The 144,179-nt window shown below is 43.8% G+C and overlaps 3 protein-coding genes across 14 annotated transcripts; 2 read left to right on the forward strand and 1 right to left on the reverse strand.

Moving 5' to 3' along the window:
• The first annotated feature begins 1,617 nt into the window (after positions 1-1,617).
• Positions 1,618-24,186, forward strand: LOC105024560 (kinesin-1 heavy chain). 2 transcript variants are annotated; one of them, XM_010894562.4, is made up of 24 exons: positions 1,618-1,974; positions 10,441-10,528; positions 10,800-10,978; positions 11,179-11,227; positions 11,682-11,737; positions 11,883-11,970; positions 13,668-13,792; positions 14,027-14,131; positions 14,757-14,902; positions 15,132-15,280; positions 16,546-16,733; positions 17,123-17,191; positions 17,307-17,513; positions 17,617-17,760; positions 17,888-18,076; positions 18,611-18,728; positions 18,888-18,943; positions 19,187-19,296; positions 19,401-19,502; positions 19,653-19,713; positions 20,081-20,257; positions 20,398-20,614; positions 20,875-21,013; positions 22,431-24,186. In XM_010894562.4, exons 1-24 carry the CDS (start codon positions 1,849-1,851, stop codon positions 22,435-22,437), a joined length of 2,895 nt encoding a protein of 964 aa, XP_010892864.1. In that variant the 5' UTR covers positions 1,618-1,848; the 3' UTR covers positions 22,438-24,186. The 2 variants fall into 2 exon arrangements, with proteins under 2 accessions (XP_010892864.1, XP_010892865.1); XM_010894563.4 differs by having other exon boundaries at positions 22,434-24,186.
• Positions 24,187-28,107: 3,921 nt separating this feature from the next.
• On the forward strand, positions 28,108-77,078 carry arhgap12a (Rho GTPase activating protein 12a). Of its 9 annotated transcripts, none has more exons than XM_029118647.2 (20): positions 28,108-28,372; positions 33,363-34,111; positions 61,588-61,731; positions 61,970-62,098; positions 62,789-62,998; positions 64,086-64,166; positions 64,366-64,497; positions 64,631-64,699; positions 65,386-65,466; positions 67,582-67,643; positions 67,940-68,021; positions 69,036-69,137; positions 69,334-69,432; positions 71,824-71,917; positions 72,949-73,068; positions 73,258-73,356; positions 73,955-74,032; positions 74,142-74,276; positions 74,804-74,909; positions 75,236-77,078. In XM_029118647.2, exons 2-20 carry the CDS (start codon positions 33,437-33,439, stop codon positions 75,405-75,407), a joined length of 2,670 nt encoding a protein of 889 aa, XP_028974480.1. In that variant the 5' UTR covers positions 28,108-28,372; positions 33,363-33,436; the 3' UTR covers positions 75,408-77,078. The 9 variants fall into 9 exon arrangements, with proteins under 9 accessions (XP_028974480.1, XP_028974482.1, XP_028974483.1 ...); XM_029118649.2 differs by having other exon boundaries at positions 62,792-62,998; XM_029118650.2 differs by lacking the exon at positions 64,631-64,699.
• Positions 77,079-88,497: 11,419 nt separating this feature from the next.
• On the reverse strand, positions 88,498-143,740 carry zeb1a (zinc finger E-box binding homeobox 1a). Of its 3 annotated transcripts, none has more exons than XM_029117062.2 (9): positions 143,632-143,740; positions 108,134-108,298; positions 96,421-96,573; positions 96,053-96,264; positions 95,786-95,903; positions 95,059-95,528; positions 93,439-94,824; positions 92,712-92,892; positions 88,498-89,973 (listed from the first exon to the last, which is right to left on the reverse strand). In XM_029117062.2, exons 1-9 carry the CDS (start codon positions 143,687-143,689, stop codon positions 88,940-88,942), a joined length of 3,777 nt encoding a protein of 1,258 aa, XP_028972895.2. In that variant the 5' UTR covers positions 143,690-143,740; the 3' UTR covers positions 88,498-88,939. The 3 variants fall into 3 exon arrangements, with proteins under 3 accessions (XP_028972895.2, XP_028972896.2, XP_034145903.1); XM_029117063.2 differs by lacking the exon at positions 143,632-143,740 and adding an exon at positions 141,907-142,156; XM_034290012.1 differs by lacking the exons at positions 108,134-108,298; positions 143,632-143,740 and adding an exon at positions 96,964-96,969.
• Positions 143,741-144,179: the final 439 nt, after the last annotated feature.

Here is a 144,179-nt window from a genome sequence, read left to right on the forward strand (position 1 = left end):
TCAAGTTGTAATGGCAGGGATGGGGATTTTTTTATTCATGAGCGTGAAGGGATGGTTCCCGGACCACTTGCAGTTTAGTTTAGCCTCAGAGTCAACATCCACTGTCACTGGCCTGGGCTCCACCTTCAGAATAGGACCATCTGACAGGCAGATCCATTAATTAGACAGACAGACGGTGGCAGTAGTTAGGAGAGGCACACACATACACCAATACATACACACACACACGGGATCTCAGTTATGTGCTTTTCAATCCTCTTGTCTTTTTGGGACCTGTTGTGGTAGTGGGTCAAAGGGGAGAAAAATGAAATATCTATATTTATTTGGACAATGCATAAGTGTACACAATGCATATGGAATGTGTATTTATTTATTTATATATTTAAGTATTTAATGATTGGTTGATTTATTTCATATTATAGCACTCCCATACTCATGTAATAAGGCCTTTATAATATAAATCATCTCCATAAACTGCTAAGCACTGTCTCTAGGGGTAATACTCAAAATCATAAAAAAGATGCCTTCATCCCAAATAGCACAATTTTTCCTTTGTATTGTTTCAACTCTGGTTAAAAGTAGTAAACCACAGTCTATAGATAATTGAGGGCCATATCAGATAAACCACTATACTGTTTATTAGACTGTTTGGAGATGAAGCATCCTTTGTAATGGTTTCTCACAGAAACCACAAGTAACTGTTCTGGACAACACAGCCTGAACTCAGATATCAGACATACCTCTGGATAAATATACATAAGATATCTGCTAAATAACTTCGATTTTATCAAAATGTGTCCCACGGGAGACATATTTATCTACAATCATGTGCAGTATCATTTGTATATACAATCTCAGCAGTTAAAATCTGAAAGGCTGAACTGATCCTTGATCAGCAGTCATACAATGGATACAGGCCCCAGTGTTTCTCTATTGCCCAATAATTTTATCATTACTCTAATACACATTATTCCCTATGTAGGGACACACTTTATGCCCGAGGACTCCTCTGTTCCTTAGTGACTATAACAACTTGACTGGCAGATCCAGTCGATGTGCACCACACCCATTCACTCACTCTATAAAAACAGCTGAGGGCCAGTCTATCTGGTATTTGAATGGGCTGAGAGATGTTTGTTATTTTAAGTCCCATCCTTTTCTTTTCCAGGGAGCAGCAGTGTTGACATTTTTCTTTAACACTTGTGTTTCATTCAAACATTTCTTGACCATGGCATCAGTAGTGTGTGATGTATAGGGATGATGACGAGGCCATATCCTATAACGGTTTAGGTCTTTCTATACAGATAAATGTCATATTGAAATGTATCTATACAAATACCCTCTGCTTTACTGAAAACGTAATTACCACCATCAGTCAACATTTGATCACGTCATACAGGTGATTAATCATGTATGAGTAATATCTAAGTAATAATGTCAATAATGTGTCTATTAACTGATTATTGCCTTAGCATATAAACTGGTATAGTGATCCATTGTAACAATTTGGAGAAACATGATTTGCCACTTGCCAGAAACCAAAGGAGTTTACTGAGGGAGTGTTGATTATTTAGGGTGACGTCATGTGGTATATGGATCTCACGCAGACGGAGGGGGTGAGCTAGATACGGATCCACCGGCATCATGGCTTCCATATTAGAGAGGAAGTGATTTTAGCACACCCTAGAAGAAAAGAGCCATTCATTGTTAAAAATCGGAGCCTAGTCTACTACCTAGTCTCAGTTTGGGACTGAGGGTCTGGGCCGCCCTCTTCTCTCTATCCTCGGCCGCCTCTAGAACGAGGATCTACTGTGTTTTTATTGTGTTTTCATCCGTAAATTGTGGAAGATGGCCGACCCGGCAGAGTGTACCATCAAAGTGATGTGCCGTTTCAGGCCCTTGAACAGTTCAGAGGTGACTAGGGGGGACAAATACATCCCCAAATTTCAAGGGGAAGACCATGTGGTCCTCGGGGTAAGTTATTTTGACGTATTTCTTTGTGTGCAAGCGAGTGCCCTCTGCGATTGTCTCTGCTGCGCCATTGCATTGGTGTCACTCTAGCTAACTGTTATAACGTTAGCTGGCTAACTGACCTGTCCACCCACATCATCAGCTGTATCACTAATGCTAGCTCACCCGGGCTACACTATCAACACCGATCGGAACAGAGCAAAATGTTAGTACATAATTTTAGCCAGTGCACATTTTATTGCTAACCATCTCCCTAACTCCATTTCGTTTTTTGGCCAGCCAACTCCTTCGTGATTAGCTAGGTAATCTTGTCGTGTCAGCTAGCTACATAGTTGTAGCCTGACAGTTGTCATTCAACAACAACAATGACAGCTAGGCAATAGCTAACGTTAACTAGGTAGAGTAGGTAACTCTTACCTCTAACTTTTTACCACCAACGTCATTTGCAAACCACATAATGTTTACTAAACGTTGCGTCAGAATACATTCACGATATTGTTTAGGTAACGGTAACAACCTGCACCTGCTGACAGTCCACTTAGTTAGCTAGCATTAGTAGTAACTAGCTAGGTAGCTAAATCGTTAGCTAGCTGTCGAATTATGTCAATGCTTGAAATGACTAACAAGATTAACACATGCAACTACCATATTTGACTTGCATTAACAAGCTAACGTTTATCCAGTTGAGCTGGCAGTGGTAGTTGCAGCAAAGCTATCGTACTAGGGAGTTTTTCCTAGCCACTGTGCATCAACTTCATTTGTTGCTTGCTTTTTGGGGCTTCAGGCTGGGTATCTGTAAAAGCATTTGGTGACGGTGAAAAAAGGGCTTTATAAAATACATTTGATTGATTAAATGTTTCATTATGTTTTTATTTTAGTCATGACTTCACTAACGGAAACATGACTACTGGAAAACAGAACAAAATCAGTACAGCAGCACTTTGATCGGCAAAAGCAGCTTTCAGAATTTAAATGAAATACATTTAATTAATGTCAAGGTTAGATGCAAATGGATGTTGTCTTGACATGGCTACTTTAATTTGTTTTTCTTTGGCTTAATTATAGTTGTCTTGTAATGTACAGCCTTGACTGTGTCTAAAAGGGCCCTGTTTCATATGTTGCACATTACATTTGACCAGAGCTCTATTGGGTTAATAAAGGGAGTGGGGAGTAATTTCGGATACAGCCTTGACACCCGATAAAGATAATGAAATGGGTGCCACTTTATTACAAAAGAAGGAAATGCCTTACACACAAATCTGTGCCTGGAGTTTTTTCACTCTCACAGCACAACTTGTCTTTCTTGTGTATATGAAATATTGTTTTCTGTAGACATAATCCCTTATTTCTTTGATCAAGGGGAAAATTGGTTTAAAGGTAACTTGTCTGTACATGCCATTTCATGCCATCTTTCCATATCTGCACTGTAGGCCTTTAAAGGACCACATGAAAAAGTATCTTACTTTTGTGAGTGTAAAGCTTTACATTTAAAGAGTAGTTACTCCTAATGTGTTTGTTGTAAAATAACTGGGCTGGTACTCAGGTTGACAGTAAGGCAATATATTGTACATAAAAATAGGTTAAAGATTACTGTAGCCTATAATTCCTCTTCAAGAACTCTTCCTGTTTCTCCAGGACTTTGTAACCCTGGACACACCTCATCAAATCCAACACCATGAAGTCTATAAAATTGTCTACCAACAGCAAAAAAAAATGTGCTGTGTGGTTTTTGCTTTATTACAGTGAAAACATGACCAATGAGAGTATAGGCAATTTAACCTGGGGGTAGATCTTAGATGGCTGTAACCTATAAAGTTCAAGATTATAAGTTAGCATCTTTGGCTTGTGACTTCACGTTTCCATTTTATCAGCTACTTGTACGATCAGAGCTTAGACCCATCTATCTTAGTCTAACAAGACTTCACATCTAAACCTGGGCCTAGTAAAGGTGTAATAAGGACACATGCATCTGATTATAGTACCACTTACTGTAAGACTCCCCATCATTGGCAGTACACGCTGCCAATTTCTGTGCTTACACGCTCTAACACATGCACACGCACGCACACACACAGACTCATACCTCACAGGCCCCCTGGCTAATCCCCATAGTTCTCCTGGCAACCAGCTGTTCCCCCTTTAGAGTGGCAACCTGGGTTCATGTGTGAATCCTGTGGAGAGTGGGTTTGGTGGTAATCATTGCTATCGTGTCCGTTAATTTCACAGATTCACTTATCTGGGTTGACCAGCTCTGACTCTGACTTAGGTCCTCGTTTCTTATCTATCTAATCTAATTGCTAGCTTTTAGCAAAGATGTTTTTAAATGAAATGGATTCAAGGCAAAATTGTTTGGACAAAAACAACACACCTTACATAATAATGCTCTGTAGGCCTATTCATTGAAATACCAGTTAATGTAAATGAATTTGACCGTCATGCTTATCAGTCGGTTTGTAAATTTACATAGTGTAATGGAATTTAATTGGCCCACAACATACAAAGCCATGTTTGAGCTTGATATAACCTGCCAGACAAGGTGTGAGCCTTCAAACAGCTGAAACATGCATTTTTAACCCAGTCTTTATGCTACAATTCCAAATACGTCAACAACAGTTTTGATGGCCATGGCTGATTTGCATTTTTATTTCTCAGATAGTAATTGAAGTGTGCCTTTCATTAAATTGCATGGTTAATGTAAGGCAGACTATTAGTGAGTCATTCATCACTTTGCAATTTATGCTGGAGCCATCCTTAAAAGTAGCCATTGTAGCAATCCTAGTTTTAGCAGTCCTTTTTTCTGTCTGAGTTTCTGAAATGTTTATGTCTTTCACAAATGGGACCGGTCGCATCAGATGTGTAGTTTTTCTAGAAAAGTGTGAAATTGCAAACACTTGACAATAAAATGTTATCAAACATTGCATGTTGTTTTACATCGAATTACCATAATCTGATTTGTGCCACTTTGAGCACTGTGTGTGTATACATAAGTTGCACACTCCGTTAATGGGTATAGTACATTTTTCTCTCATCCTGTACCATATTTAACGGAAACACATGTCTGCATTAGAGAAACATTTGACTGAGATCCTGCTATATGCTGCACTGCTTTTGACCGGAGTCTCTTCTGTCCGGATACACATGGGAGAGAACCCAAACCAGTCAGATATGCCTGTGTCACCAGCATGTGTTGTAGAGCCTGCATTCTTCTCTGCCGGTCTGGCTTTGGCAGCGGAGCTGGGATGTATTAAATTAAAGTTTTCCATTGAGTCCCAGGTGAGGCACACTGAAAGAGAGTTTCTACGGCTCTGGATCTTCAATAGCAAATGCGTGGGTGAATTATTCATGCTTCCATTATTCACGCTTCCATTACTGCCCGTTCACTCGTACTGGAGAAAGAGAGAGAAATATCACGTCAGCCTCCCAGGGTATGATGCTGTCACATTCACTTTCACAGTCATGCAGCTACACACACACACACACACACACACACACACACACACACACACACACACACACACACACACACACACACCTACACCTACACACACACACACACACACACACACACACACACACACACACACCTACACACCTACACACCTACACACACACACACACACACACACACACACACCTACACACACACACACACCCACACACACACACACACCTACACACACACACACACACACACACACACACACACACCTACACACCTACACACACACACACACACACACACACACACACACACACACACACACACACACACACAGGCCCACGTGTGAGAAAACCATGAGGGACTGTGCTACTTTTAGCTACAGCAGTAGAAACAGAATATAAAGATGCAGCCAAATAAATACAGGTCCTTACCCTTGTCCTTTCATTTTATTTCAAATGATTTTACTTTGAACAACATAGTATGGACTCAAACTTTCAGACAATATATTATGGAGTTTCAATGTTGCAGAAACAGTTATATTTTCTTCAACCTTTAGTTCTTCCTTTTTTTTAAATTCTTAAATAAATACAAATGACATGGCCCAAATGATATACACTCAGGACCTAGTACCTGATTAGGTAGCCTTTGGCCAATGTAACTGCAGAAGAATGCATTTTATAGCCATCAGTTTGCTTGCTGCGATGACCATTGCTTCAACTAGGATTTGAATCAAAACTGTTAAGTATTCAGCTGATTATTACCACGCTGGCACTTCGCAGATTAATTCAAGCTTATTGAAGCACTTGTTGTATCTGAACCCCCAAGATCCCCCTGTGGCTGTTTATTTTGCCATCTGTGTGATCTTGAATGTAACACTGGTCTATTCAATAGAACTGTTCACATTCAAGACCAAATCAGATTTCCCCAAGGCAGTACAAGTTACCATTGGTACTCAGCCTATTCATGAAAGACATCACTTATACATTTTAAAACAAAGATTTCACTGAGTAATAATTACTATTTCCACTTGCTGTGATGTTCTTTTTTACTATTATCCATATTGTAGAATAATAAAGAAATCAAAACTATGTAATAACACATATGGAATTATAGTGACCAAAAAAAGTGCAGAACAAATTGAAATAGGCCTAGCGAATATTTTAGATTCTTCAAAGTAGCCACCCTTTGCCTCGATGACAGCATTGCACATTCTTGGCATTCTCTCAACCAGCTTCATGAGGTAGTCATCTGGAATGCTTTCCAACGGTTATGAAGGAATATGCCGAGTACTTGCTTGTGGCTTTTCCTTCACCCCTGCGGTCCAACCTATCCCAACCCATCTCAATTGGGTTGAGGTCAGTTATTGTGGAGGCCAAGTAATCTGACGCAGCACCATCACTTTCCTTCAGTGTCAAATAGCCTATACACAGCCTGGAGCTGTGTGTTGGGGCATTGTCCTGTTAAAATATGTATCATAGTCCAAATAAGCGCAAACCCTATGGTATTGCATTTCACTGCAGAATGCTGTGGTTGCCATGCTGGTTGTGTGTGTCATGAATTCTAAATAAATCACAGACCAGGTCACCAGCAAGGACCCCACCCCATCACACCTCCTCCATGCTTCACCATAGGATCATCTGTTCACTCACTCTGTGTCGGCTGGAACCCAAAATCTCAAATATGGACTCCTCAGACTAAAGGACAGTTTTCCATCGGCCCGTGTCCATTTCTTGTTTTTCTTGGGCCACGCAAGTCTTTTCCTTGTTGGTTTCCTTCAGTAGTTTATTTGCAGCAATTCATTCATGCCGTCACCTCTGAACAGATGTCTGTTAAACTCTGTGAAGCATTTATTTGGGATGCAATCTGAGTTGCAGTTAATTTCTGATTCCTAGCCTCGTCACTTATTCTCTTCCATCGTAGCGCTTGTTGGTTTTAGCGAATCTTTCAAGTTCTTCTCTTAAGGTAGGATTCATTGTATGAAGTGACTGTGGTGCTTGCTTGAGCTGTTTTTGCTATAATATGGACAACTACACTAAAGACATTATGATTGTCTTCTTTATACCAACTCTATGTTGTCAAAGCACAACTGATGCTGGAAATTCTACTAATAAACTTTTTACAAAGCTCAATTCTTAGTTGTAATGCATTTCATGGAGCTGGTTGAGAGAATGCAAGGAGTGTGCAAAGCAATATGAAATATATTTTATCTTTTTAGCACTTTTAGTTTACTACATGATTTCATGTGTTATTTCATAGTTTTGATGTCTTTGCTGTTTTTCTACAATGTGGAAAATTGTTAAAATAAAGAAAAGCCCTTAAATGGTATTGTTAAGTCACCTGGGCAGTGCATCGCATACTCATGAGACCTTTGAACTTGGTAAGGGTCATCCTAATGATGTCAGTACTGCAGCCTTGCATCAGTGAGGACCGTCCCCTTTTAATGATATCAGTACTGCAGTCTAGCGTCGGTGAGGGCAGGCCCATCTTAATGAGGTCAGTATTGCAGTAAGTAATGTGACAGTGAGGACCGGCCCATCTTAATGATGTCAGTACTGCAGTCTAGTGTCAGTGAGGACAATCCTAATGATGTCAGTACTGCAGCAGGGGTTCTGAGCAGTGGGTTAGGCAGTGGGTCCTGTACAGATACGTCTGGGTTCTGACCACTTTAAGCCAAGCCATAACCAACACAAGCTTTACTGTGCTGCGTTGATGTAAGTGCAGCAAATGGGTGTACTGACTGACACAACGCCACAACTTCAAGGTGTAGGCAGTCTTCAAGAAGGTGTTTTTGTTTACTTGGTCAACCAAGAGGTGTTGGTGCGAGGTGTGTCGTGTGTCGTGTCCATGGTGACAGTGAAAAGAGGCTTCAGTTACACCGTACCTTTCCCTGGAGGAGGGGCGGGGCCTCCACATCCATTCAGGTGTTGTTATTCGGCCTGGTAATTACTGCAGATGTACCGTTGAGACTCTCTGGTCTGCCAAGGATCGTGTCAAGCCATTGCTGTAGTCTGCGGTGGCCGTGTTTATGAATTGTTCATGTCCATCTGGTGGGTACAGTATGGGACGGTGTGTATCGAGAGAATGAGGGTGAAGACTGAACCGTTTTAAGCATGTTAGAGCTGGTGTTCTGGTCTAGGATGAGGTCCACTTCTGTGCATGTAATCTTCATGTTTTCTTAAAGGCAAAACTGATTCTAAAACTGCACACCTACACTTGATATGGTCCTTGGTCTCTAAACTGCTTATTGGAGCAGAGGGGCAATAGAGCCCATGCTTTTTATCAGGTTAATATCCTTGACTGTGTAGTTGACATCATTACATAGTTCAGTATTGAAATCGTATTAAAATGTGATGTTGTTTAATCTCTTCCTCAGCTGAGAACTCTTGTCTGTGCCATCTGTGGTCCTGGTCATGTTGAGTCGAAGCTAACAGTTAGCTGCTTATTAGCCCAGGGAGCTGAAGGGTCACCAGGGGTTCATTAGGTCTATTATTCACAGTATGGTTTTAACAGTATTGTGTTGTTGGATTTGTTGGTGTTTAGTATTAGCTGTTTGATACCTCTTGATTATTTGTTGGAAGGGTATTCATGTGTACACACATTCTTTACATTTATAGTAAACATGTACAATAGTGAGTGCATTATAGGGTTGCTCGATATTGGAAATAACTGACATTGCGATTTGCTGTGATATATATTCCGATATGAAAGAGCTTCAGAAAGAGCTTTGGCTATCAACCTGACAGTCTGTATCCTTCATTCTTCCCCAGCCCCATCCTCTACAATTAAAATGTATGAAACTTGTGAAAATATTTATATTTCAGAACAGGTTACTATGTAATAATTTGTAACAGTAATAGAATAGCAATAGCAACTGTAGTAAAATAGAATGCGCAATTGGGAATAACTTACCAACTGCAAGATGCAATCTTTAGCCAATGCACTGTAATCTGGTCCACTTGTTCAGGGCGGCAGCCTTCACCATGTTCGTGTCATTGTCTGTTGTAATACAGACTAGACGACTCTCATCTAGGCCCCAATCAGCTAAAGCTTCTCTCATCCCTGTTGTGATGTTCTCACTTGTATGATCCTCTGGGAAAAATGCAGTTTGCAAACAGTGACTTTTCAGGTGGAAGTCCTCATTAATAAAGTGTACGGTCAGACTTATGTAGGGCTCCGTTGTCCGGCTGGACCACAAGTCTATTGTTGCTGCATAATATTCCACTTGTGACAGTTTTGTTTCAACTTGTCTTGCATTTCTGATAATGCAACTCTGGGATGGCAACTTGGGAAAAATAGTTGTGTGATGGCTTGTCAAGTAATCGGATGTTTTTAAAACCCTCTTTGGTAACTGTGTAAATTAGCACCATGTCTTTGGCGATGTGAAATGTTATTGAATCTGTGATTTTTCTCTGCCGCTTGGAACCTTTCTTGTATGGTGTTTTTGCTTTGGACGGCATTGAGATGCTTTGCACTCGTCATATGAAGATTTGTGGTACCGCCTTAAATGATCTATCAAATTGGTCGTGTTGTGGCAACAATTGCATGGCACTCTCTACAAAGTACCTGTTTTTGGTCAACATCATCTTGTCTGTAGCTGAAATACTTCCATATAATTGACAATTCATTTCTTTTTGCAACCAAATTCTCAATTTCTGCCTTTTTTGGCCGGTTCCTCGCTCATCAAGCGCAAGCAGAGCCTGCATGTCAACCACGTACAGCAACGAACGAACGTACAGCAACGAACGAACGTTCTGCGATGTGACTATTGTGGATGCGTACATTGCAATGTCGATGCTGAAACTATATATTGTGCAGCCCTAGTGCATAATTTTATAAACTTGGTGCAGGCGGTCAAAACCTGGGCAGCCCTGCAGCTGTCTCCAGAATGTTCTGGAGCCTCCCATAACATTCCCTTGGGGACATTGTAGTGAAGCTGATGTGGTAGACCAGAGTGTGTCCGCGCCACAGTATTCTATATAATCTACAGTATTTCTCTCTTCTTTATGTTTTTAATGTCTGTCTTACAGAGCAAACCGTTCCAGTTTGACAGGGTGTTCCAGCCTAATACGACACAGGAGCAAGTTTATAACGCCTGCGCCCAGAAGATTGTCAAAGGTGTGCTCAGCTGTCTTGCTCATGCACTCTCCCTACTTTGCATGTTTGCTAATGTAGATGCTCAAACACAAGGAGAAGGCAATGTCTAAGGCCGGGGTTTAAGGCCGGGTGTCTCTGTAAAGCCCTTCGTGACAACTGCTGTTGTAAAAAGGGCTTTATAAATACATTTGATTGATTGATTGACTACTTCCTTACAATCAGGATGTCTAATTGGATGTACAAAAGACACATTAGCATTTTGTAAGTCTAGTTGGTGTTCTTCTTCTCTCAGATGTTCTGGAAGGGTACAACGGGACGATATTTGCATACGGGCAGACGTCATCGGGCAAAACACACACTATGGAGGGTAACCTCCACGATCCAGATGGGATGGGTATCATCCCCAGGATAGTGCAGGACATTTTTAACTACATCTACTCCATGGATGAGAACCTGGAGTTTCATATCAAGGTAGGTACTGGCTTGTACCCTAGAAACTCATCCTATGGGTTATGGCCAATATGGCGTCCTTTATAATTGCTATTTGGGATGGCAATATTTATTTCCAGTTAGAACCACATTCAACATTCAATTGCAGTTGTATTTTCGAAGACACTCGGTAGAATCACTTCGCCTGGCGCCTTGCTAACAGAAGTCCTTTTCTCTTTCAGGTTTCATATTTTGAAATTTACTTGGACAAGATTCGAGACCTCTTGGATGGTGAGTCCTAGGCTGAAAGGCTCACTGAGCCCAAGGGATACTTCTGTATCCCTACTACTGACCAAGTAAAGCACCACATACTGTTGGTATTAGGATGTATCTTCTTTGAGCTTGTCGCAGTAGGGTTGATAATTGGCTCGTTTACATCACGTTCTGTTTAACTGCTATGCAGAGTGGATCTTATTAATGTGTGGAAACATGTGGAAACTTGTAGAAACAGGAGAATTGCTGATAATGTAATGAGTCTTTTTGTTCTGAATAGAATGTCTGTATTTCGATGAATGCCTCAGTAACTGCCATTAAGTGAATTTGCCTCACCCAGATTTTGTATTATGTTGCTTCACACATATAATGGTGAATTATTATATATTTGTAAGCAGATGACAGGCTTCCTGCTGTGCAGTTTAGGCAGAAGATGAGTCTTGATCATGCTGTATTATTCTTCTCCCTTCAGTGTCAAAGACCAACCTGTCGGTTCATGAAGACAAAAACAGAGTTCCCTATGTCAAGGTTAACTGTCCTCACTTTATAACTGTCACCGTCTGCTCTGGATAGCAGCTTCTTCTAAATGGCAGATATTTGTTTAATGTTGTTAAAGAATATTAGTCATTTAAAAGATGGCGCAGTGTCACATCATATATTTTCTTGTCCCCAGGGATGCACAGAGAGATTTGTCTGCAGCCCAGAAGAAGTCATGGACACTATTGACGAAGGCAAATCTAACAGACACGTAGCTGTTACAAGTAAGACACCGCAACAAGACACTGCATCAGTTATTCACCCTATTTCTTTAATACTGCACTACTTTTGACCAAGGCCTGTAGTGGTCTGGTATTTGCCCTGGGCAAGAGTAGTGCAATATGAAGGGAACATAGAGCCATTTAGGACGCATCCCGAAATGCCAAGCCTGATCCACACTTGATCCATTTCAATGCCATATTTTCCCAGTATGTACTGCTACCTGATATGCCCCTGTTGACTGAAAAGGTAATTGAGTGTGGTTTTCCTTTGTTCTGATTAAGAAATGGTTTCATGTGCTCAGAGGTTTCTCACGCTAGACCATTTCCAGATCTATTTCTGCTCTCACCAACACCTTGCCACTCATTGTCGCCACAAAAGTTAAACATGACCATCCCATAGTGAGCTGGCTGGAGAGCAGTAACAGATCAGGCTCACAGGCTATTCTCACACATATATCATATCTCTGGTTACTGTAACTGATGCATCTAGAAACTCTAACCAAGCTGCTGTATACAATGACACAGTACTCCACCTTTTACCTCAGCTAACAGCTCTGTATTCCACGGTACATTCGGATGTATTTAGACCCATTTACTTTCCCCACATTTTGTTGACTTATAGCTTTATTCAAAAATGTATTGAATACATTTTACTCCTTATCAATCTACACACAATAACCCTATAATCACCAAGGAAATGCATGTTTTTAGATTTTTTTTTGCAAATTTAGATGTTAAGAAATATATAGTCTTCAGAATGCTGTTCTGAATCCTGGGTTTGAAATTACGAGCTTGGCGCACCTTTTGGTGAGTTTCTTCCATTCTTCTATGCCGATCCTGTCCAGCTTGCTGAGGTTGGATTGGGAACGTCTCTGCACAACAATTTTCAGATCTGCAGAGATGTTTCATCTGGTTCTGGCTGGGCCACTCAAGGACATTAACAGATTTGTCTAGAAGCCACTTTGTCTTGGCTGTGTGCTTTGGGTTGTTATCCTGTTAGAAGGTGAACCTTTGCACCAGTCTGAGGCCCTGAGCTCTAGAGCAAATTTTTATCAAGGCTCTATCTTTACTTTTCTCTTCATCTTTCCCTCATCCTTGACTAGTCTCCCAGTCCCTGCTGTTGAAAAACATCCCACATCCTTATGCTGCCACCACCAAACTTCACCTTAAGGATGGTATTGGACAGAGGATGAGCGGTGCCTGGTTTACTCCAGGCATGACGCTTGGCATTCCGGCCAAAGAGTTCAATCTTGATTCCACCAGCCCAGAGAATCTGGTTTCTCGTTGTCCGAGAGTCTGTTAGGTGCCTTTTGCCTAACAAACAAGCCGTTGAAGCAGTACTGTAAAGAAGTGTGAGCAAACATTCCTCCCAGTTGATCTAAGAGACTGATGGTTACACAAATGCCTACATGAAGTTATTTCAGCTAAAGGGGTCAACACCATCTACTGAAGCTAGGGGGGTACTTATTCTACCTGCACAATGAAAATGTGTTTCTGTACATTTCTTATAAATAAATGATTTAAAAGTGTAATCTTTCAGTGTCCAATGTTAAATTCGGTCGCCTGTATCTGTCAATAATGTTGGAATTGAAGATCACACATCCACGTCTAAATTGGTAAAAAGGTGCACAGAAGAGGCACACAGAAGGTGTCATTGTGTGCCTCTGTCTAACCTGTGCTGACCTGTTGTCTTGCTGCAGACATGAATGAGCACAGCTCCAGAAGTCACAGCATCTTCCAGATTAACGTGAAACAGGAGAACACTGCTACAGAGCAAAAACTCAGTGGGAAGCTCTACCTCGTCGATCTGGCTGGAAGTGAAAAAGTAATTAAAGCACATGCACACTTCAGTTGAACTTGTAGAAATGTAGTATTGATTAATATTTTTTCCATGTTTTAGCAAGTGCAGATGGCCAAAATAAGTTTTTCCCTAGTTGCCTAACCTTTCAGTTAAACCTTTTTAGGTAATTTCGTTTAGACCTCATGCTTGACCAATGCCTGTACACTACTACGGCTTCTGTTCTTATTAGATGGTGTCCGTTTGTCTCTTTCCTCCCAGGTCAGCAAGACTGGTGCGGAGGGTGCCGTACTGGATGAGGCCAAGAACATCAACAAGTCTCTTTCATCCCTGGGAAACGTCATCTCTGCTTTGGCCGAAGGATCAGTTAGTACTCTGTTATGACAAATATTTAAAGAGATTTCTAGTTGTGTAATGGTAAACATATTACTACTAAACCCCTATGGGTATTTCTAGGGGTGTAATGGTAAACATATTACTACTAAACCCCTATTGAGATTTCTAGTTGTGTAATGGTAAACATATTACTACTAAACCCCTATAGGTATTTCTAGGGGTGTAATGGTGAACATATTACTACTAAACCCCTATTGATATTTCTAGGGGTGTAATGGTAAACGTATTACTACTAAACCCCTATAGGTATTTCTAGGGGTGTAATGGTAAACGTATTACTACTAAACCCCTATTGATATTTCTAGGGGTGTAATGGTAAACGTATTACTACTAAACCCCATAGGTATTTCTAGGGGTGTAATGGTAAACGTATTACTACTAAACCCCTATAGGTATTTCTAGGGGTGTAATGGTAAACAGATTACTACTAAACCCCTATAGATATTTCTAGGGTTGTAATGATAAACATATTTCTACATGTACTGCCGTACAGCCTTCTTAGTTTTTCTTGTTTCGAATTTAACAACCTGAGGGCATGTATTGTTTTTTCTCTCTTCATTAATATTCTTTCTTTGTTTGGTCTGCTTGGTTTCAGGGCTATATACCTTACAGAGATAGTAAAATGACCAGAATCCTTCAGGACTCTCTGGGTGGGAATTGTAGGACCACCATCGTAATCTGCGCCTCCCCCTCTGCCTACAATGAGTCCGAGACCAAGTCCACCTTAATGTTTGGGCAGAGGTGGGCTCATTAATTAACTTTTAAATAGATTGTTTATTCAAAAATATATTTTCACTAGCCACCCACCCCCAAAAAAATACAACCCAATTGTGCCTGTCAGCAGTCACAACAAAACTGATTTCAGCACACAGTTACAAGCGCGATGATGAAATTGGCATATTAAGAATTAGCTTTGTGATCAACTTAGGCCTGCGGAGTTCTAACACTGGGTGATGTTTTGGCCCTTCAGAGCCAAGACCATCAAGAACACTGTGTGTGTGAATGTGGAGCTGACAGCAGAACAGTGGAAGAAGAAATACGAAAGGGAGAAAGAGAAGGGCAAGGCGCTGAGGAACACTATTACCTGGCTGGAGAACGAACTAAACCGCTGGAGGAACGGTGAGGTGGAGAGGACTGTAATGTCCGCAGGGTCTTCACATCCCATTGGGCGCTGGTCAGAAGTAATGCATGATGTTGGAAGGAAAAAAATGTAACAGTCACTGTTTTATGCCTTAATGACCAACACTAGAAGAACAAGGGCCCTGTTCATTGAGGACCCTTAAGGCCATTATGGGTTAGCGTTGCCTTTAGCTGCTAATGCTGGCGATGCTTATTATTTTATCATTTAGTAGGATGTACTTTCTACTAACCAGTGTAAGCAAGCAAGTTTATTTATATAGCACAATTCATGCATCAAAGCAATTCAATGTGCTTTACAAAGAAGAAGAAAAAAAGAAATATGTATGTGTGTATATATATATATATATATATATATATATATATATATATATATATATACACACACACAAATACACACACACACACAGTGGGGAGAACAAGTATGTGATGCACTGCCGATTTTGTAGGTTTTCCTACTTACATAGCATGTATAGGTCTATAAATCATACAATGTGATCCAGAAAATCAATTTATTAAATAATTAATTTGCATTTTATTGCATGACATAAGTCATTAAGTTTGGTTAAGTTTAAGTGCTCAGTCATAGGCACATGAAAAGAGAAGTGTTTGAGAAATGTATTCGGGTCCTATACCATTCAGAGATTTAAAAACTAAAAGCACCACTTTGAAATCTATTCTGTAACTGACTGGAAGCCAATGCAAAGATTTAAGAACTGGAGTGATGTGCTCTGTTCTCTTGGTCCTGGTTAACATTCTAGCAGCAGCATTCTGAATGAGCTGCAGCTGTTATACAGTCTTTTTGTGGAGTCCAGTTAAGAGGCCATTACAGTAGTCAACCCTACTAGAGGTAAAAGCATGGATGAGCTTCTCTTGGTCTTTTTGGGATACCAAGTCTTTGATTCTGGCTATATTTTTTAGATGATAGAATGCTGTTTTGGTGACCGCTTTGATATGACTGTTAAATCTGTTCAGTATACTTACTACTCCTGAGTTGGTTCGTTGCTCCCCTGAGTTATCTTAAAATGTAGCCACTTAACTAGGAGCCAAGTCTGCTAAATGACAGAAATGCAAATGTAACAGTAAAGGCCTAGTAAAGTCTGTCCGATCTCTGGGATGATGGTTTTCCTTGGTACAGATCTAAGATCCGCTTCTATACTTTATCTAATAATCAATCAGCATCTAGACAACAAGCCACTTCACCCTACTATTGGCTCAGCTCACTTTGACCTTACTGCCCCCTGTAGGTGAGAGTGTGCCGGTGGACGAGCAGTTTGACAAGGAGAAGGCCCAGGCCGAGGTGCTGGCTCTGGACAACGTGCCCAACGACAAGCCTGCCTCCACCCCCAACATGCCTCAGCTCCGTCTGACCGACGCTGAGAAGGACAAGTGTGAAGTGGAACTGGCCAAGCTATACAAGCAGCTGGATGATAAGGTAAGAGAGACCTCCCACTGACAGACTGACTTACACACTGTGTGTGCTCCTCCTCTTTGTAAAGGTGAGACCGCCCACAGAGCCTCTAGTTCAGTAGATGAACCAGCCAGGGAGTTGATTGTCTTGGACACTGCATCTTGGGACAGGATTGGACAGATATGACCCTTCTTTCTTCGAACTAGAGACAAGGGTTCAACTCACAACTCTAACCTTTCAATATGTCTCCCATCTATCTGTATCCCCTCTGTTATTACATACTGTCTTAATAAATTGTCAAAATACCCCCCTCCCCCCACCAAAACAATAATACATGAAATATAATTTTAGTTTCAACATAAAGTTTAGTCCTTGTTTGAATCACGTGTGTGTGTGTGTGTGTTTGTATCCAGGATGATGAGATCAACCAGCAAAGCCAGCTGGCTGAAAAGCTCAAGCAGCAGATGTTGGACCAGGAGGAGGTGAGTGTTGTCTGAACCCAAACGGCATTATGTTTCCTGTATAGTGCACTACTTTTAACTAGAGGCCTATGGTGTCGGTTCTTGTAAGTGATTCAAAATGCGTCCGTATGTGTAGCTGCTGGCCTCATCGCGACGTGACCACGACAACCTGCAGTCAGAGTTAAACCGCCTGCAGGCTGAGAATGAGGCTTCCAAGGATGAGGTGAAGGAGGTTCTACAGGCGCTGGAGGAGCTGGCTGTTAACTATGACCAGAAGAGTCAGGAGGTGGAGGACAAGACCAAGGAGTTTGAGATCCTCAGCGAAGAGCTCAACCAGAAAACGGTGAGGCAATGTCCTTCACTGTTGCTGCAAACTATGTGAGCTGCCTGTGTTCATATTGTGATACTTTCTTGGACCTATTGGAACTATTTTTCTCTACCTCCAGAGTGTCTTGACATCCATCGATTCTGAGCTCCAGAAGCTGAAAGAGATGACAAACCACCAAAAGAAGAGGGTCACTGAGATGATGTCATCTCTACTCAAAGACCTGGCTGAGATTGGCATCGCCGTGGGCAGCAATGACATCAAGGTAAAAGGAAATTACAAACTGACAGGTATAGGAAATGTCAGTCCGTCTTCAACCTGACAAACAACAGCCATTCCTTGTTTACATCAGCAGTAAGTCTGAATCCCTTCTCTCCTTCCCGTCCCACCAGCAACACGAGGGCAGTGGTCTAATAGATGAGGAGTTCACGGTGGCTCGTCTGTACCTCAGCAAGATGAAGTCTGAGGTGAAGACCATGGTGAAACGCTGTAAGCAGCTGGAGAGCAGCCAGTCAGAGAGCAACAAAAAGATGGACGAGAACGACAAGGAGCTGGCCGCCTGTCAGCTGAGGATCCAACAGGTATCATCATGTGACATACTAGATGGACCATAAAAAGGCTTTTCTCATCATAGTTGTTGGTCCACACTCCCCCACACCCATCATTTGCCAACGGTGTAGTTCTAGGTCAGTTCAGGTTTACATTCGGTCAATGTAGAAAGTTCTTCTCCTGGCTGAATTTAAATGGACCTTGACCCTGACCACCATACCATACCCAGTTTCAGCTTCCCCTGAGGTTTGGCCTCAAAATATATTCCCATTAACACAGTGAGGCAGTGGTTGTCAGACCTGTCCTGGGTACACCGAACTGTCTCGCAATTCTGTTGTAGCCCTGATCTAGGTTATCTGAATCAAGCAGCCAAGGGCTTAATAATCAGTTGAAAAGTTGATTCAGGTGTGGTAGTTCTGGCAAACGTCTTACAAATGGATCGGCTGAGGGTCCCCAGGAGAGGTTTGAGAATCAGTGATATAAGGGAGCCCTGCTAACCTGTTAGAAGATATATGATTCATATTGAACACCTTCATGATAAGTCTCCTCTCACTCCCCCCTTGTAGCATGAGGCTAAGATCAAGTCCCTGACGGAGTACCTTCAGAACGTGGAGCAGAAGAAGAGGCAGTTGGAGGAGAACGTTGATTCTCTGAATGAGGAACTGGTCAAGATCAGCGCCCAGGGTATTACATACACACATACAGGCTACAGGAAACATGCACATTCCCACAGCTATAGCACACAAAGCTGGTCTCTGTACTGATGACAATTTCTTACACATTCCTTTATCACATGGGCTGATAGCGCCCCCTGGTGACAAAATGAACTTTTTTTTTTTACAGAGAAAGTCACTGCAATGGAGAAGGAGAACGAGATCCAATCTGCCAATGAAGTTAAGGTATGTCACCACGTTAATACTACAGAACTGCCAACTGTGATGATACTTTTCTCTTCATAATAACTGTGTGGGTCCTTGTATTTGTCCTGTTTCAGTACAAGGGGTATTATACACATGGGAATTGGGAAGAACAACAGATTTCTGACCCTGTTGCTCTAGCATAGTGTTGGGAGCTGGTGGGCGTGTCAACATAGAACTTGACAGGTGATCGGATGTTGACCCTCTGATTGACGTGTCCCTCAGGAGGCTGTGGAGAAGCAGATCGCCGGCCACCGCGAGGCCCATCAGAAACAGATCAGCAGCCTGAGAGATGAGCTGGACAAGAAGGAGCACCTCATCACTGAACTGCAGGAGTAAGACATCACGCACACATTATCCACTGTGGTGACTCCAATGTTTTCTGTCTCCAGTGCCGGAATGTTCTACATGGTTGTTGTTGTGGGTGTGTTTGAAACAGTCTGAATCAGAAGATCATGCTGGAACAGGAGCGCCTGAGGGTGGAACACGAGAAACTCAAGTCCACCGACCAGGAGAAGAGCCGCAAGCTTCACGAGCTCACGTACGTTATGCTGGCAGACAGTGGCCATGTTTGGAATGTTTCCAGTCATGTTGGTCCCTGGTGTACGCATAGTGTCCTCACCACAGAAGCTATAGCATCCGGTTAGCTGTGACCAGCAGATAAAGCTGTGTCTGATGTTGTGTGGTGCAGGGTGATGCAGGACAGGAGAGAGCAGGCCAGACAAGACCTGAAGGGGTTGGAGGAGACCGTGGTGAGTAGATTCACACTCTGGAGGGGTGATACACTGGGTATCAACTGACTGCCCCTAAAGGACGTGTACATTTTAACCCTAAGTAGTCGGTGGGGATTTCGGCCGGATTTCACTGCTTGGACATTTTGGGTCCTAGATTCATTTCTGTAACAGATACAACCTATTATGATGTATCCTGGTAATAACAACCCCATTGGCTTCAATAGAAACACATAAAAACAGACTTTTGGTGGACTAAACCTAGTCCAGCTTTCTTCATTAATCATTATGCCTTAAAGATTTGAATTGTAACTGCGATGTTGAGGGTCACTTCACTGAGGTGTTTCCATTCTCTTTTAACCTCTGCCTCTTCCCATGCTCACGACAGGCCAAGGAGCTACAGACGTTGCACAACCTCAGGAAGCTCTTTGTTCAGGATCTGGCTACAAGAGTGAAGAAGAGTGCTGAGATGGACTCTGATGATACTGGAGGCAGTGCGGCGCAGAAACAGAAGATCTCCTTCCTGGAGAACAACTTGGAACAGCTTACCAAGGTTCACAAACAGGTATGTACTTCAAACAACTTTGAACCCAACAAATACACTCAAAACACATTGAAACCACACAGACTCCTGTGCGTTTGGAGATGGCTAGTTTAACAAACCTTCCTCCCTCTTCATCTCTCGTGTTCCTCCCTCTTCATCAGTTGGTGCGTGATAACGCGGACCTGCGCTGTGAGCTTCCTAAACTGGAGAAGCGCCTGCGTGCCACGGCCGAGCGGGTCAAGGCCCTGGAGTCGGCCCTGAAGGAGGCCAAAGAGAACGCGGCACGAGACCGCAAACGCTACCAGCAGGAGGTGGACCGCATCAAAGAGGCCGTTAGGGCCAAGAACATGGCCAGGAGGGGCCACTCCGCTCAGATCGGTGAGGAGAGGAAACACACACACACACACACTACCTTCTCAGCTCTTTGCATTCTTGATTGATATGGATATACTACTTTTGGGCGTGAAGTGTATTAATACTTCGTTATGGTTTGATCTTACAAATCACATTCCTACAGAATGTATTTCAGTTCTTACAAAGCACACAAAACTTCCTCCATGAAGGTCAAAGACAGACTAATCAGTACATGAATACCATACGGACTACATCTAAACTGTTTGGTCCCTCCCCCTACACAGCCAAACCCATTCGTCCTGGCCAGCCCCCAGTGGCGTCCCCCACCCACCCCAACGTGAATCGCAGTGGGGGGGGGTTCTACCAGAACAGCCAGACCGTAGCCATCAGAGGAGGAGGCGGTGGCGTGAAGCCAGACAAGAAGTGAGTGACACACTACCATCTCATCATTGATTGTACCCACCTGGTGTCCCAGGGCTGAAAATAAGTCTCTGATTAGAGGGTTGGAATTTACAAAAAGAATGGATGTGGCTTGGAGGTGCAGAGTTGAGTTTGAGGGCCAAATTGGTGGTTCTCACAGGCAGAACATATGGTAGAAAATAATGAGTTCAGTTAGTACTAAATGATGTTACGGAGAATTGAAAGGGTCAGTCTGAGATTGCTATATCCGGTTTGGCCCAGGCCAGTGTCGTGGTCTGGGTCTCGTCCACCGGAACACACTGTAAACCCCTGCTGCTTCCGGTCCCCTGGTACTCCAGCACACTGCCTCTGGTTCCGGAAAACGATACTTTGGAAATCAGGAGTAGTCAGTCTGTGCACCCGGCACTCTGCCTAGGAGATTAAGAGCATAACGTATTCCTGGGCCCCCAGGGGGATCTCTTTGTTATAGCCAGAGGGAGTAGGGATGCTGGCCCCGACACACAGTACAATGGGGGCTATTGGAGGGGCAGCTAACCTGTCAAGGCTGGGGGTTTTTCAAGTCCTTTTAAATGGGTGCATTTGCACTAAGGGTGTGCCGAGTACTCGGGACAAAACAAGTACTGTCACGGATATAAGGAATACGAATATGATCCCAGTATACCACACATAAAAATGTCTCCAGCAGTCTCTTCCACCAGTTTATGTCTCAGGGCTAAACTATATCCACTTCTTTCTGTCAATATATTCTGTATAAATCCAAATTGTTTGATAGGTGGGCATCTAGCTGAAAATATCATCCATTGACTTTGCTGTGGTGATGTTGTCGTGGAAGTGGTTGTTTTTGGTTTTAGTATAGGTCTAGCCTATTAGCATTCCTTAAATCTGACAAAGTAGTCATTTGTCTGACTCAGTGTAAACATTTATGTGGAAATAGACGAGTAATTTAAGCTACCACATGCGTAGTGTTAGTAATAAATAACACATTAGTGACCTGCAATGTAGGTTATTTTCATACCATCCAACATGGGGTTGAAGCCCCTGTCCTTTCTCAACTCCTCAGACGTGCACACACAGGCAGTTCCACATTCGTAACAGATACGATTACTGATATGATCAGGACGAGATTGGCACACACCCAACTGGTACTATTCTGCAGACCTGGGTGAACAGATTAGAAATTGAAGCGGTTTTAAAGAAAACTGCTACTTTGGTTTAATGGCTTGGATTTCCATGGGGGCTAACGGTGATCCTTGGTGACTTGAGTGAGGTTTGTTTTTCTGTCAACTCCTGTTAATGTTTTCTAAATCCAGTGATCCCACCCAGCATGCTAGGTTCTCTCTATAGAATGTTTTTCAAGACATGTGTCTCTCTCGCTCCTCCCCTCCCGATCTCTCCCAAACCTCTTTTTGTCCCTCCTCAGCAGCTGAAGAAAAGATGATACATGACCACAGAAGATGCAGATGGATATCACCATGACAACCTGTCATTCCATCACAGCCATTGGCTCCCTGCAGGGTATATATTAGAGAGAGGGAGGAGTTTTAATATAAATATATAAATATTCCTGGCCTGTACAGATGCACCTGCCCTCAAGTTTTGTTTCTCTGGAACAAACAACAACCACATTATATTTAATATAGAAAATAAACCACACAAGACCCCAGCAACCACAGAGGGCAGCGTTGGCACGATGAACGACATGTGACCTGAGTGTGTAGCTTTGTTTGAACAGTTTGTTGTCATTCATGTCTTAAGGTGTTGGTTGCAATGTGCCAAGTTGAATGTATGGTTACCAGGATTTCTAAAGAGATGATCAAAAAGAAAAGCAGTGGGTCCTTGATCCCGCACATGCTCTTACATCTTTTGTACAGTACTTTTCCTGATCATTCTACTGAGTGTATCACACGTCTGTCTCTGGTAGATTTTGAAAGCTTCTCCAATAGATAGCTGCATTGAGCACTAAGGTCCTGTTGTACAGATGTAACGTGACATGCCTGGGTTCTACTGCAGAGTGGTGTGGCTACTGTCTACATTTGTCATAACAGACAACCTGTGATGGCCATTGTTTTTACTGTAATGAAAATACAAAAGAACCCCGACACATCCTGGCGAGGTGACTAGACGAAACGCATATAAAGAAGGAAAAAGGGTGTCATTTACAGCATCCCCAATGACACCCTGCCTCCAATATAGTGCACTTCTTTTGACCGGGTCCCATAGGTAAATGTGCCATTTGGGACACAGACAACACCTTGTCACGGCCTGTTCACTGCCTGGATGTTATTTCTCTATGAGCACATTGGAGCATGTGTGGACTGCAGGCGTGCTTAGGGCAGGCGGCACCCACATGCCAGTCCTGTCCTAGATTTTCTAGCTCGGTCACTCACCACCTGTCCTCTAAACAAATCAAGGATGTTGGCCTGTGACTATTGACATTTTTATTTTTACACTCTAACTATTAATAATATCTTCCTGTCAATGGCTCCTCCCGGTGTCCTCCCTGTTGTGTCGAGTGGAGTAAGCAATACATTATGCTATTAGATTACGGCTATTACCTAGACGAACATCCCTTCGTTGGAATACTTCCCTCAGAGTCTTATATTGAGAATCAACGTAAGGCAGGTTCTGACTTCCCAAATCACCCTCCAGCTCTAAATGAGGCCAACATTGACATAGTTACTCCCCATTGGTTGAGCCAGGTTAAGTTCACATGTAATCTTATTGTGGATTGATGTAGTGTCTCACTGTTCCATATCTAGACAAGCAGATTTGTATTGGTCAGAAGGTTGGGGGGACGGTTTTGGATTGGCCTGCCCTTGCCACTGATCAAGCAGTCAGATGAGCAGGGGGTGTTGGATGAGGGTTGGTTGGGTTCAGTCTGCTGGTGTATTAGTCTGGCTCTGAAATGGCACCCTGTTAAGTACAGTGCTAGTTTTGACCCAAGACCCAAATAGGCCCTGGTTGAAAGTAGTGTGCTTACGTGAATAACATGCCATTTCAGATGCAGCTCATCCATAAGCTGTGCATTTTGGGATGTGGTTTATTGTTAATCAAAGTTGTAATCAGGACCCAATGACTTTATATATTTTAAACGTGCTTTTTATTTTAATTTTAATTTTTTACATTTTCCCGGATCATCTTCAGTAATATTTCCCCTTCGTGTGAGAGTAAAATGTCTCTCCTACCTTTGTTTTTATGTCATTTGCTGAAACGTTGCTGTGATTGTAGCCCAGCATGAAACAAAACCACTCACAACTTGTGATTGCAATATTTTATGAAGAATATAGGTGAGGCCAAGGTTGAGTGCAGCCACAATAAGGTGGTAGTGTTTTATGATATTTACATTTGTTGTTATGGAAATGGTTTTATAATAAATAAAAGATAATTCTCCAGAAACTCCTTTGATTAGTGTAAAGTTTAAACCTTACACTGGGTTAATAAAACACTCCAACTCATTGCAACTTTTTTGGGGATGTGTGAACCATTTTAAAAAGTCTGATTAATGTAACTTAATGTATGTAACTTTGTTTACATGATTGGCTTAGCCTATTTGCTGTTGTTAAAATAATCTAGTTTTGGAGAGGTAGATGGCCTATATCTGTCACAGGACATTTTGTCTATAAAGGCTTTCTTTTTGAAAAATGGTCTTTAAGGTGCATAGTACCCTATCCTTACCTGCCCAGGGTTCCACTGCACTCTAAATTTAATGGATATGAAATGGGAAAAAGTACAGAAAAAGAACAACTATTTGTCCATGGTGTTTACCAACCAAATACTTTTTTTGCATTGATTCTAAAGAAATATGTAGCCACTTTTTATTACTGTGTAATAGTTACTTCAAGTTCAAATTGACTGATGAGGACTCTATCAATGGACAAAGGTACTGGATCATTCCTAGAGTGTGTCCCAAATGGAAACATTTTCCCTAAGTACTGCACTACTTTTAACTACAGCTCATAGGGCTCTGATCAAACGTTATGCAGTATATAAGGAATAGTCTGCTTTTTGGGACGGAACTATAGAGAACTGGGGGCACAATCACAGCGCTCTGATTTGAGGAGAAGGGGAATTTTAAAGGTAAATGATATCACCATTTTGGATTGACTGCATGATGTAAATGTATGTGTGATTAAATAATTATGAGAAAAAAGAACTGTCCTTGTCTAATTCTGTTAACATTTAAAAAAAAAAATCATGATTTCATCTGGAACTGCAGTGTAAGCTCAAGGATATTTCTGAGTGGGCTGAGATTTTTTAACTGTTCCCAAGCTATTATAGAATTGATAAAAAATATACATACAAATGTGCAGTTTAACATTATTTGGGTGGGCCTTTAAGGTTTTGGAGCGAAGTACACATACCTAAAGCTAGCCTTGTTGAAGGGGTCACTGGTTTCTGATATTATCTCATGTTAAATAATGTACCTGACCAAAATAGTAGCAGATTTGGCATTATTTCACATTGTTAATTTTCTTGGTGATCTATTATGGGGAGCATAATGCACAGATATCAGTGATTCGTACAAAGCAATCCCTCACCCAAAATTCATGCAGTTAAATCCCTATTCTCCCCTGCATGCAAGAATCAAATCCATTTGCAGTCAGGTCCTTATGCCATCATGGTTGATCGACCAAAGGAAGTATAGGCCAGGAGAGACCTAGGTGGCATACCAACCATAGTGCAGGTTACCCTTTGAGTAGATTTTGGCCGGCCTACACGTCTACATTGTCATAATACGCGATCGGAATTATAGATTAATAGATATGGGACTATTTATTTTTTGGTCAATATGAGATCCGGGGGTATAGCCCCCGACGCCCAGGCCTAACGACGTCACTGATATCATTGATCTTGATTTGGTAATATTATGGCAACCAATCATCTGAGGTACGAGTCTTACGACTCATCCCACTATCTTAAAGGTTGTTGGGGCCAAGCGTCTTCTTTGTTTCCTTCTAACTAACTGTATACAAATCAATTCTTCCAACTCATCGTCCATCTCCTCCTCTTCATTTAATTTTCATTTAATCTAGAACAACAGGTCCCGCGCTCGACGCGTAAGAGTCAAAACGCATTGAGGTTCAGGACTGAAAAAACTTCGCTGGCTACAACTTAATAGGAAGCCTAAAATAAAACGGTTCTGGTGGATGTTGGGATTTGTTCAGGATAGACAAACACTTCGATGGCTTCACGATTCTCTAGTCTTTTCACTTGACAAAAAAAGTCAGTTACCGTTATTGATGGCCATTCGAGCCTTCATTACCGTTCTTTTAGCAGCAGGATATTATCCTAAATCAGATTTATTTTTTCAAAATAAAAGCCATCATTGAACTATATAAGTTAATATAGTTAACAATCTTGTCTGTACATTTTATGTTAAATGTCTGTTCTAATGTTATTCTTTTTCACCGACTAGATTAACTATATTGCCTTATAGATAAATAAAATCTCAGTGCTGTCAGCATAATATCCTGCTGCTAAAATAACGTGAATGATGCCTCGAATGGCCATCACTAGTTATCGCAGACATCCCAACCTGCAAAAGGTCATTTCAGGGAGGTATCCCGAAGCGCCCCCCCCCCCAATAAAAAGGAGGACAATGATATGACTTTTACAATCATTTAACCCACCATGGGCAATGCTGAAGTCGCTTTTGCAAACTGTACAGCGTGCAAGACTGTCATTATGTTTTACTCTTATAAGACAGGGGTACACTTTCGTGTAGTCTTGCGTAAAATGTGCCTTATATTTGCGTTTTTTGGGGCACTCTCCCTCTGCCATGGCGCTCTTGTTTCTATACTGAACTGAGTATTCAGTTCGGGACTCGAGGGAAGAGATAAAAGCCCGCCCACAATGACAATTGATTGGTTGATTCACCGAAACAGGCCAATCAGGATGTTCTCTGTATTACATGCGCTTCATGAGGCACACACGCAGACTACCACACACACACGCAAGATCTCTCGCTCTCGCTCCCTCTCCCTCTCTGCCGTGTGCGCGCTACACGGTTTGAAGAACAGTCTCTGTCTTGCATGCGCGCCCTTGATCACTCGTTCTAAATTCCGGGATATTTTAACTCATTTGCGGGCATCAGGGAGCCGCTATCAATATGCGGGAGACTCCCGGAACTTCCGGGAGACTTTGGATGTCTGTTATAGTCACCTATGTCATTCAAAAATGGCTAATTAGCTGTTAAGACGGCCAATGGCAAAATAGGATTTGTTCAGGATAGACAAAACCTTGCTGGCTACACGATTCTCTCGTCTTTTCACTTGACGAAAAAGTCCGTTATCGTCACCAATATTGATACAGTAGTTATTGTATCAATGTCATTCACGAGTGGCTAATAAGCTGTTAAAACAGCCAGTGGCCAAAGCCATAAAGTTCATAGATGCTATTTGTGGTGGAGGTAAACTAAATAAGAAACGTTACTCAATTTAACACAATATAATGGCGTCTAGCAACATATTACTTGCTAATATGCTTTTAAAACGGCCAGTGGAAAAGGTCATACAGTTTATAGATACTATTTGTGTTGGAGGTAAAATTAATAAGAGACGTTACTCAGTTTAATGCTATTTAATTGTGTCAAACAAAATATTCAAACTTTGCGTGCTAGCTGTTAATGAGTGAAAATAATATAATGTGAAGAGGCTATACTAATGCTCTGCATTAGAGCATTTTGGTGGCGTAGTTGTAAAGGACCATTCCTTTCACGTGTGCCTCCCTGGTTCGATTCTCGAGGGGACAGCTAGGATTTTCACATTTTATTGGGGGCCGGATAAACTAGGCTGGTTTCTTCTTTTCCTGGACTGGTGGAGTCAAATGTATTACCTGCTTACCTCTTAGAATGTAAGAGTCTATATCCACAACGGATGATTCCACATCCACAAAAGAAACTTTGTGCTAACAATGCTTTTTGGTGTTCATTTAAGTTTACGTTTACGCCTGAGAATTGATTCTTAACACCGAGTCAGCGAACCATAGTTCAGTCACATCCGTATGGAAACCAAGCGTATGGAGACATTTTCCTACTTGCCACAAGATGGCACCAGTACTCCATCACGACTCTCCCCTGAAACAAGGTTGCTGGCTGTCTTGAGAGGTAGCAAAGTTGGCAGGCAGGCAAAAGCGGGAGCGAGCACTAACGTCAGGGAAAAGTGGAAACGAGGCGGAGAAAGTGTGCCGTGCTGTTTTGCTACCTTGCTAGTAGCGGTGTGACTGTTCCGGACTGTTCACGGTGTGTCGACGGGGAAGTAGAGAAAAATAAAAGACAAGACGAGAGTTTTCTGGAAATATAACTCCCCTCTTCACAAGCGCTTTACCCACACAAAACAAGGAATATATCCGCCAGAATAAAAGGTAACTATGTCACTATATACTAATTGTTTCTTTACCTATGAGATTGACATATATATAATTTGGTTTAATGTTCCAGCTTGCTAGCAGTAAGTCTGTACCTTCCCACAATTTACCGCCTATCCTGGAATGACAAATCTACGAGTTCTGACTCGCAGTTTGACAGCACGAGACATTCTGATGTTTGGGTTGTTGACAAGTAAACTAACTACCCACTGGAACTAACTACCCACTGGAACTAACTACCCACTGGAACTAACTACCCACTGGAACTAACTACCCACTGGAACTAGGTGAACGCTGTTGGAAACGGTGAACGCGTACCTAGCTAGGTCGTAGCAGCCATAAACCAGGTAGTAAGGATTCTTATTTCAGCTCAATGTCACACCTTACTTACACACTGCTCCCACACCACAGAGGCACTTTACAGTTAGGGTGAGAGGAGGCAGAAATATTCCAGGAAGCTGGTCTAAGTCGATTTTCGACATGTTTCTACATGCTAGCAACAGCTAGTACAACCAAATAACTACACTGATCCATCAGAGGAGCCACTTGCAACACTGACTTTGTTGTTATTTATAAAGTATCTATTAGACAATGTTCTCTTGCATCTAGACTCTGGTATTATCAATGGTTTGGGGTTTAATTATTTCTCTGGTGCTTTTGTCTTCCTTGTTTACCTTATTTTGAAGAGTGATTCAACGTTGTTTACAAGTTAGAATAATAGTAATCAAGTCGCCGGGAGGAAGAAATGGAGGATTCAAAATGTTTTCTGCACTTAAAAACCAAAATAATTTTCAATTTTAGTTGTTTAGATTACGTCGATATGATGGATATTGTACAAAACAAAATTAATTGGATAACTGCATAGCTTACCCATGAACATTAAACCACGTTCTGGCTCTTGGACATGATTAAGCCTGCCATTGTTTGATTTATTTTCAGACATGCAGTGCTTTATTGTGCTGGAAAGTGCGTCAAATAGTTTTTTTTTTGCTGAAATAGTAAGTATGTCGGAGTCAAACACACACCATCATACATGTGAACCGGACTCAGCCATAAAATAAAGCCATTTCATACTCCGCAATCAGTGCGGTGGTGTAGGGCTATGGCATTGATTATTGCCTTAAGCACCGGTTAAAATGAAATAACTTCCAGTAAAAGTTGTTGTTCCATCCTTGCAATCGATTATTTGTTTATATCTCTGTGTGAGGGAGCGAGAGTGGCTTGATAACATGGGACAGAATGGCTGTTCTAGTCCATGTAACTAATTCGTCATTCGATGAAGACAGGGATGTGGTCAGAAGTCATGAAACATGCTGTAACCTGTGTTGTGCCATGAAAAAGTATTGGTCCCCTTTTAAATATTGTCTTTTTGCATTGCAATGTTTCATAGCTTCAAACAACAAAAATGAATATCAAATAAAGGGTTGGTGAGTAAAGTCACAGGATTTATGTACTTAATTCCTTTTTTATGCAAGTAGTTATGCCACACCCAGTGACCGATCAGAAAGGGAGATAATTATCTTAAAATTCTCCTTAGTATGAGAAAAATCTCAAAGGAATCTGAAGCCCGACTGGGACATGATCCTGCAAGGCAATGACCCAGAACATACAAGCAATTTCTTAAATTTATATTAAAGCTTTGGAATGGTCTAGTCAATGACCGGACCTCCATTGAAATGACATTTTGTGGAGGGGATGTGAAAGTGGAAGTTCATGATCAAAACCATAATTCACTTTTCTTTTTAAGCAGTTCTGCATTGAAAAGTGGTACACACAATTCTTCTAGAACAATGTGAGAGGCTAATCAACAATTACAGGATGTTCACAGCATTGGGTGCTGCGTTAACTTATGCACGTTTTGCAATATAGCCTATATATAGTTTGTTACGCAGCCACCAATATTCCCCTGTGAAAAAGTGGTCGCCCCCATACACTCGGTAAATAGTTGTCAAATGACTGTGACCTTTCAGGCATTTCTAGACTTTGTTTGACAGGAAAGTAGGGGATGATAGAATATCAGTGAGCTGGGTTCAAATCCGTGCATAAGAGGCAGCATCTTAGATCTCCGGACCCCTGTACGTTGCTGGTGCTGGAGAAGTTCATTAAATAAATGAAGTATACAAATAATTGTGGTTGATTTGGTTGAAGATCAACCAATAATAGAAATTTCTTGCAAAAATAAAGAGATTCCTAATGGGTACAGATCCAAAGCACTGTAGGCTATGGTTTCCATTTGGGACGCTGAGTCATTCCTAACATGACCTGACTACCGTCTTGTAACTAATTCCTCAGACTAGGCACACACGTTGAAACAGCCCCACCCTCCCAGTGCCGCACCCTCCCAGTGCCCCACCCTCCCAGTGCCGCACCCTGCCAGTGCCGCACCATATAACTAACACGATAAAGGCAGACAAATGTTGATTAGGAACAGATGAAGATGTCAGAAGGTGTCCTACAGCCTGCAGTGAGAGACACTTTCTCTAGGATGTGATGTGTGATCTGTGGCAATTTATTAAGAGGATTAAATCCCACTCCCTCTGAGCTGCTGGGTGAGAATCAATCCACATTCAGTTTTCTGTTAAACACAGTCACCTGAATTATGTTCTTTACTGGAAAAAAGGCTTATGCAAAACATTCTTCCACTAAAGGCATGCAGAACTTTTGGCCTCACACAGCAGACCATAGATATCCTGAAAATAGACCAGCAAAGCAATACACCTTGTCATTTGTGCCGGCCTACACAGATCCTCATCATCTGCTATAGAGATTTTCCACAGCAAGCAGACCTGGTGGCCGAGGCTCAGCTTTAGGACCCCTTTGTAAATGATAAGTAACTAAGCCATGTCTGAGCCAGACTGGCTCACAGTCAGGATCTCTTGTTGCTGTAGTGCTTCCCCCCCCCAATAAAAGGCATAACAGTCTTTGGTATCACATCACTGGGAATCAAATATCCAACCTTTCAATGAGAGGCCTGTAGTCTAATGTCACAGCCTCTCAACTGGTACCCATTTTTGGGGTGTTTTAGACCAGTTTCTAGAGCCACACTGTGGGCTGTTTCTGGGCATTTGTGTCTTGAATGGAGCCAGGTTATAAATACACATGGCGGTTTAGGTGACTGTGGTCTTGTGTGGACCCTTTTCTTAAGTCCTCAGTAATTAGGCCTATTCAAAATCATTTGAATTTGGATGGTTTGGTGTATGTCTCAAATTGGAAGGTGGGGGGGGGGGGGGTGCAGTTTTCCCGTAGTTCGCCCAGGTCTTGCTGCAATGTAATAAACAAATGTATTGTACACATAGACAATGCAGTCTTCCAGGCACACGCTTATCAATGCAGCATTGGAATGTTCCCACCCGTTTTCAGCTATTGCTTTTATAACTTATCCTAACTTATGGCCAAATCTAACAATATTTGTGTCAAATTAATGTTCAGCATGTTGCTTCCCCTCATTTGATTGTCAGATGACATAAGCTAATGGAGCAAATGCAAAGGCCAGAGTGTGTGCGTGTGCGTGTGGGTGTGTGTGTGTATGCGCGTGCAAAATACAACTGGGAAAATGGTAAACTGATTTTCTGAAATTATATCAAACTGATTTCATTGGCTCCCTTTAGAGCAGTTTATTGCCTTATTTGACCAGGTATGCTGACAGAAAACAGAGTGCAGTTACTTTCTCTTGTACAGTAAGGATATAAGAAGAGGTTGCGAAGGAGAGAAGAATGTTCCCTATTGAAGAAAAAATAATTGTATGTTGCAACATATACAGCTCTGGAAAAAATTAAGAGACCACTGCACCTTTTTCTTTCCTTTCCAAAAAATATGAAAAGGAAAGTTTTGCGTGAGGAACAGATGTGTTCAATTTGCAGTGGTCTCTTTATTTTAATCCCCCTGTTCCTCACTCAAAACCTTCCTTTTCAACTTTTCTGGAAAGGAAAGAAAAAAAAAAAGGTGCAGTGGTCCCTTCATTTTCTCCGGAGCTGTATATCATTTTGTAATCCCTGAAAAGGCTGAAGGACATTTCAATAGACATTTATACAGTTATCAGCTCTCTGTTATGGTCCCTTATTGTTGTGGTTGTCAGCACAATTAAAACTCTATGTCAACAGGTGAATTGTGCTTCTTAATGTATGTGTGCACCTTTGTTTTTCGTTATTTGTAAAAAATGCCATCATACACCCCTGTTGTGACCAGCTGAAATACTTTGCTGGACCTGTTGTGTGACTCTAGAATGGGATTTAACAAGGTACATTTAAGTTCATTGCAATGTCTTTTATTTTGTTTTTCTCTGGATACCCTATTATTTCAAGTACTTAATAATACTGCTTAATTATTTAAACATCTATCAAATTGAATTGGCCTGTCTGTCTTAATTATGCACTGGAGCAGTTCAGCTACAAACGGTCACTTTCCATGATGGCCAGTGCATTGCAACATTGAGCTCAGGAATGTGTGACATGATGACATCAGGAGCGAAGTATGTATAAATTGAGTAGACTGCAATCAGAACAAGAAGCTGCAGTGTACTTCAGATGTGAAGCGCGTGCGTTCGTGCGTTCGTGCGTTCGTGCGTGGGATTTGGTGAAAGAGGAACATGTGAGTTGTATCAGTCACTCGCTCACTCCCTCTAATCTTATCTACTTCAGCCATGAGCAGCACAACTCTCAATGTGCAACACCAGAGAGTCTTGTGGATGGGATTTGTGTGTGTGTGTGTGTGTGTGTAATCTTATCTACCTCTTAGTCAGCTTCCTAGGCCTAGGAGCACAATTCTCACTGAGCTTGCATAGATTTGAGAAATGGGATAAGCAGGCAGTCATCAGCAGTCCCCCTCTTCTATCCAATATGTGTTGTTTGCCTAGAAACCTATTATCTAGAATTCAACGTTTCTTGTTTATTTCCTCCTGATCCCCGAGAGTCTATCGCTGGAGTTTGCAGCCGCTGCGTGAGCATGAATGTCCTGGTTCTGATGTCTCCACGTGTCTCCTCCTTCCCAGCGTCACCCGGGGCCATGCTGAGCCAGACGGCGTCCCTGTGGCGGTGAGCTCCGGGGCCAGCGTTTCCCAGCGTGATGGCGTCAGAGCGCGACGTCCGGGGTCGGGAGCTGCCCATAGCCCCGGGCCAGGTCTACATCGAGGTGGAGTATGACTACCAGTACAAGTCCAAGGAGCGCCAGATCTGCATCCAGCAGGGGGAGCGCTACATGCTGGTGAAGAAGACCAACGGGGACTGGTGGCAGGTGAAGAAGGACGAGGCCACCAAGGCGTTTTACGTCCCGGCGCAGTATGTCAGGGAGGTCCGCAAGGCGCTCATGCCCCCTCCCAAGCCCCTGCCTCTGGGTCACCATGCGGGGGTCACCGGCGGAAACTCGGTCCAGGTCAAGCCCAGTGCCTCCAGCGAGAGCCTGACCGTGACCAGTTTCGTCCGACCCACTCCCTCGTCACCCACCCCCTCTGCCTTGCCGGTTGGCACTTTTACCCCTCCGAGCCAACGCCGGGACAAGGATCCCCATCCAAACCCTGGTAGAGACGCTGGTAGCCTCAAGGATTTGGACAAGGCTGCGGTAGAGATTATCCATCCGCATGGTTGTGACACCCTGCCCCGGGCCCGCGCCTCCTCCCCTGAGCTCCGCAGGGACCCCCTGGATATTGACATGGCCGCGGTACACTGTGACTCAGAAGGGTCCGAGAGACGCTACGACTCCTCCGGAGATGAGCTGAGCAGCAGCTCTACAGAGCACCTGCAGGTATGATTGGAAATCTCTTCGTTTATCTACGGTTTTGGGTGGAAGCTTTTCCACGTGTTTTCTTTTTTTTTTGTTTTTTGTCCCACTGGAAAGCTTCCAGTATTTTTAACTGCCCTGCTTTTTGGTAGCTTATTTTACTGTCATCGTTAACATCCCAAAACCGAATCGACATGTTTCAAATGAGACAATGCTCCTTGTTATCGTTGAGGTCTGTATGAGTGTGGACTTTAGTTTTCCAGTGTAAGGGACCGTGTTGGTCATATGGGGTAGGTGCTGAAGTCTCTGAATCTTCCTTACTGTACAAGAAGATTACTTTCAAAAGTTTTATTGGAAATTGACAGTCGCATGTATTGATGTTGTTGTGTTCTTTTTAAGATGCCAATTACTTTTTGGATCTAAGACTGAAAACACTCAAACTGGCCTTGTACACTTCTGTTTTTTGAGGGGGGGGGGGTTGTTATAGTAAGTTATATAGGTTGCCTGTAGTTGATCTAGGTGTCATTGCCTTTGGCTAACTTAGTTTAGGGCACAATATGGTTTCTAATCGTAAGCTTGCTACTTGTGGGAATGTCCTGTACACTGCCCTAAACTATGCAAAATACGATTAGAAATAAACGCTAAATAATCTTCTGCTTTTAAACAACCTCCGCCTGGATCCATTTGGTGAAGGCCAGTCCTGATGGTCTCTGTAGTGCGAGTTGGGATTTGGCTGGCTGATTATGAGCTAGCTAGCTGTTATTCACTAGATGGGACTTTGTTGCCATGCCACCTCGCTCTATTAAGTGTCTGCGTCCAAAGTGGCCCCCTTTTCCTGATCTAGGGCACAACTTCTGATTGGAGCATTCTGGTCTGAAGTACTGCCCTTTAACGTGAACAATGTCCTAGTTGGGATACTCGCTAGGCCCTTACTGGTGGGGCCTTTGTTCCCTTGCCATCGGTTCTATTGAAGTCTGCAGGGGAACAAAGAAGCCTCTGACTGAATAAGAATTGGGTCATGCATAGGCTCCAGCCATGGTACCCATCCCCTCCACCCAAAAAGAACAAGATAATAATATATGTGTTTTGACTTTGACCTTTATCCAAAACGAATGTCATTTGAAAGAATGGTGTTGGAGATCCTAGTCCCTGTGAATAGCCAGTGAAATTACCCCAGAAAACACTCCAATCCCTCTTTGCTACTCTTACTGCGCTATTTAGTCAGCGGACGCTCTAAGTTGGGTTACTGTTAAGTGCTGTAAAGAGGACTGGTCGACTGCTGTGTAAAAAAAGGCTTTAAAGAAATCTGATTGAATATTCTGTCTAACACCGAGGCAAATCATTCAGCAGATCTCCAGTCGGTCTGTTAGTTTATGATTTAGGCTTGTGGTCCTCTTGTGGTGGGTGGGTGGGTCGGTGGGTGGGTGGGTGGGTGGGCTCTGCTCTCACAGGAGAGACCAGAGGAGGATCAGTCCCCCCACGGGTGTGCATTTGACAGTCTTTTAAAGGATGGTGCCGTGTGACTGAGTTACTGACTGGATGAAACTGGATGAAACTGCAGCAGCACTGTTTGGTGTCTGCGTGCCTCCCTGCCTGTCTGTCTGCGTGCCTCCCTGCCTGTCTGTCTGTGTGCCTCCCTGCCTGTCTGTCTGTGTGCCTCCCTGCCTGTCTGTCTGTGTGCCTCCCTGCCTGTCTGTCTGTGTGCCTCCCTGCGTGTCTGTCTGCGTGCCTCCCTGCCTGTCTGTCTGTGTGCCTCCCTGCCTGTCTGTCTGTGTGCCTCCCTGCCTGTCTGTCTGCGTGCCTCCCTGCCTGTCACCATGGTTTTGTAGTGGATGAAAGCTTTAACAGGAAGCCGCTGGAGTGGGTGACACCCGGCATGTGCCAGTGGGTCTGGGTAATGAGCACACCTGAAGAGAGCCAGGCCAACCATGAGATTAGATTCAACACTATTGTCATTGAACAAGTACAAGTACAAATGCAGTTAGCGTCCAACCAGAAGTGCAAAGAGGGTAGAAAATCCAGCCCCGAGATGACAAGTGCTATAGCTTCTACTATACGAATGTATCTGCCGGTTGTAGTGACCACATTCATCCGGTTAATTTGATCTCTTATAATTATAATTGTAATCTTATTTTAATTTTAATCTCTTCTTATAATCAGCAATTGTCACAAAGTGCTTGCATAGATACGCAGCCTGAAATAACCCAAAGAGAAAGCAACAACAAGAAATTGATGCCCCCTGTCAACATCGAGAAGATGGTCAAAGACAGACAGAAGTGGGCAGACAGCCTTTGCTATCACCCTACACGCCACCTGCACAATACGAGTGAAAAGGGATTTCTCAGCGTTCTAGGCCAGCAGATGCTCCAGAAACACGTCTATGCAAAACAAATCAAGGCTAGTTCGTTGTGATTGGTCCTGCTTTTTTCTATGTATTTGTTTTGGTGTTTTTTGGTTTTTATTACCCCGTAAAAAGTATGGTCTGGATATTATCCAGTACACCAGGTTTTAATACTTATTCTAAAGTGCACTTCTAGCTAATCAGAAACAAGTTTTCAACAACACTGTTTCATTGGGGTTATAATGTACAGTTTCTTATTTGTCATATTTTCTTCAGGGGCCAAGGCTTGGACATTCTCCCTCACCTGTCATAAGCGAGGGCTTCCTCTGTAGGTTAGAGGGGCAGAGGAAGAGAGGGAGGAGTGGGCCAGAGACTGTATCATCACTGGTCTTACGTTGTATTCTTAGGCCTGCCCTTCAGCGCATCAACCAGCTGGCCCGTTCAGCTCGTTTGATTAGTGAGAGAGCTGATAGCTCTTTAATCGGCTGTATTTGAGGGAAAACTGTGACACAGTTTATCAGCGCTCTGACTGCGTCCTAAGTGACACACTCTCCCCTATATAGTGCGGTATATATCCTAGATGTCACCCTATCCACTATTGGCTCTATCTGGGACACACTCTTTCTCTCCCTCTTTCATATCCCATTTCAATGCAGAGCCGGGAGGGACTGGGGAGCTTAGGCAGGGATTGCTGCAACTTTCCTTAGAACTGCACACAGTTGTGTTCAGAAATTCTCTCCAGATTCATCCTCAAAAACCGCCATGAACTCGGGATTCTGATAATCCTTTGTAGAAGTCATCCATCGAGCTGCGGCAGCTCAATCACTGTTTCGTTATTATTAATATAGTAGTAGCATTCTAACGCTTCTGTAGCCTCTGCGCCCTAAGAATGGCAGGATTTTCAGTTTTTCTTTCTAAAACATGTTGCAACCCAATTAAGCAGGGCCCGGATGACAGGTGTGAGCGTTGTCGTATTGTCACTCAGCTCACAGCTTGCACACCAGAGGTTTGTTCAAAATTGAATTGTCGCAGTTTTATCAAAGAAACATTCACGGTGACTTGCTAGTTTTTACGCTGCCTTCTATTGGCATTTCGTTGGGTAAAAGTAAATCATGAACTGTATTTTAACCAAGAGAAGCTATGTGGGTTGCATTATAAAGCAGTTGCTGCGGGTCTTGAAACAATTATGTATTGTTTAAATTGGTAGAATATGTATTTGTTACCTTTATAATATAATTTCTGTTCAGAGGCAACTATGTGTTCTAAAGTGTCACAGTACTGGATTAAGTTAATGATGCCATTGACCCTGGATGTCTGGCTGATGAGCAGGGAGAAACATTTTGTCACTTTGCCTGAAAGAATGAGCTGTCAATTCATATTGCCTGCCAGGGACTAAGCCTTTTTTTATGTTCTTCATCCAAAAGGTCATCTTAGTATGTTGTATTGTTTATTTCATAAAATCAACCTCATCTAAAGTCATTGTCATGGTCTCATAGTTTTTCTTAATTTGCTGCATCAGTGCCCATTATCGATTCGCCCATGGCTACCAATTCTTTTAAAATATCCTTTGGGCTTATTGTTTTCCAATAACATTGAACTACTTTGAATAAGGACTTTCCTTTTCCTTCGAATAGTGTTGGAGACTTTTTACCTTCACAAAATCTCAAGCACTTGCAGGAATCCTGGTTGGATAATTCACATGTTTTGTTTTATTACCTTTGTGATCTCAAGAATCTTTCTGGATGTCTGGATTGCCTAACAATTGGGCTCTATTTGTTAGGTATTTTGCACCCTATATGGCATGAATAATATGCTTAACAAGAAGACTCGTGCCTGTTTCCATGATAATATATTTTGTTTCAGAATGTAAAATTGCTAGACCTTAATCTGTACATGACCCTAAGCAATGCAACAGCCCTTTCATTACTCAGACAGTTGGTAACTTAACTTCATAACCAGGTGTCCTTGGAGGACTTCAAAGGACATACAGATGAACAGGTAGGCATGTTGCTCAATGTTTCTAGTGGTCACCTGGTGTCACTAGTTAAGTTGGCTTAGTAACAACTTTGGTACAAATGTCACTGTCAAGAATAAACATTATCAACACTATGAAAGAACGTTAATTTCAACCACACAGTGAAACAGTAATCGACACGTTTATATCTTTTGATCTGTTTGTCTCACTCATTCTTAGTCTTGCTTTTCCTGGTCTATAACAGACGCCACTGGCACCATTTTGGCTGAACAGGCGGGAGTTATGCCAGCCTCTTTGAACCATTCTCAATCTCACATTCTGTTTCTCTGGGCCGTGAAATGACTGAATGAGAACCTCGTCAAACAATGTTGTGAGAATGATGCGAGATCTGTCATCTTATTCAATTACACTGATTGGTCCGTGGGAGGGGTGTTGCTCCATTTGTGGGGGACAGCTTGTTTACTGTGGCCTTGTCTTCAAGCACTCTGCTTCCTCTCCCCGGGCTGGCAGCTCTAATAAACATTTTAATCAGCTCTCGGTCTGCATTGCTGAAACTGTCCTCGTGATTAATGAAACGCACACGTTTCACCTCAGGACCGAGGGAATGGTGCAGAACTAACAGTCCCAGTGACCGAACCCCCGGCTTAAGGTCAGGGGTGTGAGACGTTGGCTTGGAGCAGCTGTGGTCACGCTGTTCGTTCTGTTTTTAATGTGCTTACAATTTGACATGGTTGCCGGGCCGGGGCAAATGGGGCCTTCTAGAGGGGTATGGATCAGACTGTTTCCTACTGCTGGAATGACCGGAGTCTGTATTCACAAAGATTCTTGAAGTCAAATACTGATATCTTATCTAGTCTCCTCAGATCATTTCAGTGCTCATCTGACTGGTCCTAAGTACCAATTGAAGTAACACATAATTCTCTTGGGCTGCCTGTATCAACACAGCCTGAAAGACAAAGCTCTCCTGCTAATGCCCTGATCCGTTGGGTTTGGCTCCGGCAGCTCTTCAGCCTAGGCCTTCTGTTAGAAGTGAGTCATGTCCGGTAATGTAGAGGTGGGACTGTGGGCTGTTCTCTCTCCTCTGAGGAGTCTTGAAGGAGCAGGGGCGTGTTCTACCTGGGAGAACACAGGAGCACTGCTGGGTTCTCTCACACACTCCCTTTCTCTCGCTCGCTCGCTCTCTTTCATACTGTCTTTTTTTTTCTTCCTATCTTTGTCTTTGTTTCTTCCTGTTTTTAGATCTCCCTCAATCTTTCTTCCTCTCTCGTCTGTCTTTCACTCTTTTTCTTACTGTGTCTTTTCTCCCTCCATTTGCCTTCGTGTTTCTTTCTGTCTCTAACGTTCTATCTCTGGCTCTTGGAGAAGAGACCAAATGGGCTGGGCTTAGTAGGGGCTGGGCTTAGTAGGGGCTGGGCTTAGTAGGGGCTGGGCTTAGTAGGGGCTGGGCTTAGTAGGGGCTGGGCTTAGAAGGGGCTGGGCTTAGAAGGGGCTGGGCTTAGTAGGGGCTGGGCTTAGAAGGGGCTGGGCTTAGAAGGGGCTGGGCTTAGAAGGGGCTGGGCTTAGAAGGGGCTGGGCTTAGTAGGGGCTGGGCTTAGTAGGGGCTGGGCTCATGAGCTTTGCTCCCTCACTATTAGCTATTATCCGTCTTTCGTTGCAAAGTGTGCTATTTTTCACCACTTCTAACTAATGTGAAAGCATTGTTTTGATGTAGGAATGGGCATGCGGGTAATTTACATCTACCAGTCATTTTCTTTCAAATTAATAAAGGAAAGCGAAAACTTTTTTACCTCATTTTCCTTGACACCTAATTACTTGATTTCACATTCTGGCTATTCCGCAGCGAGTTTTGGAGATAAAATTATCATGATGTGTTCATCTCACCTAGCTGTTTGGCTTCTCCTTACACTCCTCTTTTAAAAAGTTGGAGGTATACACTCACCTAAAGGATTATTAGGAACACCATACTAATACTATGTTTGACCCCCTTTCGCCTTCAGAACTGCCTTAATTCTACGTGGCATTGATTCAACAAGGTGCTGAAAGCATTCTTTAGAAATGTTGGCCCATATTGATAGGATAGCATCTTGCAGTTGATGGAGATTTGTGGGATGCACATCCAGGGCACGAAGCTCCCATTCCACCACATCCCAAAGATGCTCTATTGAGTTGAGTTCTGGTGACTGTGGGGGCCATTTCAGTACAGTGAACTCATTGTCATGTTCAAGAAACCAATTTTGTGACATGGTGCATTATCCTGCTGGAAGTAGCCATCAGAGGATGGGTACATGGTGGTCATAAAGGGTGCCCAATTGGCACTAAGGGGCCTCAAGTGTGCCAAGAAAACATCCCCCACACCATTACACCACCACCACCAGCCTGCACAGTGGTAACAAGGCATGATGGATCCATGTTCTCATTCTGTTTATGCCAAATTCTGACTCTACCATCTGAATGTCTCAACAGAAATTGAAACTCATCAGACCAGGCAACATTCTTCCAGTCTTCAACTGTCCAATTTTGGTGAGCTCGTGCAAATTGTAGCCTCTCTTTCCTATTTGTAGAGGAGATGAGTGGTACCTGGTGGGGTCTTCTGCTGTTGAAGCCCATCCGCCTCAAGTTTGTGCGTGTTGTGGCTTCACAAATGCTTTGCTGCATACCTCGGTTGTAACGAGTGGTTATTTCAGTCAAAATTGCTCTTCTATCAGCTTGAATCAGTCGGCCCATTCTCCTCTGACCTCTAGCATCAACAAGGCATTTTTGCCCACAGGACTGCCGCATACTGGATGTTTTTCACTTTTCACACCATTCTTTGTAAACCCAAAAAATTGTTGTGCGTGAAAATCCCAGTAACTGAGCAGATTGTGAAATACTCAGACCGGCCCGTCTGGCACCAACAACCATGCCACGCTCAAAATTGCTTAAATCACCTTTCTTTCCCATTCTGACATTCAGTTTGGAGTTCAGGAGATTGTCTTGACCAGGACCACACCCCTAAATGCATTGAAGCAACTGCCATGTGATTGGTTGATTAGATAATTGCATTAATGAGAAATTGAACAGGTGTTCCTAATAATCCTTTAGGTGAGTGTACATGGAAAAGAGCGCCTTTTCTGGCCAACTTTCATGATTAACTCACAGGCACTTGACCTCCCATGAGGAGTTGCTAGACCATGATGAGACAAGGCACCTCTGTCCAGTGTTGCCTTCTGCCAAACCCCTGATTCTTGTGGTTATACAGTGTTGCAAAACTCCTATTATTTTTCAAAATACCCTGTATTTTTCTGGAAATCCTGGGGCTTGTATTCCATGTTGTCTGCTGATTTCTTTATGATTCTGGGAGGGAAACTCTTTGCAGCATTGAGTGAGTAGAAATGAAATGAGACTAGATACCTATATGGTGAACAAAACAAACACATCAACAGAAATACCAGAAGTCTGTTCCTGGAAGCCACCTCAGCCATTCCACATGTCTAATGGTCACTGCTTCCATCCACCAAACAGTTGGGAGGAATTCATAATTTAATGGGAGAAATCCTTGCCCCCTCCTCAACCAGTTACACACACTGTTGCATTTACATAGTCTAATATTACTAACCTTTTGGAGAGACAAAAACAAATGTTCCATGTTCCCCAAACTTAACCATAACCCTAACCTTAACTTCAGTAACCTAACCTTTTACACCTTAACTTCATCTAATTTCACCCTAAACCTAACCCCAAAGCCAGGAAATCAATTTGTCATGTTCTACTTACCATCCCCTGACTTGTGCTGACCTTTTGTCCCCAGCCGTCTAGTAAACCATGCCCACAAACACACAGAAACAGGCACCTCTGCCTGGAGGTCTGCAAATACGGGGGGGGGGGGGGGGGGGGCAACACTGAGCTCCGTCTTACGTGAAGCTTTTCTCAATCCCTCTGTGAGCTTCAACTGGATATGTGTCTGTTTATGTGCGCGTGGGGGAGGGAGGGGAGCGCGGAGGGGCCACGGTATTGTATCCGGCGGGACTGGCTGTGCCGCGCTCAGCGTTTATCGAGGACAGCTGGAGCACCGAGAGGACAGCGTGGCGTTGCGCGTCTGTCCCTGTAAATGTGTTGGTCCGTGTGTTTGTCCGTCCCCGGCGCAGGCAGCGCCGTCCGTCCAACGTGCCTCTGTGATAGTGAGCCAGTCAGTGGCCGGGAGGGGGAGGAGGTGGGCTGTGTTTTGGGTCTCTCCAGCGCCTCTGCATTAGGTCCACAGGATAGAACGAGGCACCACTCCAGAAACAGGGACGCCATGTACCCGACCGACGAGACAATCACGGTAAGACTGCCGGATTCACACACGCTCTCACACACGAGCATCCAGGTGACCATCACTCACTTCACTGAGAAAGCAACTCGTATACACATTTGATATGTTTTCACTACGTGGGTACATTTGAAAGAGTGACGGAGAGCAATGCATTCTGACATACAGTCCTACATACTGGTCATGCTAGCAAGTTAGTCATCTATTTCTGGCCCCTTTCTTTTATGCTGTGTATATTATATTACCACTGTCTGTAAATCAAATCCTCCTCCTGGGGACACTCGAGTTGTATTGATTGACCAATTGATTGTCTTTAAAGCACGACCAGTCGACCAAACATATATAACAAAGAGAAGCACATTCAATCTTCATAATGTGCTGACTCAATACAGCCCTCATATAACTTGTAAATGTTTCATCTTCCGGCAGACCGGTTTATTCCGAGTGACTTTTAGTCGGTGCAGTTAACTGTGGTTAATCACAAACCAAGCGGATGCACTACAAGCGGCTGGGGCTTATGGATGACACTGTATTCTCTGCTCTGTGAGCAATAGACCATGATCTGGTAATGGGCTGCAGTACTTTAGAATACTTCATTAGCGTCATATAATACCATGTTATTACGCGTAACCTCTGTAAGCCTGTCTGATAACTTTGAGCTCGGTACTGCTGTACATACAGGCATTGCATACTCATTTTGCTTCATACCGATGCGTTGCATGTGCGCACTCACACGCGCACACACACACACACACACACACTGCTGTGCACGCACACACGCACATCAACTAAGAGTAAACATACCCTACATGCCCACACAGTGCACGCACGCACACACAACATATACAGGACACAAATAATCGGGTGGATGTGTTGGGCTTAAACCTGCACAGTACAGAAAAGCCCCTTTGTTTGCCTGAATGTCGCAATCACCGCTGTCTGTTGGATTCCTTGAAAGATAATTGAGAGACTGACTAGGATTCTGAAAGTCACGGTTTGATCTAGAGGGATGATCATATGTAATGCCACGGGTCGGTGGCTTAGCTAAGAGGGTGTGTGTGTGTGTGTGTGTGTGTGTGTGTGTGTGTGTGTGTGTGTGTGTGGATGCGCTAAGCACTTGCCATGCTATATTACGTAAGGGGGAGGGCTGAGGCTATGTAACATTTGTTTGGACAGCTGGCTGGTGAGAATAACTGGGGAAACAGGGCTGAGCGGGGAGGGGAGGGGAGGGGAGGGGGGCCCTGGATTCTGTAATATTGCTTTGTGGATTTGGGATTTGTATATTGTTGCATAGGAGAAGAGACATGTGACTGCAGTGAAAAATCTGAGTGTTTTATTATTGATACAGTATGTTTCAGCTCTGAGTTTGTGGTTGCTTATCTTATTATCCTGGATGCATTGGTGATAGTCTTTGCTGCTGCAAGCATGTATAGTTTTGGGGACTTCTAAAGTACTATTTAATCAGAACATAACCAGATTGGGATTGTTGGTTTTTGCTTTGTCATTATGAGGTACTGTGTGTAGCTTGTGCCATTATAAATTAACTCTGTGGCACAACAGAATGTGGAGAAAGTGGATGGGTCTAAGTTCTTTGTAAAGGTACTGTCCATGTACGTATTGATCAGTTTGTTAGGGACACATCTCATTTGGGGACATTTTTGACAAACCTGCTATGTGAAGTGGGCGCTGAGTCCTTCAGTTACTGTTGAGCGACGTTTGTATGTCAGGCTGTCTGGACATTTGCTGCTCACCAGGAGTGTCCACTCATTGCTACAGTTTCTCCTTTGTCACATGGAAACTTCCAGCAGGAAAATGAGACCTGCTACAATGCATTGATTGTCTCAGGATAGCTCCGGGAACTTGAAAACCCGTTCTGTACTACACCACAACCTAACAGAGCATGTTTTGAATGGGCTGTTGGCAGCATAAATGTACCCACCTTCCAATCTGTAGCGATAGTGTGCCATTGGAATATAGTGTTCTGGGGACTCCTCATCAATCAGATTTTCAATCAAATTTGTTTCATAAAGCCCTTTTTATGTTAGCAGTTGTCACAAAGTGCTCATACAGACACCCTGCACTGACAATCCGAACAGGTAGCAACAACAAGAGGTGATGCACAGTGGCAAGCAAACACTCCCTGCTAGGGTCAGGTTACTGGGAAGAGGAGCCGTAGGGCTCAGCGTCTTCATATGATTGTGTATGATTATCTGTCATCTCTGTGAATCAAAGTCTTTACCAGTTTCAAGTGAAGACTCTCACAATGTACACTGAAGGTCACAGTCACAACCTATCATCTTGTGGCCGGTCATTGCTATGGCAGAGCCTTAGGTCACGGCGTATACGCTGTCATATCGGTCCCCTGTGACCTTATGCGGGTGTATCAACGCTCCCGCTTGACGCATGGCATTCATTCACTCGACCCTCTGCCCAGAACCCGTGTCCAAAATGGCGTCCTACTTCCTAAATGCTGCATTGGTTCACTAGGGCCCTAGTCATGGACGGTGCTACGTGTGTAAAACATGTCCCATTTGGGACTCAACCAGAGAATGATATTCCTCGGTGGGGCCGTTACAGTGACCCACCCTGTGACTCCAGCTGTTGTGTCTGATGAGACTAAACTTCTCTTAACCGTAGGAAAAGAGTTTCCCCTGAAGCTGACCGCCCTCGACCCCACTGCAGCCTGTCCTGACGGAGGCAGACTTAAGGGGGCACAAGGGGTTAACAGGCTTACAGTACTACAAGATCACATCATGACACTGAATGTCATGGACGTCGCTGAATCAATAACTGGCCTGGAAGCTAAAATAGCCTAGAAGTGAGTGTGACATTGTGCTCTGACTCCTGAGTGTCTGTTCGGTGAACAGCTTGGCGTCAGAGTGCTGACATCACAGTCAGGAGGTGACTGGTTTGTGTCTTGTGTCTCATTGGTTTACTCTCAAGAAGTGCCTCCTGTCTCGTTGGTTAATATCAGGCAGTGGCTGGTCTGTGTCTGCTAGCTATTTGTCAGGTTCCTCCTGGTCATGTCTTCATACCTTCGTACCCCTGACTGTCAGGGGATGACTTCAGATTAGACTATTTTATTAGTCTTGCCTTCTGTTTTCTCCTCATGTTATTGGTCTGTGTGAATCTTGGATGGTGTTACTGGACCACACACTGTTCATTCGGGTCGTCCTGATTCCTCTGAACCTTTTGCTACCAATCCCACTTCTTTAGAACACAGTCTTGTTGAGATGCACTGAACTGTGTGATAGTCTGTCTGTAGTGCGGGAAAGTTGGTCTGTCCGCAGTGAAGCCAGGTCTGTCCGCAGTGAAGCCAGGTCTGTCCGCAGTGAAGCCAGGTCTGTCCGCAGTGAAGCCAGGTCTGTCCGCAGTGCAGCCTCTGCCTATATCAACAACTTCTTTGTGCTGGCTGATGTGGGTTAGCCTGCAGCCCCATGTCACACATCACCTGAGAGAGTCATTGATCATATCCACAGAACAGGCCCTATTTTAAACAGCCTGCCTGAGCTTCCAGAAAACAGGCCAGCCCTGCTCTGCTGTTCCACTTCCCCAATCTACAGTTAGTACAGCTTGGTCACGCGCTCTCGCTCTCTCTCGCCCATTTTTGCTGTTGCTCTTGCTTTCTTTTGCTCTCACTCTCCCGTCTACTCTCCCACACTTTCCCTGCCTACATGACCCATTTCACACTCCTCTTCTCCCTGTCCTAAACTGCATCATGTATCAACCTGTCCCCATCTTCTCAGGGAAGAAAGTGAGTGAACATTTTCATTTCCCTTAGCCACAGAAAGAGCATGTTCTCCGTCCTCCCTATCCTCAGGCACGTTATAACAACACACCTCTGCCTTTTTACAGGAGGCACTAATAACATGTTATAACAACACACCTCTGCCTTTTTACAGGAGGCACTAATAACATGTTATAACAACACACCTCTGCTTTGTTACAGGAGGCACTAATAACATGTTATAACAACACACCTCTGCGTTTTTACAGGAGGCACTGATGACATGTTATAACACACCTCTGCCTTTTTACAGGTGGCACTGATGACATGTTATAACAACACACCTATGCCTTTTAACAGGTGGCACTGATAACATGTTATAACAACACACCTCTGCCTTGTTACGGGTAGCACTGATAACCTGTTATAACAACACACCTCTGCCTTGTTACAGGTGGCACTGATAACATGTTATAACAACACACCTCTGCCTTGTTACAGGTGGCACTGATAACATGTTATAACAACACACCTCTGCCTTGTTACGGGTGGCACTGATAACATGTTATAACAACACACCTCTGTGTGTTACAGGAGACTAAGGGAGAACACAAGTATCCCTGGTTACCAAAAAACACTGTGCTCCCTACACACTCATTGCTGTGAATTTTGCTTTGTAGCATCCGTATTGCAAGTGGTGGACAAACTGGGGACAGAATACAGTAAATCTGTAGCTAATAGCAGCCCCTCCTTAACAAGGTAGACTAAAGCAATTCTACATCCTTAGCAGAGGCCCTTAAAGCTGCAGGATAGTGGTGTGTAGTGAGAGGATATGCAGAGCATGTAGAGATTCTGGTAGCACTGCAGTTATTTCAAGGCCATGGACCATTAATCAATTGCTCAATAAACCAATGGACATGGAGAAAACAACAGCCAACCATTCCTTTCACAAACAATTTGAGTTTTCTCTTCAGAGAGCGGTGGTAACTGCTATACAAATGACTGTCGTTTAGGCTGGCTGTCTCTCAGCACCGCCCTGAGGACCAGAAGTAGAGGAGCTCAGCAGAAACGTCCCATTGGAAAGGATGGAGGGAAAAGGAGAAAGGAAGGCGTAGACGTTGTTGGAGCTAGCTGTTAATTCAAATTAGACCTGGTGTTGGTTGAGTATTTCTGTATGCAGTGTGGTACCCTGTTCGCTATAAAGTGCACTACCAGAGACCTAATTTACAGTAGTCCGTTACCAGAGACCTAATTTACAGTAGTCCACTACCAGAGACCTGATTTAGAGTCGTCCACTACCAGAGACCTGATTTAGAGTCGTCCGCTACCAGAGACCTGATTTAGAGTAGTCCGTTACCAGAGACCTGATTTAGAGTAGTCCGTTACCAGAGACCTGATTTACAGTCGTCCACTACCAGAGACCTGATTTATAGTCGTCCACTTACCCATTTACCCATCAAGCATGCCACAACTACAATGCGCTAAACCTCTGACACTATTCCGCCTATTCCTTTATTTTAATTTCAGAATGTCCAACATTTTGGTTGTCATTTCATGCTACATCATTTGGTATGGTTCATTTAGCAATCATTTAGCAGTCTTAAAGGGATGATTTGCCCATGTGTGGTTCATTTAGGGTGTTTAAAAATGCAAATAACCACAGTTGTGATGACAATTGGTATTATTTAGGAGTGATCTACTTGTGGCTTATTATGCTCCTAGGATTGTTTGATAAGTCACTTATTTTCTTTCTTCATAATGTCAATACCTCTGTCCTGGAATTCATGTGAGTCTAAAGACCAGAGGAAATGCCCAGGCAGACATCTTGTATCTGCAGTAGCACATGGGGTTGGTATTTAAGGAGAGTTGTGTCCTGGACATGTGATCTGCTGACCTCCATCTCTCTCGCTCTGGACCATGGCCCCTCAGACAATTTCTGATTACCAGGCGCTTGTTATAACAGAGCAGGCCGAGGCTGGGATACTGGGAGCATAGTCCCAAACGGCCCTCCATCTCCTCTGGGCCATGTTCACACAGTGCAGTAGGGAGCAGGCTACAGTTGGAGACGCAGCAATAGAGGGTGAGGTGCCTGGGTCAGCGTCTCTCAACGCTCTCCGGTTCCTGCCCTTAGCGCCATCCTCTCTTTCACCTTGTCACGTCCGTCTGTGCTGTTAACTGCTGGGTAATACATCAGGAGGCTGGGATTCTGGATATAGGGCTGGCTGCGACAAGACAAGGAAAGATTAGGTACCCTCTGCTGTGTTCCACCATTACTTTAGTCATGCTTTCCAAAGGTCACTTTGTTCCCTATATTGTGCCATACTTTCCTCTTGGTCAAAAATAATGCGCTATATTGGGAATGGGTTGCCATTTTAGATGCGGACAGCAGAGGGCTGTGGCCTTGTGGTATTTTCAGGATGGGTGGGTTTATTTATCGGAGATAAAATGTAAGAGAAATTGTCTACAGTAAAGCAACCAGGAACTAGGTATTTTAAAGTGGACATGATTTGATTCATAGTCGTACAAGTAAAAAATCCCAGCTCTCTTTAGAAAACCGTTTTCTTTCCTTTCAGAATGCCTGCGAAACCTGTATTTCTGGTTTGGCATGCAAACAAAAACAAGCTAGGACTCTCTGGTCTCTGACATAGATCTTCCTAACCAGTTGAGTAAGAATAATGTATTGGCTTATTTTTGTATGTGGCGCGGTAATGAAGGTTATCTAACTTTCTTTCGGCAAAGACTTAAAGGTATTCAAAGTCCGCGGGGTGGTTGAGATGTTGTCAGTGAAATGTGCGCAAGGAGAACCAACGGGTGCTTCCTGTCTTTTTTTTATGTTGATCCAATTTGCACAATACAGATGATTCAGTAACAGTATTGTTTGTTACTTTTTTAAAATCAGGTTCACCTAATCACTTTTCTGACCAGTTAGATTTTCTATTAAGTTAGCGCACCAAATCCACTGCAGAGCATTTAGTGTTTCTTAAATGATTAAGTTAAGGGGATACCTCGAAATTTAGAAATGTTGTCACTTGACAGCATGTTGCAATCTGATATTAAAATGAAAATGTTACATGGTCTCATATTTAATCCACCTGTTTCTGCAAGACCACAGATCATAGAAGAGAGCATATCCAAACAAACAAACTATGAAGACCCAAGAGTTTTCAAAACAAGTCCTGGGGAAAATCCTGAAAAAGCACTTAACAGGGCCAACTTTGAAAATCTCCCAGATCATGGTAAAATCCATGTACATGTATGACAGTGTATGCAGTCTTTACTATTAGTCGCTGTGGATAAGAGCACCTGCTAAATTGTTAACAAAGTACATGTGATTTCCTCAGCCGTTTTAGGGGCTACCGTCATGATAAAAGTAATGGTAGAGATGAATTTAGAGTGGAATGTGTTGGCCTGAGGTGTTCCGCGGTCTGGCCGGCTGCTGCACGTTGGTGTCCTGCTGCTCTTCCAACCGAGTGTTTATAATCTCACCAATTTCCACATCTAAAAACAGTGAACTGTCCTTGTTAATGTGTTAGTCAGCCTGTGTTGTTCCTCCGGGGTGGTCAATCTGGCCTGAGTTTATGTACACCTGACAAGGTGTGAACAGGTGAACGGCGCAAAGACATTAGTTGTGAACCGGGTCTGCATTCGTTTTTTAATATTATTTTGGACACATCGAGTTCTCCAGGCCCTTTTTATATTTTCATTCTCGGTAATCCCAGTGGATACTGTAGCTGTCAGCCTGGTCTTGACGAATTCCTTTAATGACAATGTTGTGATGTTGTTCAGAAGAACAAGCCCTTTGTATCCTGTCCTGGCCCAGCTGTGAGTCATTCTGTTTTCCAGTGGCCACTCTTCTCTGACCTCAGGGTTACGTCGGCCTTTGTGGACTCGTCGTTGTGTGTTTCTGTGACATGAATGCGGCCCGTCTCCGGAATCGTCTTCTGTCTCCTCTCTAATCGTTTGTGTCTATGCTGTTAGCGGTCCGCTGTAACATCACTGTTCTGCACTAGTAATTAACAGTAACTAGTTTGCATAGTGGTAACCACCTCACATCCAGTCCATTGATGTGAGGGTTTCTCTGACTCAACCTCCTGTCTACTGTCCCAGTCACAATCATGGACTGTGTGGGTTCGTAGTGGTCTATGGTCTAGTGATCCGTTCTACAGGGACATAGGCACCTTCTCGCACTATTGTCGCCGTAGTGACACTTTGGTCTCCACTTCTGCACTACAGGGCTCTTATTAAGGCATGAGGGAGGATAATGGGTCTTTTCATTGCCCTGTTCGATGACTGGTTCTTGGGTCACCACAATAGTCTGTGGCTCAAACAGCACCCTATTCTCCGTATACTGACTAGATGGGCTTTGACATCGCCAGTGTCGCTGTGGTCTTTCACCAGGCAATCATGAAAACACCAGGCGGACCCTTAATAGTCCTTTAAACAGGCCTGTATTTGAAATGCTGGCTACCATCGGGTCGTAAAACAAATGGTAACCTGGTGCGATAACATCTTTCCTGTAGAAGCTGAGCCTACTAACGTATTGTGGTACTGGTACCGTCCCAGCCCTGACACGGGGCCTGTGTTTTGCTGGGTGGATGTTATCTCTCCCATCAATGGCCCTCCCATAGAACAGGAAGTTGTTGCCTTTAGGCCTTGATCTTAGGACCCTTGTTTGTCCGTTTTATTTCCTCCGGGGTTAGGATTTGTAAGCTGTGACATGGTCTCTACCGGCTTCAGAGTCCGTCTCTGTGGCTCAGCCGTGCCTGCAGACATGGAAAGATGTTTTCAGACAAACGGCCCACAATCCTCTGGTGCTACTGTGGAGGAGTAGGTCCAGTTGTGCCATTCGGTACCACGGCTGGCCACACACAGCCACTTTGTAAGAACATACCGGACCCCTCAGTGGGAGTCCATTGAGTCCCGGCTGCAGTCCTCCAGTACATTGTAGCCACTGACACAGCATCTGTGCAGACGATCCCCAGCAGTAGGCTAAAGCATCAATGCCTCTCTTACTGTTTCACGGTTTATCTGTCCGGAGAAATAATCATTTGTGCGGTGATATATGCTTAGTTCGACGTCAGGCCGCCGTATTTTGATAGAGATTACTTTCGCCGGCAGCGTCCAACTTCTAAAAAGTTCTCTGATCGGATTTTGGATACGATAGGATTAAACGGTAGAATCTGTTTTTTCAAAACTGAAAAGATTCATTCTGAGCCTCTAGATAGGATTACTAAATCCTTATCTGACCTTTAATATAGTCTACTGTTTTTAGAGTTGGCACCAGACCAGTGTTTTGATAACTTTTGCCTCCAGGCTTTGCTACGCTGTGTTTTGGGTGTGTTTTGATGTGATAGGATTGTCAGTCCCTTTGCTGCTCTGGAGAACGACGCACGTGGTGTTCCTTCCTCTTACCAGACCAAGGGACCAGGGTTCTCAACCGGTTGCAGGGAGCAAGTTATTTCAGTTGAACTCACATTGCCCCATGAAGAAGTTGAATACAAAAGCTCCAACTAAGACACTTAAGTCAGGATGTGATGCATTTGTCTCTGCTTGAGCTGGGCTCTGTGTTCACTTGAGTGTGCAGTGTACTAATCACAGTGAACTGAATGTGGAAATATGGCTAAACCCCCCGAAACACAAATTAACTTTGTCAGCAGTTCACACTATACCTCAAAGGGCCAGACAGCCGTTAAAGCTGCCGCTTGTTGCCACTCTCCTTCTTCACCTCCTCCACTTCCTTATTTTATTCCTTCCCCTCCTCATAATCATCCTCCCTCTCACCTCACAATTAATTTCACTAGGTAGGGTGCCATTTGGGACACGTTATTCTACATGACATGAACGATACTGTGACAGTAGCTACCACTGTTATACAGTATCTTCTTAATCTGCCTCCCCTGTCTTCAATAAACTCAACCCTAAAGCTGTTGGATTAAGATGAGCTCTGACTTTTAGATTTATGATAAATGATATTTCCACACAGACATGTCCTCCTTTTGAGCGTTTTGACACTAGTGTATTAGGTACAGGGAAACAACAGCTAAAACCCAAACTGCGTCCTATTCCCTAGGTATAACAGTACACTACCTTTGACCAGGGAGCATTCTCCTCCCACATTCACTTATGTGGGTTCTGGTGCAAACAGGTTCCTTAACTACCTTCATACTGGAATTGTTAGTCCATCTTAAGTGGATGGTCAGGGTACAGAAGATGATTATAAATAATGATGGAAGGGCAAACCGTTATATTATTGGGAAAAACAAAATGTCTAAGCTTTATCGTATTTGGGATACGATCACATACTCTATCTATCAGACCATGTGTTGGAATACTTCCAACAGATTTCTGAAATAAAAAGCACTGTTAGTTTATTTCTTGCTGATTTCAGTATTTCATCTCCAATAAAACGATCGCTCCAGTAGAATAGGACCCTAGAATAGGGTGCATATCAGGACACGGACCACATTTCCCAGGACAACCATGTTCCATAAGCTGATTATGCCGCAGTATCCCAGGCTGCTCCCGCTGACCTGTTACATCAGGAAGTCTCTCTGTTGTCTCTCCTCTGTCTTTACTACCGGTGCACTCCTCCCTCCCTTCCTGTCCTGCCCTCTGACCCCCCGGAGACCAGCAACAGTCATGTCCCTGCTGGTTGGAGAATTAGCCTCATTAGCATCAGTCTGCCATACTGGTGGCATTAGGCTTGAATGGAATTACCCATTAGTCCTCCAGGTTAAGTTGCCAGCTGTCTTTCTGTAGCATGACATGTCACTGGTTCAACTTCAAAGACTAAGGGCCGCATAGATTAAGCCTAGACTGGGTCTGAAGTCCTCCATTGAGCTTGCTTTTCCCCCTAGCCTAGGCTTATTCCTTGTCTGCAGAATCAACCCCAAGAGCCTGAACATCATTGAAAACACACACCAAAGAAGCTATCAAAATAATATGGTATTCTGGTGGGAGGATCCAATTTCCTGCTTTTTCTTTAAGTAATGCTTTGTTCTCCATCAGTGTGCCCCATCATGGAGATTCATTGTGGACAAAAAGGTATATCTGCACTTCAAGTGGCTTATTGTTGCCATTTTAGTCGACCTGTTATCCACTAGACTGTAATAATATCCCCAGCTCAACACTATCATCCACTAGACTGTAATAATATCCCCAGCTCAACACTATCATCCACTAGACTGTAATAATATCCCCAGCTCAACACTATCATCCACTAGACTGTAATAATATCCCCAGCTCAACACTATCATCCACTAGACTGTAATAATATCCCCAGCTCAACACTATCATCCACTAGACTGTAATAATATCCCCAGCTCAACACTATCATCCACTAGACTGTAATAATGTCCCCAGCTCAACACTATCATCCATTAGACTGTTATAATGTCCCCAGCTCAATTCTATCATCCTCTGGGCTGTAATATTGTCCCCAGCCCAACGCTATCACCCTCTGGGCTGTAATAGTGTCCCCAGCCCAACACTATCATCCTCTGGGCTGTAATAGTGTCCCCAGCCCAACCCTATCATCCTCTGGGCTGTAATAGTGTCCCCAGCCCAACACTATCATCCTCTGGGCTGTAATAGTGTCCCCAGCCCAACACTATCATCCACTAGACTTGTAATAGTGTCCCCAGCCCAAATAACAGCGCAAGCAACATGCTGAAAATGAATTAGCCAGAAATCATGTAAGATTTTGCTTTTAAGCCAATAATGGCTAAACAGGGTTGGAATAATTCCAATGTTACTTTGATTAGATACTTAATTGACGGATTGCAGTGTATGATACGTTTGAGATTTGTTTATCAGATTGTACCTCAGACAGCATGGAAACCGGATATATTTCTGAATTGTTTAGTGAGCTAGATTAAAAGACATAATCGCAACTGGGCCGGTGTCAATGAAGTGTGCACAACAGGAGCATATGAGCTTTAGTTTCCACTCTGCGCAATTTGATTCATTCTGTTCATTATTTTAATCAATCCGTTCTGTTAGAATCAAATGTCTAATTATTTCCCTGAGGGAGTCCCAGCCTCTATGTTAGGCTACGACTCACTCGTTGATTTGCGCGGTGCGTCATGGTATCAGTAGTTATTTGTGCGACTACAGGCAAGTCATTTAAACAGTCAAAACACTGCACTTACAGGACCATTGATTTTTCTGTGTTGAGATTGATAATTGCGCATGTAGACTTTTTTTTACAAATGAGTCTGTGCCCCTCCATTTTAAGTCACAGATACAAAGGAACCTGGCGCACTGTGGAGCCCTGTTGGTTTGCATGTAGAAACACACCCAACACATGTTCTATACTTTTTAGGGCTGTATGGGGACAAACATCCCCTTTCAAAATCCCATTTAGCCTGACCTTAAATCCTAAACCTAATTCTAACCCTGATGCCGCCCTTCTCCTGTGGGGACAGTAGTGTGGTTCACCGGACACGCACACAGATCCCTTGGAGTTCAGTTCCACATCAGCCCAGGGGGGGGGCAGGGGGACGGGGGGACGACGACACTGGGACAGTGATCAGCATGCAGCAGCTGTAGCAGCTGGACTCCCAGGCGGTCAGACTGCTCAGTGTGTGATACAGAGGGACATTCACTGCCCGCCACAAATGCCCTGGTCGTGAAGAACACACCACTGTCAGTCCTTCCAGTAGTAGCTCAGGCTGCACCATGGCCACTGTTGTTATGCAGCCTCGTAGAGTTGGCTTACTTCTGCTGGATAGACACTTGTTAACATTAGCTGGCTTGCTGATAGCATGTTTTTTAAACACTGTTTGGTATTAACTTGCTAGTAGGCTGGCTTAAGGAGCATTGAGTTTTGATGGTGTGCAGACTTTGTTTCATTATTAACATTGCAGCTTTGGCTTGTAGATTAGCTAACGTTTCTAGCTAGCTACTGCTGGCTAACAATGTTATTTGACTAGTTACGTGTGTCCTTCTCTGGGCTTAAATTAAGCATGTGTCACATCACCATGTGTTTAATAACAAGTGTCAACAATCATTTGAATTCTGCCTATGAATGTACGGTCCACACAGTTGGCAACTTAACAGTTGATTTTCACTTAGCCTGACATGCGTCATCTCTGTGAAACTTTGTGTAATTGGTTCATCCAAGTGAGCATAACGCGACCGGGTCTGAGCTCCTCAGAAATGTATGAAAACCTGCGCGTGGTGCTGTCAGCTAAGGTGAGGGGTATTTCAGTCGACTAGGTGGAGGACACAGATGAGATAGGTGAGGACTCTCAGGTTCATGTTGACAAGTGTGGACAGCTCTGCACTTCAGGGATGTAGCTCCTCTCACCACCAACATTATGACTCAGCACCACATCCCGTTGGGTCCCTCTGGGCCTGCTATAATGAGTTTCGCAGGGAACAAGATGATGCTCTGGATTGCCTCTATAAACATTACACCTGCTGTAGGTTAACTGGCTGTGCTTGGCACTGTGTGCTGAAAGTATGAGTGTTGCTAAAACGCTCCAGGCACTGTGTGTGTTTGTGCACGTGTGCATTTGTGGTTGTGTGTGTGTGTGTGTGTGTGTGTGTGTGTGTGTGTGTGTGAGTGATAGTGTTTGTGTGTTTGCATGTGTGTTTGCCCCACAGAATATTTCCAGTTGTTATAAATCCACTCTAGGGGGTTTCAGAAAGGACAACTGTGTTATGTATTCCTCTTTGGTATATCATAAATAGTTCACATTTTCCTTTTACCCGAGATAGAATGCTCCTTATACTATTACGTTTTGCGATTGATCAAGGTAAGTGCTAGGGGCTGGACATACCCTTCTTTTTAGCTGTCTTATCTTTCCCTCTTCTACCCACCTGTAAAAATCCCACTAACCCAGAACAGAGCAGGATACATCTTCAGTGCATCTCTGCTCTGAGCGACTGTAATATCCAATCAGAGATGGACCGGCTGGCATTCACATTTGTAGACACCATTCGGAAGGCAAACACAGTGAAACCTAGTCCAATAACAAAAGGTTTCACTATCCTGTGCCGTAATAATGTACTTAATACTGCTGTCACCCTTTATGAACTTTCTCTCCCATAATTGTTTGCTGTATTGTAACATCATCAAAGAGGACCACTCCCTTCCTCAAAAGCCCTGTCTGTCTGTCTGTCTGTATGTAGACGTCCCTGTCAGCTTCTTCTGTTCCCTGCTCTACTCTACTTCACACAGCAGTCTCGGCCTTCCTCCATGAATATTGTGTATGTGCGTGCCTTCGGGTGTGTGCTGTAGTCCAGTAGTATGAAGGTCAAGGGGGAAGTGTGACTTTTGTGTGTACATTTACATATGTACCTACCATGATTGTGTGTGATTTAGGTGGTAACTGGTATCACTTTGTTGTGTTGGACAGGTATGCAGTAGAGCAGGTTGATGTGCTGCTTTGGGCTTGCATTATGGTATTGAGAGAGACTGCCACCTCGTGGGTGTGCATTCATTATCAGGTCTAAGGATCTTCACTCTGTCCTGTGATCCACGCTGTGTTGTCCACTTTGGGTTGATTTTCTCTCCAGCTGGATGGATGATAATGGGCTTTTGGTCTGTAAATATCACCCTGCTGAACATTTGAAGACTGCGGCTGGAGAGCTGGCAAGGGCAGGCTGATATCAACCTAATATATTTACTGTCCAAATCTTTGTTGGACCCCCTCTGGCTATGTCTCTCTCATGTTCGCTTGCTGTCCCTCGGTATTCCCCTCTCTGAGAGTGTGGTTGGGTCCGGGGCTTATCTTTAGCTGCTGGGTGACGGTGGAGAGGGCCACTTAGTATGCAACACACAGCCGTTGACAGGAGATGGAGAGACAGAGGGTTGGGAGGGAGAGGGACAGGGGGCGAGAGGGAGAGGGAGGGCGGGGAGGGAGGGAGAGAGATAGAGGGGGTGGGGGGTGAGAGGGGACGGGGGAGAGAGACAGAGGCAGGTCTCCTATCTGTAATGAGCTGTGTCACCCCACATCACTGTCCTCCTCTTTCTCCCCTCAGCAGCCTCCAGCCCAGGCTGTCATTGGGAGATTTGATATGTGCTTAATGTTGAGCCTGCATGGTGCTGCTGATAGAGAGACACTGCATAATTGGCTGCAGTGCGGACAGATACTAGCTAGGTTTATGTATTCAACTGGTGACACTTTGTCATGCCAGTATTCTAAAATCTACATAAAGGAAATATGTCCATTTTCCCACCAGTGACATTTCCACTGAACAACCTTGTTGCGGCTAAATTTGAAATGTTACACTTAGGAAAAATCCAAAGTATAATAGATTTGCCACTAAAACAGTTGTTGGACAGCAAACATGGCCACTCTGGTTATTGCCGGTTCACTCTAGCCGGTATCTTTGTAATTGCCTTGTTCAGCCAGTGTGCTGTTTCTCAGGGTGGTTAATAGAGGAGTCCTGTTGCGGGTCTTGGGGTTGGCTGGGTTCTGGTTCACAAGGAAACATGGGCTGGAAGTCACCCGGAGTTCCGGAACCACCCCTCTCATCCAGGTGGTATGAACACCGCAGATTAGCGTTGACGCATCATTCCATCAACCTGTCCAAGTATCGTCGATAGATGATGGAACCATCCGTTTCGTTATTGTCAGGGGTGTGCGCTGTGCGCACGGAGGGCTTTGTTTGCAAGAACAACTGAAAGCCTACTTTCTTGAAGGCTAAATGTAGTAAATCAGTTATACTAGCCTAACTTTGAAAACGGAATGTTTCATGAGCTTTATGGAGTGTTTAGTTATGTTAGTTATGTAGGACTACACATGGCCCTGTGTGAGTAGACAAACCTGTTTTTAGAGATCTTCTAGGTCTGCCAGATTTAACTGATCTGAAAGAACTAAACTGATATGTACCCAAAAAATAAAACGTTAAAGTTTTTGGCGTTCAGACACGTTAGCTGTTGCCCTGGAGAAACATACCTGTCAATCGGGAATTTCTGAGTAATGTTTCCAAGGGTGAAAATCGCGTGCGTGCATGCATGTTCTCTGGGATTTTGTTGGGTCTATCAGTGTATTGCAGACAAACTGATGCTGTTACACTGGTGTAACTTTGCAGTATATTTTTCGGATCATTATTTACTTTTCCTTTATGTACTCTTCCAAAAGGGAACACTGAGTCTCCCTCTCAGACCAAAGTTCAAGAGGTCACATTTGATGTGTTCAGTGGTCCCATTGTGCCCTACAGGCATGGTGACCATTGATCCACAGCTCAGTTCATGCAGTCATACTCCCAGATGTCCATCTGACCACCAGCTGGTGGCCTCCATACAATACAACTGGTGACTTCCATACAATACAACTGGTGACTTCCATACAATACAACTGGTGACTTCCATACAATACAACTGGTGACTTCCATACAATACAACTGGTGACTTCCATAAAATACAACTGGTGACTTCCATAAAATACAACTGGTGACTTCCATACAATACAACTGGTGACTTCCATACAATACAACTGGTGACTTCCATACAATACAACTGGTGACTTCCATACAATACAACTGGTGACTTCCATACAATACAACTGGTGACTTCCCTACAATACAACTGGTGACTTCCATACAATACAACTGGTGACTTCCATACAATACAACTGGTGACTTCCATACAATACAACTGGTGACTTCCATACAATACAACTGGTGACTTCCATACAATACAACTGGTGACTTCCATACAATACAACTGGTGACTTCCATACAATACAACTGATGACTTCCCTGTACCGTTCAGATAACCTACATGCTTTAGACCACTAGGTCACTCATTGGTTTGTGCTCAGTGTGAGGGTGGGATTTCAGGTTAGTATGAAAGGAAAGGCCAGTTGACTTTCCCATTGAGAGTGAACACCCCTAAACTAGTTGACTTTCCCATTGAGGGTGAACACCCCTAAACTAGTTGACTTTCCCATTGAGGGTGAACGCCCCTAAACTAGTTGACTTTCCCATTGAGGGTGAACGCCCCTAAACTAGTTGACTTTCCCATTGAGGGTGAACGCCCCTAAACTAGTTGACTTTCCCATTGAGGGTGAACGCCCCTAAACTAGTTGACTTTCCCATTGAGGGTGAACGCCCCTAAACTAGTTGACTTTCCCATTGAGGGTGAACGCCCCTAAACTAGTTGACTTTCCCATTGAGGGTGAACGCCCCTAAACTAGTTGACTTTCCCATTGAGGGTGAACGCCCCTAAACTAGTTGACTTTCCCATTGAGGGTGAACGCCCCTAAACTAGTTGACTTTCCCATTGAGGGTGAACGCCCCTAAACTAGTTGACTTTCCCATTGAGGGTGAACGCCCCTAAACTAGTTGACTTTCCCATTGAGGGTGAACGCCCCTAAACTAGTTGACTTTCCCATTGAGGGTGAACGCCCCTAAACTAGTTTCCTGGGCACCATTAATACCTAGAGTGACAGTGCACACACACAAACACACACACACACACACACACACACACACACCCCCACACACACACACACACACACACACACACACACACACACAGACACACTGCAGATAAATTCTGATACTTGGACGGTTTCTGTGGTTTTGTGGCTCATAAAATGAGGTTTATTTTGAACTGGAAGTCAGGGTATGACTTCCTCTTAGAAAGCACACTGTTGAAACAAGAGCAGCGTGATTGAGGTTTAAGTGTTATTACCGGGGTCAGTGACATTACATATCTGAGACATTTGTTCCACCGCAATGTGTCTGTGAAGCCCACCCTAACAAATGGGCCTGAGGTAGGGAATAGAGTGTACAGCTTATAGATGGCCCTGTTTTACTAGAAACCTAAAGGATAAAAACAAGGGAAAAGTCTATTATCCTTTATCATAAACATTGTTTTGCGTTTATTTATTGTCTGTGGCTTTTCTATATACTTTCATTATAAAAAACATTTTTATAAGACCTATAGCACTGAGGGCAATAGAAGGACTTATTGTGTAGAGCCTTCATTTGTGAATAGTCCATCACCTTTGGCTCTAAACTGTCCGGTTGAACCCAGCATGTTTCGCACCCATTGATCTCTCTGCTATAAACTTCAGAGCTGTTTACAGACTGCAGGGCATGGAATTATTTAGGATCTCTGTCTTTATGTCCACATGTAGTAATCACAAAATGAATGTACCACTGGTCAGTGATTTGTTACAGTGGGGAGAACAAGTATTTGATACACTGCCAATTTTGCAGGTTTTCCTACTTACAAAACATGTAGAAGTCTGTAATTTGTATCATAGGTACACTTCAACTGTGAGAGATGGAATCTAAAACATAAATCCAGAAAATCACAATATGTTTTTTAAATAATTAATTTGCATAAATTGGAACTTTGATTGCGAGCCAGGCCTTCTTGTCCAACATCAGTGCCTGACCTCACAAATGCTCTTTTGGCTGAATGGGCACAAATTCCCACAGAGACACTCCTACATTTTGTGGAGAGCCTTCCCAGAAGAGTGGTGGCTGTTAATGCTGCAAAATAGGGGCCAAATCCATATTAAAGCCCATGGTTTTGGAATGGGATGTCCAACAAGCTCATGTAGGTATGATGGTCCGGTGTCCATATACTTTTGGTCATATAGTCTATGCTGATATTTGTCAGCATTTTGTAGTTATAATTAGCAAAGACATTTTTTATGAATCTGTTGAGACTCATGTTGACTACAAAACCCACCTTGCAATGCTCTTTCTGGACAGAAAGGAGAAAACACGACAATGCCAAAGTCAATATCAGCATGTGAAGTAGTTAAATAGTTGTCAAAACACAAACTGCACTATCAATTTATTCCAAAGCAAAAAAAATCCAGCTCATCAGGTAGCTGTGGCAACGCGAGTCTGCATGTAGGGCAGAGTTGCCAGATTTTGCGAAAGTCTACGATAATAACCACCCAAAGCTTAACCAAATGACCTGGAAAAGTCGAAGTTTCAATTGAACTGTTGCTGGAATTGTACATATTCCCTCCATTTTATGGTACCAAAAGTGTTTTGTTGGATTAACGTTGGGTTAATAAGGTATTCATGTCTCATACTTGGCTGCATATCCTTTGTTTGTCTAACTGCCTGACGTCAGTGACTCGTGGACATCGGTTAGTGTCTTTGATGGGGTTCAACGGTTTTCTTTGCCCTGTTGATTATGCATGCCGAATCACTGTCCTCAACATCTCATTGTCCTCTTCTCCAGGCTGTCTTTCCCTCGGGTAACGGGGGTCGTTCCGAGTCTCCTGTTTACACTAACCTCCAGGAGCTGAAGATCTCTGGGTCCAACCTGCCTCCTGCCCCATCCACCTCCCCACTACATGTCCATGGGGACTGGGAGACACACAAGGTCTGTACTCCCCACTGTCATGACCTACGGTCTATAAAAGCACCTTCAGTGGCACCCTATTCTGTATTGTGTGCACTCGTTTTCCCCATTTCCCAACTATAGGGAATAGCATTTACAATGCGGTCCTCCTGTCCTGTTTTATCTGTGTCTTGTTTGCCCGTTTTTATCCACGAAGCTACAATCACTACAATACATTTCTAACGGGCAATTCATGATTTTCAATGAATTTCTTTCCAAGGACCAGAGCGGCCGACACTACTACCACAACCGCTCTACCCAGGAGAGGACTTGGAAGCCCCCCCGAGCCAGGGAGGCCAGCACTGGCAGCCGGGGGGATCCCCATGGAAACAGCACTGGAGAAGCAGAGGTATGGATATACTGGGACGTTGGAAACGCGTATGCTGGGACATGCATAAGAAAATGAAAAACACACGCGCGCAAACATTCATGGGGTCGTAATCTTCAAGAGTCCTTACAAAGGATCTCTGTAGCATTTCACAGATATATTTTGGGCTGGTGAGGATGGCACGACACTGACACCTTGTGGCCTGAAATATGAATTGCTCCTCAGACTGTGACTACGGGCAACGTCACTGCGGTATTTCCGTAATGTCTGACCCTCCTCACCTGGTCAGTGTTCGGACAGAGCCAGCCGGAATGGGATCCTTGGATCTCTGTGCTTTACAGAGCTGTGTTTAAATACTATTTTGAATAGTAAAATAAATATATGTATTTTTATATGTGCTAATGTTGTTGGCCTGGCTTAATGGGCCTATAGAATACTCTGAACACAGCACACCCCTCTCGTCTTTCCCTTTAGGCAGGCTAAATTAAAGATGTAACATATTAAAATTCAGATTGTATTTCAAGTTAGATCCAGGAATGTTGCTGTTCTGTCCTCTATTTCACTGCAGTGTTCTTGGTGCTACATGTTAGGTGATCTGTATATCTCTGACAGTGATTAATAATGATGGCTGGTGATTGGTACTTTCTTCTCTATGCATATATTACTCATTGGTGATTGGTCCTCTCTCTCCGTCCCTCCACCTCTTCAAAGAAGACTCCGCCGCTCTCTCTTTCACCATCCTTCCTTCCTCTTCTCTCGCTCTCCATTGGTCGGTTCCAGCCTCTGTCATTAGATGACAACTACCACAGCCCGTATTCTAGCCAATCAGACAGCCAGTACGGCTCCCCGCCCCAGGGTTGGTCAGAAGAGCTGGACGAGCATGGACACATTCTGTATGTCAGTGACTATACTAATGAGAAGGTACTGGGGACCTCTGGAAACTCTCTGGCTATCACAATTTTTTCTCGCTCTCTCTGTGTTGGTGTGATATGTGCGATTTTACATATTAATTGATAGTGATGACCTCTGCATTGTGCTGCATGCTACACTGAAATACAATTTTTACCCAATATCTGATTCCGATCAGATTTATTTCCTGTTGTGTGAACAGGTAAAATCTTGATGAAATCGGATATGTCAATGCACATCCCAAGACTCATTCACATGTGGTACTAAATCAGATCACAATCTGATCTGGCTGTGTGACTTGTCTAAATGGTCATACCCACATTAAGTGCTTTTTCTGTCACTTCCCATGCAACATGCGGTTGTTTGACATCATCACCTGATGACGAACAAGACCGTTTGTGGAGTCTTATAACTATGACAACTATCATGCAACGCATGCTGTGGGAAATGGAAGGATTACACTTCTCATTGGCCCAGTAAAAAGTGAACATTTGTCATCATTCATGATTATTATAACCGACCCATAATGTAATTACTTTTTTCACATCTATGAAGTGTCCATTTCAGTTGGTGAGTGACTGCCAGTGGCTACACGCTAGTCGTATCAACTGGTAGCACTGATAACATAATGAAACCTTTGGGTGAAGTGAAAAGGTTTTTAGCTGTGATGTAATGGATTGTTGACAAAGACATGAACATATCAGCTTGACATCCATACTTCATCCAAGTGTGACATACACACATAAATACAGTGTAGCCTAGATGTAGTCTAACTGGCCTTAGTCTAACTCACCTCTAAAGAGCATTCGGGCCTGCAATGTGAACAAAGCTGTAGACTGAGTGGACAACTGAACCACACCGTCATCACACATCCTATGTAGGTTTCAGTGTAGCCCCTGCTCCCATTGGCTATCTGTCATTGTAGCCCCTGCTCCCATTGGCTATCTGTCATTGTAGCCCCTGCTCCCATTGGTTATCTGTCATTGTAGCCCCTGCTCCCATTGGCTATCTGTGTACCTCTGTAGTTTATTTATGGAAAATTTTCAAGTGGTGGATTCTCATCGTGTGCGCGTGTGCGTGTGCGTGTGTGTCCGTCCAGTGGATAAAGCATGTGGATGAGCAGGGCAGGCCTTACTATTACAATGCGGATGGCTCCAGGTCAGAGTGGGTGCTTCCCAAGGTAAGAACATCACCAGAACACAAACTCACTCTTTTATTTTAATGGGCGGGACCGACTGCTTGAATGGGTGGGACTGACCACTGACCCAATAATGATTTAGGCCTTTTACCTGCATGTTAGTTCATATTTGTGTTAAGTCAGTGTTTTTAGTTGTGTTGTAGATGTTTGCTTACATGTGTTATATTCTTCCCTGTCTCAGTACAACCAGTCCCCTCCTCTCCCTGGTGGAGGAGACACCCATAAGAGCCGCAGTCTGGACAGGAAACAGGTGGAGCCTATCGTCCTGTCCAAGTGGAGACACAGCACCTATGTACTGGACACCAACGACAAGGTGAGATGCCCCCCAGACAGGGACAGGTTCGTTATGTTCATGGGCCCAGGTTGTAGTTTGTTTTGTGTAAGTGTTCTGTCTTGTGTGTGGTTCTTGTTATTGTGAAGGTGTAGACTAATGATTCTGTTCGCAGCGGCTCATCAAAAACATCAGGCGTTTCCGTACAGGCTCCGGCCGTCCCCACCCGTACAGACAGACACAAGTCGGTGCCCCTACAGCCGCCCTCAGATCAAAGCAGCCAATCAACTTGCATGATTACCACAGATTAGAACAATCATGTCTCTCAGCCTGTCTGGCCAATCACATTGTTCCTTGCTTACCATTAACAAGTGCACTTACTTTCTCTTAATTGTTGCACATTCCGAATCATGCAAAGAAATGTGATACTGAAATATAGTGTTGTCACAGTGATGACTTAATGATACCCCTGGTCTGCAATCTACACTAGTTAGGTAGTGATAGAAGCTTTAAGCATGGCCAATTCAACCTTTCCTCTGCCTCGGTCAGTAGTGTTGTATGCTTTGGGCCACAGTAATTCAAATGTTTCATATCCTGCCATGGCATGCATGATAACACCTGTTAACATTTAACCAATCTCTGGAGAGACTTGTCCTTGTGCATGTAACCAGTTATTATACATTGGGTTGGTTCTTGAACTGTTGTAGTCTGGGGAAGTTCCAGAATGTTGCAGGATCACAATGTTAGCCGGTTTAACTTTATACAGACACAAACTGTATTTCTCATTTTCTGGTCCGAGCTGAAATTGGAATACCTTGCCAGTTGATGTTTGGTCAGTTATTTGGCTAACTCGGTGATGGTGCTTTCTGGAACATCCCTGTGTAGTCCTTTGTAGTTGTTAGATGGTATTGTTGTCATTCTCATCACTAGGACGCTGCGACAGGCCCCAAGGTCTCTGGCTCTCCAGACTCCGATTCCTCAGACCCTTCATCCCCCAAGCACCCCACCTCAGTTAGTATCTCTACCTCCTTGGTTGGCCTTCCCCTTGTTCGCCTGTTGTCTGTCACTCAGCTGTCTTCTTCTGTTCTCCTGAAGAGCTTCTCTCTGCTGTGTCTTCCTGTTCTCCTATTGAGCTCCTTTTCTGACGTCTTCTCCTGTTCTCCTGTTAAGGTCATCTCAAATCCATTTTCCTAGAAAATATTCTTATTTTCTCCATTGTCCAAGTACTTTTTTTGCTCTGCTGTTGTCTTCACTGTTGGCTCTGGGATCCTCCTGTATTAGAACCAGCTATTGGTGGCAGTTGTGGTTTAAGTGACTGGCCCAGACTAGGCTGTGAGGAGATTAATACTTTTTGCGCTTTCTCTGCATACTAAAGCTTCTAATTTCTTGGGTACTTTTTCTTGTTTCTGTGTGTTTGTGGGCTGCACTCAATTTCCTAAATATTGCACTGTGTTTGATAAAACATTTATTATATACAAAAAAAGATACAGTGGGGAGAACAAGTATTTGATACACTGCCGATTTTGCAGGTTTTCCCACTTACAAAGCATGTAGAAGTCTGTCATTTTTATCATAGGTACTCAACTGGTATTCAACTGTGAGTGATGGAATCTTTAAAAAAAATCCAGAAAATCATATTGTATGATTTTTAAGTAATTAATTTGCATTTTATTGCATGACATAAGTATTTGATACATCAGAAAAGCAGAACTTAATATTTGGTACAGAAACCTTTGTTTGCAATTACAGAGATCATATGTTTCCTGTAGTTCTTGACCAGGTTTGCACACACTGCAGCAGGGATTTTGGCCCACTCCTTCATACAGACCTTCTCCAGATCCTTCAGGTTTCAGGGCTGTCGCTGGGCAATACGGACTTTCAGCTCCCTTCAAAGATTTTCTATTGGGTTCAGGTCTGAAAACTGGCTAGGCCACTCCAGGACCTTGAGATGCTTCTTACGGAGCCACTCAGTTGCCCTGGCTGTGTGTTTCGGGTCGTTGTCATGCTGGAAGACCCAGCCACGACCCATCTTCAATTCTCTTACTGAGGGAAGGATACATGGCCCCATCCATCCTCCCCTCAATACCGTGCAGTCATCCTGTCCCCTTTGCAGAAAAGCATCCCCAAAGTATGATGTTTCCTCCTCCATGCTTCACGGTTGGGATGGTGTTCTTGGGGTTGTTCTCATCCTTCTTTTTCCTCCAAACACAGCGAGTGGAGTTTAGACCAAAAAGCTCTATTTTAGTCTCATCAGACCACATGACCTTGTCCCATTCCTCCTCTGGATCATCCAGATGGTCATTGGCAAACTTCAGACGGGCCTGGATATGCGCTGGCTTGAGCAGGGGGACCTTCCGTGCGCTGCAGGATTTTAATCCATGATGGCGTAGTGTGTTACTAATGGTTTTCTTTGAGACTGTGGTCCCAGCTCTCTTCAGGTCATTGACCAGGTCCTGCCTTGTAGTTCTGGGCTGATCCCTCACCTTCCTCATGATCATTGATGCCCCGCGAGGTGAGATCTTGCATGGAGCCCCAGAACTTCTTCCATTTTCTAATAATTGCGCCAACAGTTGTTGCCTTCTCACCAAGCTGCTTGCCTATTGTCCTGTAGCCCATCCCAGCCTTGTGCAGGTCTACAATTTTATCCCCGATGTCCTTACACAGCTCTCTGGTCTTGTCCATTTTGGAGAGGTTGGTGTCTGTATGATTGAGTGTGTGTGGACAGTGTCTTTTATACAGGTAACTAATTCAAACAGGTGCAGTTAATACAGGTAATGAGTGGAGAATAGGAGGGCTTCTTAAAGAAAAACTAACAGGTTTGTGAGGGCCGGAATTCTCACTGGTTGGTAGGTGATCAAACAATACAATCATACAATGTGATTTTCTGGATTTTTTTTTTAATATTCAGTCTCTCACAGATGAAGTGTACCTATGATAAAAATTACAGACCTCTACATTCTTTGTAATTAGGAAAACCTGCAAAATCGGCAGTGTATCAAATACTTGTTCTCCTCACTGTATATATAAAAGGTTTTGCTTAATTTTTTCCCCATCAGATGTGTCTAGCCCTGTCTGCATATGATGATGATGGTGATGACATCCATGTGTCTCTCTCTTTCTCTGCAGCCTTCAGAGAAGTGTGGCATTCTCAATGTGACCAAGATCACTGAGCATGGCAAGAAAGTACGGTGAGTGGTGAAACGTCATACACACATTGATAAACTGCCTTTCGGAGGAACATACTCTGGAGTCCTTGTTGAGTTAAACGAATTTGATTTCTTTAGCTAAGACTCAACCTAGATTGTGTCCAAAATGAATGACTGAGTTGATGGTTTGCCAAGGGGAGTCATCCTTTGACAGATGATGGACAACGGATTGTAAAATATTTCACAGTTTCTGCATAGTTGACTTTGGTTAAACAAAGACCTGACAGTGAAAAGCCTGAAGGATTTACACTTCTTTGTTTCTTTCTGTCTGTTTACAGCAAGAGTTGGATGTCATCCTGGGCAGTCCTCCACAGCTCCACGCTGCTATTTGCTAAAGGCCAGGGGGGCGGGACCAGCTGGGTGAGTAGTGTCAATCTGCGACTATATTCAACACTAGATTTTTCAGACTGTGCTCCTCTGACAACCAGAAATTATTAATCCTAGGGTCTCCTCCTCCACCAATAATTATTATCCTAGGGTCTCCTCCTCCACAAAGACTTTTACCCTGCTGTCTCCTCCTCCACCAATAATGATTAACCTAGGGTCACCTCCTCCACCAATAATTATTAACCTAGGGTCTCCTCCTCCACCAATAAGTATTAACCTAGGGTCTCCTCCTCCACCAATAATTATTAACCTAGGGTCTCCTCCTCCACCAATAATGATTAACCTAGGGTCTCCTCCTCCACCAATAATTATTAATCTACGGTCTCCTCCTCCACCAATAATTATTAATCTACGGTCTCCTCCTCCACCAGTAATTATTAACCTAGGGTCTCCTCCTCCACCAGTAATTATTAACCTAGGGTCTCCTCCTCCACCAGTAATTATTAACCTAGGGTCTCCACCTCCACCAGTAATTATTAACCTTAGGTCTCCTTCTCCACCAGTAATTATTAACCTAGGGTCTCCTCCTCCACCAGTAATTATTAACCTAGGGTCTCCTCCTCCACCAATAATTATTAACCTAGGGTCTCCTCCTCCACCAATAATTATTAACCTAGGGTCTCCTCCTCCACCAATAATTATTAATCTACGGTCTCCTCCTCCACCAATAATTATGAATCTACGGTCTCCTCTTCCACCAGTAATTATTAACCTAGGGTCTCCTCCTCCACCAGTAATTATTAACCTAGGGTCTCCTCCTCCACCAGTAATTATTAACCTAGGGTCTCCTGCTCCACCAGTAATTATTAACCTTAGGTCTCCTCCTCCACCAGTAATTATTAACCTCCTCCATCAAAACAAATTACCCTGATTGGTCCTTTCCCAAGATGCTCCTCTCACTGCTAGGCAGCATGATGCTCTTTACTATTGTATGTGTTGGAACCCTCACCTCTTCAAATGGATTGACGTGTCTGTTTCTCCTTGTAGTTTGGAGTTGGCCAGTCTAAGCCAGAGTTCACTGTGGACCTACGAGGAGGATCTATAGAGTGGGCTTCCAAGGAGAAGTCCAGCAAGAAGCACGTCATAGAGGTTAATCAACTTCTAGACATAATTCAAACACCTTATGTTGGTAAAAGGGAATTATATTTGGGTTTGACCAATATGGTGTTAGGCCAACTTATACAATGACAGCACTTCATTGTTGTCTTGGTGTGGGTTTTACTACCAGCACCAGCTAGCATGTATTCTTCAACCTGCTACCAAACCTGTTTGTCTCCTGGTGCAGCTGAAAACCCGTCAGGGAACAGAGCTGCTAATCCAGTCAGACGCTGAGAGCATCATCAGTGACTGGTATAGAGCTCTGTTGGATACCATCAGCACACATGTGAGTCTACGTTTGCACACACGCACGCAAACATCTTGCACACACACTCACTCACACACACACAAAAATCTTGCAAACACACTCACACACACGCAAACGTCTTGCAAACACACTCACACACACATAAACACTCTAAAGCACTGTAATCTGGTCCACTTGTTCAGGGCGGCAGCCTTCACCATGTTAGTGGCATTATCTGTTGTAATACAGACTAGACGACTCTCATCTAGGGCCCCAATCAGCTAAAGCTTCTCTCATCCCTGTTGTGATGTTCTCACTTGTATGATCCTCTGGGAAAAATACAGTTTGCAAACAGCGACTTTTCAGGTGGAAGTCCTCATTAATAAAGTGTACGGTCAGACTTATGTAGGGCTCCGTTGTCCGGCTGGACCACAAGTCTGTTGTGGCTGTATAATATTCAGATTGTGACAGCTCATACCGCTTGTCAAGCGACCGGATCATGTTCTTAAAACCCTCTTTGGTAACCGTGTTAATTGGTATCATGTCTTTGGCGACGTGAAATGTTATTGAATCTGTGATTTCTCTCTGCCGTTTGGAAACTTATGTTGTAATCCTGGCAAAGGCATCAGAAATCTTTTTTTGGTTTGGACGGCGTTGAGATGCTTTAAACTCATCGTAGGAACAAATTGGTCGTGTTGCAAGGCACTCTCGACAAAGTACCTGCTTTTGGTCAACATCATCCTGTCTGTAGGATGTCTTGCGCAAGCAGAGCCTGCATGTCAACCACGTGCAGCAACGAACGCCATGTTTAAAATAATAATAATAAACTGTGTATCCAATAACCCAGAAATCGGAGTAAATTACGTTATATCAGACAGATAAAATGCTAGTTTAACATATACACTCACCTAAAGGATTATTAGGAACACCTGTTCAATTTCTCATTAATGCAATTATCTAATCAACCAATCACATGGCAGTTGCTTCAATGCATTTAGGGGTGTGGTCCTGGTCAAGACAATCTCCTGAACTCCAAACTGAATGTCAGAATGGGAAAGAAAGGTGATTTAAGCAATTTTGAGCGTGGCATGGTTGTTGGTGCCAGACGGGCCGGTCTGAGTATTTCACAATCTGCTCAGTTACTGGGATTTTCACGCACAACCATTTCTAGGGTTTACAAAGAATGGTGTGAAAAGGGAAAAACATCCAGTGTGCGGCAATCCTGTGGGCGAAAATGCCTTGTTAATGCTAGAGGTCAGAGGAGAATGGGCCGACTGATTCAAGCTGATAGAAGAGCAACTTTGACTGAAATAACCACTTGTTACAACGGAGGTATGCAGCAAAGCATTTGTGAAGCCACAACACGCACAACCTTGAGGCGGATGGGCTACAACAGCTGAAGACCCCATCGGGTACCACTCATCTCCACTACAAATAGGGAAAATAGGCTACAATTTTCACAAGCTCACCAAAATTGGACAGTTGAAGACTGGAAGAAAGTTGCCTGGTCTGGTGAGTTTCAATTTCTGTTGAGACATTCAGATGGTAGAGTCAGAATTTGGCGTAAACAGAATGAGAACATGGATCCATCATGCCTTGTTACCACTGTGCAGGCTGGTGGTGGTGGTGTAATGGTGTGGGGGATGTTTTCTTGGCACACTTTAGGCCTCTTAGTGCCAATTGGGCATCGTTTAAATGCCACGGCCTACCTGAGCATTGTTTCTGACCATGTCCATCCCTTTATGACCACCATGTACCCATCCTCTGATGGCTACTTCCAGCAGGACAATGCACCATGTCACAAAGCTTGATTAATTTCAAATTGGTTTCTTGAACATGACAATGAGTTCACTGTACTGAAATGGCCCCCCACAGTCACCAGATCTCAACCCAATAGAGCATCTTTGGGATGTGGTGGAACGGGAGCTTCGTGCCCTGGATGTGCATCCCACAAATCTCCATCAACTGCAAGATGCTATCCTATCAATATGGGCCAACATTTCTAAAGAATGCTTTCAGCACCTTGTTGAATCATTGCCACGTAGAATTAAGGCAGTTCTGAAGGCGAAATGGGGTCAAACACAGTATTAGTATGGTGTTCCTAATAATCCTTTAGGTGAGTGTATATATATATTGTAGACTGATATAAAAATTGCACGTTCTGCAATATGACTATTGTGGATGCATACCTCGCAATGTCGATGCGGAAACGATATATCGTGCAGCCCTACTGTACATCGATTCAGTGGCAGAGTTGCCATGTTTATTTCTTTGTCACTCCTCCCGAAAAACTATAGCAACATTTAAGGAGAAAAACATCTAAGAAAGGGGACAGTTGGATCTCTCAATGGAGACAGGGAGTGAGGAGTATGTCATTGATGTCTGCCTTGTGTGTCTCTGACTGTCTTCCTTCCCGTATGGCCTCACCAGGCCTGGGAGTCTGATGAGGCCATAGAGGAGGACATGCCAGAGTCTCCTGGAGCTGAGAAACAAGACAGAGAAAAAGACCACAAGATGACCAAAGGTTAGTAACACCTGTGTCTGTCTGTCTAATAGGTTACCTGTGTCTGTCTGTCTGGTGTGTTACCTGTGTCTGTCTGTCTGGTGTCTTACCTGTGTCTGTCTGTCTGGTGTCTTACCTGTGTCTGTCTGTCTGGTGTCTTACCTGTGTCTGTCTGTCTGGTGTCTTACCTGTGTCTGTCTGTCTGGTGTCTTACCTGTGTCTGTCTGTCTGGTGTCTTACCTGTGTCTGTCTGTCTGGTGTCTTACCTGTGTCTGTCTGTCTGTCTGGTGTCTTACCTGTGTCTGTCTGTCTGTCTGGTGTCTTACCTGTGTCTGTCTGTCTGTCTGGTGTCTTACCTGTGTCTGTCTGTCTGTCTGTCTCCAACACTTCATCCGCCTGTGTGAGCCAACATCTATTTCTGATGATCCGTTTGGATTGTGGACACAAGAACAGTCATCGTGTGATGTAGAGATACTGGGTCGTCTAGAAACAAATCCACCAGGGTGCTTTGCTCTATTGCCTTAATGGCACCGCGAGGAGAGCTTACAAAAAAGCTCTATATAGTTGGAATACTCTTCTTTGATTAATAGAAATAATGCTTTGAAATACTGATTAATATGGAGTGCATGTGTCTACTTGGACCAGTTACTTCTGTTACTTAAGCCTTATTATTTTTTGCTTCTGTGGGATACTTGAGTTAGTGAAAATATTCAAGTATTTTCATATTTCATCATCATAAAATGTGGCTTAAGGTACAGCAAATGTAAAACACATGAAATTAATAGTGTGATGTTTGGATTCCGTCTTGTTTCAGGTTTTGTATTATCACCATTGGTTTAATAATTTTCACACTATCTCCAAACTGTTCCTTTCCCCTACTATGCGTTTCATATTTCCTCTTTAATAAACATTTCAATGTAGCCCTATCCATAAAGGCCAAGGTATGACAACTACAAGTCACAGACTTTGTAACTGCTTAGTAATACTTATGTGTTTTTAAACATGTACTGTTTCCCTCTGGTCAAGAGTTTTTTTGCACATCTGTCCTGTAGCTATAAAGCCTTCTACCAGTATGGACACATCTGAGAACAAGAAGACCAAACATAAGCTGAAGAAGTTCCTCACACGGAGGCCTACTCTGCAGACAGTCAGAGACAAGGGTTACATTAAAGGTATTACAGGTGGACTGTAGTGACGATTAGAAAACCTGAATGTGTCATGGATGACCACACTAGTGATTCTATTTCCATGCAAAGAACTTCACCACACTTGCACAATTTGGCATCTGAAAATGACATTGTTGCCATTGTTTTCCGGTAGCTAAGTGTTTCTCACCTCTGTATGCCCTCTGTGTGTCTCAGACCAGGTGTTTGGCTGCAGTCTGGGTGTCCTCTGTCAGAGAGAGAACTCGTCCGTGCCAAGCTTCGTCATGATGTGCATCGACCACGTAGAAAACAATGGTTGGTGTCTGTGCTCTCTGTCCTTCTGCCAGTCTCTGTCCTTCTGCCAGTCTCTGTCCTTCTGCCAGTCTCTGTCCTTCTGCCAGTCTCTGTCCCGTCTGCCAGTCTCTGTCCCGTCTGCCAGTCTCTGTCCCGTCTGCCAGTCTCTGTCCCGTCTGCCAGTCTCTGTCCCGTCTGCCAGTCTCTGGCAGTCTGGTGAACGGTTGTTGTCTATGCCAGTCAGAGATGTGGTGAGTTGAATGTAAAATATGTTTGCCAGGGTCTGTATTTTTTTACTCTGGGCCACACAACTAGCAGCGGACATTCAAGCCCTGGATCAGCTGACCCTCACTGCCCTTAAGTCTATTGGGTTGGTGTTAAATGATGGTGTGGTTGTTGTATGGTTGTATTGGTTTTGAGTGGTTGTTGAATGGTTGTATTGGTGTTGTGTGGTTGTTGAATGGTTGTATTGGTTTTGAGTGGTTGTTGAATGGTTGTGTGGTTGTTGAATGGTTGTGTGGTTGTTGAATGTTTGTATGGTTGTATGGTTGTTGAATGGTTGTATTGGTTGTAGAATGGTTGTGTGGTAATGATGATGCTCCTCTGTTTTCCTCTGTAGCTCTGAATGTGGATGGACTGTACAGAGTGAGTGGAAACCTGGCAGTAATCCAGAAACTTCGTTTTGCTGTCAATCACGGTAGTACTGCTACCATCTACTTCAATAATACTGTGATGGGGAATACGTTGTACGTACCTTTTCACATGACTGTAGTATTCTGAATAATGGTGGTCCTGTGTGTTTCTAGATGAGAAGGTGGACCTGGAAGATGGGAAGTGGGAGGACATCCATGTGATTACGGGGGCGCTGAAGATGTTCTTTAGAGAATTACCTGAGCCCCTCTTCACATATGGCTTATTCCAAGACTTTGTCAATGCCATCAGTGAGTAGATTAAGGCACTTCAGGGGTTGTTTCAGCCAGTCACTAACCTCAACCAACTACCGTAATTGATCAATACAATGATCTGACATTGCGCACTCCTGGTCCTTGGTGGTCAGAAATACAAAGGGCCTTGGTAATCCAGACCCAGTGTGTCATATACTGCTGCAATAATGGGTTCCCTATACAGCACCAGGGAGGATTTACTGGGGAATAAGGGACCCATGGCATATGCCTTCCCAGTGTTATTATTACGAGCACTGTGCAGTTATAAATGTTTTACTTAGTTTGTCATTAGCATCCAATTATACTGATGTACAGTTGTAGTACTAAATCTACCCAATGGGTGGCGCTGCATCACAGTACAGATAATGATTGTACTGGTTTTCATCTGACCATGAATGCTGTTGTTTTTTTTCTGCTGAACCGGAAGTTTTAATGAGATGCAAATTTTTGTTATTGGTTTTTAAAAAATTGTCCTATGTTGTCTACTAATGTATATTTCCCCTGTCATTGTTTCTGCTAAACAGAGATCCCAGACTACAAGCTGCGCGTCCAGTCGATCAAAGAGCTGGTTAAACAGTTGCCAAGACCCAACCAAGACACCATGCAGGTCCTGTTCAAACACCTCCGGAAGTAAGTCAGAACTACACCGTTAACTAAATTACAGTATGATCTGACTGTGTTGGCCTCGTTTTGGTGTATTCACTTTTTAGCCAGAGTATAGTTGTCAAATTCTGGTAACTGGTAAAAAAAATCTTCCAGAAATGTATTTACTGTACAATATCATAATTGTACATCATTAGCTCTAATGACCCACCCCCGTCACATGCTGGGTCACACACTGAGTTTTGACAGGTTTTTTTTGGGTTTTTTTAGTATCCTGCCAGACCATCAGGGTCAGTAAGGTTTAATTGACCTCTCTGGTTAAATAAAACTAAACCCATGTTTTCTGTCTGCAGGGTCATTGACTATGGTGAGGTAAACCGTATGACCACACAGAGCGTTGCCATCGTTTTCGGCCCCACCCTCCTCAGACCCGAGACTGAAACGTGGAACATGGCGGTACACATGGTCTATCAGAACCAGATAGTGGAGCTCATCTTGTTAGAGTACGAAGGCATTTTTAGGTAGAGACCTGGGGGGGACATTTCTCCTAGGTACAGATCTATGATCAGCCTTCCCTTCCCTCATTCCTAACCTTAACCATTAGTGGGGGAAATGCCAAACTCATCCGGATCAGTGTCTAAGGGCCACTTCACCCTATTGCAGTAGAAATGGGAAGCAGTGACAGCCTGAGGGATCGACGGGATATATATTTACTAGGAACACAATGGAAGCAAAACTGGTCTAAAATGAGAGGGGATTTGTGCAGTTCCTGAACTTGTCCATTCTTTGTCCTTTTTGGTAGCAAAACATTTTGTTTTGGTGTTCACCAATGAATACAATCCTGGCCTCCCATCCTATCAGAACAAGAGCCCAGCCTGACCACGCTGAGCTCTTCATCTAGACCCGGCCATTCCAACTCTCCCAATATCCTCTGGTCATTCACACCTTGGATTCCATCTTCCACTGACCAAACCAGTATGAGTAGTAAATGTCATAAAACAAGGATGGACTTATCACCCCCCCCCCTCAACACACCACTCCACTCAGTGTCAGGATTCATCAGACTTTCGTCAAAAGGCAAAATTGACTTCTGACTGTCCCGCCACTGGATTTCCACTGCCAGTCTGGACAGCATGCTGAGGAGAGGATGGACAATATGTCAGTAAAACACTGTAGATATTCTAGTTGAATGGGATGTCTGGCTGCCTTCAGTCCCCCCACCGAGTCATCAGTATTGAGAACAGAGGGACTGTCCCCTGTGCCGGCTGCACCACACAGTATGTAGCCAGCACTGTACAGTATATTAGCCTGCTGAGGACAGAACATATCGTTGTAGTGAGAGGTCTCTCTCTGTCTATGAAATGGGACGCTCTCATCTCCTCTGTTCATTCTCTTCTAAAGTAGTCTTTCCCTCTATCTCTCTTGTCTGGAGACACTGGAAGCAGTCTGTACTACACTACTAAAGGTAGGGCGCTATGGAGGGGGTAGGGTACCAATTGGTCACAGGCTCATGATTTCACCAAAACACTCTGCTTCTCTGGTTCTTCTACCGGTAAGCATTCAACCTGAAAACAGACTTGGTACTTGGCTGTGTATATATTAGACTGCCTGTAAATGTATGATAATAAGGCAAGCAGCCTTTAATAAATGGAAGTTGTATTGAAATAAAAAATGTCCAGGTGTAGTGTGTGACTGAGTCCCAAATGGCACCATATTCCATTTATAGTTCATGGGCCTGATTTAAAGCAGTGCACTTTAAAGGGAAAAGGACATTGGGGCGATGTGTGTGGAAATATGTTTTGTGAAGACATCTGATAGCAATTAAAGGATGAGTTGATCTGAGTTAGAAACTTGGGAAAACGATCACTATTGTATTCTGATTCATTCCATAGAAATTAACTAATTGTGTAAAATGCCATTAAATATGGTTGGAAAATACAAGTAACTTTCCCGAAATGCCCAAGTGTTCCCTGTTGGGAGGATTTTCTGGATATTTGTCTTATTCCCTCCTGATTCCTAAAACCTCCCAACCAGGATGTTGGGAAATGTCATTTTGCAACCCGGTCCTATTATTTAAACTGGGATTTTGGAAGTTTGCCTGTATTTGGGGTAAATGACACATCTCGAATGTATTCATTTTCCAAACTAACTACTGTTCATGTCTCTGTCAAATTTGAATAAAAGCCTCCAATGAGTCTCTGTGAAACTGTCGCCTCTTGAGTGTTGGCCACTTTAACTGAGAATACCAACATTGACCCCCTTCATGCCCACACTGACCCCATCCATGCATACATTTTGTTTATAGTCATTTTGTTATTGATTAAATATTGTTTTTAATCAATGCATAATACATCATATTGACAAAATGAAAATGTTTTTAGAAATAGATTTTGGGGTGAAGTGGCTAGTGTTTACAACCTTTGCCATGAGTCTCCAAATTGAGGCCAGGTGAGTCTTGTGTCCTTTGAGATGTCTCTAGAACTTGATTGATGTCCACCTGTGGCAAATTAGATTGATTGGACCTGATGTAGAAAGGCACACCCCTGTGTACAGTGTCTTCAGTAAGGGTTCAACCATAACCCTAACCCCTTCACTTTCTCCACATTTGTTTGTTTTAAAAGATTACAGTTAATTTGAAAATGTCTTAGCCATTAACCTACATGGGGGGCATTTGTGATAATTTATTGAAAATGTAAAACTAAAATATTTCAAGTACATAGGGATTCAGACCTCTTATTCAGCACTTCATAGAGGTGCCTTTGGCAGCAACCACAGCTTCAAGACTGTTTGGATATGAATCTAGCAGCTCTGCATACCTGGATTTGACAACACCCCTCATTCTCATTCCTGGATGATTCCAGATTTCCTCTGCCTTATGTTATTTCCACTGTTGTGTCTGATGTGTGCCAGAGTCTCAGATGTTTCTTTAATATCCTATGATGGTAAACTATGAACTGGAGATAACTGGGACAAAGAAAGGTATGAAGCCAAACCATCAGTGGGTAAATCAAATCTAATTTCTTTGGTCCTGAAGTTACTGTGTGACAATTGCAAACAGAACAACATACTGTATATCCAAAGGTCAACACTCTGTTTCTATCAAACAATTACCTTTTCTTATTTATTTTTTAGAATATTTGTTAATATGAAGAAAAATGTCCATGTACTGCCGTTGGTCATTTCAGTAGAGGGCACGCCAGGAGGGATGGACTAAAATAATCCTCCCACAACTACTCCCAGGCTGCACTGTCACCAATCCAATATTCAGAATCAGCATGATCATGTAAAAAATATATATGCATTTCAACATATGTCAACTGTTACATTATTAAGTGTTCTATATGGTTGTGTTCTAACACAAACTGTTTAACATTGTGATGTCCCATTAAGAACTATCAAAACCCTTTTCCCCCCCAACAAATGAAGGCAACGTTGTCAAAGGCAACAAATTCCTCACACACCAAATATTGTCATTTGAATAATGATTTATTTTAAAAGAATGAGTTGGCACAAGAAGATGGAACGTCAGCATTGGCTGACCAGAATGGGCAAATAGTGTGTGGTAGATACTGAGGGAAATATTTGTATTATTTAGATGGTCAGGTCTGGGTGAATTTCTGCTTTAAATGGTTGAGTATAGCAGAGAAGGAACCCTCCATAGAGGAGAGTGTAGGAGGAGCCTTTACTTTAAATGTATCCAACAGTGGCTTTGTATGAGGGGCCGTATAAGACATTATTCATTCTGAGACTCTCACATACATACATTGTCCTTTCACATACATATATTTTCACTCTCACATACATACATTCTCCTTTCACAGAAAATGTATGCATGTGTAAAGTAAATATATGTATGTGAGAGAAGAATGTGTGTGTGTGAGAGACAAAGTATAGTGGAAACGGAAGGAGTATAGTTGAAACGGATGGCAGAACATTTCTCGCGATGTGATTGGCTGTTAACCTCACCTGTGATTGGCTGAGAAACTCGAGCAGAGTCTTGTTCAGGTCGCGATCAGCTTGGAATGTGACGAACGCTTTGCAGCGAGCCATTGGATTTTTAAGAACTATTTTAACATGCTCTGATACTATTTCTTCCATTGAGCACCAAAGGACATGCTCATCTGCACCTAACGTTGTTCACAGTACGGCAGAAAGTGAAATGAGACTACTTTTCAGATCAGGGGGCAACTCACCCCATATGGAAAATAAATATATTTTTGCAATTATAGAAAATACATTACAAAATTTTTTTTGAAGCCTGTATTAAAATGCTTTTTTCAGATCCTGTGCAAGTAAATAGATGTAAATAAATGTAATTACCGACGTATTGATTATATCACATTTAAGTTCGAAACACATTTTATAGATGTGCATTACCAAAATACATATAATCTTAGTCACAAATGTATACTAACGTACTAAGGTAAACTTGGTAATACCAATACTTGCTTCTTCCCTGCTAACCTACTCTTGTTTGGAGTAGAGGTTACCTTACCTAACTGTGGAACAAAAGGTTGTAGGTTCAAATCAGCATCTTATGATATATTTTGACATGCTTTTTAAAAATGCAATAAATACATTTACGCGGCCAATTTCAAACATTTTGTACATATATTTACCAAATGTATTCAGGAATATATTTTCCAAATGTGTTCGGAAATATATTTAAAATACATGAATTTTCTGTATGGGTGCTACAGGCCGAGCAGCTCACGCTACACAGGACCAAACCGGAGGATCACGGCAGTCTTTGCGATATCAAACGCAGCAGCACTTTGGTAATTGGGTCTCTCGTCCAAGGAAAAGGTAAGAATAAATAAGCTCTATTTTTGTGGTGCTGATTTGTATAACTGTATAACTGATTGGATTGTATATTGGTAAGTGACCGCGCTTTTTCCCCCACCTGTCTAGCCTTAACCTGCCGCAATTGTGTGCCTTCACTGCACTGACATATTGGAATATGCAATTCCTCAGATGTAAATATAGCAATTACGTTACTGTAATGAAGAGAAGGAACAACAGCCATTTCGCGGACCGGGTTGAAGTTAGTTTTAGGTTGGATATTCAACATACAATCGGCTAACCGTCCTCCAGAGGACTCCTGCTGCTTCTGCCGCTGAAACTACTAAGAAGTTGTATTTTGAATATCCAACCTTAAACTAACTTCAATGGCTGTTGTTCCTTCTCTTCATTACAGTAACGTAACTGCTGTTATACAAATCAGCACCACAAAAATAGAGCTTATTTATTCTTACCTTTTCCTTGGACGAGAGACCCAATTACCAAAGTGCTGCTGCGTTTGATATCGCAAAGACTGCCGTGATCCTCCGGTTTGGTCCTGTGTAGCGTGAGCTGCTCGGCCTGTAGCACCCATAAAGAAATTGCATGTATTTTAAATATATTTCCGAACACATTTGGAAAATATATTTACAAAATGTTTGAAATTGGCTGCGTAAATGTATTTGTAAAAATTTATTTATTGCATTTTTAAAAAGCATGTCAAAATATATCATAAGGTGCTGATTTGAACCTGCAACCTTTGGTTCCACAATTAGGTAAGCTAACCTCTATTCCAAACAAGAATAGGTTAGCAGGGAAGAAGCAAGTATTGGTATTACCAAGTTTACCTTAGTACGTTAGTCTATATTTGTGACTAAGATTATATGTATTTTGGTAATGCACATCAATAAAATGTGTTTCGAACTTAAATGTGATATAATCAATACGTCGGTAATTACATTTATTTACATCTATTTACTTGCACAGGATCTGAAAAAAGCATTTTAATACGGGCTTCAAAATACATTTTGTAATGTATTTTCTATAATTGCAAAAATATATTTATTTTCCATATGGGGTGAGTTGCCCCCTGATCTGAAAAGTAGTCTCATTTCACTTTCTGCCGTGCTGTGAACAACGTTAGGTGCAGATGAGCATGTCCTTTGGTGCTCAATGGAAGAAATAGTATCAGAGCATGTTAAAATAGTTCTTAAAACTCCAATGGCTCGCTGCAAAGCGTTAGTCACATTCCATGCTGATCGCGACCTGAACAAGACTCTGCTCGAGTTTCTCAGCCAATCACAGGTTGAGGTTGACAGCCAATCACATCGCGAGAAATGTTCTGCCATCTGTTTCAACTATACTCCTTCCGTTTCTACTATACTTTGTCTCTCACACACATACATTCTTCTCTCACATACATATATTTACTTTACACATGCATACATTTTCTGTGAAAGGAGAATGTATGTATGTGAGAGTGAAAATATATGTATGTGAAAGGAGATTGTATGTATGTGAGAGTATCAGAATAAATAATGTCTTATACGGCCCCTCATAGCTTCGGCTTCTTTTCAATGTCCTGGGTTGGCGGGTGCTCAATTAAACATTTTGTGTCTGTCTGTTCGTGGTATGAGGATGTTTCCTCTGGGTTTCAGAAATGTCCCTTCACTCTAGTTAGATGTGGAAAATGATACATCTTTAAACTTTTTTCCTTTTTTGTTTTGGAGAGGGAGGTCTAATATATTATGTTTAGGGTAAAAGGTGTGTACATGTAAACCCCTAAAGCTGACGTTCCTACAATTCAGAAAGAGGACCAACTTGAAAATGGGGTGGGGGTGGAGGTGGGAGGTGTCAGGGGAGGGGTAATGGTCTCCAAGGCCTTCCAGTACCCAAGCATGTCTTCAAATAAGTGGTCGGTGTGGTCTGAATAACTGGATGTAGATCTGGGCCGGCACTGACAGCCATTATCCCCTCCATTACCTGGGCAGCTGGACAAGGATGAACTACACAGGAACATCTCCTCAGTGATGCTGGAGGTCGAGGACTCAGAGGCTATGTCTAACAGCTGGTTCATCTCATTCACACGCCTCCGTCGTCTGCCTTTGGCATGCCGGTCTGTTGACAGGGAGGCAGGTGGGGTGGGAATCGGAAAGGCAGCTGAAGTATTTAGATGGCTGTTGATTGGAGGGGCTTCCATGCCAATGTCCGATAGCACAGGAAAAGAGGGGATTTCTTCATTGTATCCCGCGGAGTCAATCAGCTCAGTGACACTACCTGGGTTAGGGATGTTCAGAGTTCTTCCAATTGTTTGTCGTATGACTCTTGCCAGTGTCAGGGAGCCAGGCTCTGGGTTAACTGTTGAGGAAGGTACACAGATGGCTGGAGAGGCTTTTACACCAATGTCAGGTAGCACAGGAAAAGAGCTGATTTTAGAAAAAGGGGGGGTGGTGGGGGGTCTCAAGACAGGGGTAATGTTCTCCAAGGACGTCCAGTACGGGACCTTGTCTTCGAATGAGTGGTCCGTGTGTTCTGAATAGCTGGATGTAGGTCTGAGCCTGCACTGACAGCCATCATCCCCTCCATTACCTGGGCAGCAAGACAAGGATGAACCACACAGGAACAACAACTCAGTGTTGCTGGAGGTCAAGGACTCAGAGGCTGACATGGCCTGTCTGTTGGCCAGTACCTCTGGTAGCTGCTGGTCCTGCACAACAGTTTGTGTGTTTAACAGCTGGACCCCCTCATTCACACGCCTTTGTCGTCTGCCTTTGGCATGCCGGGCTGGTGACATGGAGGCAGATGGGGTGGGAATCCAAAAGGCATCTGAAGTATTTAGATGGCTGTTTAATGGAGAGGCTGCCATGCCAATGTCAGGTAGCACAGGAATACAGCTGATTTTGTCCTTGCTGCCCGTTGAGTCTATCAGCTCAGTGACTCTACCTAGTTTAGGGAACTTTAGAGTTCTGCCATCTGTATGTTGGTTAACTCTTGTTTCCTTCAGAGAGGTAGACTTCAGACGGACAGCCTCTGGTCTGACCATCGAGGAAGGCACCCTGATGGCTGACAAGTCAGGAGAGCCTTCTATGCCAATGTCTGGCAGAGCAGGAAATGATCTGACCTTCTTCTTGCTTGCCATTGAATTTATCATACCAATGGTTCTACCTGGGTTTGAGTTGTTCAGAGTTTTTCCATCTGTATGTCGTTTGACTCTTGCCGTTGTCAGAGAGCCAGGCTCTGGGTTGACTGTTGAGGAAGGTACACTGGTGGCTGGAGAGGCTTGCAAGCCAATGTCCGGTAGCACAGGAATAGAGCTGAATTTGTCCTTGCTGCCAGCGGAGACTGTCAGCTCAGTGACTCTACCTACTTTAGGGAACTTCAAAGTGCTGTCATCTCTATGTTGGGTGACTCTTCCTGGTGCATGGGAGGCAGATGAGTCCAAGTTCTTACTGATCGCTGGCAGCCTAAAGCTTGATTTTTTTCTGTCTTTCATTGTTGTGAATTCTTGTAGTGGAGTGGAAAATTACTACAAAAATATGTGAAGTACATCTATGATATTGATGAATAGAATAACAAATAAAATTCTTAGTTAGTTATATCTCAGACTTATTTTCATTTCGAAAGAGTGCAGTGTAAATGACCTGCCCATTCTGGAACGGCCTATTTAAACAAAATAACGGGTCATTGTCCATTGTGACATCATGACATGTTGTGAAGGGCAACTGAACAGGGCTTTTTTTTGTGAAATGTAAGGCATAATTCAACAATTCAATTAAAAAAACTTTTCGATAATTACTCAGGTTAGCTTACTTTCATACATGTTTGTGTACAATAAATGTTGGTAACATCGAACATCTGTCTGGTGAGGTGCTTGACGCAACACAGACGCTTTTGGAAATAAAATGATGTTTTAAATATCGTAATCAATATATCTTATCTATATTCCGTCCAGGGGTAAGTGTGGCTAACTATTCAATCACAGCACCCGTGGTCATTTTCAAGTTTATATCCTTTCATGGAATGTTGGGGAAGGATGTAGCCTAGAGTAAGGACGTTGTTAGAATTCAGTATGTACAATTTTTTCCCCCATTGTATTGTGAACTATTTGTAAATGTTATCTGTAAATGAATAATAAAAAAAGATACAGTAGGAAAGTAAAAATCGTCTTTTAACAAATTTAGGACTTGCTTGGATTCGTATATAAGAAATATTCGTTGGTTTAATTTATGTCTCATTGTTACACCGTACCTTCTTTCAGTTGCCTGATGACTTTTTGTGTAATTTAGATACTCCCCTTTTAAGAGATTACGCAGCCGGCTGATCTAGCTTTTGTTACTTGTGCTTTTTTATGCGAAAATGCAGTTGTAACTGTCTATTCTGGTCCTCATATTTGTTAGCTTAGTATATTATGATGAGCTGCAAGCCAACTCGGAGAACAGCAACAGGAAAAGCGCGACTTAGATCATTACAAAAGCCTTCGCTATATACATCAAATCCCTCTGAATGGCTTAATGCTAATAGTTTAATATGGGAGCTCTTACATTTGGGTACATACAACCTGATCAAATAAGCATGACAGATAAGATATTTTGGTTACTCATCACGTGCCCAGTGGAGACTGCTTCCTCCTGGTAACTTAACTCAACTTTGGACAAGAGTGTTCGCCAAAATTATTTTAACTGTCAATTTAGGGTGGCTATTATAAGGTGAGTGGAAATCAATAATTTTTCTGTTGTATTTTATTATATGATCCCATTTCACATAAATTCCAAGGAAAATTCCAGCAAGAAACATGTTGTACATCTACATGTAACAACAAGTCGATTATCATGTTGTTAATAGACTTCTAGACACCAAGATTGCAGCTGTAATTTGTAATGGGGCATTTATATTAGGGTTTGAGTATTGCTCAACATAGCACTCATCACCATTAAAATGCATTTGTTTATTTTTGATGAATAAATTATTGTGTAATTTGTTAACTTAGGTAACATATCTGTCAATAGCGTTGAAGTGACAATTAAATATCCATACGTCCACAAATTCAAGAAGCATTACTGCTTTCAGGGGTTGTACGTACCTTTTCACATGACTATGTAGTATTCTGAATTATGGTGGTCCTGTGTGTTTCTAGATGAGAAGGTGGACCTGGAAGATGGGAAGTGGGAGGACATCCATGTGATTACGGGGGCGCTGAAGATGTTCTTTAGAGAATTACCTGAGCCCCTCTTCACATATGGCTTATTCCAAGACTTTGTCAATGCCATCAGTGAGTAGATTACAGTGGGGAGAACAAGTATTTGATATACTGCCAGGTTTTCCTACTTACAAAGCATGTAGAGGTCTGTAATTTTTTATCATAGGTACACTTCAACTGTGAGAGACGGAATCTAAAACTAAAATCCAGAAAATCACATTGTATGATTTTAAATAATTAATTTGCATTTTATTGCATGACATACAGTAAGTCACTTCAGGGGTTGTATCAGCCAGTCACTAACCTCAACCAACTACTACGGTACACTTCCCGTAGTACACTTCCCTGTGGTACACTTCACAGTAGTACACTTCACTGTGGTACACTTCACTGTGGTACACTTCACAGTAGTACACTTCACAGTAGTACACTTCACAGTAGTACACTTCACCGTGGTACACTTCACCACGGTACACTTCACCGTAGTACACTTCACCGTAGTACACTTCACCGTAGTACATTTCACAGTAGTACATTTCACCGTGATACACTTCACAGTAGTACACTTTACCGTGGTACACTTCACCGTAGTACACTTCACCGTGGTACACTTCACAGTAGTACACTTCACTGTGGTACACTTCACCCTATTACAGGAGAAATGGGAAGCAGTGACAGCCTGAGGGATCGACGTGATATATATTTACTAGGAACACAATGGAAGCAAAACTGGTCTAAAATGAGAGGGGATTTGTGCAGTTCCTGAACTTGTCCATTCTTGTCCTTTTCGGTTGCAAAACATTTTGTTTTGGGGTTCACCAATTAATACAATCCTGGCCTCCCATCCATGCCCACATTGACCCCATCCATGCCCACATTGACCCCATCCATGCCCACATTGACCCCATCCATGCCCACATTGACCCCATCCATGTTTACAGTGACCCCATTGGGTGACAAAACCCCTCATTCTCATTCCTGGATGATTCCAGATTTCCTCTGCCTTATGTTATTTCCACTGTTGTGTCTGATGTGTGCCAGAGTCTCAGATGTTTCTTTAATATCCTATGATGGTAAACTCTGAACTGGAGATAACTGGGACAAAGAAAGGTATGAAGCCAAACCATCAGTGGGTAAATCAAATCTAATTTCTTTGGTCCTGAAGTTACCGTGTGAAAGTGCAAACAGAACAACACACTGTATATCTAAAGGCAACACCCTGTTTCTATCAAACAATTACCTTTTCTTATTTATTTTTTACAATATTAGTTCATATGAATAATCATTTCCATATACTGCAGTTGCCAAATAGGTGGTCATTTCAGTAGAGGGCACGCCAGGAGGGATGGACTAAAATAATCCCCCCCAACTACCCCAGGGCTGCACTGTGTCCATGAATTATGTGTAATGACAAACTCATATCATAATATACTGTACAGGATCCAGACCTATCTGAAAGGCCTTTGTCTGTGGATGAAAAGAAACAGGAAAAGAACATTTCTGCAATGAACAGATCGTTGATAACATGTCCAGGAACCAAAAGTGTAAGGAACAGTACATTGTGCTGATTTAACACATGCTTCAGTATGTGGAATATTTTTACTAATATTTGGATACAGTGCTGGCTCTAGCCTTTTAGGGGCCCTAAGCAACAACTGCTTATGTTGCTTATGCCTGGGGCCGCCCCTAGTTCAGGTTTTACTACCTATATGGGGACAATGGCTGATGGGGCCATTTTTTAAAGTAACTGTCCTACCTAAAAAGACCCCATCCTATATTCAGATTGGTTTAGTTACATAGAAAGGAAATAAAGATCACCAAACATCACACATGAATTATCTTATTTTATTGTGATGGGGAATCATAAAAAATGAGCAAAAGAAGAAAAACTATAAAAACAGACAGTGGATTAAACAAGAAATGTATAAAACAAAATGGTATAGCTTCTGACATACAACAGTACAATGTAACAAATTGGCACGTAACAGAAAGAAAAAGGGTATGTTTTAATCACAAGCTTTGGAGAAAAAAGGATTTAGGTAAATCTTCATAAAGAGATCAATCCTTCATTACAACAGCAAGGACTCATGCGTTTAGTCACACAGTTAGTTCATCATCATCAGTAGCTTCATAGCAAAGTAAGGACAGGTCAGTCTAACAGTTTCCATTTCTTTCTTCGTATGTGTCTTCTTCATTCCTTTTAAGCTTAAACAGACATCATGTTAACTTAATACTTCATGACCCCCAGAGCTGTTCTTCAGACTGCTCTGGATTCTTTGACCTTCATTTTTCATACTAAAATATATTATTATTGTATTGTATCAATTCTAACTACAGTATTGTACACTACAATGTGTGTAATAAATAACCACAAAGAATTATAAAAATAAGACACATAAATATAAAAAGTCCTCTAAAAACTAAACAGGTACGCTTTAATCAGTGGAAAGGGTTCTAATACTGCCATTGTTGAAAACATACACAGGACAAACAACACATAAGACAAATTAAAAACCAAACTGAGAAAGAATTCTGTAACACTGTTAGGTAAAATTAACTGAAACACTTCATAAAACACAGGGACCACATTCACTAACATTTTTTTACCTGAAGTGCGGGTTAGTTTGCCACCATTTTGTAAAACAAGTGCACTCAACTAATAATGGCTGACACTCCAACACAGGATAATCTTCTTAAATACTGTAAATAAAAAAAAAATCCTATCCATCCTATTGTCTCTTTGTTCACACATGTGAAGGAGTCCTTCCTCATAATACTGTCTGCGTCCCAAATGACCACCTGTTCCCTACATAGTGTAATACTTTGACTAGAGCCCTGCGGTGCACCGATAGGGAATAGAAGACCGTTTGGGGACAAAGCCCAACATAACTACTGACAATGAGTCCTAATAAGTAAACACACGTTAGTCAATATGGGCCTTGTGCAGATTGAAAGACATACTGACTACAGTTGTGAAGTACAAATAACACTGTTCAATGGCACTTACAGCACACAGGTGTGGTCTTGCATAAGGCTGGAGGCATTGGGTTTGGGTTACAGCAGAGCTACCCCCATCTTGCTTCATATGACCCTAGAAAACTAAAAAAACTTGATTAAAACTAACCAAACTGACCAGAAACGAGGCGCGTCCCAGACTGCAATGCCCTATGAGCCCTCGCCAAATATATCGAACTATAAAGGCTTTTCCCCTATGTATGTCCTAGTTTTGAAGCAGAAGCATGGTAAGAATGCTGGTTTTGCGGTTGTGACACTACCTTTCCTAATAGGACAATTGCGCTAGATGCCAAACCACCCCTACCCCTCCCACTATCCCCTGTCCGTGTTCCAGGTTGCTCTGTGCCCTGTCAGCTCCATTACTGTCCTTGTCAGTCCAATGTCAATGCGTGACACGGAGCTGTCATGATAACGCTAACAGACTGGTGCACAGGCTAACACCTCCCACCCTTACTGCCAGTTTCCTCATAAGGCTAACAATCCAAATGAAATGCTAAGCTAAGGTTAGCTAATTTAAAGAAGATCCATAGCTAGTGTGAACATAATAATACTGAAGGGTTGAAAACATCATGAGGCATGTTGTATTCATAGGTAAACCAGGAATACTGTAGTGCAGAAGTTTTGTTTTTTTAACTCAAGAAAATCTTAGCAAACATCATTGGCGATAAAAAGGTATAGAAATCTTTCTTCAACTGTACAGGTTAAAAGGTTAAAACATGAGCGGCAAAATGAGTAATAACACTGACAAACAGAAATGACCTGGGATCATATGTTTCACTTAGTTACAAAATAATCGAAAGGTCAGCTCTAACTTGTACAAGCGTGTTTTTTTCTTTTGAAAAGATGTAATACTTTTATAAACAAGGTCTAAATGACACATTTGTTTTCACAATAAAAAGTCACTTATTTTTGTCAAGTTCAGGCACACCTGGGTTTGAACACAGTAGTGGACCGACACAGCTTTAACGTGGCAGGCATGTTTGTTTTGTTTCTTTTTTTTTACAACAACAAGAGATTTTATCCTGCTATTTGACACCTTGGATTAACATTTATTTTTTCTCTATTTTTAATCTCCATCCATGTTGTTATCGTCCGGTTCTGTCTGACTGTCCTCCACCAGCATGTCCTTCTGGTCCACATGCACGTCTTTGTCCTCTGTTTCCATAGCGTCCTCTGTTGCCATGGTTTCCTTCGGTGCCAATCCCTTCTCTTCCTCGTCCTCCTCTTCTTCTACTCCTTCCATCACCAGCACCTCCATCACCTCCTCCTCCTCACACACATCCTCCCGTTGTACACACTCCTCTTTACTCCATTCCTTTTTCTCTCCCTCCTTCAGGTGTGCCTCCTCCTCTCTCCTGTCTTCCTTTTCTTCCTCACACACCTGCTCCTGTACAGACCTCTCTTCCTGCTGTGCCTCTTCCTCTCTGCTCCCCTCATTCTCTTCCTGCTGTGTCTCCTCTTTGTTCCCGTCCTCCTCCTCTTCCTGATGCGTTTCCTCCTCTCTGCTCCCTCCCTCCTCCTCATTTCCCTGCTGCGTCTCCTCCTCTGTGCTCCCTCCCTCCTCCTCTTCCTGCTGCGCCTTCTCCTCAATGCACCCTCCAACCTCCTCCTCTTCCTGCTGCGGCACCTCCTCTCTGCTTATTTCTTCGTCTTCCTCCAGCCTCTCCTCACCAAACTCCTCCACCTCGTAGATCTCACTCTCCTCATCATCCTCACCGACCTGCACCACCCGTATGTCATCCATGCTCATGGCAGCCATGCCCTCATCCTCCCCCTCTTCCTCCAGCTCCTCCTCGCTCTCCCTCTCGTCCGAGTCCAGTTGGGAGGGTGGGGAGGTGGGCCTGCTGTCTGACTGCGGGTCCTCGGTTTGGGGGCTCATCCCCAGCCGGCGCCCTGCTGGCCGTGCTCCCTGGGGCTCCTTCTTGCAGTATGAGTACCTGTGGTTCATGTGCTGTGAGTAGGAGCCCGAGTGGGAGAAACGCTTCCCACACTTGTCACATCGGTAGGGTTTCTCTCCGGAGTGCAGCCGCGTGTGTTCTATCAGGTGGTGCTTGTGTTTGAAGGCCTTGTTGCAGATCCCGCACTCGTGCGGCCGTTTTCCTGTAAGCAGAGGTTTCTTTAGTGTCCAGTCTACATGAAGATTCAGATCCATTCGAACTCACGACAAAGATGCACACATACACACTTTATAGGTTATAGGTTATAGTTGCACACTCAAGGAACTTCTCCATTAAATGTACGATGTGTCTGCTTAATCCTGTGCTGTGTGTGTGTGTGTGCGCTAAGTTTTGCCATTACACTGACCTACCTGCACACTTAATGTCAAATCAACATCACTTGCTATGGAAACAATATCATAACACAAATCCATAGAAATATACACTGAACAAAATTATAAACGCAACACTTTTGTTTTTGTCCCCATTTATTATGAGTTGAACTCTTATATAAAGATCTAAGACTTTCTCTATGTATACAAAAGGCCTATTTCTCTCAAATATTGTTCATAAATCTGTCTAAATCTGTGTTAGTGAGCACTTCTCCTTTGCCGAGATAATCCATCCACCTCACAGGTGTGGCATATCAAGATGGTGATTAGACAGCATTATTATTGCACAGGTGTGCCTTAGGCTGGCCACAATAAAAGGCCACTCTAAAATCTGCAGGCCATCACACAGCACAATGCCACAGATGTCACAAATTTTGATGGAGCATGCAATTGGCATGCTGACTGCAGGAATGTCCACCAGAGCTGTTACCCGTGAATTCAATGTTCATTTCTCTACCAAAGGCGTTTCAGAGAATTTGTCAGTACATCCAACCGGACTCACAACCGCAGACCACGTGTAACGACACCAGCCCAGGACCTCCACATCCAGCATCTTCACCTCCAAGATCGTCTGAGACCAGCCACCTGGACAGTTGCTGCAACAATCGATTTGCATAACCAAATAATTTCTGCCCAAACTGTCAGAACCGACTCAGGGAAGCTCATCTGCATGCTCATCGTCCTCATCAGGGTCTCGACCTGACTGCAGTTCGTCGTTGTAACTGACTTGAGTGGGCAAATGCTCACATTCGATGTCACCTGGCACTTTGGAGAGGTGTTCTATTCACGGATGAATCCTGGTTTTAACTGTACAGGGCAGATTGCAGACAGCGTGTATGGCGTCGTGTGGGTAAGCGGTTTGCTGATGTCCAAGTTGTGGATCGAGTGGTCCATGGTGGCGGTGGGGTTATGGTATGGGCAGGCGTGTGTTATGGACAACGAACACAGGTGCATTTTATTTATGGCATTTTGAATGCACAGAGATCCCGTGACGAGATCCTGAGGCCCATTGTTGTGCCATTTATCCACGACCATCACCTCATGTTGCAGCATGATAATGCACGGCCCCATGTTGCAAGGATCTGTACACAATTCCTGGAAGCTGAAAACATCCCAGTTGCATGGCCAGCATACTCACCGGACATAACTCACCGGCGTAAACGAAAGCGTGTTCCAGGTCCTGCCAATATCCAGAAACTTTGCACAGCCATTGAAGAGGAGTGGACCAACATTCCACAGGCCACAATCAACAACCTGATCAACACTATACGAAGGAGAAGTGTTGCACTGGTTTTCGGACCCCCCGCACACCCCCAATACAGTGAAACGGAACATTTTAGAGTGGCCTTTTATTGTGGCCAGCCTGTGCAATAATCATGCTATCTAATCACCATCTTGATATGCCATACCTGTAAGGTGGATGGATTAACTCGGCAAACACAGATTTAGACAGATTTGTGAACAATATTTGAGAGAAATAGGCCTTCGGTTCGGACTCTTCCCTCGGTCCGGACCCTTCCCCCTCCCCCCGGTTCGGACCCTCCCCCCGGTTCGGACCCTACCAATCAGAGGCACGTGTCTCAGCCAAGTCACCACTAACCGCTCACATGGAAGTCACATCCAATTCAAGAGGATGAAACACTGGTTGAGCAGACATCTCATAAGAAAGAGTTCGTGTGTTTTATTTGGATATTAAGGGCCGGTTTCACAGACACGTATTAAGTAGTGGGTAAAGACTGTGATATTTTAAATGCCTGCTATTGTCATAGGCCAGACAAGTCTTTAAGAAGTAGTATAGCAAGTCTGTCTGTTCCCTGAAAGGAGTGATACATGCCTGTCAGTCTCTTTTGGGAGTGATATAAGCCTCTCAGTTTCATTTAGTTGGAGTGATATTGGCCTCTCAGTTTCTTTTAGGAGTGATATAGGCCTATTAGTCTCTTTTAGGAGTGATACAGACCTATCAGTCTCTGTTAGGAGTGATATAGGCCTGTCAGCTCTCTTTAAGATGTAGTATAGGGCTGTCAGCTCTTTTGAAGGTGTAGTATAGAGCTGTCAGCTCTTTTGAAGGTGTAGTATAGGGCTGTCAGCTCTTTTGAAGGTGTAGTATAGGGCTGTCAGCTCTTTTGAAGGTGTAGTATAGGGCTGTCAGCTCTTTTGAAGGTGTAGTATAGGGCTGTCAGCTCTTTTGAAGGTGTAGTATAGGGCTGTCAGCTCTATTTTGGAAAGAACAGTATAGGCAAATCAAGTCCTTTTAAGGATGGGAATCGGCCAGGCAGTTTTCATTTCAAAGGAGTGCTATAAACCTGTCAGCTTTATTTATTTAAGTTGTGGGATATCCCAGGCAAGCTCATTATTCCTGAAACAAATCCCCCCACACCTTGAGCCTACACTGTATCAAGCCTGTCACAGGAGGAGTGCTAAACCCAAGTCAGTTTAAACCCAAGTCAGAACTCCTACTCTACTGCTACTCTAAGATGCTTTATCTGCCACCAGTGGCCATAAGGCTTACCTGTGTGTTCGTATTTATGCCTGAGCAGGGAGCTGCTCTTCTGGAAGATTTTGTCACACAGGTCACAGGCGTACATTCCGCTCTCCAGCCTACGCATCTTCTTCGGAGGAGGGGGAGAGTCCGAGTCGTTCTGCTCCTCTACCGCCGACACGCTCTCCGAGCTGGTGTCCCCCTTCTCCTCCTGTTGAAGGAAAGACAGATGGTTTAATGGTCATTTGTCGAGTGATTTTCCCCAAACGAAATGATGTATGAAATTTGGCAATTACAACTCTGTACAAATATGACAGAAAGGTATAAAATACATCTCTAAACATGCCTCTGCCAAACACACACACGGTCGCCTGACTCCTGCTGGAGGAAAGTCCAGGTTGCACAGCAGCTTTAATGTCCGTCGTCACGGTATGAAATATCTTCACCCGGTACATCACTTAGCCCAGGGCAGTCTAAGGGGGCCCAAACCATTCAGAAAGAGTAAAAACTGCATCCCAAATGGCGCCCTAATCCCTATTTAGTGCCCCACTTCTGGTGGAATGTACCCATACGGGCAGGTCTAGTCTGGGTATTCAGTAAAGCTGAAGAAGGAATCCAGCTACACAGTGAACTCCTTCCGCTGGGTTCCTCTGCGACTAGTTTGTCTACTCTGCTCTTTGACTAATTGCACATTGTTTGACCTAAGTAACGAGGCTCTGCTGTGGAGGTTTGTCAGGCATAACTCGGCAACACCCACCTGGCAGCCGTTCAGTATGACGGTCTTCTGAGGGCCCTCTGCCCCGCTGGTGCTCGCGCCTGCTGTAGTGGTGTATGTGTAGGTGAGCTGGGGGATGAGTATAGTTCTTTTGTTGGGACCGGTGGAGATGGCCCGGAGGCAGGACACGCCGCTGCCCGGGTTGGTGATGGCTACCAGGGTTGGGAGCTGGGAGGTCATGATGTTAACCGGGCTGGAGGTGGCTGTCTTGGGTGAGGTGGAGACATAGATGGTGTTGGTGGGTCCCTGGGTCTGGAGTTTAGCCTGGAGTGTCTCCTTCTTCAGGCAGGAGAGGTTGAGGGGTTGCTCCTGAGGGGTGGGGGGGACCTGGGGCTCCGACTGGGGCTGTTTGGGGAGAGACAGGTCCAGGGGAAGATCTTGAGCCTCACCCTCCAGGTCCTCCTCAGTCTTCACAATGACCAGGCCGCTGGAAGAGAGGTTTAGTGGTGAGGGAGCCGAGGCAGAGACTGAAGGGGAGGTCGATCTGTTGGGGGATTGGCTAGATAATGTTTCCTGGGTTTGGACCGAGGCAGGCTGCTCCTCTGGCGCTCCTCCACTCTTCTCCTGGGCTGTCTGTGTTTCTGTGCTGGGCTCTGTTGGAAGTGGAAGGGAAGAGGAACCAGGGGAACCCACTGTGATCTGACCTGACCGCATCTTCTCAAACCAATTCTTGACCACATCAACGGGGAGACTGACACTGTCAGAGATCTTGGCCAACTCCTCGGAGGTCGGCTCAGCGTTTATGGTGAAGTAGGCCTTGAGGAGGGAGAGCATGTTCTTCAGAGGGGGTCGGCCTGTTGTTATCCCTGCTTCTGCCAGCAGGGCGGCAACGGAAGTGTCCAGGGGACTGACGTCTTCTCCCTCCCCATTGGCCGGTTCACAGTGCTGGAGCATGTGCAGTGCATCCAAGCCTCCGGGACAGTCATCACACAGCAGACATGATTTCTTGCCTGTCTCGGGCTCCGGTGGCTCCGCCTCCATACTCCGCTCTACCTCGCTCTGCGCCTCCTCCGTCTCCACCTCCCTCTCAGACTCAGGCTGGGGTTCCGTGTCCGGCGGCTCCGTCTTGACGATGCTGAGGTCCTGGGGGAGTTTCTCCGCCGCTTTGGAGGCCAACTGCGTGTTCGCGAAGGTGGTCGCGGGGCCAGTTGGGGGCTCCTTCTTGACCAGCTGAGGCTGTTGGGTCAGGCTGGGCTCCAGGCTGTAGTTGATGATGATCTTCGTGGTTCCGTCCTGGTCCACAAAGCCCGGCAGGCTGATGGCTGAGATGACCTGCTGTCCGGTCTGCCCTGCCAGCCCCTGCTTGGACGTCACCAGCCCGTTAGCGCTCCCCAGCACCTGGCGCAGCACGTTCCCATCCATGGCCACCTGGGAAACAAGAAGGACACCATTTGAATAACGTTTTTCATGTTAATCGCGGCTGAGGAGAGGGTTGTGAATTCAGACAGGACAGCTGTGCTGTAGCTGGGTTCTGTCAGTTTTGTTTTTCCCGAAGCGACACTGTAAACCTTTCACTGTTGTCCTCGATCGTTCTAAATCCACTGCACACATTCATGTTTGGATTATAATATTTAACAGGCCAACATACAAGTGAAACCAGACCTTGAGCACGTTCTGCAGGTCGCTGAGGTTGATACTAATGGGAGACATCAGGCCCACAGTGGGCAGGACCACTGCCTGGACCAGGCCCTGCTGCACCGCCGTGCCCTGTGGTAGGGCCACCCCTCCGTTGAACACGCTCCCGTTGGTCCCCGCTGGCCCGTTCGGCGCCGCCACCACCGTCTTATACTCGAACTCCACCGGCTCCGATTTGATCTGGTTTAAGGGGAGTTGCTCCTGAAGGGGCTTGCCGTCTGTCTTCTCCCCCCGGAGGAGGCCTCGGGCCGGGGCTACGACAGCCGGGCCAGAAGGCTGTGTTTGTGGGCTGGGGGTCTGGGGAGCCTTGATGACTAGGCGGGGGGTGCCGTTGATGGGCACGGTGCCGACACACTTCTTACTGCTGATGTGGGAGCTGTAGGACCCGGAGTGGGAAAACCGCTTCTTACAGTTGGGGCACTCGTATGGCTTCTCACCTGCACGGAATAAAGCATCAAAATCATCCTGTACAGCTACTTCTAGGGCACAGGAAGCTTGTATCCCAAATGACGGCAATAATTATCAGAACAAAGAATCTGACATTATAGTCCTGCATACTACAAATACATCAAAGGTCCCGGGTTAAACGGCACCCTATGCTATATATAGTGACCAGGGCAGAGACAATAGAGCAAAGGGCTCCGGTCAAAAGTAGCGTACTACCTTAGGGAACCAGTTACCATTTGGGACTCACCGCTGTGGATGCGCAGGTGCTCCTTCAGGTGGTGCTTGTACTTAAAAGCCTTGGAACACTCGGTACACTTGAACTTCCGGTTCCCCCCTGTTGTGGTGGTGGTTTGGGATGCGTGGCGCTGTCAAACAGACAGTCAGAGAGACAGTCAGACAGGCAGACAGGCAGGCAGGCAGACAGGCAAATAGACAGACAGTGGGTGCTCTGCAATTCGTGTTGGAATATTCATGGTATATTTGGTATATCGATGCAACGTGGTGTTTGTGGTACCTGTACAGGTTCCTTGTGTTGGGTCTTGTGTTGGGTCATGTGTCTTTCTAGCTGCGTGCGGTAGGCAAAGGTGTAGCTACACTGGGAGCAGCTGAAGTTGTCCTCGCTCTTCTCGTGACGCAGCTTTATGTGCTCCTTCAGGGACGTGTAGCGCTTGTATCCTCGCGAGCAGTACGGACACGTGCGGAGCTGGGAAAGACCGTCCGGCGTGCCTGTACACATGGATGTACGGAGAGTGGAAAAACACACAAGACCACGTTTTCATCAAAGTTCACTATACAGCTTTTGGGACAAACTCCCATGTTTTTGATGCCCAGTCCCTGGAAGGCTGCGTCGTGAGTATCAGGGTTGTGGTTGTGGTGGCGTACCATTCTCGTCTGGGACACCTCTCTCAGGTTTCTGTTGGTCCTCTGGAGCCTCGGGGTAGATGACAGCTGTGTCTCCCTGCTGTAGGATCTCACCCACCAGGGCCTCCTCCTGCTCCTCCTCGTCCTCCTCCTCCGAACCACACTCCTCCTTCACTGCAAAATCGCAGGGACACACTGTGTGTTATGACCCTGTGTAGGTTCACCTGCTTGCTTTATGTCCGGAGGCTCTCAGTGGAACTGTTAGTAACCGTATTATGCTGACAGGCTAATGTGGACTAAGAGGTCACTGTACAATACTGGAGTTACTTCTCAACTCAAAACACAGGTAGGCCTCCTGGCTCCTTTGACATGATTTAACATCTAGACTGTAGATTGTGTTTGTGTTTAAACCTGTGGAGACACTGATTTTATGGGAGATCAGTCCTGCCTCCTCTGTGTGGCCAGTATTCTGGAGTGGGTGTGCTGTGTGCAGTGTGACCACAGGCCACTAGATGGCGCCTCAGTGCCTCTGAGGCTCCAACAAGCTCTCCCTCCACCCAACACCTCCATCCCTGTCTCACCCACTCTGACCATGGCCCACAGCCCCTCCCTGCCCTCCTCCTGTCCTTCTCACTCCAGCAGGTGAACAGAACGGCCGTTCAGCCAACTCAGTGGACACTCCCCCACTGAGCTGAAGGCGCTTCACCATAAGTGACCGCGCTGCATTTAGAGCACCTAAACAGACGATAGAGTTTACAGGACCTGTGTGGGGCCCAGCGCCCTAAATCTTCCTTCTCAGCCGCGACCCAACTCTGCACCCACCGACTCCCCTGTACCGACGACTGAACCAGGATATTTTAGTAGAGAATATCACACGGCTGGACGTGCGCGCGTGGGTCAGTGAGACTACCGCGGCACATATTGGCGTGTAGTTTACTGGATCCACTTGTGAATATCAACATTGACACGGTACTGTCTAACGTGTAGCATTTGTGCTTGATAACAGCCTAGTAACAGATGCAGGTATGAGGAGAACAAAACAGGCAGCAGGCCTGCAGTCATCTATATGAAAGGAGATAGTGGGATCTTTAAAGCCCTTAGTTCTACAGTACCACGGGTATTTTAGTTGTCAGAGTTAAGGTCCATTGGGTATTTTAGTTTTCACAGTTGAGGTCCATTGGGTATTTTAGTTTTCAGAGTTGAGGTCCATTGGGTATTTTAGTTTTCAGAGTTGAGGTCCATTGGGTATTTTAGTTTTCAGAGTTGAGGTCCATTGGGTATTTTAGTTTTCAGAGTTAAGGTCCATTGAAAGGCCAAGGGGTACAAGGGGAACTCTGAGAACCTTTAGTCGTACAGGTATCGTGAACACTGCAAGGCATTGTTATTCTGCTCTAGACAATCTGTCTGAATATTGACCTCACATCCAGACCCCGATTCGAATAGTCTTCTCTTGGGACGAAAGAAGGCTAGTATATGATACACTCGCTCTCTGGCAAGACTTCATATGCAGCTAGACAAAACTGTGTTTGAGAGAGAAAGACAGGGGCACGCGATTTGTGAACCGTTGCCACAAGAAAACGACCAGTGAAGTTTCGTCCAACCTACAGTATATTATCCGTTTATTCTCACTGTAAACATATGTTTCCCATGCCAATAAATCCATTTGAATTGAATTACATTAATTTGAGAGCGAGAGGAGTGAAATAAAGCGTTATTACCTTGTTAGAGTCAATAACAGAAGAGGTTATAGTAAATGTGTTTTCTCTGTAGTTCTAATGAGATTTATAGACAATAATGGGGTTCACAAGGTTGATTGAAACGTGACATTCAAGAGGAATGTGGCGTGTGTGTGTGTGTGTGTGACCTGGAGATGTAGTGGTACACAGCTTGGTTCCACCCTAATCTCCACCCTCTATCTAATTACCACAACACACTTTTAAACTTGCCTCAGGGCACACACAAACACACATTCACACACTACCGCACACTTAGCGAGAGAGAGGAGAGAATATCTTCCTGCATATAGCTTTTTGGAAAGTCTCCGAAATTCACCAGTTATTCAGAAATATGCTTGCAAATTTGATATAGTTGACTGGATGAAATCCAACCTGCGAAAGAAATTGAATTCCTGACTGGGTTAGATAACATCAGAAGACACATCATTCTACTATGACTGACAGTCACAGCTACAGTCTACCGTTTGGGGCTCCACCACTGAAAAGGGCTCTTATTGGTTCTACCAATCCGCGGAACCTAGCCATTGCTACGACAACTAAACACTTCTGCAGACAGCTAAAGTGTTGCCATGGGGACTAAGGGTTTTAAATGGTCCAGGACCTGTGCCAGAAGGCCCCGCCCCTTCCTGCTGAGAGTAGCCCAGAGAGGAACAGGTGCAGCTTGAGAGAGCAAAATCTGCCATAGAATTAGAATGAGTAGAACTAGACTACACATATCAGTTAAATTGCTGTGGTCGGAGGGCCTGTGCCGTTCTATAATTCAAATTCTTTGGGCTTTGCTGCTAAAGCCCGTCTCATAAAAGGAGGGGTGGAACCCAGACTACAGGACTGCTGCTAAACCTCAAGTTTAACTAAAACATTTAACTTCCGATGACCTCATACTTTACCCGCACTCCAAAAACTCTTGCTCTCTCTGTTTCTCGTGCTCTCTATCTCTCCCTTTTCTATTTTTTCTTTTCTGCCTTTCTCCCTCTCCATTGCTCTCACTCTCTCTGAGATCCCTTGCAATATTTTCCACTATATTCTTTAATTATTTGCTTTGATCTCTGTGCTTCATCAGACTGTAGTCATTCCTATTCAAAGCCACATAAAGAGCAGGAGGGCAGAACCTCAATGGAACATGCAGATGTTGGTTTCAAGGTGCAGCTTATAGGATTTCATCAGCATGGATCAAATCAATGAATTATATTAAATACTTTGTGTTTGCCTGAGCTTTTCTGGTCCAGTGGCAACAGCAGAACAATTTAACCATAAAACTCTAGTCAGGCTAGAAAAAACACTTCAAATATTATAACGTTTTTGAACCCCAGTCTGGACATTGTGTGGTGCAACACATTCAGTTTCTTTGTTGACCGCTATGACAGAGGTGATTGTCTCTGTGTTGACTGCTATGACTAGGCTGATGGTCTCTGTGTTGACCGCTATGATGTAGCTGATGGTCTCTGTGTTGACCGCTATGATGTAGCTGATGGTCTCTGTGTTGACCGCTATGATGTAGATGATGGTCTCTGTGTTGACCGCTATGACAGACCTGATGGTCTCTGTGTTGACTGCTATGATGTAGCTGATGGTCTCTGTGTTGACCGCTATGATGTAGATGATGGTCTCTGTGTTGACCGCTATGACAGACCTGATGGTCTCTGTGTTTACCGCAATGACTGGGCTGATGTTCTCTATGTTGACCGCTATGACAGGGCTGTAGGTGGAAAGACATAAAGAATCTGAAATAGAATGCAATGTCTGGGTTTTTCCCTGGTGGAACAGTGGAGGGAGAACATCTGAGGGGACCTTCACCTCATGCAGCCAAGGTCTATAACTAAATCAACAGAGAATGAGTGTGTGTGTGTGTGTGTGTGTGTGTGTGTGTGTGTGTGTGTGTGTGTGTGTGAGAGTGTGTGCGTGTGTGAGTGTGTATGAGAGAGAGAATCTTAGTGATTTACCATCTGCCTCCATCCCCACTGACCTCTGATCCTTACTTTATGTTTCTTACCATCAGGCCCCAGAGAGCCTGCTGTCTCTTTTTGTCTGAAAAGATGAGATACGTCACAGCGTCTGCTTCCCAAATGGCCACCTATTCCCTATTTAGTGCACTAATGTAGACCCGGCCCATAAGTACTATAGGACCGGGTTGTTGCATTATATAACGAACAGTGTGCGATCTGGACACTACAGTAGATATAAAAAGTCTACACACCTCTGTTAAAATGGCAGGTTCTTGTGATGTAAAGGAATTAGATAAATCATGTCAGAACTTCTTCCACCTTCAATGTGACCTATGACGTGAACAATTCACCCTTAAACTAATACTTTGTTGAAGCACCTTTTGATTTCATTACAGCACTCAGTCTTTTTGGGTAGGAGTCTATTAGCATGGCACATGACGTGGCAATATTTGCCCACTCTTCTTTGCAAAAGCACTCCAAATCTGTCAGATTGCGAGGACATCTCCTGTGCACAGCCCTCTTCAGATCACCCCACAGATGTTCCATTGGATTCAGGTCTGGGCTCTGGCTGAGCAATTCCAAAACGTTAATCTTCTTCTGGTGAAGCCATGCTTTTGTGGATTTGGATGTGTGCTTTGGGCCGTTGTCATGCTGAAAGGTGAACTTCATCTTCAGCTTTCTAACGGACGCCTGAAGGTATTGTGCCAAAATTGCCTGGTATTTGGAACTGTTCATAATTCCCTCCACCCTGACTAAGGCACCGGTTCCAGCTGAAGAAAAACAGCCCCAAAGCATGATGCTGCCACCACCATGCTTCACTGTGGGTATGGTGTTCTTTGGGTGATGTGCAGTGTTGTTTTTGCGCCAAACATACCTTTTGGAATTCTGGCCAAAAAGTTCCACCTTGGTTTCATCAGACCATAACACATTTTCCCACGTGTTTTTATGGGACTTAATGTTTGTTTTTGCAAACTTCAGCCGGGCTTGGGTGATTTTCTTTGTAAGAAAAGGCTTCCATCTTGCCACCCTACCCCACAGCCCATTCATATGAAGAATATGGGAGATTGTTGTCACATGTACAGTGGGGCAAAAAAGTATTTAGTCGGCCACCAATTGTGCAAGTTCTCCCACTTAAAAAGATGAGAGAGGCCTGTAATGTTCATCATAGGTACACTTCAACTATGAGAGACAAAATGAGGAGAAAAAATCCAGAAAATCACATTGTAGGATTTCTTATGCATTTATTGGTACATTCCACTGTAAAATAACTATTTGGTCACCTACAAACAAGCAAGATTTCTGGCTCTCACAGACCTGTAACTTCTTCTTTAAGAGGCTCCTCTATCCTCCACTCGTACCTGTATTAATGGCACCTGTTTGAACTTGTTATCAGTATAAAAGACACCTGTCCACAACCTCAAACAGTCACACTCCAAACTCCACTATGGCCAAGACCAAAGAGCTGTTAAAGGACACCAGAAACAAAATTGTAGACCTGCACCAGGCTGGGAAGACTGAATCTGCAATAGGTAAGCAGCTTGGTGTGAAAAAATCAACTGTGGGAGCAATCATAAGAAAATGGAAGACATACAAGACCACTGATAATCTCCCTCGATCCGGGGCTCCATGCAAGATCTCACCTCTTGGGGTCAAAATGATCACAAAAATCCCAGAACCACACAGGGGGACCTAGTGAATGACCTGCAGAGAGCTGGGACCAAAGTAACAAAGGCTACCATCAGTAACACACTACGCTGCCAGGGACTCAAATCCTGCAGTGCCAGACGTGTCCCCCTGCTTAAGCCAGTACATGTCCAGGCCCGTCTGAGGTTTGCTAGAGAGCATTTGGATGGTCCGAAAAAGGATTTGGAGAATGTCAAATGGTCAGATGAAACCAAAATAGAACTTTTTGATAAAAACTCAACTCGTCGTGTTTGGAGGAGAAAGAATGCTGAGATGCATCCAAAGAACACCATACCTACTGTGAAGCATGGAGGTGGAAACATCATGCTTTGGGGCTGATTTTCTGCAAAGGGACCAGGACGACTGATAAAGGAAATAATGAATGGGGCCATGTATCGTGATATTTTGAGTGAAAACCTCCTTCCATCAGCATTGGCATTGAAGATGAAACGTGGCTGGGTCTTTCATCATGACAATGATCCCAAACACACCGCCCGGGCAATGAAGGAGTGGCTTCGTAAGAAGCATTTCAAGGTCCTGGAGTGGCCTAGCCAGTCACCAGATCTCGACCCCATAGAAAATCTTTGGAGGGAGTTGTAAGTCCTTGTTGCCCAGCGACAGCCCCAAAACATCACTGCTCTAGAGGAGATCTGCATGGAGGAATGGGCCAAAATACTAGCAACAGTGTGTGAAAACCTTGTGAAGACTTACAGAAAACATTTGACCTCTGTCATTGCCAACAAAGGGTATATAACAAAGTATTGAGATTAACTTTTGTTATTGACCAAATACTTATTTTCCACCATAATTTACCAATAAATTCATAAAAAATCCTACAGTGTGATTTTCTGGATAATTTTTTTCTCATTTTGTCTCTTATAGTTGAAGTGTACCTATGATGAAAATTACAGTCCTCTCTCATCTTTTTGAGTGGGAGAACTTGCACAATTGGTGGCTGACTAAATACGTTTTTGCCTCACTGTAGCACACCGCCAGTACTTGCCAAACATTTCTGCAGTTCCTTTAATGTTGCTGTAGGCCTCTTGTAAGCCTCCCTGACCAGTTTTCTTCTCATCTTTTCATAAATTTTGGAGGGATGTCCAGTTCTTGGTAATGTCTCTGTTGTGCCATATTTTCTCCCCTTGATGATGACTGTCTTCACTGTGTTCCATGGTATATCTAATGCGTTGGAAATTATTTTGTACCCTTCTCCTGACTGATATCTTTCAACAATGAGATCCCTCTGATGCTTTGGAAGCTCTCTGCGGACCATGGCTTTTGCTCTGAGGAAATGTTAGGAGAATCATACTGAGCTGAGCTTTATTTGTGATTAATCAGAGTCACTTTAAATGATGGCAGAATGTGTAATGACTTCTATTTAACATGAGTTGATTGGATGTGATTGGTTTATTCTGAACACAGCCACATCCCAGTAATAAGAGGATGTGCACACTTATACAACCAGGTTATTGTAAGGTTTTTATTTTTCATTTTTCCCCCTCAAAGATTTCAGTTTGTTTTTCAAATGAATTGTTCACATTATCGGTCACATTAAAAGTGGAAAAAGTTCTGACATAATTTATCTTTGTCTTATTCTTTTACATCACAAAAACCTGGCATTTTTACAGGGGTGTGTAGACTTTTTATATCCACTGTACTTCCAGTGGACAGGTTTCAAGTTATAGATGACTTATGACAATGTTTAAACGTCTGGAGACCAGGCAGAAAGACACAGGATGAACTTAATGTCACTTACTGTACACGCTATGGGTGATTCTCTGTATCCTGTCAGAACAGCTCTTAATCCAGTTGAATGTCAAATCACCCCTCCCCCTTGGACTAAGTGGTCCATATGTAGTTTGGGTACATAAATGTTAAGTGTACATAGAGTCTATGACATATTACACAAATTTGGCAGGAAAATGTATATGATTATTAGGCCCAGTAACTAACAGTAATGGCAGTGACTAGTAAATTAGATGACACAACCTGGCAACAGAGGAAGTCTATAACTGGAACATCAGAGACCGCCCAAAGGTTACTTGTGCAGTGGCTGTCATCGCAAAATGCTTTGCGTCATTAGCACATGCTTATGTACTTCTTTGGCTAATGTATCCAAGCTGCAAATTAACAGCACAATGTTTCCTGAATGTCACAGCGGGAAAGTCGATATGCCTGAGTCTGCTGTGATGACAGTTCCACATTCATCTCCATTTATCACAATGGAAAACAAAACAGTAAATCAGCATGTATGCACAATCCCCTTATCTAAACAGATCACTAATTCACCTATCTTTTATCAATTAAAAAAGACAGTTCAAGGAAAATTTGTGTTATTTCCGGTGCTAGGATCACAAAGGAATTCACACAGGGTCTGTAGACACACCTCTATTTCTTTGATCTCCATCCCAAATCAATAGCTGACTGAAACGTATTGTTGCCTCATCCTTATGGTCGGCAATGGAATACACATAGTGAGAACTACATCAAAAGCAAAGTTAGGTCTGTTTATGTGCTCTTTAATGAAATGCTTTTAGGCCCATTGTTCACTTCAAACTATGGGCCCATTGTTCACTTCAAACTACACAAATGGTGCCCGTGGCTCAGTGTGTTTCAGCAAACATGGGTGCATCTAAAAAAAATTGAATATTGTGGAAAAGTTCATTTTTCCTCGTAATTCAAATCAAAAAGTAACACCTTCATATATTCTACATTAATTACACATAAAGCCTTTTTTTGTTTCAGTCTTGATGATTATGGCTTATAGCTCATGAAAATAAAAAATGTACAATACAGAAATGTACCTGAGAAGAGCTCTAATCAGCTAATTAACTCCCTGGGCCTTCAATCTCTGAGTCTGGTTGAGTACACCCAACCACAACCATGGGGAAGACTGCTGACTTGACCGTTGTCCAGAAGACACATTGACACTCTCTACAAGGAGGGTAAGCCACAGAAGGCCATTGCTGAAACGGCTGGCTGTTCGCAGAGTGCTGTATCAAAGCATATTCATGGGAAGTTGACTGAAAGGGAAAAGAGTGGTAGGAAAAGGTGCAGAAGCAACAGGGATGACCGCAGCCTTGAGAGGATTGTCAAGGAAAGCCGATTCAAGAACTTGGGGGAGCTTCACAAGGAGTTGACTGAGGCTGGACTCAGTCATCAAGAGCCACCACGCACAGACGTGTCCAAGAAATGGGCTACAAGTGTCTCATTCCTAGTGTCAAGCTACTCCTGAACTAGAGACAATGTCAAAAGTTTCTTACCTGGGCGAAGGAGAAAAGAAACTGGACCGTTGCTCTGTGGTCCAAAGTCCTATCTTCAGATTAAAGTAAATGTTGCATTTCATTTGGAAATCAAGGTCAGAGTCTGGAGGAAGAGTGGAGAAGCACAGAATCCAAGTTGCTTGAGGTCCAGTGTGAAGTTTCCACAGTTAGTGATGATTTTGGGGTGCCGTGTCATCTGTTGGTGTTGGTCTACTGAGTCTAGAGTCAATGCAGCCGTCTACCCAGGAGGTTTTTTAGCACTTCATGCTTCCATCTGCTGACAACCTTGATGGAGATGCTGATTTCCTTTTCCAGCAGGACTTAGCACCTGCCCACAGTGCCAAAACGACTGGTAACTGGTTTGCTGCCCATGGTATTACTTTGCTTGATTGGCCAGCCAACTCGCCTGACTGAATCCCACAGGGAATCTATGGGGTATTGTCAAGAGGAAAATGAGACACCAGACCCAACAACACAGACGAGCTGAAGGCCGCTATCAAAGCAACCTGGGCTTCCATAACACATCAGCAGTGCCACAAGCTGATTGCCTCCATGCCACACTGCAGTAATGCAGCAATTTGTGCAAAAGGAGCACCAACCAAGTGTTGAGTACAGAATTCACATACTTAGGAAACATTTGTAGGTGTTTTGAGTTAATTAGCTGATTTGAGCTATTCTCAGGTCGACATTTCTGTATTATACATTTTTATTCTAATATTGAGATACTGGATTTTTTATTTCCATGAGCTGTAAGCCGTAATCATCAAGATTGAAACAAAAAAGACATGAAATGTTTCACTTTATGTGTAATGAATGTAGAATATATGAAGGTGTCACTTTTTGATTTGAATTACGGGGAAAAATTGGGAACTTTTCCACAGTATTACATTATTTGAGATGCACCTGTATATTATCAGGCCTAAAAATGTCCAAAGGTGATGGCAGTTATTACCTGCTACTGGAGAGGAGGGGACTTAGAGCAGGGCCCATGCCTAAATATAGAGGAGAGGCTTTTACAGTAAAAAAAATTGATAGGGGGCCCGAGAGAAAGAGGGAGTGGGTTCACAACTGGGTGCAAGTAGTTTGCAATATAGCTCTTTCATGCTGTATAGTACTCCCTCTCTCTGTCTGTCTCTGTCTCTCTGTCTGTCTCTCTCACTCTGTCTGTCTCTGTCTCTCTCTCACTGTCTCTGTCTCTGTCTCTCTCTCACTGTCTCTGTCTCTCTGTCTCTGTCTCTCTCTCTCTCTCTCACTGTCTCTGTCTCTCTCTCTCACTGTCTCTGTCTATGTCTCTGTCTCTCTCTAGCCAAAACCAAATGGTGTGCTAAACAGTGGCCCATAGGCTGATAAATTATGGCACGAGAGGCCATTTGTGACACAGACAATAGTATGTTCGGACAGTGACTTCTAGTGAGGGGAGGTCAGAGAGAGTGCAAGAGGTTAGGTGGAAAAGGGTTATTGAGTGAGAAAGACAAAGAGAGAACGAGAAAAAGGCAGAGTGAGAGATATATAGAGATAAAGAGACGGCATGTTATAGAGAGCGGGCACTGAGAGACTCTGAACACACTCATCCCTGCCAGCCGGGGCGCTCTGCCAGCCCACAGGGGGTAAATGAAATGAAGAGCGTAATAAAGCAACCCCCTGTCAGGCTGGCCCATTACTCTCCCCCCAGCACGCATAGAAAAAACACTCTCACTGTTTTAAAGAATGATGTTGTTACATATAAAATGTCCTCATATGCTCCTAACAGACAATTGATTCATGACATTTTCCCAAAGACCAATATTTCTACATTCGGAGTCTGGGGGGGTGGGAGCTTTGTTTGCATTCTTCACTACTAAATCCTTCCCACCCTAAAGAGACTCTAACAAAGACTCAAACATCCCATGGTGCACCAGGGACTTGGTGAGGGGTTTTGGCACCAGTACCGCGTGAGACGTGTTGGAACAGATGAAGGGATTAGTGCACACAAATGTTTTTCAAATTGACAGAATTTAGGCTAGAGCACATCCCCACACCTGCCCACAGTCATTCCAAACAGACACGTTGTCCCGGAGCCAGGAACAACACTATGGATACAGTATGTCCTAAAATGTCCTTTTGTACTAGATGGTGGGAAACAACCTATCAAACCGACATGGTCCTCTATAAGTCTGTCTGAGGGAAAATTCGCTGAGCAGGGGAAAGTAGAGTCATGGACAACTCATTTGAGCAGCGTGCAGCACTAACAACTAACCATTTTGTTCTCAGTACGAGTGTGTGTAAATAAGATGGCAGCAAGAGTCAGCAGAATACCATCAGAGCTCAATGTCCTGTGACATATCTAGTCTACCTGAAGAGTGGCGGAAGGAGAAGAGGGAGAGGTGAGGCTGCAGACAACAGCATAAATGCTCTGTAAAATTGCCAGCAGCCATGTAGGTGTGCAATCTTCATTCCAACAGCATATCATCAAACACACTCTTCCTCCTAAGACATAACCACCTCTTAGAGTACCACCCAAATGGAACACACTTCCCTGTAGATTGTCCAGCCTTTCCCTAGGACGCAATAGTAGTACACAATTAAGAGAATAGGGTGCTATTTGTACCTTCTGTACTGAGCCACAAAAACCCTTTGTTTTCCTGCCTCTTGAATGGGCTTGATGTGTCAGGGTCAATACCAGTTGAAGTTGGCGTGTGACTAAAGTCGATGAAAATGTATTAGCAAACACACAAAACAGCAATGGTTCTGTGCTGTTCCTCACATTTACAATGGTTCTGTGCTGTTCCTCACATTTACAATGGTTCTGTGTTGTTCCTCACATTTACAATGGTTCTGTGTTGTTCCTCACATTTACAATGGTTCTGTGTTGTTCCTCACATTTACAATGGTTTTTCCGTCCTGACGTGTTTTCTGCCGATAAGCCTAAAGTAGGGCATTGACTTGGAATGATGTGATTCATTTTCCACACTGAAGTTAGTTGAATGTAGTGACTGTAGATCGATCTGGATTAGTGTCCGATAACTGAATGGAAAAAGAAATGCATAAACGCACGTACAAATTCACACACACACACACACACACACACACACTCAATGATGGTGTCCAACTGTCTAGCCTAGTTTCTCACCTCCATCCCAGTTATCTTGGTGCTGCTCGGTCCCATTCTGGGTTAATACTGCTGGGTGATCTTCTGGCGGTGGGCTGTCTCCGTCAGGCTCCTCCTCCACTATGTGCAGCTTGTCTTCATCATCGGAGTCTGACTGGGCCTCCACAACATTGTTGTAATTTGTTACTGTGGACACAGTGAGAAGAGACTGTCAGTGATATGTAACCAGGCCACGTCTGAGTCAGACTGGCCATCTCCTTTAGCTGAAGCGAGGCAGCTTGATCTACCAGGACAGGCTCCAAACACGACGCCGGTCCAATGAGAGACAGAGGATGTCAGCTGGTACTCAGATGTTTGGGCTGACAGATTAGTTGCATGGTTGTTGTTTTAGAAGGAGATCAAAACAGGACTGTGATGTTTGGATTGCCACGTAATTCAATCAATAGAAGGGTCACTTTGAGGAAAATACTTGACATATTTTTGACATCTAAAAACATTATTTATGTAATTTTGACCTTGTTTAGGCCTCCTTAAAGATGCCATAAGATCTTTTAAAGAATATGAGGACTTTGTGATATGAGTATTATGTTGATTTCAATATTTTAATAGAAATCTCAATAATGTATTAATATTAACCAATGTAAACATGAATATTGATATATGGCAACATATCATAAATAGGGCAACTGAAAAATGTTGTGACAATCCCAAAAATCACAGTACCTTTCATCACCCAATTTTAACAAAACATTCGATCTACTGGGTTTAAGCGATACAAAAATGTTAAACATTAATTTAAAAGACCCTAATAATCTCAAATACACACGAGTGCAACCGCTGTCCTCCAACCTTTGCCCTCCACAACCTGTTTACATCTCTGCAGAGCTGGATCCATAATAACACCCCTGGCTATCTTAAATGTCCTTTTCTCAAGTGTTGAACCCTGAGATATGTCCCAGCATTTGCACAGACCCACTGACAGATAACACAAAGAGACAAAGACAAAGAGAGAGAAAGGGAGAGCGGGAGAGAGCACACAGAGACATAACCCACGACAGACAGGAGGAGATGTGGTGCAGAGCAGCAGTACCTTTTATTATGGACGCGTCCCCGAATGGCACACTATTTAAAAAAGTGCGTCTATGTAGGAAACAGGGTGACATTGGGGACGTACTTTGTGCCATTCCATTAGAGAATGGATGACAGACGACTTCCCGTCTATTTTCTTCATCAGGTAGAGTGAGTAGAAGAAAGAATGAACCAACAGGCAGCAGTCACAGTGTATCCCAAACAAGGCAAGGGTAAACGTGTCATTTCCCATTTCCCTCCCTTCGGCCAATCCCTGTCATCTTTATGCATGATCTCTTTGGCCATTGGTTGGTGCCGCTGCTGAGCCAAAACGGGTACTGGAATGTTGTGTTTGTGGTGATAAAACCCCCAGAATCTTAATAAAATTCAAACTACAAATTGATGATGTAAGATTGTGATACTAATAATAGATTATGCACATGTAAACAACATATTACACAACCAGCCCAAAATGGGAGGTTTTGAAGTTCCAGACTGCATCTACATTTAAAATGGGGGAAAACCTTACAGGTCTAAAGGGATGAGGGGTTAGCATTTTCAATCTGTTGTTACAGTATGGCATGATGTACAGCAACACAATCATTCACTTGAAAATGAATGTGACATATGGTACCTTGTTGATCTTATTTTGAGGAACAATAATTAGATTTTACAAAATGAACATACGTTTATATGTTTTATATTGTATATATAGGGAACATTTGTGATGCCGTCTGAGAGCCTAAACCTTCTAGCCAACAAACCCCCTACATTGTACAACCGGGATGTGGTACAGACTACAGAACAGACCAGTTGATGCTACTGGGCATTATGAATAACGAGGGAGAGAGAGAGAGAAGGGAGAGACAGAGAGGGAGAGAAGTGAGGGAGATCCCAAGAGTGAGACAAACAATGAGAGAGAGACAGAGGAGATAGACAGACAGAGAAAGAGACTGAACAACAAACAGACAGAGGAAAAAAGCAAGTATAGATACTATGACTTTCTCCCTCTCTTTCTCCCCTAATGCTGTTTGGACTCACTCAATGTTCTGCCTATCCTAGCACTTCTATATGTTTCTATGAACGTGTGAGATGATAGGCTGAGTGCTCGTGTGACCTTGTTGAAGTGGAGATAAAGCCAAGGTCAGCAATCCACTAATTAGAGACTCTTTGGTTAAAACTGCCTGTAGACTATTTATCTGGCTGTGTGTGTGTGTGTGTGTGTGTCCGTTTGTATGTGTGTGTGTGTGTGTGTGTGTGTCCGTTTGTATGTGTGTGTGTGTGTGTGTGTGTGTGTGTCCGTTTGTATGTGTGTGTGCATGACGTGAGCGTTCCATGTTTGTATGAGGGTTGGGGTCTAATTGAGATTGAAATCCCTCAAGAACTCATTCAAATTTAAAATACAAAAATGAAGGACAAAAAAGGGAAATACAGGCCCTCTCCATTTTTGTTCCTATTGTGTTATTATACATTGTATTTTGTATTGTTATTATCATTTCAGTTCATTTCTTGAATTAAATTATTTTTAATGGAAAAATAATGGACTGTAATTAGCCCCATATTAACCTGCTGGATTTTCATTACTGCAGCGCTTCTGTCAGGATGGCCACAATCACAGTGATTATCAACATACTTGTCCACCTTCCCTCACCCTTGATCCAGACAATGCTCTCACCTGGACATCATCGGAAGTCAGGTAATATGACTGGACTGAATGGGAAGCTCCCAAATGGAATCCTCAAGTGCACTAGTTTAGGCCAATATGGCTTTGGTCAAAGGTAAAACACTAATATAGTGCCATTTCAGACCATCAGTTGAGTGTGGGACTTAAAGTACAGAACACTAGGCTTCAGCATCGTCAGCAAACGCAACGACTCCACCTAATCTGTATTACCAAGAAGTAAAATACATTTTGTCGCAAAAATTTGCTATTTTTTAATTTGCTTCTCGGAGGAATGCTGTTAACAACTGTCACCACTGTTTATTATGTATCATGTTTATCATGGCCGAAAAGCTAAATATTGTTGTCATGAGGCATGGGGAACCTAGTGGAAAATGTTATCATCTGCACGCAGGCTTAAATTCACCATTTATGCACAGCCTTAAGTCTGTTAGTCCAAATGGTCACCGTCAGAAACCACAAACGGCTGCTCATAATCACACATTTCTCCATGGGCCGTGACTGAGTCTCACCGCTGAATCTGTCCATGAGAGATTAGCACTAGCAGACATAGCCTAGCTTTACGTTGCATGTTGGAGCAATGAGACTGAGAGGAAGCGCGCTGTGTGTGTGTTTGTGTGTGAAGGTATGGTACATGCCTCTAACCACAGAGAATTGAAGAAGTACTGTGTCTGCAGCACCTGTCACCTGTGAACAAACAACCACTTCTTAGCCCTCATTAAAAACCCTGCTCATCTCTCCTAGCACACACGTACACTCACCCTTCTGCATTTCAAAATGGGTCTTGTTTCTCTCTCCTTTCCCGTACAAACCCCATTGCCACCCCATTGCCTGTATGTCTGTTCATAAGTGGGTCATTCAAGCTGTGTAGGTCCCCCATTAAAACCAAGTGCCTCAGGATAGAAACAGTCACTCCGGGCGTGTGAAATACATTTGCTCTTTCCTAGCTGATACTCCTCTATGTGATAAGATTATTTCAGTTGCAGTTGGTCCTTTTCAGATGGACTTTCCTGAAAAAAACTGATTTGGGATGATGTAATGTGTTGGACTCCTGGGTGGGAAAATAATGTTTCTTCGATCCTGTATGTTTGTAACCTGAAATGAACGATGAGCAGTGACACAACATCCCCCCTGGATTGTACGGCATGCCTGTAAAAGAACAAACGGCAGCCAGATGCAATACAGTCGTGATCTGAAGGAAAATGACAGCCTGTTGACAGAGTAGAACTTTTGTTTTTAATCATTCATGTGGCATCGAGGTAAATAAAATAGGCCAAACAATGGAAATAGCATAGAAACACTGTGGGAGGAATCTACTCATTGCCCTCCTGCAACATGTGCCTGCATTTTTTGATATTCTTTTATATCCAATATATTGCAGATGTTTGATCCAACTACTTTTCAATGACTGGTCAGTTGCTCTAACCTTTAGGCTACCCAGCCACCAAACACTATGCTAAGGGAAAAATCAAAAGATGGAGCTTATATGGACTTCAGCTCAACTATATGTTCATGTCCGCATCACCAATCAACTGCAACATCGTTAAAAAAACGACTTTGAGTACCACTACTGATGTCTGTGTGCCACTTACTGCACACAAACAAGAGATCGCATTTAGACGCCACTTCTTCCAAACCTGAAGAGGAAAAACTCTTTCACAGTGAAAACCGCCAAATCAGGCTTTAGTTACAACACATTGCGTGGCTGGTAACGAAACGTATAATTACAGATTGGACAAATGTCAATCACTGGATAAGTCTAATTTAAACGGCAGCCAATGACGGTGTCACAGTGACCTGCATTCCATTGACCTGTTCATTGCATCAACCAGGGCTGTCTGTTATGTCCTTTAAGGGCCAGGAGACAGATGAAAGCCCCGCGGCCCCTCCGTCTTATCTGCGTGTTATCACCGTGCTAGCACTCACTGTGTTAACAGCACAGCCAGTCCTCGCAGCAGGTCCAAATCAATATCCCATCTCCTCCTATAGCTAGGTGTAATTTGACTAGCACGCAGGTCGCGGTGAAGACATGCAGGCAGAGTATGGGGCGGACATGCTAAGCTCCAGCTTTATCTTGTGGGATGGGGGGGTTTGGAGCGGTGACGGTGAATTGGGCTGGGGAGGGGCTGGGGTAGGGTATGGTGAATGGGGAAACTATTTGTAGGGCGTTTGTGGGTGGGCTTTGTTGAGATGGGGTGGACAGGGGGCTGTTGTGGGTGGGGGGGTGTGTGTGTTGAGTGTGGTGGGGGGGGGGGTGTTGGTAAGTTGGGATGGACAGGGGGCTGTTGTGGTGGGGTTTGGTATGTTCAGGTGGGGAGGGGGCTGTTGTGGGGGGTTTGGTATGTTGGGGTGGGGTGGACAGCAGGACTGGTGGGGTGATATAGTAGCACAGAAAGCCAGACAGCCAGCAGAATGGTAATTTTATTAGCTGACAGTAGAGGATCCTATTACAGAGGGCCAGCCTGCTGATGATGATGGTGTGAGGGCAGGGTGTGGCATCGGTCCCTGGTCTTTGTGTGGAAGCTGGTAGGGCCATGGTGATATGATAGCAGGGGAGAGGAGCTGTGGGCCTGTGGTCAGAAACGGAAAGCAATGGCTCAGCTTCTAGTGTACTTCAGTAATATGGTGCTGGTGAAATTGAGGTTACTTTATTATTATCTTTATTACAAGTTTGAACAAGAGCTTTTTCAAACAACCATGTTGTCCCAGATTACCATGTTGCTTAAAGCAGTTCAGTTGAGGAACAGGACACTCAGCTTGGCAGTTATTTACAGAAAATACCTTTGAAAGCTAATTATACTTGCCTAAGTTAACTTTTGTCTTTCATCTTTTTAAAGACAAACCTATTAAATGTAGCAAATGGCTTTGAATGCAAATGGCTTCACAGAAGAGTAAAGGTCTCTGATGCCAGGCAGAATACTAGAGAATCAACCACTGACTGTGTGCTTCCACTTAATAACATTATTAAACTAGTTTGGCCGTGATATCACCACCTTGTTCCCGACATAATACACTACTTCTGACCAGTGCCTGTACAAAGTGCACAGCAGAGAGAACTGGTTGCCATTTGGGACACACACACACATCCCCTTCTGTCCAGTGAATTGTCCTGGTTTAGTGTGACACTCAGCCTTCTGAGGAACGGAACTGGGCCCTGGGACTGGCGAGGCACCACTCACCCTCAGGCTGTGACATAACAGCTCAATACTTGGACGTGAAAGAAACCCTGTGTCCTTATTAATACACTTAAAAGAGACGCAGGGCCTCAGCGCTACTGGTCCCAGTTATGTATTCATTTGAGAATGCACTCATTTTGACCGGAGCCATGGAGGCCTAATGAGTCCAGGTCAAACTAGTGCGCTACATAGAGAATATGGTGCCAGTGTGCAGCCTACGTGTCTAACGATACATTTGGCGTGTCAAGACAGATCAGGAGGTTCAAATGGACATCTGAACTCATACGAAACAGACCTGAACACAACGTGGGCCAGTCGTTGTTCTTGTTGACCAAGGAGGTTGAGGCTTCCTCCCAACCAGTCCACTGGGTGGTCATTTGAGACGTAACCAGGTGGTGGCGCCACCACAGCCTCCTGAGAGGTCACAGCAGTAGGTACAGATAGGGGGCAGCACAAAGCAGGTTTAGCAACACTATATAAAGGCTGCTGCACACACGCACACACACACATACTGCTGGTTATTTATAGAGCAGTGGCTTCCCGCGGTTCCTGCCGGTCGTCTGACCTGTCTACATCATCACAGAGCGCCAGTTGAACATTTAATCCCTCGTCTCTTGTGTGTGTGTGTGTGTGTGTCTGGAGCAATGCATAATTTATAAGAAGGGGAGAACTATTAAGTGGTAGCATACTAAAAGTAGTATTACATAGGGAAAAGAGTTCCATTTGGGACGCAGGAGACAAGTCTAGACAAGTACATTCCTGCCTTCACACAGACACTATCTGTCTGTCTGATTGGGATGTTAATACACACCATGGAGACCCCCTCCGTCCTCTGTAGCAATGCCACAGCAGAATCACCTGTCAAGCGCTCCCCTGCCCCGGATGCCTTGAAATAAACTGACAAAATAAAACAGTGAGTCACAAGGCCATGGGTAAAAACAGGAAGTGCAAATGTGTGAACGGTATACAGTGTGGAGGAAATCTAAAGTCAGAACCCATTAAGGCAAGTAAGGTAGAGACGAATCAATACATCAGCTCAGTAAATTTCTACAACAACAGCCTGCCGTGTTTCACAGTCAGGAGAAAGAAGGTGAACGTGCGCACCACGGAAACACATGCTACGTGTCCCAGACAGGCAGTGTGATGAGATGATGATGGATGATGATGGATGGAGGCTGAATGGAAAGCTGGGTGGATGGAGTACAGCTGGAAGCCCCCTTGGTGTTCCACTCTGTGGGACTATGGTAGATGATATCACCTAGCCACTCTTTGTCCAACCCATGTCTGTGGTCCAGAATGCCTACATATCTTCAACACCTCTGGTGTCCACTGAGCAGTTGGCACTGCCTGTCTGATAGTATAGGCTGTCTTTCTGTAAATATATAGGCTGTATGTCTGATAGTTGTGTGTGTGTGGAACATATGTAAAGGTGTGTCTGTGTGTGTGTATACATGTGTCTGTGTGCACACTCATGTGTGTTTCACAGCTAAGGCTGCTGTGCCAAGAATAAGAGATTAGGAGAAGCTGTGATGATCCCCTTTCCTTCTTTAAAACTGACCCAGAGGAGAGGAATGAAATAAGTTACATAACATGAACACATTTTATACACACAAGCACACACACACACACACACACACACAGACACAGAGACACCTGTTCTATTTCTGCCTGGTCCAGTCCTTGCCTTTATCTTTGCCCCGCCCAAACATGCCACAGCTATATGAAGGAGAATAGCCATGCTATAGCGCACTCATTTTGACCAGATCCCACAGGGTTAGGGTGCCATTTGGTACGTACCCAAGAGTCATCCTATGAAGTGTTGGTCAAACAAGGCTCCAGGATGAAACCAAAGCCCCGTTTATACATCATTCTGACATACGTCCTTCGTCCTGACATGCAGAGGACCCACGGTTCATCCACTTGTATCCTGTTTGCTTGTTTACATAATAATACGCTGAACATCTCTAGGATCCAGCTGTATGTGTATTACTCTGAGCCCGGAGTATAAACACAGGACGGTTACATTGGTGTTACGCAGAGAAAAGAGCATGAAACGTATTACTTCCTTAATCATTGATGTTAAACCCCTGTTATCCAGATGAGGTTATCAACAACACAGTGAGATTAGAACGGTTTAGTTTGGCCTGTTGTCACAGTAGATTAGTGCTGTTATCTTGAATGTATCAGCTCTGATCGTCTATCTGCAGGCTGTTTGGAGAGGAAGAGCAGCCACGCCCAGTGGGTCTGTATGTCTGTCTTTCTGTCTGTGTGTGTGTGTGTGTGTGTGTGTGTGTGTGCGTGCGTGTATGTGTCTGCGTGTGTGAGACTTTGGCAGGTGGGTGCCTGATAATGTTACATGCACCATGGCCCTCAGAGCGCGCGCACAGACACACACACAGACACACACACAGACACACACACTGATATCACTTGGTAATCTGAAACCCCATCCTCTTTAACATGATAGCTATAAACGTGGAGGAGTGTTGGATGATTGTTTTGAGGACTGAAGTATTTAAAGACCATGACTGACTGTGTCCTTCTGCATAATGTAACATACACTATGGAGTTGAATGACAAGAACCGAGTTACAGGGATTTATAAGGACTTCCCCATTAACAGCCACTCCCTTTTCCTCATGAGAAATCATTTCAAGAAACCTTTACATATATTGAATTATCTCTATGAACATAAAATGGAATCGTTAAATGATATGATAGGTCTAAATCCGTCTTCTCTCCTGCTTTCTCTACTCCTTTATTTGCACGATTAATAATCAACTCATGGTGTGTGTATGTGATCCACGTCAGAGTGTGTGTGTGTGTGTGTGTGTGTGTGTGTTGAGCTGATATGTCCCCATAAAGAATGCTATTTCAGGCATAAGGGTTAGGCTTAGGGTTAGACTAGGATTATTTTAAGCAAAAACGGTAACAGTACATGTAAACCGTATGGTAATGAAGAGCAGTCTTTGTGTTGATTATCACACCACCTACATAGGCCTACATATGTATGTAGACTGTATATATTTCTTAATTTCCAGTATAGTCATGTCAGGATGCTGGTCTGTTCGAAATGCTTTCACATAGCACTTCCGGTTTGAACAGGAATACCAGGAAGCCTGGAGAGCCTGTGTCTGTCTGATATCTAAGAGTTGACCCCCTCAGTGATCCAATAGTTTTTGTAAGAAGCTAGGTGGAGAACTGAGAGTAGAGGGGGGGAGACAGGAGGAGGGAAGGTGTTACTCTAAACAGGAAGTGTGCATTGAGGATATGCCCAGTCATCACCTGACCCTCCACTTCTCTGTAGATACACAACACATCCTCAAAGTGCATCTGACTAGTTACATCATCTACCTTAGTCTCTGCGGCCTCAGAGAACACAGTCTACCAGGTTACACTGGTCACCCCTTTCTCTGGGACAAATAAGCCTCTGACTGACAGACAGCTTTCAGCCACTGATTGCTTTACCTGTCACACAATAATCAGTGGGTTTGCTCTACTAGCACTAGCATGGTGGCTTGATTGGAGCCATAGAAAACACTGGGCATGAAGACAAAACGTGGGGTGATTTATGGTGATTACTATGGTTGGCGAATTTCATGGGTTAGTGAGTTAGATAGGGAGGTGGTGAATATGATGGTGTTGATAATGACGGGGGGGGTGAGTTTGATAGGGAGGTGGTGAATATGATGGTGTTGATAATGACGGGGGGGTGAGTTTGATAGGGAGGTGGTGAATATGATGGTGTTGATAATGACAAGGGGGTGAGTTTGATAGGGAGGTGGTGAATATGATGGTGTTGATAATGACGGGGGGGTGAGTTTGATAGGGAGGTGGTGAATATGATGGTGTTGATAATGACGGGGGGGTGAGTTTGATAGGGAGGTGGTGAATATGATGGTGTTGATAATGACGGGGGGGGGGTGAGTTTGATAGGGAGGTGGTGAATATGATGGTGTTGATAATGACGGGGGTGGTGAGTTTGATAGGGAGGTGGTGAATATGATGGTGTTGATAATGACAGGGTGGTGAGTTTGATAGGGAGGTGGTGAATATGATGGTGTTGATAGTGACGAGGGGTGAGTTTGATAGGGAGGTGGTGAATATGATGGTGTTGATAATGACGGGGTGGTGAGTTTGATAGGGAGGTGGTGAATATGATGGTGTTGATAATGACGGGGTGGTGAGTTTGATAGGGAGGTGGTGAATATGATGGTGTTGATAATGACAGGGTGGTGAGTTTGATAGGGAGGTGGTGAATATGATGGTGTTGATAATGACGAGGGGTTGAAAATGATTGACAAAGTAAAACAAATGTTGTTGTGCCCCTGGGCAAGGCTCTTATTCTTAATCGATTATGTACATTTCTCTGGATAAGGGTTCCTGCTAAACGTTTAAAATGTAAATGTAATGGCGGGGATTATGAGGGAACTGTACTCAGTCAGGATCATTCTCACAGTGTTGATGTGGGAAGGTTTGTTAACAGGCCTTTATAGAAGTGGCAGACATAGGCCACACAACTAAAGGCAGATTTCCTAAGAGTGTTTTAGGTACTGCTGAAGTCAAACAGTACACAACACACACTCTCTTCTCCCTCTCTCACTCTCACACAGTCTTTCTTTTTCACTGATGGTCTCTGTGGGATTGTAATGACAAGCCGTCTTGTCTTCAGACCAACAGTACAGTAAGTCGCTGAGGCAGGTAAATGTCACAGGCCAAAGGGTTGTGTGATGGAGTTTACTGGCCTAATACTGCAGGCTGAAAGGACACATTTGAATGGGTTGGCTACAGAGTTGATATCAGGGCAACAACCGTCAGCCAATAACAATTTGGTGTTTTACTGTATGGGGAATATGTATGGGGAATAGGCACACATTAACAAAAAAAGTTTGCCTAATGAAGACATGACTGCCCCCCCCCAACCCCCCCCCCCACACACACACTTCCTCTTAACGCTTGCTCTGAGTGAAGAGTCACCAACTTTCCTCTCTGACTGCATCTCCACTACATAATCATGATGTATTAGGGTATGCCAGGTAACAACCACAGACACACACACACGCACACACACACACACACAGACGCTGCATGATATATCACTGGGTTAGTCAGTCTTGGCCCTCTGCCCTGTTCTACCCGTTGAGTTTAAAGTAGTGTTGCTCTACAAGGTACTCAGACGTCTAACTCTACAATGTACTCAGACATCTAACTCTACAATGTACTCAGACATCTAACTCTACAATGCACTCAGACATCTAACTGTACAATGTACTCAGATGTCTAACTCTACAAGGTACTCAGACATCTAACTCTACAATGTACTCAGACATCTAACTCTACAAGGTACTCAGACATCTAACTCTACAATGTACTCAGACATCTAACTCTACAATGTACTCAGACATCTAACTCTACAATGTACTCAGACGTCTAACTGTACAATGTACTCAGACGTCTAACTCTACAAGGTACTCAGACATCTAACTCTACAATGTACTCAGACGTCTAACTCTACAAGGTACTCAGACATCTAACTCTACAAGGTACTCAGACATCTAACTCTACAATGCACTCAGACATCTAACTCTACAATGCACTCAGATGTCTAACTCTACAAGTAGGATTCTTCTGACATTTTCTTAGTTGCATCTCAGAGCAATAGCCATGGTCCGCAGAGAGCTTCTAAAGCATCAGAGGGATCTCATTGTTGAAAGATATCAGTCAGGAGAAGGGTACAATAGAATTTCCAAAGCTTTAGATATACCATGAAACACAGTGAAGAGGAAATATGTTGAGATAATATGGCACAACAGAGACATTACCAAGAACTGGACGTCCCTCCAAAATTGATGAAGACAATAAGAAAAACTGGTCAGGGAGGCTTCCAAGAGGCCTTACAGCAAAGGAATTGCTGGAATTTCTGGCAAGTACTGACTGCGTGCTACATGTGACAACAATCTCCCATATTCTTCATATAAATGGGCTATGGGGTAGGGTGGCAAGATGGAAGCTTTTTCTTACAAAGAAAAACATCCAAGCCCGACTGATGTTTGCAAAAACAAACATCAAGTCCTCCAAAGGCATGTGGGAAAATGTGTCATGGTCTGATGAAACCAAGGTTTAATTTTTGGCCAGAATTCCAAAAGGTATGTTTGGCGCAAAACACTGCACATCGCCCAAAGAACACCATACCCACAGAGAAACATGGTGGTGGCAACATCATGCTTTGGGGCTGTTTTACTTCAGCTGGAAGGAAGGAATTATGAACAATTTTGGCAGGTTAATAAGCTGAAGATGAAGTTCACCTTTCAGCATGACAATGACCCAAAGCACACATTAAATTCCACAAAAGCATGGCTTCACCAGAAGAAGATTAACATTTTGGAATGGAATAGCCAGAGCCCAGACCTGAATCCAATTGAACATCTGTGGGGTGAGCTGAAGAGTGCTGTGCACAGGAGATGTCCTCGCAATCTGATGGATTTGGAGCGCTTTTGCAAAGAAGGGTGTGCAAATATTGCCACGTCAAGATGTGCCATGCTAATAGACTCCCACCCAAAATGACTGAGTGCTGTAATAAAATCAAAAGGTGCTTCAATAAATTATTAGTTTAAGGGTGTGCACACTTATGCAACCTGGATATTGTGAGTTTTGTTTTTTTTCTCAAAGATTTCAGTTTGTTTTTCAATTAAATTGTTCACATTATAGGTCACATTAAAGGTTAAAAAAGTTCCGACATGATTTATCTTTGTCTCGTTCTTTTACATCACAAGAACCTGGCAATTTAACAGGGGTGTGTAGACTTTTTATATCCACTGTAACTGTACAATTGAGTGTGACACAACACATGGATGTGAAGAAACAAAAGCTAATCTCATGAAAACAATGTTTTTAAACAAGCTGAGTGGTCAGAGAACAGCTGAGGTAGCGAGGTTATAACCCTCAGTCTGGGCTTTTGTTGGTTTGTGTTCACGGAGGAGAAGAGGATGAGCTACTGAGTCGAATGCTTGTGTGTGTCTATTTGTTTGTGTTTGTTAATGTGTGCCTATGTTTTAGCTTCTTACAATAACTATGCATTGTGTAGGTTCTTACAATAACTATGTCCTGTGTGTGGGTGTATGTATGTGTGTGTGTGTGTGTGTGTGTGTGTGTGCGCGTGTGTTTATGTGTGTGTGTAGACACAGAGGTTAACTCCTCTCCCGTTCCAAGTTCCTGCCATTCTGTGCTGAGGGGCCACCACTGGCTCCTGTTTGTCCAAAATGGTTCCCTTTTCCCTATATACTGCTCTACCTTTTATCAGTTTACCACTGGCCTATAGGGAACAGGGTGCCATTGGGGACCGTGGAGCTGTCTGGGTCTCTGGGGAAAAGAGGGGGCCTGACGGGGCCTGAGCACCTGGGTCTCACTCCGCAGGAAGCAGCTGGAGAGGCCAGATTACAGTTAACCTGATGACTCTGACAAACGGCCCTCCCTAATGAGCTCTTTCACTGCGCTCCACTACCTCTCTCACACACACCCATCTATCTGGTATATACAGACTCACACAAACACACGCACACATCTATCTGACACACACAGACTCTCACACACACAGAGAGAGGAAAGCCCCTCTAGAAGTAGCCAGTGCTGTCAGCCAGGGACTTCTCCCAAAACATGTGAGTGCATGGTTGTGTGTGTGCGTGTGTGTGTGTGTGTACATCCACACTGTGTGTGTGTGTGTGTGTACATCCACACTCTGTGCATGTGTGTGTGTGTGTGCGCAAACGTGTGTGTTTGGGTAGATTTGGTGTTTGCTGAGCGTGAGCATGGAAACGCTTGTGTTATGCCAGGGAATTATTGGCTGCCTCATCTCTCTTGAAATGACGACTCCCGAATCCAACCGCATGTTCAGAGTGTTCCCAGACACTCCATGTAGCTGGTTTATATGACACATGGCAGCAGATAGGCTTTTAATCTGCGTTGATTTCTTCCACAGCGTACTGTAGGTCTAAGCGTTTGCCCCGTCCTCCCTCTAGTGCTTCCCTTTCCTCCTCTCCGTCTTAAATTATTTGACATTCGTAGCGCTATTGACATGGGAAACACAGGCATACGTGACCCAGGTACTGAAGCCCCATGAGGTCCTTTCTCCCCCCAGAGACACAGACTGAGCCAGAGTCCCAAATGCAACCCTATTTCCTGAATAGGCCCATAGGGTTTTATACACGACATGATGTACAGATAAACACTCACAAGCAGAAAGCTCAGAAGCTCCCCTTCCTTCTTCAGAGAGGGAATACAAACTGCCCTAACTAGCCATGGGCATTCTGATTTTGTTTACATGAACTGTTCGGACAGACTTTCTGCGTCCCAAATGGCAGCCTATACCGGGCCCAGAGGGATCAAATGTAAACTAGTGCACTACACTGGGGGATAGGAGACTATTGGGGAGTAGGCAAATTAGAAATAGTGCAACACAGTTATACATGACCAGCCATCTCCTCTCTGTTCCTATTGGTCATGGTTATACAGTCTCTGTTCCTATTGGCTATGGTTCTTTGTGTACAAGTATGTAGTTGTTTTGATGCAGTATGCCGTGGGCTACTTCAGGGTATTCATGGGCTTGTCAGTGGTTAAGTGAAGATGGTAAAAGGATCCCACCTCTGCTTTGTTTATCAGACAGCATCATTCATCACCAACTGACAAAAACAATGGAGGCGACGCCGTCCATTGACCTGTGAGTCATCGTCATCAGAGGCGTGAGAAATTGCGATGACACCTAAATTAAACGGTCGGGGGCAGGTCTTTTATAGAAATGCTGCATTAGGCCTTTCTCTTTCTGTCTCTCTCCCTCACTAGGCATATAATCAATTTAACAGTAGGGCCTAACCTCTGTCCTGTTCTCCCAGTGTGGTGAAACTCCCCCTCTCTTCCTGACTCCCTCTTTACATCTGCAACTGTTAGGCAGGGCAGCTCTGCGTGCCGCAGCGTCAACGTTTGACCTTTAACACAGAGAAATGGAGCACAACGCTGTAACTCCTCCCACCTCCCCTCTGCCCTCTGCCCACCTTCCTTTTACTCTTAATCGGCACTCTCTCCCATCACTCTGTTCTTCCTCTCTGCTGGTCTTATTGTAGTAACGGGCCAGCCGCTGAGACACACCCTCCCCCATTCCCCTCATCCCCCAGGCAGGCTCTGTGCGCGAATGAGCACTGAGGACTGACAAGCTAGCTTTGTGTTTTTGAGTCATTAGCAGTATCTCTTCCATCTCCATCCCCGCACTCTCTCTCACCTTCACTTACTAGACAGGGCAGGCTAAAAACAGGCTCCTCATCCTCACCCCAGCGTATGCAGGCAATTGGTGAGTTCCTATTTTAGCAGTGAGGTGTGTGCGATTAAGTCAGGGGTTGAGGAGACGAGGGCTTTGAAGGGGAGGGTTCAAGAGAGGAGGGTTCTAAAGAGGAGTCAGGAGAGGAGGGTTCTGAAGGGGAGGAGTCGGGAGAGGAGGGCTTTGAGGAGGAATCAGGAGAGGAGGGTTCTGAATGGGAGGAGTCGGGAGATGAGGGTTTTGAAGAGGAGTCAGGAGAGGAGGGTTCTGAAGCGAAGGGGTCATAGGGGTTATAGGGGTCATAGGGGTTATAGGGGTTTCTCCCAGGGACTTTGCAGGATAGCGCGGGTTAGCATAAGGGGTTGAAGCGTTCCGCCTTGCTGGCTAAAACTACTGCCTGACGCCCAACTTGACACCTGGTGCCCAGCAGCACTGACCCTGGCAGGGAATAGCCAGTGGCAGAACACGCCAGCGACCCAAATGGCCCAATGTGAAGTTGTAAAAAGTAGCACCCTATATAGAGAGCAGGATGCTGTTTGGGACACAGAGTGTCAGAGATGGGCCTCATCATTCAGAAGGACAGAGATGGGCCTCACCACTGAGTTGGACAGGGAAGAGCCTCAACACTCAGATGGACAGAGATGGGCTACAACACTCAGATAGATAGAGATGGGCCTCACTACTCAGATGGGTAGAGATGGGCCTCACCACTCAGAAAGAAAGAGATGGGCCTCAGCACTCAGATGGACAGAGATGGGCTACAACACTCAGATAGATAGAGATGGGCCTCACTACTCAGATGGGTAGAGATGGGCCTCACCACTCAGAAAGAAAGAGATGGGCCTCACCACTCAGAAGGGCAAGGAACAATTTCCTGAATGGACAGATTGTTCTTCTTGAGAACCTATGTGAATTGGTTTTATTTGATTATCAAAAATGTACTGAGGTTTTCTATTTCTGTGTTTAGATAAAACATTTTAAAAAGTGCATTATGAAATAATAACCTACAATGATTTGTGATGTTGGTTGTGTCCCCTGACAAACACCTCATAGCCATTTGCCTTCCTGTCTTCTAAAAGGAATGCCATATGATCCTCTTTCTTCAAACTCTCATCCTCTTCTCCTTCTAAGCATCTGTCTCTCCTACCTCAGCATCACCTGCATTTGTGATGACCATGACAGTGGGATGAATGATGCAACAACACTGAATAAAATATTTATGCCAATTGTCAGATCGTGGCACTGCAGGCTTGCCGTCAGACCCCAGGGGACACCTGGTCATGGTTGCTAACAAATCACCAGTGTTCCTGAGCACCGTCCCTATTTAAGATTCTCCTGCCCTGGTGAATGTTGTCGGTCATTGTATTGGATTTGGTCACTGGGTTTGTTTCCTTTTTTGTACCGCTGTTTGGTTTTGTTTTTCTGTTTTGTTACTTCTTAGTTCTTTTTATTAAAAGTACTTCGTCTCTCGCTCTGTCTGTGTCCTGCCTCTCAACTGTGACAATACACTGATAAGTTATAATGTTATTATTTCATCAAAGTTAGTCATCATGATGTCATCAGCCAACTACTAGTTGCCAGACAACACTGCTATGTCATCTGTATGTCATCAGTATGTGCTCACTTTGCTAGGCTAGCAGAACTAGCTGCTAACTAAACTGCTACATAAGCTACTTTTGGAGGTAGCTGCCTAATGCTGCAGAGTTGTCATTTTAGTTCTTCAATGTAGATAAGGCATACTTTCAAGATTATTAACTACTACAGCTATCAAATTGTTACTCTATTACGCTCATTGCTAAACAGCACTGTAAACTCACAATTAATTGCTTTAATCACATTAATAGCAATTGAAGTAATTGAACTAGCATTATTAAATAATCAAAAAATAATGACTGCTGGCTCAACACCTATTTCTCCTCAGCATTGTTTGAGTCAAACCCAAAGCCCTTATGCATTGTCTATAATGCATCTTTTGTTTCCGTTGCCCTTGCTAACAGGCAATAAGGTATTAAGCTATTCATAGCGAAGCTTTATCAGAAGTTATTGGTTACAGGTGAAGGCTGTCTCAGCAGTCTCTCTCTGAGCTGCTACTTGCGGATGACAGGGCTGGCTATGTCTCCATGCTACAGCCACCTCGGCTTCTCTAACGAAACAACCACACATAAGCACTGAGGTGTGGTTGGGTTATGTGATAAGCGATAGTAAGAGCTAGAACGAGAGTGAGAACGAGTGATTACGAGAGGCGTGAGGCTCTAGGGGAAGGAAACCCCCTCAACCTTTCTATTCCTCTTTGTACCCCTCTCTACCTCTCTCTGGTGCATCGCCTCGGCCGGTCTTTTTTTACAGCAGACCGCCAGGTTTCCTCACGTAACGACTCATGTGACAAAAATACAAGTCTAGAATCTCACTCTGGAATGCCCAGGCAGGCTCCTGTCAGTCACCTGCTCCCATATAGCAGCTGAGAGGCTGAAAAAGCAACTGCACCCAGGTGGGACTGAAACTGGTTCAGTCCAGTTTGTGGGAGCCTCCTCTTCTCCCTGAGCTGAGGGACCCTGTCGAGGTAGAAACACTTTCGGGCCTTTACTGCCTCCCATGACACGCTGACTCCGTCTGGTATGAGGACAAGAGAATGTGTCCGTAAGAAAGGAGAGGAATGAAGGGAAGGGAGGTTTCCTATTGAAGTTGAGTCCTAGGCCTCTTGCTCTCTTTATCTTTCTCTCTCCCCTTGTCTCTCTTTCTTTCTCTCTTTTCGACAGTGACGGCATATGATATGTGTTTTCTTCCTCTCAGTAAAGCCATAAATGGCAACTACCTGCTCATCGCTTTCCACTATCTCAGAGTAACACTGACACTTTTAGAGTGAACGCAAGTTTATATGAGAGTATGATGGTAAACACGTTCTACATTCTAAACACCTTTAGGCAACCAAAATGACAACGCATGCCCCAACATTTATCCTCCACACTACCAGACTCTTCCCCTACCGCATTAACAGACTCTTCCCATATCACAACAACAGACTCTTCCCCTACCACATTAACAGACCCTTCCCATACCACAACAACAGACTCTTCCCCTACCACATTAACAGACTCTTCCCCTACCACATCAACAGACTCTTCCCATTTCACAACAACAGACTCTTCCCCTACCACATTAACAGACTCTTCCCCTACCACAACAACAGACTCTTCCCATACCACAACAACAGACTCTTCCCCTACCACATTAACAGACTCTTCCCCTACCACATTAACAGACTCTTCCCCTACCACATTAACAGACTCTTCCCCTAGCCCATTAACAAACTGTTCCCCTACCGTATTAACAGACTCTTCCCATACCGCATTAACAGACTCTTCCCCTAGCCCATTAAAAGGCTCTTCCCCTAGCCCATTAACAAACTGTTCCCCTACCACATTAACAGACTCTTCCCATACCGCATTAAAAAAACTGTTCCCCTACCGCATTAACAGACTCTTCCCCTACCGCATTAACAGACTCTTCCCCTACCACATTAAAAAAACTGTTCCCCTACCGCATTAACAGACTCTTCCCCTACCAAATAAACCTGCTCACTGTTTCTTCATGTGTTTACTTGACTCTCTGTCAGACATCTTCTTCTCTCTCTCAATAATTTTCTCTATCTCCATTTCTCTCTCTGTCTTTCTCTGCTTCCTAAAGTGTTGTCAATCCCCTCCATCCCCCATGCTCCTCTCCACAATCCTTAAAATCCGCTGCCCTATCCCCATCCCCACCTCCTGCCTCTTCTCCTCCCCTCGTCCTCCTCTCTCCAATCTGCTCACAGCAGTTGTACCCCTGTTTACAAACTCCAGTAGTTGACTCCCCTCAGGGGACTCAATCCCCCAAAAATGTGCAAACACACATACACAAACACTGTTACTCACACACACACACACACACACACACACGTGTGCGCACAGAAATGCAACCACACAAACAATCATATTGCCCAGAACATACAGGAAGCTTTAACCTGCAAACACCAAACTCCCTAGCAGGCCCGAGTCACATGACACACTCCACCACTCCCTGTGGAAAACTGCTCTGCATCCATGCTGGACAGACCAGTCTCTCTCTCTCTCTCACACACACACACACACACACCGCTTCTGCTGCTGTCCTGAGGTGAACCTAACCCTTACACATGAAGCACTCTCTTTCCTTTAGCCAACTAGCATTAAAAGCGCTCTGGTGAAAATACACTACATAGGGAATCATGAGCCATTTAGGATGAAGCCTGGGAGAAGTTGAGTCCCAAATACCTCCTGCAGCAGAAGACCTTGTTTTAGAATGCCTCCCTAACTCAATTTAACTGAAAGGGCTAAATGTAATGTTGGGATAATTCCATTACCGAGACATGGTACATTCTGTTAAAATCTCAGGAGCCGGTTGTTTGAATTGATGAGCACATTCTCTATTCCCATCCCTTGTCTTAGAAAGGAACATCATCTTGAGAACAACTGGTAACCTTGGGAAGAAGTGCAGTACCCAAAACCCTGGCAACCTGTGATGGCGATCACAGCATTAGGCTATGTAAAGGCCAACATACATCAACTGATCGGCTAAATGTTTCCTTTTGGTCTAACGAATGTCAGAAATGCACTCAAATATTGGCCAGTGAAAAAACGGCCATGCTCATTCTGCCTCCATGCACATGCACACAGTTATAGTGTTAGTGCTTCTAGGTGAATAGGATACAGCCAGCGTGTAAAGAAGAGCCTAGGCCTCTGGTCAGAAGTAGTGCCTCACATGGAATAGGGTGTCATTGGGAACACACCCTGCTGTGAGGGAACAGATGTAGAGAGTGGGCAAGATGCAGTGTTAAAGCAAGGCCAGTAGACAAAGGCAGCCTAGCAGTGAGCAGGCTACACTAATCACCCTTAAAGAGGTTGTAAAGGTCAGCAGAGAGGTATTTGGGCGCCCACTGACTGGAAACCGCCACAGGTCATGGAAAGAGAGAGGCCACAGTGTGAAGGAAGGAGGAGCCTAGAAGAGCAGTGTGAGGGAGGAGCGCGGAAGAGCAGTGTAAAGGAGGGAGCAGCCTGGAAAAGCAGTGAGTAGGAGGGAGGTTCCCGGAAGAGCAGTGTGTAGGAGGGAGGATCCTGGAAGAGCAGTGTGTAGGAGGGAGGATCCTGGAAGAGCAGTGTGTAGGAGGGAGGATCCTGGAAGAGCAGTGTGTAGGAGGGAGGATCCCGGAAGAGCAGTCTGTAGGAGGGAGGATCCTGGAAGAGCAGTGTGAAGGAGGCGCTGCAGTCAGCCCCACAACAGGCACCCTATGGGTGCTTGTCAAAAGCAATGCCAAGGTTTACCATTTGGGAACGAAAACATTCTCCTCTGATGCCTTGTAGTTATAGACATAGAATGATTATTACAGACCCACTGACTTGAATGAAGATGTTATTCTGGTGATTGTATTTCTATGCTTGCAACCTCTTTAGTAATGCCCTACTAGAAGGACAATACAGAATGTGCGACATTCACATCTTGACCCTGAGCACCTTTACACACACTATGACTCTTCTTATATCCAGAGTTGTTACATCGTGTCATGTTGTACACAATGAAAGCATTTCCAGGAGCAATCAGTGCAGACAGCAGTCACGCTATCCCAAGAAAGACAACAGGGGAATTCTTGATTTAATTCTCAGGACCCTTCACATTCCATTTGGGCTTGTTGTAAACTGTGCCGATCCCAAATGGATATATTGTGGCCAAATCAGTGCAACTAAATTGGACCTGTTTTATTGTCATCAGGTTTTTAGACACCTAGCCTACATGAAGCAAGAAATAAACACGGATTGTGTTGCCTTGACAACCCATGACTGCTTCCTGCTGTGTTTACTGGGATATGATTGGTGCCACTTGTTCAGTGCACCTGCCACACTGACCTTATTTCAGCAACCAATCACTGTGATGAACTGAGGCATCCACTTACAGTTCATTGTCCAAAAACAGTGGTTATGAACTCAAAACAGATTTTGAGGAAATACATATTCTTAAATCATAGCTTAGTGTTTCACTATGACACGTTTGAACAGTACACAGGCTGAAAATGACTAAGCCCCAAGAAGGGGAAATACGCCAACAGTACAACAAACACATGGCAAAGAATTGTGCAACAATAGCAACACAAACAGTCTGGAAACTGGACCGGAGTTTGCCTTCAGCAGGCCTGTGACTCTCTCTGTCGTCCCCTGTCGTTGCAGTCACATCTGGAGAACACAGCCCCTGAGTCAGCTCATTAGACTGGAGCAACACCCCACTCCAGACTCCCCCTCAAAAAAGCCTACGCCTCTGTTTTCACATCCCACACAAACAGTAACAGCACACTTTTGTAAGATGTACAGACAAACAAACAGAGAAAGAGACAAACATGCAGGATGGACACTTGTATAAAACATCTGAGGTACTGGGGCTTTGGGCCTCATTATATTTGTAGTGAGATGAAAGGGGACAGACGCAAGTACCAAGTGAAATTTCCAACACTGTTAAGACTACAGAAATGACCTCATTACCTTAAACATCCTTTCCAATAAATCCACACTGGCCTGAGATACGCCCCAAATCCCAGCCCATTCCCAACGTAGAACACTACTTAACCAGTGGCCAAAAGGCTTTTGTGAAATAGGGTGCCATTTGGCACACAAACTAAATCTGCTATTTCAGAGACTCTTGGTGTAGAACAAGGCCTTTCGGTTTGCGGTACCAGCACATTATTCTATTTCCATTTAGCTTAATCCAATCTATTTCATCCACCTCTGTCAAAATGAAGACAATTACCTAATCCACACAATCCAGCAAAGCATCTATAGCAGCAACCATGTAATGATATAGAGAGTCCCTGTATAATTACTAAACATCTACAGTAAAGCAACAACCATGTAATGATATAGAGAGTCCCTGTATAATTACTAAACATCTACAGTAAAGCAACAACCATGTAATGATATAGAGAGTCCTGTATAATTACTAAACATCTACAGTAAAGCAACAACCATCTAATGATATAGAAAGATCCTATATGATTACTAAACATTTATAGAAAACACCATGTAATGATTTAGAGAGCCCCTGTATGATTACCAACCAGAAATATGTGTTAACAGCACCTGTCCATTGGGTAGGTCCACATCTATGCGTGAAGTGAAAACTAACGTCTACAAGCCAAATGAAGGAGATAAACATCTATGTGTGAAGTGAAAAATTAGAAGATAAATATGGATGGTTAGAGTTATTCTGACTGGTTAAAGGTTAAGGAAGGGCTGTTTTGTCTCTCGGTGGATTTGAACATGTTGAGTCCACTGCTTAAACGCTCATATTTGTCCACAACGCCTCTGCGAACCACCAGTCAGGTTCTCTAATAGCGTCCATCATTTACCCATCATCGCCACGAATAGCCGAGGTTCCGTTCTCGATGGCTGTCCTGGGCGTTCGTATTGTGAGACAAATGAAGAGGAGGAAAGATGACTCTGGTGGGTTTCTGTTGTAGCAGAGAGAGCGTCACATTGACACGATGCTGTTGGCAAGGCAACGCCACGCTGGTGGTGTACCTGGGTCGTTAGATGCATTACCCACCGTGACCAGCGTCTAAACAGATGTTGAGCTGGTGTCATCCACCTAATGCACTGTGGCTGATGTACTGTCTATACAGAAAGCCTCATAAAGAAATGTACTGGCAAACATCTCCATTGTCCAACTGAATCCTAAGCCGTAACACCAGGAAACCACCCCACTGGCTTATCAATAATAATGATGTGTGTCTGACAGTACATCATACAGACAAGCAGGTCGGAGCACTGCAACCTGATAATGTGAAAATAATTTACAGATGCTTTTCTCAGCACCCTTCATTTTCTCTGTTGCCTCTTAACATCAACATCTCACACACACACACACACACACATACACACTTTCCGTTGTGTGATGGAGAAGAACAACCACATCACAACAAATTAAATGAAGTATAAATAGTGCTCAGTGTGGTGACGGAACAGAGTTCTGTCATATAAACATTCTGGTAGATCTGATGTTCAATTCCATGGCTCAATATGTCTGTGTGCTGTGTGTGTAGTGTCTGTGTGTATGTAGTGTCTGTGTGTGTGTAGTGTCTGTGTGTCCTGTGTGTATGTAGTGTCTGTGTGTGTGTAGTGTCTGTGTGTAGTGTCTGTGTGTGCTGTGTGTATGTAGTGTCTGTGTGTGAGCAACACATATTAGTCCAAACACAGGCCCATAGAGCAACACAGATAAGTCCAAACACAGGCCCATAGAGCAACACAGATTAGTCCAAACACAGGCCCATAGAGCAACACAGATTAGTCCAAACACGGGCCCATAGAGCAACACAGATTAGTCCAAACACAGGCCCATAGAGCAAAACAGATTAGTCCAAACACAGGCTCATAGAGCAACACAGATTAGTCCAAACACAGGCCCATAGAGCAACACAGATTAGTCCAAACACGGGCCCATGCTTCACGTATTAATGAGATAAAATTTGGGACGTACCCCAGGTGTTTCTCCTGCTTCTCCCTTTCTTCCCAGCTTATCAAGTCCAGATTGAACAAGCTCCTTCACACCAATACCAGATGACCCCATAGGGTTTGACAGGGTGACTTTTCTGCACTGGCATTAGAGAGGGGAGGACTATGCTCATCAGCCAGGCCATTGTCTGAGCGTGTCTGGTAGCAGCCTGGCAGCATCTGGTAGACAACACTGAGCACAATGGGCAGCGCCCTGGCACCATGTCCTGGCCTAGCACTACCAATACATCCACCCCATATAGTGTATTGCTTTTCACCAGAGGTAGCATATCTTTGGTAAAATGTAGTGCACTACAACAGTGCTAAAGCTATGTAGGTAGGTAGCTATTGGGTGCCGTTTGGGACGCAGAACAAGGTTGAATTCTGGAATCATTCAGTGGAGGTCAGAGGACCTGACTACACACCTAGCCTGGGCTAGGCAGGCTACAGCTTCATTTGGTTGTCAGATGTGGACATGCAGCGTTGTGCTGTGGGGGAGTTCTGCCAGCACACTGGAAGCTGGCAGTGAATCAGGTGAGGTTGTTCCTGACTGGCACTGGCCAACTGGCATTTTGTTCACACTTTTGTACACCACTTGTAGAGCTTTATGGGCTCCGGTTCTGGTTATTTACCAAAGTTACTGGTAATTTACCAAAGTCACTGGAACATAACAGGTAATCAACAGCTGTCGATGGTAACTTTGGTAATTTATACTCGAATTAAACAAAGATTTTATAAAAACAGTTCCAGGAACTATAAAGTCAAGCTATTGACTGTTTTTTTTAACTTCCACCAACTGCAAACATTTATAAACAAGACATAAAAAAATAAACAAAGGACATTTATTGTTTAAACCTGATCACATTAAACACCAATGGTATTCAGTCAGTTATATTTAGGATAGTGTGTAACAGTTTTGTCAGACTACTTTCTATTTTGATCATCTTATTTGATTCTTTCATATATTCTACATGTGATGACGGGCAGGTCTTGCTCCGTGCTTGAACATGCTGGCGTCGTTGTGGGTTCAATTCCCATGGGGGGGGGGGGGGGGGGGGGGGGGGGCAATACGAATACACACAGTCAGCACTGTAAATCCTCTGGATGAGAGCGTCTGCTCAATTACTTATAAAATCAGGGACACCTGTGGTAAAATACCCAAAAACGCCACTAAGTACCTCAGTCACATAAAATCTTTGAAGATGCAAAAATGCTGTTCAGGCAGAACATGCCATCATGAATAATGTTGTGTCATCCAGAAAGAAAAGCAGAATAACTGAGACCTGGATGGTATGAAGAAGTGACCGTGGTCATTCATGACACAACACACAAGTTAAAAGTAATCCCCTTTACAACATAATCCAATTAGGAGTGTGATTTTGACTTAGGCTGATTATAGATACTCAGTACCTAAATATAATGCTGTCATGGGACATAGGAAATGTTTGATTCGCTGTGCAAGCAGGGAACCACACTGTTTGTGTTTGAAGTATCTGTGCCACGAGGAAGAGACATAAAGGGGCTGAGACTATATGTAGCTACTGTATACAGGAACAATACAATAATCCTCAGCCTAGCTCCACCAGCACTTCTGCGCTGTCATCCCCAGGGGGGCAGGCCGTCTGTCACCGTGGTTTCCCTGCGCCGTTCCCCGTGCCCCGCGTCCCAAATGGCACACCATCCCCTACCCTGTGCTCTGCATTTGACCGGGTCTCAGTGAAGTGCACTGGGAATGGGGCACCATTTGGGACACAGGCCCCTAGTCACACAATGAAGTGCAGAGTGGAGGAGACGCCGGGACAGGCAGGACCCAACGCAGTTTAGCAAATGTCAGACGCATTCAGAGCGCTGTCTTCCAAAATGTCACCCAGATGAGCAGGCAGGAGGGAGGCGAAGCTGAGGGGGGAGATATGGGGGTGAAGCCGCTCATCGGTGAATGCCACACACATACATAAATGCATGAATGAAAGGACAAACACCATGCACACAGTAGAGCCGCCAGAAAGACCATATAACTGTGTAACAGGCAGTAATGGGGGAAGACCATGATCAAAATATACCAACTCCATAATCGTACAATAAAAATCCTAATTAAGACATTTTGTCCTCTCCCAAGCTTCTCACTGCATGTGCTTTGTTTGTCCCATGACTGTTATACAACACATTTATAGTAACACTGTATTCCTTTGAATAGGTTTTGCTATTAAAACGGCCGTACTGTTAACAGCTGTAATTAGGGAGACCAATAACTGTCATCCAAAATTCCTTGAAAGAAGCAGCCGTAGAGCAGACAGCTGCATTCAAAGAGAATGAACTGAGCTACATTGACACTCTGTGAACTAACTTGCCTGACTACTCAAACTCATTCGTCCGGACAAACGCCAAAGACATGGATGCTCCTGGATCTGAATGCACATAAAAACCACTCCAACCATTCTGATTGGTCCCATGGCAGTGTTCAGAAAATCTACATTTACATTTATTGATTAAAGACAACCTTTATTTTCATGGGGCCTCAAATGATTTGAACAGCTTCAGTCTCCGAGTGAAGTACGTAGCAAAACAAAGAGCAGTGGAAATTTCTGTTTGAGTCATCAGGCAATGATTACACAAAACCAAAATACCTTTAATGCTCACTCTCTATTTCTGAGCGGGTCACAGACTTTCCGCTGATCAGGGCATCGGCTGAAAGGTTTGAATGTGTTAGCAGAACGGCAGCACGCTCTGAATCCCTACGGATCCTGGTCAAAAGCAATGCACTACAAAGAGCGACCGCTTACATGCCTGGATGACAGTAGAGATGGAAGTAGTCGAGTAGATACGCTACCTCTACCTCCAACCCCCCCACCACCCCCCTCACTGCCACCTCCCCTCATACCATCTATTACAGTACAGCCCACAGGTGCCTCCATGCTCCAGTCCCTTTAAACGTTTCATAAATAACACCTGACAGGGTTTAGTCAGGAGGATTTTCGAAGCGTTCCCTCTGTGGCCTGAGTATGCGGGCAGGCCTCCGGGGCAATTATGTTAACATGTTTCAAAGGGAAAAGTGATACCCCTGTAGAATGCCATTCAGCTGAATAACCTGCACGCATGAGGCTCATTCCTCAAGTGCTTTCTGTACAGTACGACTTAGCCTTGCAAATTTCCTAACCGAAAGGTGAATGAGCAATGTGAAAAGTAGTGGTCAAAAGTAGTGTACTCCTCTGCATGTAGATTACCATTTGGAACTCAGGCATTGCATTGAAGGCCTTTCAACAATACTGGCAGAAAGTAGCTTGCTTCACAGAGCCTGGTAGGTGATCATGTTGATCTGCCTGTCTGTCTGTTGCTCTGTAAGGAGAGTGTAAAGCTGACAGTTTACCTAACCAGGTGAAAAGATAAGAGAACCCCAGAGAAAACAACCAGCCACTCACATCCTGCCATGACAGCCACTCCCTCCCTTCCTGACAACACACACACACACTCACTGCCAGGTGTATAGTGACTGTGTGTATGTCCCAGTGTGTGACTGTGTGTATGTACCCATGCTCTATAGGTAGGTGAGACCAAACTGGGAACACGGTAGGCCAATGCAGACATTAAATGGTCAGGGCAAGTTGGAACACTTCTGATGCATCACAAATGGCATGCTGGGCCCTGGTCAACATGTTACGTCTGCTATAGGCATTTATTAGGACAGACAACCTCAACAGTATAACACTCAAATCTGTAACACTTTCATTCAGTGGCAGGGCTCTTTTTCAAAGCTATTTGAGTCGTTAATATACCACATTACACTGTGAAAATAAAGATAGAAACAGAAAAGCCTGAATGTCTGTCCGACGTTCAATTGTTTGCTGGCAGCTAATTGTGTCTTGGCAACCTACTGCCAGAACCAATGAATTGCCTGATTACCTACCAAAGATGGAAAATAGTCAGATTTTTCTGGTAAGTTCCACCCCATTGCAGCTTGCTAAATTAACCACAAACAATGGCTATGGGATAGCAGCGGGTAGCACACTGGGTGTACAGACAAAATGCACAAAATACTAAACACTTCCTCAAACCTATCAATTACCACATGTACTGATAGCTGAGGTCCCATTCCACCATCCCTGAAACTGTGGGTTCCTCATGGGTTATTTGGAAAAAGGTTATAGTTCTACGCAGAAAAACAGTTACCCAAAGAACCCCCTAAACTTTATCCTGATCTGTCAAAAATTCTCTACTCTCTCCTCGAGGAAACTTCTCAGTTGTTTCCACGGGGAACCCAGCTGTTGCAGAGGTAGTTCCGTTATTTTATATTGTCAACTAATACACGGATAACCCCATTGGAATTTGAACTACGCAATATGGTTGACCATAGAAATAAGAGAAACAGAATGACTTTACAGACACATTCTCCATAAACATTCTGTATAGAACCATAATAGCCTCGTTGTTGGTGCTATGTTTAATGGTTCTTTATAGAACCTTAGGAAAGTGTTCTTTGTAGCACTACACAGATTTCATTTTGAACCTCATGAGCATGGTTCTTTAATAAGCCTTTAAGGAAACAGATTCCGCCATGGTCATTATTTACAACCCGTTTTTGGTGCACTCTCTGTGAGCACACTGTGCACGCCCATATTAGGTCAAGTCTTTCAGTCACCAATCTGCTCCATAACAATAAACCTACACACAGGCCCGCGCGTACAAGCTCACTCCCTCCCAGGGGCCTTTAGTACAGTGCAGTACCCCTCACCCACCTGTCTGCTCCTGGTTTATGTCCTCAGAGACATGATCCACATCCCAAATGGCACACTGTGCCCCATGTGACAGTGTATATACAAATGTAGTGCACTAGAGAGAATAGGCTGTCATTTTGATTTGGGGCACAACCAAGAGTCTGGGCTGAGGCAAGGTGCCTGCTGGGAGGTCTCTCTCTCACTTGCTCCTCTGCCCACCCAGCTTCACTCCCTGCTTCCCTCATATCTCCTTCAGGTTCCCTCCCTCCACCTCTTTCTCCTGCTCGTAACTCATAAGAACCGGCAGATAGCAGCACACAAACCACCATGGCTGTTAGCGCCAGCTAATGATCCCTCATTAGGCTACATCACAGCTCCTCTGTACTGTCAACTCCCCAGCCAGTATTATGTATTATGGTTTTGGGATAATGTTAGCAAACCCTGGTAGGCACAAATCACAGTTATAGAAACTAGGCTACTGTATTTAAATGACCACCAACAGGGAGGATTAGAGATCAGTCCATCGTACCCACAGGCTATGAAAGCCCCTGTCCAGTGGGGCTAAGGGCTAGGCTTAGGCTATCCGCTGAGATTTCAAATGATTTCATAAATTCCTGGGGTGGAGTGGCCTCTCTCACTCTGTATTCTTTACCCAGGCCCACGTAATAAAGAGAAAGGGATGATATGCAAATGAGTCGGGTGAGAATAAGGAGAGGGTTTCCCACCAGCCGTGTGTGAAAGAAAGAGACCCCCCCCTGGATATAGCCTCTGAATGGACTCTTTCTTCTGCCTCCCAGTGCAGAGGTAGGAGGGGGAAGGCCAGTCAACTGCAAAGGCAACTGCAGCTTTGTTCCAAATGGTGCCCTGTTCTCTACTGTGCACTACACTTGACCGGTGCCCAGTACATAATCCCACTATAAAGGGAATGAAGGGCCGTTTGGGACGTAGCCTCTGTGGCCTTGTTTCACTCTAAAGCCTTGACACACAATAGCTTAGTTAAAGCATTGGCCATCACAAGACCCAAGAGAGCACCTATATGCTATTGCAGCATGGTATTCAGGTGATCAGAGGTTTTGAGAATGAAAAGATATATTTTTGTTTTTTAATACAACGTCTCGTAATATAACATGGCTGCCACCAGAAGTCTGTAAGAAGACAAACCAATCGTCTTTCAAAATCCTTCAAACTGTAGTAAAGACACGCCTTTAGTTTGACATTGTAAGTCCTTCCAAGTAACTACAAAGGCCTGTATATTTCTGTTAAAAGAGTAGAACTATGGCCTGAATTGACAGGAAATTATGCTAGCGCCTAAATCTGTTTTTAAGGGTTGATGCAGTGCCTAGATTTATTCACTAGGAATGAATGTGAAACTGGAACAAGGAGGGCCTAAATCTGTCCAACAACGACCACTTGTTTTACATTTACATCTCAGTCATTAAGCAGATGCTCTTATCAAGAGTGACTTACAGTTAACTGAATGCATTTTAAGAAGCTAAGTGTGACAACCAAACAACTAATCAGCGAGCAGTTAAACGTCAGTGCTGGAAAGAATACAATACAAGTAATAAGCATAACAAACAATAAACATAACAACTTAAGTTTTCTGTTAAAAATAAAATCACCCTGATCAATGACGAATACGATGCTAATGTTTAGTATTTTGCAACCCTTAGGTATTTAGTGTATAGGATATAAAAACATGGGCATGACGTCCTGTTACCCGGATATATAATATTCACCTACATTAGCCTGTTTCCTGTGAATAATGAAGCCATCTCTCACAGACAGCTGGACAGTAATAACCTGGCTGTTATCTGTCTAGTGGTTAGCACATTTCATTACATCACAAAGGACAGGGAACAAGTACTTAAGCCTTGCTGGCAGGCACACATTAATTCATGTAAATCTGAACAAGAGTTGGCCATGTTGTTATGCAAAGCCCAGAGGAAAGGAGCTGTTTCCCACTTTTCTAAACTGCTACATTTACAAACACACACACACACACACACACACATACAAACATTAGTCACAGCAGCCCCTCCCCCAGTCTAGATCCCCCCTCCTCCTCTACCATAAAAGGGAAGAGGTGGGATCTCATCCTAGGAGATCCTGCAGTGCTTTGTCATTACTCAGGACCTTTTCAATTAAAGGACACACACGCTCACCCTAAGAAACACACACGCCCTAGGCTCTGGGATAAGGGGAAAATGACATTTTATGTGCCTGGTCACAGGTCCATCAACACAGCAAGGTCTAGTATACTGAGGCGAATCACTGCCATTGAATGTGTGAATTACTCCCTTTAACTATGCCCATTTAGACTGCTGCCAGTAAAGCTACTGGTAACAACCACAACAAAGGAAACACGGTATCTTAATAGGGTGTTGTGCCACCACATGCCAGCAGCACAGACTTAATGGACCTGGGCATAGATTCTAATAATGTTGAAAATTCTATTGGACAGATCTGACACCATTCTTCCACAATAAATGTAATCATGTGGTGTTTTGTTGATGATGGCGGGAAAGTGTTGCCTCGGATACGGCTCCAGAACCTCCCAATGCTATTTTTCAGTCCCAGGGGTTTTTGAGACTACGATTGTTATACACTATTTCATTTAAATGACATTAACAGGAAATGTAAATAAAAAAACTGTATTCACACTAGCAACGATTTACACATGACAGTAGCACAATTGCTGGTGGCAGTAGAATTATTTTTGTGCCTACGTGAGATATTTTTTGTTGCTTCCCAACAGCAATTTTGTTTTTCTTCTTCTGATTATGTTTTTACATGGAGAAGGACCAGACTTCATATGTCATCAGTCATTAAATTCCACACTGAGCGAGGCATGGTCTTTAGACCTCAGTAGCCATGGGGAGTATCTATCAGGAAAGTGTACCACATAACTTCGGGTAGTGCTAGACAATTAGAGTTTTTCCAATTTAGATGATTTTCTTTTTTTTTTTTTTATCTCCAACGCAAATCTGGCCACACGTTTTGTTCATCTAGATAAAACTATTGTAGTATAAAACCCTTTCAGACACTGCTGCCAGTGTGCCCCATCACCTGACCTTCAAAGTCACAGATCTCTTCTCCTAGAAGTGGGAGCCAAAACTGGGGGAAGTACCTGCTTTCAATATAATTTGTAGCTAATGCCAAAACTTTCACACACACACACACACACACACGCACACACACCCTCAGGCTCTAACATAAGGTGACGTCAACATTTTATGTAGGCTATACTGCTAGTAACAGGTCAATCAACAAAGTCATGACTACTGTGGCAAATTGCTGCAATTGAAAGTGTGAATTAGCCCCTTTATTAATCAACTAGGCCTATTTAGATAGTTGTGTGAATTAGCTCCTTGAATAACCAACTGGGCCCATTTCGCCAGAAAGGTGTTTCAACAACCAGGCAGTCTTTGAGGATGTGACTTTACCCACAGAGTTGGCTAGTCTTTAATCAGGTTCAACCCTCCCAAGTGGCATACTACTGTCTAGTGCACTACATTTAACTACAGCCCCAATGGCCTTAAACAAGGAATAGGGTGCCATTTGGGACGTGCAAGGCCAGTCTGAGTGAAATCCTAAGCAGCTACGGGGCCGGGCTGAGAGGGCTGTGTTTATACTGCAGGGTATGTTAACACGAGCCCACATTCCTCTATTCCCAAATTGCAGTGTTAAATTACAGCCTCTGCAGAGAGAGAGAGAGAGAGAGAGAGAGAGAGAGAGAGAAAGAGGGAGCGAAAGAGAGAGTTAGGGTTGGAGAGAGAGTGCATACACTTTAAAGGAGCCCATTGGATGACGGAGGAAGGCGTGACAAAAGCAGCGCATACGGATGGCAAACACCTGTCTTCCCTGGCCACGCAGGGGACAAACACACACACACACTGTCCTCATGGCTGCCAGTTGCTCAACGCAACGCCCTGATGTTTACAGCTGCGAGGGGGGTGGGTTTCAAACGGCACCCAATTATTTAGGTGGTAGTCTACTTTTCTAACCCCATAGGCTCTGGTCAAAAGTAGTGCGGCAGCCTATTTGAAATAGGGTATCATTTGGGACAAAGGCAAGACCTTCATCTTTCAAGGCAAGGTACTGAGCAGCCTTGGTTCCTATTCACTGTCACTTAGCAGATCTTGCTCACACACACAAATATACGCAAACCCGTGAGCTTGCATAATAGTGTCCAATTTTTTTTTGAATAAATCTACAAATCAAATCAGGCTATGATACCATAATTGGAAATATAACTGAAATGGCAGCTTAACTGCAAGGTTCAAGGACCCTAGGAGAAACCTCATCAAAGTGATGAAAACATCGACCCATATATGGTGGAGAGACAACGTGACACCACGTGATACGTCCTTTGATTTGCACTAGAAGAGCAGCATGAAATAACAGCGTTGTTCCGTTATTCATCAATAACGTAAACAACGTAAATATTTATTCATGATGTACTGCAGATTCTTAATAAATACGGGTCCATTTTTATTTCAAATAATAAACATTTAAATTATAACAAATAGATACAACATATCTAAAACATATCGTTCAGGGGTAACATCGACAACTATGTGCAAAATCTGGCAATAACCCTATAGAGAAAGCGGTCAAAATGAGCACAAGCACCTTTGCCATTGTTAACGTGTAGGCTACGGTAATAACGTAGCATAATGCTGTAGCATTTTCCGGTTAGAATAAGATTGAACATTTGCCTTTCAAATAATAAATTATACGGGATGGAATGAATCGAATACACTGAATGTACATTAAACCAATAATATAGACTCAGTTATATGAACGCCATATAATTCGAGGCACCTTTATAGGTATTGCATCACCTTGCATACCTGGCCGTCTCATAACATAAAAAACAGCAGCCCCGCCTTCACTGCAGTAACGGTACACACCGCCATTCCATTCCATCGACCCAATCCGAAATTGCATAACAATAATTTTAAACAATTGCTAAATGGAAAACATCTAGAGTAGTCAGTTTCACCGAATGGTTATCTATTGCTGGAAACAGCGGAGTCATTCCATTAGCAACCACCTTATGCACCACATTCCTTTTCCGCCACAACCTCCTTCTCTAGCCTGCGCCGTGACACACACAGGGCGGTTGGCTACACTAGAATAGGCTAGACTAAATAAAGGAATAAAAACACTCATATTCAAACATCAACAATCTGGACATCATGCATGTTTGTGGGCGAAAAATCCCGCGAGAACAAAATCAAAAATGAGAAACCAAGAATCTACTAACGGTGACATGCACGTAAACTATAGAACCATTCATATTTTCTACCTGCACAAGTTGCCATTTGCTGCAGCGTATTGGAGTCTTTTTCCTCGTCTGCTCTAGAATAAAGGCAGGTTTAAAATATACTAATACTTTTCCGCAATCTGTGCAAATAAAAGTGTGTAGATAAGTGCCGCAGGTAGATTTTTATAGGAGGACATTAGCGAGCCCTGATTTCCCTGTTCAGGTGAACATGTTGACGGCTCCTGCCTGCGCACGGACGCTGCCTGGGCGGCACGGCGCTCAGCTCTGTCACAACTCGTGTCGTCAGCGTTCACAGGAAAAGGTGCTTTCCGTTTCCAGCCCTCGCAACTCATATAACGGTACTACCCAAATACGATTTTAAGATTGTAATGGTAGTGTTAAGAACACACGTAAAGAGGCTACATATTAAATCAGAAGAGACATACTGTATTATAATTAAAACTAAAGTGCAATCCAGGCTAAACAATATTCGGCAAACTTCAGAAAACATGTGATGATTAGGCTACAGTGGAAATATTTGCTCATCTACGCAAGCCTAGTTATACCGATGTGTATTTTCGATGGGAGTTTGTGATGTTATTTACTCTGTATCATCAGCTTATATTTATTTTTCTGTTATGAAATAATTTTATCGTTGCCGATTGTCCTGCTGTGTTACATTTCATGCACGTAAAGTTTGAGTAAGACAGAATCTCCAGACAGCCTGGGCAATTCTTACTGCATAGCTAGATGTTTTGGACTGCAGCAGTTGCACACACGTAGGAAGACTGAATGTGACGCCCATTTCTTTCCTGCATTGCTTGCACCACCCTGCCTAACAGGTAAGTATCAGCTTTGGAAATAAATCAGCTTCTCCTCCAACAATAAAAAAAATAATCACAAGCTATTCACCAAGCATATTTAAGCACTAAAATATTGGTCAGCTGTGACCGAAAGAAAAACGACGTTATGCGACATAAAAGCATGATAGTGGCATGAAAATGTAGGGTAAGGTGACAAAAGTGAAATATTAAGAAAATAAATAAATAGCATACTTTGTTTAGGCTACTAAAACACAGCAAATCACTTAGAAACAGTGTATTAAAGTGTTGCGTGCAGCTAGGAGGGGTTGTTGGCCAAGTCACAACAATCCTGACTAAATGTAAATACCTATTTATTTAGACAATGGCAGTCAATATAAAACATAGAACACGTAATTTTTCTTTAGAGCACCGTATATACGCACAAATAACTCTGCTACCTGTAGTCAAACAAGACTATTACGGTCATCTCGTTATTTTCCAGATCAAAATACCAGGTGGTTGAGCCTAACTACATGGCTGGGGCAGCGAGTTAGCCAGCTAGCCTGTTAGCTTAGAAGTTTTTATTGAACAATAGCGTAGCAAAATAAAGGATCTAATTTACCCATATAACACACTGCAGTTTGTCTCTTGGAAAATGATGAGAATTTAACCTTAAAATTATGTATCGAAAAGCAAAAGCAGCCGCTCGCTCAAGTCCATGGGATAAGGTGCGTATAACGGTACGCTCCAGTAATGCACCGCTAGGCGGAGAAAGAGAAGCGAGCAGAGCCAGGTATAACGGTACACACCACATTGGAATATACTTACTACTTTCCAGCACTTCAACTCCCTAAAACATGGTTCAGAAAAGTCCCAAAGTCGGCGAAAAGAGTTGAATGAACGCAAAAGTACGTAGTCCATCTCGGTGACTCGTGTCCAGTTGGTTTTACGGAGTTTGACTTACCGTTATTCCTCCTCGGGTTCGCCTGTTTTCTGCGCTTACACCTGGGGCCATCCGCCATGATCCTTTCGGTCTGAATGCTGCCTGCCGGAGCGAGTCACCTCCTCTCTCGCCCCCCGTTACCCCCCCACCCCCCCTCTCTCCACTCCACCTCCCTCCCTGCGCTGCACCTGGTTTACGACACTCTCTACTTTACGACATCACCTTCTCCACTCCTAACACCTCAGCGTATGGTCCCGCCTCCGAATGGCAGGATGTCTGTCCCCCCGGGGTTTTGCTTTCGCCAGGCTCTTGTTGTTTGCTCCTGTTGCTGAGTCATGGTGTAACAGACAAAAGCACTAATATGGCAAATTATTGTTTTGATAATAGGTAACATTTTGACAGGTAACATTAAGTCCATTGTATGTCTGCTACTACAGTGAAGAAAACCGCTTAAAGCGGCAGGACACAATTTGCTTGACAGCTAAGCATTAACCCATTGAATGCCAGACAATTGATGCCGCCCAACTAGGCTTGCTCTTTTACAGTTTTGTAACACACTCACACTTATT

The sequence above is a fragment of the Esox lucius genome, chromosome 3, assembly GCF_011004845.1.
Source record: "Esox lucius isolate fEsoLuc1 chromosome 3, fEsoLuc1.pri, whole genome shotgun sequence".
Lineage (NCBI taxonomy): Eukaryota > Metazoa > Chordata > Actinopteri > Esociformes > Esocidae > Esox > Esox lucius.

Excerpts from the sequence above, each read along its gene's own strand:
- LOC105024560 (XM_010894562.4), top strand. The coding sequence starts at position 1,849 with ATGGCCGACCCGGCAGAGTGTACCATCAAAGTGATGTGCCGTTTCAGG. Across the intron at positions 11,971-13,667 it reads CAGACACGTAGCTGTTACAA|ACATGAATGAGCACAGCTCC; the intron begins GTAAGACACCGC and ends GTCTTGCTGCAG. Across the intron at positions 16,734-17,122 it reads ACAAGCAGCTGGATGATAAG|GATGATGAGATCAACCAGCA; the intron begins GTAAGAGAGACC and ends GTTTGTATCCAG.
- arhgap12a (XM_029118647.2), top strand. The coding sequence starts at position 33,437 with ATGGCGTCAGAGCGCGACGTCCGGGGTCGGGAGCTGCCCATAGCCCCG. Across the intron at positions 64,700-65,385 it reads ACCCGTACAGACAGACACAA|GACGCTGCGACAGGCCCCAA; the intron begins GTCGGTGCCCCT and ends TCTCATCACTAG. Across the intron at positions 69,433-71,823 it reads TGGATACCATCAGCACACAT|GCCTGGGAGTCTGATGAGGC; the intron begins GTGAGTCTACGT and ends TGGCCTCACCAG.
- zeb1a (XM_029117062.2), bottom strand. The coding sequence starts at position 143,689 with ATGGCGGATGGCCCCAGGTGTAAGCGCAGAAAACAGGCGAACCCGAGG. Across the intron at positions 96,265-96,420 it reads AGGTGTCCCAGACGAGAATG|GCACGCCGGACGGTCTTTCC; the intron begins GTACGCCACCAC and ends CCATGTGTACAG. Across the intron at positions 92,893-93,438 it reads TCATACTGAACGGCTGCCAG|GAGGAGAAGGGGGACACCAG; the intron begins GTGGGTGTTGCC and ends TTCCTTCAACAG.